This window comes from Dendrobates tinctorius, unplaced genomic scaffold, assembly GCF_039654945.1.
Source record: "Dendrobates tinctorius isolate UK_male_01 unplaced genomic scaffold, ASM3965494v1 ptg000161l, whole genome shotgun sequence".
NCBI lineage: Eukaryota > Metazoa > Chordata > Amphibia > Anura > Dendrobatidae > Dendrobates > Dendrobates tinctorius.
In genome coordinates this window covers 1,248,200-1,392,378 of record NW_027361828.1, presented here as the reverse complement: position 1 = coordinate 1,392,378, position 144,179 = coordinate 1,248,200, and the positions used below count along the sequence as shown (strand labels likewise).

Below are 144,179 nucleotides of genomic sequence, written 5' to 3'. Positions count from 1 at the left end.
TCAAGAGCGGCCCCCTATCCAAGAGAAAGGAATGATGCAGGGTCCCGCCATCCCGTCAGGCCTCTCCAGGGAATGAGACAATTTAGTGCAGAAGGGGACCCGACTTGCTACAGATGTGGAAACACAAGACACTACGCCCGAGGCTGTGCGAGCCGAAGTCGGCCTCTACCATGGCAGGGTTAAACTAGTGGGCTCCATGGCTGAGGGATGCAGCCCAGAGCCTGAAAGACAGAGGAAAGGAGGAGGAACTCCTGAAGGCATTGTTTCTGCGAGCCCCAGAGTCTGGGCTGAAGCAAATGGGCGAGCTGTTCACTGCTTGATTGACACTGGGTCACAGGTGATCACCATGCTGGAAGTGTACTCAGACAACATTTCCCAGAAGTATCGCGGCAAAAGTGGGGGCCGGTAATTAGATTAACAGCAGCCAACCAATTGCCCATTCCGGTCGCCGGGGTGGTCTGGATGGAGATCAAAGTGTGTGGGAAGGATGTCGGCCGTTAAAGGGTCATTTTGGTCACAGGAAATGTCGGCTGCGGGCCCATAATGACTCTCGGGATGAATGTACTGAATGAGATTGGACAGCTATTGATCAATGAGCCACAAGAGCCCTTTTTGAACTAATCGAGCCTAGGAACCACTCAGCGGAAGGTCCATCAGCAACTGATCCAAGCTGCCCAAGGTCAGGAGATGTTGGGGGAATGAAAAGTCTTGGAGAAGGTGAGCTTCTACACCCCTTGAGGGGGTGGAAGTGCAAATAGAGCCGACGTCGATGGATCAAGTACCCCCTGGACTGCTCGTAACCCGGACATTAGCCACAGTCCAAGATGGCAATGTTGTAGTATGGTGAGTCAACCTTGGGAAGACAGTCTCAACCTCCTACCTAATAGTGAAGTGGCCCAGATCCTGGGAATGCCAGAAAAGGTAATGTGACCTGAAGTAGTGCAACTGGCTGTCGTGCAAGGAGATCCCTGGACTTTAGCAGTTACAATGACACCGGAAACCCCGCCTGGCAGCATGAAGGAGGGTTGTAGGATCTTAGAGCAGATGCAGGCTGAATTGACGGGACTAGCACCTCAGCAGTTGCAGCAAATTGAAGATGTGCTGGAGTGTTATCAAGAGGTTTTTGCCCACCATGAAGATGACTTTGGTTGCACTCAGACCATCGCTCATGAAAGCCCTACCGGGTGTGCCACGCCGATTCGGGAAAGATACCAACAGATGCCTCTCCAGATGTACAAAGAAGTGAAGGAGATGTTAGCAGGGGAAGCCGGAAGAACTCAGCACCGGCCTTAGCCGGCAACTAACCAACCATCTGATTCAGGCAAAGGAACGGACAACCAAGTCATTCTAAGTGGAATTAATATATAGACTACCATTTTGAATTATTTTGTTCCTGTTTACCCCTCCACCTTCACCTGTTTATTTCCTGTTGCTCCCTGCGAGGAGGTTATTCCTGTACTTATAAAATGAATAATTGTTAACCCCTGCTCTGTGCTTCTGTGTCACTGCATCCGGATACCTGTGTTAGTGCTCATAGTCACTTGCGAGAGACTCGTGCGGGCCTCTCGCATGAAAATCTGGCACTGCCACCAGCACTCGGACCGGAGCATGTGGCTGCATACAAATGCATGTAGCCGCGCACTCCGGTCCAAATGCCGGCGGCAGTGCCAGGTTTTCATGCGAGAGGCTTGCACTAGAATCGTGCGAGTCTGAGCCCTTACAGCTCCATTCAGGGATCTACTGCCTGGCGCCGGAGAGTCACTGTGACCTCCGGTGTGTGAGCAGATAACATGCGCGCCCCACTTCCTTCCTGCACAGTTATCTCTAGGAAACATGTGTACATGGCCATGACTATGCAGGGAGGAAGTGGGGTGTGCACATTATCGGCATGCACGCCGGAGGTCACAGTGACTCTTTTACGCATGCACAAAAGATCCCTGAGTACAGTGCCCACAGGAGGGAGGATGAGGTTTGCATTTCTGAAGGAAGTGCAGGGCACAGGCACAGGATTCCAGGGCCGTAACTGATGTTGATGGGAGGGGGTAAGTATTACAATGAAGACAGGAGGCAGGGATTTCTTCCAGGCTCAGCACGCCCTGGAACCTGGAAGAAATCATTAACATAAAGAAAGAATATAACATTATTCAGCAGCAAGACTGTTAATATGAAGGTTGTGTGGCTCCATTCTGAGGATTAGAGTTGAGCGAAACGGGTCGAAAAATTTCAAAAGTCGCCGACTTTTGGCAAAGTCGGGTTTCATGAAACGAAACCCGACCCTAGGATGAGGTCGGCCACGAGGTCGGCGACTTACGCGCCAAAGTCGCGTTTCAAAAGTTTGTTTTGCGCTCTTTTTCAGCCAATCAGGATCCACGGACACTGTGGGCAACGTGATGACATAGGCAGGGGTCACCACCATCTTTCAGAAGGGCATGCAAGTGATTGGCTTGCTTTGGTGGGCGTCACAGGGGTTATAAAAGGGCGTGCACGCCGACCGCCATCTTACTTCTGCCGATCTTAGCATAGGGAGAGGTTGCTGATTCTGTAGGGAGAGCGTTAGGCAGGGAAGAAGAAAAAAAAACTGCTTCTGCTGCTAGCGATTTTGCCTGTACAACACACCAGTCACTGTGTGTGCAGTGCAAGGGGAGGCTATATTGTGGTGGATCAGCGGTGTTGGTTGTTAGGCTGCCTTCTAAGGTTTCCTGACAGCTGCATTGCTGTTTACCCACTGCTCTGCAAACTGCTTTTTTAAAAGCAATCCCAATTTTTTTTTTTGTCCTGCTGAGGTACTGAGCGTGCATTTTTTCACACCATACAGCGGTGTACGCTCCTCACACAGTACCGTGTAACGGCTGTTATCACAGCCACAGTGAAGCTATCTGTGTGTCACTGTGGAAGGATAAGTGGAGGACTTGTTCCGTTCTTACAGACCTACACTCTAGGGAGATTCCTATTCTGCCCAATTCTACATACACCTTGTAGTTTGTGATACACTAGCCAATTTCTGCCTGTGACATAGCGCTCTGATATTCAGTGGGCCTCACACAATCCAAAAGTGTCCAGTGTCCACTAGTGTGTGCAGAAATTCAAAATCTCTGTGATCCTGTAGTCAATTTTTTCACACCTGTGCCATCGAGCCTGTGACATAACGCTCTGATATTCAGTGGGCCTCACACAATCCAAAAGTGTCCAGTGTCCACTAGTTTGTGCAGAAATTCAAAATCTCCCTTATCCTGTAGTCACTTTTTTCACACCTGTGCCATCGAGCCTGTGATATAGCGCTCTGATATTCATTGGGCCTCACACAATCCAAAAGTGTCCAGTGTCCACTAGTGTGTGCAGAAATTCAAAATCTCCCTTATCCTGTAGTCACTTTTTTCACACCTGTGCCATCGAGCCTGTGACATAGCGCTCTGATATTCAGTGGGCCTCACACAATCCAAAAGTGTCTCTATCGCCTCCTCTTCTGAAGTTGTAAAAAATAAAAGCACTGAGTCGTCATTGGAGGCTCATGTTCATGAACCACACCTTTCCTTGTGTCCTTCACCCCAACCAAGATTGAAGGATGACGCAGGCCATACTACTGATTACTCCATGGAGCTCTTTTCACATACCATGCCTGGATTATCAAGTGAAATGGTGAATTACCCAGGCCAAGATGAATCTGACATGGAGTGCACTGATGCACAGCCGCTGATAGATGATTCTGCTGGTACATTCACTCAGAGCACTACATTGTCCTCGCAGTGTACAGAGCCAGATTCTGACCCTGATGAGACTCAGGTGCCCCTTCCCGCACACTATACCACCATACACGGTGACACAGAGGAAGGTGCACATGACATTGAAGAGGAGGTGATGGATGACCCAGTTGTTGACCCAGATTGGCATTCATTGGGGGAAGAGGGTGCTGCTTCCAATAGCTCAGATGAGGAGCATCCACAGCAGACATCGACATCGCAACAGCTGTTATCTGGCAGGCCCGGAGCACTCCAAAGACAGGTTCCAAAAATCAAAAGAGTTGCTGGACAGCTTGTCCAGAGGGTCAAAAGATCACAGCGTGCTAGGCCGCAAAATGTCTGCCAAAGTAGGAAGAGTGCAGTGTGGCACTTTTTTGAACAAAATCCTCATGATCAGGCCAAGGCTATCTGTAAGAAGTGCGCAAAGACCTTTAGCCGAGGGAAAAATCTGAAAAATTTGAATACCAGTTGCATGCTTAGATATTTAACCAGCATGCACTTGCAAGCGTGGACACAACACCAAACCTCAAGTGCCACATGTGCAACTGATCACAAAGAAGGTAGTCAGCAATGCTACATTGTTTCCCCCACTGTAAGCCCACCGGTTAGCACAGTAGCAAATGTTGAGGTGTCGTTGCAAGGCCACAGCAGTCAGGGAATCCCACTGTTATATCAATGAAATACTGAATCTAGGCCATCAGAAAGAACACCAACTCCATCACCATCATCAACCCTCTCTCAGTCCGCCCTGTCCACCGCTACTTCCACCATATGCAGCTCTCAAGTCCAGCTCACCCTCCCAGACACTATGAGTAGGTCAAGAAAGTACTCAGTCTCTCATCCACGTACACTGGGTGTGAACGCCCACATTGCCAAACTAATCTCGTTTGAGATGATGCCCTATCGGTTGGTGGAAAGCGCAGCTTTCCGCGAACTCATGGCCTATGCAGTACCACGCTATGACCTACCCAGTCGCCACTTCTTCTCTCGCAAAGCCATCCCAGCCCTCCACCATCGTGTAAAAGACCGCATTGTCCATGCACTCAAGCAGTCAGTGAGTGGAAAGGTGCACCTCACAACTGATGCATGGTCCAGTCGGCATGGCCAGGGCCGTTACGTGTCCATCACTGCGCACTGGGTTAATGTGGTGGATGCAGGGTCCACAGGGGACAGCGGTGGTGGGACAGTCCTGCCTAGCCCACGGTATAGGAAACAGTCGGCTGTAGGCGTTCGACCCTCCTCCTCCTCCAGAAGCGAAAGCTCGTCCACAGAGCGCAGTCGTACGAGCACTCCATCTGCAGCTGCCACTGTTGCACACGAGGTGTCCCCCTATCGAGCAGCTAGTAGAAAGCGTCAGCAGGCTGTGTTGCAGATGATGTGTTTGGGCGACAGACACACCGCCGAGGTGCTGGCCGAGTACTTGAGGCGACAAACTGAGTCATGGCTGGGCAGTGTACATCTTGAGGCAGGCAAGGTAGTTAGTGATAACGGCCGTAATTTTGTGGCAGCCATAGCCCTTTCAAAACTCAGCCACATACCTTGCTTGGCTCTCACCTTGAACCTGGTGGTGCAGTGCTTCCTCAAAAATTATCCGGAGTTAACAGCCCTGCTCCAGAAGGTGCGAAGACTGTGCGCGCACATCCGCCTGTCGCCTGTACACTCCGTTCGTATGAAGAAGCTGCAGCGATTGCTCCACCTTCCCAACCACCGCCTCATTATCGACATTGCATCAAGGTGGAACTCCACCCTGCACATGGTGGAGCGGCTGTGCGAGCAGAGGCAGGCCATAATGCATTTGTGGGAGGATACACGGCCAGGCACTTTGAGAGCAGACATGGAGTTGACAGGTGTGCAGTGGTCGAAGCTGAAAGACCTCTGTAAAGTCCTTCAGTGTTTTGAGGAATGCACACGGCTGGTAAGCGCAGACGACGCCATCCTAAGCATGAGCATCCAACTTATGCGTCTGCTCATGCAAACTTTGACGCACCTTAAGGAGCAGGCGTCTGCAGCCAATGTTGATGAGGAGGAAGAGGAGGAGGGAATCCTTGATGACATTCAGCCATTGTCTGCTCAGGGACCTCTCCTGAACGAGGTGGAGGAAGAAGAGGAGGATGATGATGGGGATGATTACTTAGGGGAGGAGGATGCATCTCGTGGGGCAAGTGAAAATGTTGGCGTGGCAAGGTCTGGTACAGGGTTTGCGCGTGACTGGAGGGATGTGGATTTGCCAGAAAGTGCTCCTCCAACCAGCACTCGCAGTGCATCATTGACACCGGGAACATTGGCCCACATGTCAGATTACGCCTTGCAGATCCTAAAAAGGTACCCCCGCATTGCCAAAATGATGAACGATGACGACTACTGGTTGGCCAGCATCCTGGATCCACGCTATAAAGGCAAATTACAAAACATCATGCCACAGGAGAACCTTGACCTAATATTGGCTAATAAACAAGCAACTCTGGTAAATCGGTTGCTTGAGGCATTCCCAGCACACAGCAGCGGTGATGGTTCTCACACGAGCCGTACGGGCCGGGGGCAGCTTGCAAGAGGTGTTCATGGTGCACACAGCAGAAGTGGCGTTGGAGACAGGGGTTTCATGACAATGTTGTGGACTGATTTTTCAAGTACCGCTCACACAACTGGTAATACTGCATCGATGGAAAGTGACAGGAGACAGCAGTTGTCAACTATGGTTACAAACTACTTTTCCTCCCATATCGATGTTCTCCCACGCAGGTCATTCCCCTTTGACTATTGGGCCGCTAAACTGGACACCTGGCCTGAATTGGCACAATATGCCTTACAGGAGCTCGCTTGCCCAGCTGCAAGTGTGCTATCGGAAAGAGTCTTCAGTGCAGCTGGATCAATCCTGACAGAAAAAAGGACCCGTCTGTCAACCCAAAATGTGGATGATCTAACCTTCATTAAAATGAACCATGCATGGGTTTCCAAGGATTTTGTCCCACCTTCCCCTGATGACACATAGGGTGACAGAAAAATGGCTTGCTTTGGTCCACCTCTTCCTGGGACTTGACCTATTTCGCCTTTTGCATCAGCTGAATGTCCAACATCAACATATGCCACTTTCTAAAACTCCCTAACTGTGCTGCCTCCCCCCCATGGCCGGGGTCACCACCTAGCGCACGACACCGTGCGAATGCCGTTGCCCTGGACAGGTGGGTAGGCCGACTCTTGGGCGCGGGCACTGGCACAGGGTCCCTCATAGTGCAATCAAGTGTCTCTGACGGTGGTGGTGCACACCCGCCGTCAGACACACCGCCATACTATGAGTGGCCCAGTGCCAGTACCGACGCCCACGAGTGGGCCCCCTTGCTTGGGCAGGGCCCCAGCATTTGCAATCTTTACCTCTCCCTGCTCCTCCGCTGTGTAGTCTGGGCCGTCAAATCCATACTGTGCCTGACACCGTCTGAGCCTGCCTCCTGATGTATAGACATATCTTTTGAATGTGTACGCTATCCATACATGTTATCCGGGGATACGGTACCCTTTCTCACCTTTGTGCAATCATGTGCAATCCATACTGGGCCTAACACTGTCTGAGCCTGCCTCCTGATGTATAGACATATATTTTGAATGTGTACGCTATCCATACATGTTATCCGGGGATACGGTACCCTTTCTCACCTTTGTGCAATCACGTGCAAGCCATACTGGGCCTAACACCGTCTGAGCCTGCCTCCTGATGTATAGACATATATTTTGAATGTGTACGCTATCCATACATGTTATCCGGGGATACGGTACCCTTTCTCACCTTTGTGCAATCACGTGCAAGCCATACTGGGCCTATCACCGTCTGAGCCTGCCTCCTGATGTATAGACATATATTTTGAATGTGTACGCTATCCATACATGTTATCCTGGGATACGGTACCCTTTCTCACCTTTGTGCAATCACGTGCAATCCATACTGGGCCTAACACCATCTGAGCCTGCCTCCTGATGTATAGACATATATTTTGAATGTGTATGCTATCCATACATGTTATCCGGGGATACGGTACCCTTTCTCACCTTTGTGCAATCACGTGTAATCCATACTGGGCATGAGAACGGCTGGCGAGCTGTTAAGCAAGCTACAGCACCTGTGGTTTGCACACGTAAGTTTTTCATTTTTTCAGGAATGACGGTTAGGCCTAATTCCGGAACTGCGGTTGACCTGCACTTACTGGGAAATCATCGTTCGCGGGTAATAATTGTAATCAGTGATCCCCATCACTAACCTTGTTCAGCGGGTTATCTGCACCTGTAAGCGACAAACGCTGGCCTTTTCAGTGTAGCGCACATGCAGCCACGGACATGTAAGGGCATGACACACCAGTTATTGGCCAATCTCATGTGCCAGAGCCTCACGTGTCCCTCTAGTAAGCCGGAATCGGACCGCGGGGCATGACGGAGTCTCGTTCGTTAACGGAATTAAGCTTGCAATGTGTGCATCTTTTCTGTAGCTGGCATGGTTGAGGTTTCCCAGGTGGAGTCGAATTTAACCGTAGGCTCCACTCCTGGTGGTGCCCTTCTGGACATTCCTTTAAGGTTCAGCTTTGCAACCAAACTGCCCACGTAAAACAAACACTTTGCCTTCATGAACGCTGTTTGGAGGGTCATGACTCGTGGGAATAACGCCGCCCAATCAGTTAACCTGCTAGAGAGATCCTTCGTTGCTCCCAAGCATGACATCACACTCCCTAGGAGGACGGTAATGCCACTGTGGTGACCGTACTCCTGGGGGCGACACAAGTGCACTGATGCCCAGCCACTGCTCGATGAATCTGCTGGTACATTGACCCAGACCACTACATTCCCCTCGCACGCTACACAGCCTGAATCTGACCCTGATGAAACTCAGGTTACCCTTCCCATATACAGCTCCATCTTACACGGTGACAAAGAGGAAGCTGCAGATGAAAGTGCAGGTTCGGCCCACCCGCCATCAGACACACCACCGTACTATCAGGGGCCCTGTGCCAGTGCCGTCGCCAACGAGTGGCCCCCCCTGCTTGCTCAGGATCACAGCACTTGCAAGGTTGAACTACTGTGCAGTGAGATGGAAGATGGGGACGACGAGGAGTCCAGACTAGTACAGGGATTCCCTAGCGAGGAGACTTATTTGATTGTTTTCACTGTTGGGACAGCAATTTTTGGGGAGCACTATACTCTGGAGAATGATAGATGGGGCCCACCATACACTGGAACATTCCAAAGGTGGACATCAGACACTGGAGCAGCATTTACAGGGCCCATTATACACTAGAGCATTAGAAATGGGGCCCATTATGTTTGGAGCATTATTTGGGCCCATAAGACAGTGGAGCTTCATCCATGGGGACCAACATATACTGTAGCATTATGTGGAGCTCATCATATACTGTTTCAAACATTATATGGGACCAATGATTCTGTATGGAGAAATAGATGGGCCTCGTCATGAGATGTAAAAAGTGAAGTATTTTTCATTGTACTATACCGCTATTTCTCTGCCGTATCAGAGCATGATGAGTTGTGGTATGTGTTAAAGGGGCGCTCTTTCGCCCAGGGCACATGAAAACCTGGAGCCAGCCCTACCCCCCCACAACTTTAGCCAAATAACCCCCATTTGTCAGTGCGTAACTTGTATTATGAAGTTAATTAAGGTTGACAAGCTTAAGTAAGAAGAATTGATGCTTTTGGCATTCAAATGAGCACTGTAGGTGTGTTTCCTGTCCTCCTCTCACTGCCGACTTTTATTCCCCATTGACTTACATTGGGTTTCGTGTTTCGGGACGACCCCGACTTTTCCCTATAATCGGCTGATCTTGCTCGACCCGACTTTTGGAAAAGTCGGGTTTCACAAAACGAAACTCGACCCTAGAAAAACAAAAGTCGCTCAACTCTACTGAGGATCCATGCAGCATCTGTGTGCTGCCTTTTAGGCTCCTTCATGGGCCCTAACTCTGTCACCAGAAAAGTGATGGTTCATTAAAGTAAAACAAATTGAGTCTAGTATACAATTGTGTGGTACAAATATAAGTATGGCCATATACTGTATGTATTTAGTAAGCATATATACCAGTTTTCCATAATCCTTCCTACTACCATCAAAATTGTTACTGTGGTAGAGATATCCTGCAATAGAAACAATAAAAGTAGTAATAAAACTATACAATGTATTTATATTTTATATGCGGCCTTGAACAAGATGGTACTGAACATTCATGCATGGAGATACAAGCAATCAATTCTTTTAATTCTTTGCATAAGCTTAGTGCTTTGGTAACACATCTGTCAATATTAATTCTTAAAGCCAGCCTATTCTTTGTAAAATCTATAATTTGCTATCACGTTTTATTGTAGCATTGATTGCAAATTATGTAACAATAAAAGCATACATTACTCAGAAAAGTTCTGTATAGTCATTGAACTTTTGTTTTAGACTTTACTTATTTTATTAATATTGATTTCACTGTAACTGAAATCCAATTGTCTTATTATGTTTCCCTTTAAAGTTTTTTTTAGTACTATTATAAATGCAAAAAACTAATGAGGGATCAAATGTAACAGGAGTCACAAATAATACAATAACTCTCACATGGTGTCCCTTTTTGATAAAACATCTATTTATTCCTGACATAACACATGTGATGACTATCAATATCACTTTGTATTTTTTTTTTGCCATCAAGATCACGTCCACTATAGAAAGATTGGAAAACTATATATTGTCTGCCTTATAGTCATTTACAAATGCAGATGGATAATCATTATCAAGCCAAATCTTTACTGAATCAATTTTCACTACCAAATCATGATCATCGCCTGTATGTAGCAGAGCCTATCAGACAAGTGCAGCTTCTAGTCTCCCATGGAGATTATTGAATCATGTCAAAAGTAAAAAAAAAAACGTTTTTTGAAATTAAAAAAAACTAAAAAAATATAAAAGTTCAAATCACCCCCATTTCGCCCCATTCAAAATAAAACAATAAAAAAAAAATCAAACATACACATATTTGGTATCACCGCATTCAGAATCGCCCGATCTATCAATATAAAAAAAGAATTAATCCGATCACTAAACGACGTAACGAGAAAAAAATTCAAAACACTAGAATTAAGATTTTTTGGTTGCCGCAACAATTCATTAAAATGCAATAACGAGCGATCAAAAGATTGTATCTGCACCAAAATAGTATTATTAATAACTTCACCTCGGCGCACAAAAAATAAGCTCTCACCCAACCCGAGGTCACAAAAAATGGAGAAGCTACAGGTATCGGAAAATGGCATTTGGAATTTTGGAGTAAAAAAAAACCTAGACATGTTTGGTGTCTATGACCTCATTATGACCTGGAGAATTATAATGGCAGGTTAGTTTTAGCATTTAGTTAACACTAGCTGAAGAGCCCGGCGTTGCTTGGACATAGTAACCAACTGTGGTTAGTTATAACAAATTATAATGATTATATTGCACATAAAAACATTTCACATCATATATTCAACACTACAGATTTGCAACACAAATTAACTAAATGATTACCCAAGTATCCTCTCCTGTGTGATACTTTCTGCTGAGCTGTGTATCTAATCCTATCGTGTGTTACTGACTGCTCAGCCGTGTATCTAATCCTATCCTGTGTTTGATACTGCTGAGCAGTGTATCTAATCCTATCCTGTGTGATACTGTCTGCTGAGCCGTGTATCTAATCCTATCCTGTGTGATACCGTGTGCTGAGCTGTGCATCTAACCCTATCCTGTGTGATACTGACTGCTGAGCAGTGTATCTAATCCTATCCTGTGTGATACTGTCTGCTGAGCCGTGTATTTAATCCTATCCTGTGTGATACTGTGTGCTGAGCTGTGTATCTAATCCTCTCCTGTGTGATACTGACTGCTGAGCCGTGTATCTAATCCTATCCTGTGTGATACTGACTGCTGAGCCGTGTATCTAACCCTATCCTGTGTGATACTGACTGCTGAGCCGTGTATCTAATCCTATCCTGTGTGATACTGCCTGCTGAGCCATGTGTCTAATCCTATCCTGTGTGATACTGTCTGCTGAGCCGTGTATCTAATCCTATTCTGTGTGATACTGTCTGCTGAGCCGTGTATCTAATAGACGATAACACCATAGAAATGATAAGAATAATAGGCCTCAGTTACCACAACTGTCTACAAAGAAAACTGTTGCTGATAGCAACCAATCACAGCTCATTTTTCATCTTTTAAACAGCTCTGGGACAGCGTGGCGAGTTTTGAATGGCGACTTTTGTGTTTCGACTTTTATGTGGTGAGGTTGGTGTATGTGAGGTGAAATGTGTGCTGATGGTGATATACGTATTGAAGCACGTGGTAGTGTGTGGCGCATTTTGTGTGTGTGTTCATGTCCCCGTGTGTGGTGAGTATCCCATGTCAGGGCCCCACCTTAGCAACAGTACGGTATATACTCTTTGGCGCCATCGCTCTCATTCTTTAAGTCCCCCTTGTTCACATCTGTTAGCTGTCAATTTGTCTCCAACACTTTTCCTTTCACTTTTTCTCCATTATGTAGATAGTGGCAAAATTGTTTTGTGAATTGGAACGTGCGGGGTTAAAATTTCGCCTCACAACATAGCCTATGACGCTCTTGGGGTCCAGACGTGTGACTTTGCAAAATTTTGTGGCTGTAGCTACGACGGTGCAGATGCCAATACATACACTTTTTCCCCATTATGTAGAAAGAGGCAAAATTGTTTGGTGAATTGGAACGCGCGGGGTTAAAATTTCACCTCACAACATATCCTATGACGCTCTCGGGATCCAGACGTGTGACTGTGCAAAATTTTGTGGTTGTAGCTGCGACGGTGCGGATGCCAATCCCGGACATACACACACCCACACATATATACACACCCACATTGAGCTTTATATTTTATATGGTGGAAAAAAAAAAGTAAAACGTTTGGGATTGCACATTTTTTGCAATTTCACTACACTTTAATTTTTTTTCAATTTTCAAGTACACAACATGGTAAAACCAATGGTGTTGTTCAAAAGTACAACTTGTCCCATAAAAGAAACAAGCCTCAAGTGGCCATTTAGACACAAAAATAAAAAAGTTATGGCTCTGGAAAGAAGAGGAGCAAAAAATGAAAATGCAAAACCAAAAATACCTCTGGTCATTAAGGGGTTAACATCTGAAATGTTGGCCTACTGAAATGTATGTTCAGTAAATGCACTTAATAATTGGTCGGGGCTGCTTTTGCATCAATTACTGCATCAATGCGACATGGCAGGGCATGGAGGCGATCAGTCTGTAGCACTGCTGAGGTTTTATGGAAGCCCAGGTTGCTTTGTTAGCAGCCTTCGGCTCCTCTGCATTATTGGGTAATCTTCCTCTTGACAATACCCCATAGATTCTCTATGGAGTTAAGTTCACGTGAGATTGCTGGCCAATCAAGCACAGTAATAGCGTTGTTTTTAAACCAGGTATTGGTACATTTGGCAGTGTGGACAGGTGCCAAGTCCTGCTGGAGAATGAAATTTCCATCTCCAAAAAGCTTGTCGGCAGAGGGAAGCATGAAGTGCTCTAAAATTTCCTGGTAGACGGCTGCACTGACTTTGATCTTGATAAAACACAGTGAACCTACACCAACAGATGACATGGCTCCCCAAACCATCACTGATGGTGGAAACTTCACACCAGACCTGAAGCAGCTTAGATTGTGTGCCTCTCCACTCTTCCTCCCGACTCTGGGACCTTGATTTCCAAATGAAATTCAAAATTTACTTTCATCTGAAATCAACACCTTGGACCACTGAGCAACAGTCCAGTTTTCCTTGGCCCAGGAATGACGCTTCTGGCATTGTCTATTGGTCATGAGTGGCTTGACACATGGAATGCGACACTTATAGCCCATGTCCTGTATTCGTCTGTGTGTGGTGGCTCCACTCCTTGTGAGTCTCCCCCAAATTTTTGAATGTCCTTTTCTTAACAATCCTTTCAAGGCTGAGATTATCCCGATTGCTTGTGCACCTTTTTCTACCACACTTTTTCCTTCCACTCAACTTTTCTTTAATATGCTTGGATACAACACCCTGTGAACAGCCAGATTCTTTAGCAATGATCTTTTGTGGCTTACTCTTCTAGTGTAGTGTGTCAATGACTTCCTTCTGGACACCTGTCATGTCAGCAGTCTTCCCCATGATTGTGGAGCTTACTGAAACAGACTAAGGGACCTTTTTAAATGCTTAGAAAGACTTTGCAGGTGTTTTTTGTTAACTATTCTAATTTACTGAGATAATGACTTTGGGGTTTTCATTGGTTGTAAGCTATAATCATGAACATTAACAGAAATAAACACTTGAAATAGATCACTCTGTTTGTAACGACTCTATATAATATGTGAGTTTCACTTTTTGTATTGAAGAACTGAAATAAATTAACTTTTTGATGATATTCTAATTTTGTGAGAAGCACCTCTATATACAGTGGGTACAGAAAGTATTCAGACCCCTTTAAATTTTTCAATCCTTGTTTAATTGCAGCCATTTGGTAATCTCAAAAAAGTTAATTTTCTTCATACACTCTGCACCCCATCTTTACGGAAAACAGAGTGGCCCAATGGAAGCCTCTCCTCAGTGCAAGACATATGAAAGCCTGCATAGAGTTTGCTAAAAAAAAAACACATGAAGGACTCCTAGACTATGAGAAATAAGATTCTCTGGTCTGAAGAGATGAAGATAGATCTTTTTGGTGATAATTCTAAGAGGTATGTGTGGAGAAAACCAAGCACTACTTATCACCTGCCCAATACACTCCCAAGAGTGAAACATGGTGGTGGAAGCATCATGCTATGAGGTTGTTTTTCAGCTGAGGGACAAGACGACTGGTTGCCATTGAAGGAAACATGAATGTTACCAAGTACAGAGATATCCTGGATGAAAACTCTTCCAAAGTGCTCTAGAATTCAGACTTGGTTCACCATCCAACAAGACAATGACCCTAAGCACACAGCTAAAATAACAAAGGAGTGGCTTCGGAACAACTCTGTGACCATTCTTGAGAGGCCCAACCAGAGCCCTGACTTAAACCCAACTGAGCATCTCTGGAGAGACCTGTAAATGGCTGTCCACCAATGTTCATCATCTAACCTGACGGAACTGGAGACGTTCTGCAAGGAAGAATGGCAGAGAATACACAAATCCAGGTGTGAAAAACTTGTTGCATCATTCCCAAGAAGACTCATTGTTGTACTAGCTCAAAAGGGTCTTCTACTCAATACTGAGCAAAGGGTCTGAATACTTATGACCATGTGATATTTCAGTTTTTCTTTTTTAATAAATTTGCAAAAATGTCTACATTTCTGTTTTTTTCCCCATCAAGACGGGATGCTGAGTGTACATTAATGAGAAAAAAATGAACTTTTTTGAATTTACCAAATGGCTGCAATGAAACAAAGAGTGAGACATTTAACCTCTTTACCCCAAGGGTATTTTGCATGTTAATGACCAGGCCAATTTTTGCAATTCTGACCACTGGCCCTTTATGAGGTAATAACTCTGGAACGCTTCCATGGATTCTGACACTGTTGTCTCATGACATATTGTACTTCATGATAGTAGTAAAATTTCTCTGATATGACTTGCGTTTATTTGTGAAAAAAATGAAAATATTTCGCAATTTTCCAACTTTGAATTTTCCTGCCCTTAAATCGCAGAGATATGTCACACAAAGTACTTAATAAGTCTATTTTACATCAGCACAATCTTGGAACTAATTTTTTTTTGTTAGGAAGTTATAAGGGTTAAAAGTTAACCAGCGATTTCTCATTTTTACAACACCATTTTTTTTTAGAGACCACATCACTTTTGAAGTCACTTTGAGGGGTCTATATGAAAGTACCCAAAAGTGACACCATTCTAAAAACTGCTCAAAACCACATTCGAGAAGTTTATTAACCCTTCAGGTGCTTCACAGGAATATTTGGAATGTTTAAAAAAAATTGAACATTTAACTTTTTTTCACAAAAAATTTACTTCAGATCCAGTTTGTTTTATTTTACCAAGTGTAACAGGAGAAATTGGACCCCAAAAATGGTTGTACAATTTATCCTGACTATGCTGATACCCCTGATAGGGTTTTTCATATGTTTCTTGTGAACCTCTCATTAATCCAGATGTTGAGCTTTTTGCAGTTGGTTCAAGGTGCATCGAAGGTGGATGGATCTACACTGGATATGCAGTGATCACACAAAATGAGGTAGTAAAAGCAGAACCACTCTCTCCTCATATGTCTGCAAAAGAGGTGGAGTTGACAGCACTCATTGAAGCGCTTAAAGGGGCTCAAGGTAAACGTTGCACAGTGTACACTAGGTCCAGATTTTGTTTTGGGGTAGCACATGACTATGGCCCCATTTGGAGGGAAAGGAATTTTCTTACAGCAACAGGCAGTCCTGTCAAGCATGGATACCTTGCCAGACAGCTCATGGAGGTTTTGCTGTCTCCAAAGGAGGTCTCCATAGTGAAGGTAAGGGCACACTTAGATTCCAGGACCTGTGAAGCCAGATCGATGGAAAGAGCAGACCATCTGGTCAAGGAAGCCGCACGAAAGCCGAGGCAACATATGGCCTCTGGGGTGCTTCCACTGATCATGGTAAGTACCGAGAATAATCAGCTGGATTTGGGGATCTTGCAGGCTCTGACTTGGCGCGCAACTGGGGAAGAGACAAAGATCTGGATGAAGGTTGGAGCTCAGTACCATGAAGGTCTGTGGATGGTAGGACACTGAGTATGCCTCCCGAGGTCCTTACACCTCATGATGGCTCAGGCGGCCCATGACCCAACGCACCTGTCTGAAAATGCCATGTGTTCTCTTGTGTATAAACATTGGTTTGCTCCTGGTTTTGCAACAACTGCTGCCAGTATGACACAGACATGTCTAACATGTGCACAACACAGGTAGAATAGGACATCACAGAAAACACACACCTAGGCTCCTCTACCCGTTTCAATGACTGCAGACTGACTTCATACAACTACCCACAGGTAGGAATGTATGTATGTGCTCGTGTGTGTTGATCTCTTTCTAGGGTGATCAGAAGCCTTCCTGATGCCAGAACCACTACAGTAGAATGACCCCCTTTTGATGGAGAGATAATGCAGAGTGTTATGCATATGTTGAGAGTCATGTAGGCCACATAGCAAGTTTAGGCCTGTAGTTCTTCACAAGACGTCGCACCTCCAGTGCAACAGCCTACAGCCTCGCTAGCTGTATCCAGAGCCTCCAAAGGAGACTCACATCTGTGCATAAACAAGTTTTTTATTCTGTTTCCAGGAGAATTGGAAAAACCTAATCTGAACCATGCAAACCAGTACAAGATTCTGGAGCGGTAGAATGATGATCCTGCTTCTGATGTTTTTGACAAGCTTACCACAGGACGGACAGATGGCTTCAAAGATCACTCGAAATGAAACGGACACCATCCTGTGGTTTGATACTTCTGAGTCATCAAACACTTTTAGACTTGATTTGTGTAAAGTAGTAAATTGCTCATGGAACCTTTAAATTTGGTAGTAATCCCAATTACAAGTTCCTAACAAGGAGTGAGTGAGCTGCAATATATATTTGTGTAACTAGACCTGGGAATGAAGATTGTAATTCATGATGCAGCTTGGAACACAGGAGACTCATGGGTATATAAGCCAGAGGAAGCTATGACTAGTGTTAGCAAATCTGGAAAGCTTCTCCTTGACAGGATAAAAACAGATTGCGATCCCGAAGCGTTAAACTGGGGATCGTCTTGTAACCCCCTTATTGTCATTCATCCAAGAACAGATTGCGATCCGGAAGCGTTAAACTGGGGATCGTCTTGTAACCCCCTTGGTGTCATCCTACATGAACCCTCTGTTGGGGATGAAGGTCTCTACGTTTTAGGGTTATACCGCCCAGGCAGTAAGGTTCAGCAGGGTAAATTCTGGTTAAATGCTCTTCCTCAAGAAGACAGTGAAAGTGAGGAAGAGAGACACCAACAGCCAGGAACAGGAGCACCAACATTTGAAGTATCTGAGGATGTGAGTTATGAAGAGAAGTTAGCCATAGAGACAGGTTATACAGAAAGAAATGAATGGCTTTTGTGGATGAAGTATACAGCAGAGCAAAATAATATATCTAATTGCACTGCATGTGCAACTGCCAGACCCCATTTAGGGACAATTCCCCTTAGAATTTCAGACCAAGATCAAATAGATCTGCAATGTAGGTAGCCCTATTTAATGCCTCATATGACCCTACTAATAACACCTTATGTAATGCTCTCTCAGCCCTGCATCCAATAGCAAAGGTGGATCAAGTACCTCCTAGGGTTTTTGCATACCCAGGTAACTACACCTGTTTCCTCAGGAAAGGGACAGGGACAGGGAAGTGGGTAGGAAATCTAACCTCAGAGTTTTGTGGAAACACCATTCCCATAGACACAGATACGAATGGTTACAAAGCTAAGTGGTTCGATAACCAGACAGCAGCAAGAAGTGACATATGGTGGCTATGTGGGGACATGAGGATGAGAGCCCGGTTATCAACAAACTGGGTTGGCAGCTGTGCACTAACCCAGGTACTCATGCCATTCCAAATAATTTCATCAGAAGAAATAAAGAAGGGTACGATAGATGTTAAGACTCTACGTAGAAACAAAAGGTCAACACCTGCTGGATCTTTTGATCCGAGAATCTACATAGACAGCATAGGAGTTCCTAGAGGGGTACCAGACGAGTACAAAGCTAGGAATCAGATTGCAGCAGGATTTGAATCAGTTTTCTTTTGTTGGGTGACACTAAATAAGAATGTGGACTGGATAAATTATATTTATTATAATCAGCAGAGATTCATAAACAACACTAGAGATGCAATAGAAGGGATAGCTGAACAATTATCTCCAACTTCTTTAATCACATGGCAGAATAGAATGGCATTGGATATGTTGTTAGCGGAAAAGTGAGGAGTCTGTAAAATGTTTGGAACTTATTGCTGCATGTTTATCCCAAATAACACAGCTCCTGATGGAAGCATCACAAAGACGTTGGAGGGTCTCACATCATTAACTGATAAACTGGCAGAAAATTCTGGTATCGACAACCCATTCACCGAGTGGTTGGAATCGTGGTTCGGAAGATGGAAGCACCTTGTATCCAGTCTTCTCATCTCCCTAGCAGTCGTGACAGCTATCCTTGTGACATGTGGATGCTGCTGTATTCCCTGCATCAGAGGACTACTTCAGAAACTGATAGATGCATCAATTACCAAGACTATGTATATTGGACTGAGACCACGCAGTAATGATTATGATTATGACAACATACTGCAGTTGAGAATAGGATATGATCTCCCTGCCATATGGGGAATTTGGCAGAAGAAAAGTTAGGAAGTCCGACACTGGCACTAGGCCTTTGAATGTACCTATAGGCTAAGGGTAGAATCATATCTGTTCTCAAAAGGGGGTACTGATAGGGTATTCAGGGACCCTTCTAATACACACCAAGACCCCTTTAAGAATATATGTTATACAATATGGCCCTCATAGCTAGAATTAGACTAAAGCAATTCTTATTGATCCAAGATGATGTTTGTCCACAGTGAACTTTGAACATATTAGCTAAGTTGTACATTCCTCTGGATCAACACAACCTGAAAACTGATAGACACGCAAGGAACAACTTATCACAGTATTGATTGGGGTAGCTAATGACAGTCAGCATGTAATTAATTAGATAAAGGTTCAGTAACTATGGTGGCTAATGATGCTTATTAAACTTTAGATTCTCATCCACATCAAGATGAGAGTCACCTGATGATAAGGAAATGGTTATCTGTATGTTTACCAACTTACTCATGTATTTTAGGACATTTCACACTAATTAATAATTACTAACTAATTCTGATATGATGTAATGATGTAATGTGTACACCCTTTCAGTAGAGGATATAAACCCAGCCGAGTTCAGTAAATGCTATGCAACATCTTGAATTCAGATACCTGTGTCTGTGTTCATTTGTTCATCACCTTGCTCCGATCGAAGTGCTATCCAATTAAAACATCATCTGATATAGGGGTCTTGAGACCCAGATCTGATAAGATCCCTAACACCCCATATATGTAGGTAAACCACTGTTTGGGTGCATGGCAGAGCTCAGAAGGGAAGGAGCACAGTTTGACTTTTCAATGCAAAATTAGCTGAAAATGAGATCGGACGTCATATCACGTTTGGAGAGTCCCTGATGTGCCTAACCAGTGGAAACCCCCCAATTCTAACTCCAACCCTACTCCCAACAAACCCTAACCCTAATCCAGGGCCGGCGTCAGCACCCGGCTCACCCGGGCAAGTGCCGGGGCCTTGGTGATACGGGGGGCCCACTCACGCTGTCTATGATACCATACTTAGCTCCCAACCCCATCCTCGCCCTCCCCGAGGGACCCACGCAGCCCCTTACAGCCAGCATTGAGTCATCGCTATGGCTGCTCTATTGTGTGCGGCACAGGACCTGTGATGAGGTCACAGGAGGGGAGGAGTCAGGGGTCACATGATCAGGGGCCTCTGTGTCTGCAGGACTCTGCTGTGCTGGTTGTCATGGTGCTGGATGAGGTAAAGTTTATGTGTAGGTTCAGGAGGGGTTTACAGGGTGGATGTAGCAGAGCTGTGTGTGTACAAGGTGTACGGAGCGGAGCCGTGTGTGTGCGAGGTATACAGAGCGGAGCCGTGTGTGTACGAGGTGTACCGGAGCAGAGCCATGTGTGTACGAGGTGTACAGAGCGGAGCCGCGTGTGTACGAGGTGTACAGAGCAGAGCCATGTGTACAAAGTGTATGGAGCAGAGCCGTGTGTGTACGAGGTGTACGGTGCGGAGCCATGTGTGTACAAGGTGTACATAGCGGAGCCATGTGTGTACGAGGTGTACATAGCGGAGCCATGTGTGTACGAGGTGTACAGAGCGGAGCCATGTGTGTACGAGGTGTGCGGAGCGGAGCCATGTGTGTACGAGGTGTGCAGAGTGGAGCCGTGTGTGTACGAGGTGTACGGTGTGGAGCCCGGAGCCAAGTGTGTACGAGGTGTACGGTGCGGAGCCGCGTGTGTATGAGGTGTGCGGAGCGAAGCCGTGTGTGTATGAGGTGTGCGGAGCGGAGCCGCATGTGTACGAGGTGTATGGAGCGGAGCCGGATGTGTATGAGGTGTACGGAGCAGAGCCATGTGCGTACGAGGTGTATGGAACAGAGCCCTGTGTGTACGGAGCTGAGCCGTGTGTTTATGGAGCGGAGCAGAGCCGGGTGTGTACGGGGTGTAAGGAGTGAAGCTGCATGTGTACAAGGTATACGGAGCTGAGCCGTGTGTGTACGAGGCATACAAAGCAGAGCCGTGCGTGTACAAGATGTATGGTGTGGAACATTCATACCTCCCAACCATCCCGGATCCAGCGAGACAATCCCGATTTTGAGAGAGAGACTGCCCCAGCCGGGAGCTTACTTTTCCTGCGGGCACAGGAGTACACGGCAGAGCCCCAATGAGCACTTTAAAACTCGCACATGACATTCTACCAGAAGTGATGTGCTGGAAGCTGACCAGAAATTAGGTAATTTCGGGAGGAGATTGTGACGTTATCATGGAGGCACTTCAGGGAATGCTTCAGATCCATCACCGTGTCCTCCTTTGACAGCGCAGACAGCGGGATCGTCTTGGAATCGGGGATGCCTGCCATGTGTGCGGATCATGATATGTCCTGCACCAGGAGGCGGTGGGCACTACAATGGGAGCCAGGCTGTTATGGTATCTTTATAGAATCTTTATTTCTCTCTCTGTTTCTTTCTCTCTCTCTGTTCTTTCTTTCTCTCTGTTCTTTCTTTCTAATTTTTTTTCTTTCTCTCTCTCTGTTCTTTCTTTCTCTCTCTCTGTTCTCTTTCTTTCCCCTCTTTCTTTCTCTGTTCTTTCTCTGTCTCTGTTCTTTCCTTTCTTTCTCTCTCTCTCTGTTCTTTCTTTCTTTCTTTCCCCTCTTTCTTTCTTTATTTCTTTCTTTCCCCTCTTTCTTTATTTCTCTCTCTGTTCTTTCCCCTCTTTCTTTTTCTCTCTACCTCTCTGTTCTTTCTTTCCCCTCCTTCTTTTTTTCTCTTCCTCCCTGTACTTTTTTCTGTCCACTCTTTCTTTCTCTCTCTGTTCTTTCTTTCTCCGTTCTTTCTTTCCCCTCTTTCTTTCTCTCTCCCTCTCTGTTCTTTTTTCCCCTCTTTCTTTCTTTCTGTCTGCATTTTTTTCTGTCCACTCTTTCTTTCTCTTTGTTCTTTTTCTTTCTTTCTATTTTCTTTCTTTCTCCTCTTTCTTTCTCTCACTGTTCTTTCTTTCCCCTCTTTCTTTCTTTCTTTCTTTCTTTATCTCTCTGTTCTTTCTTCCTCCTCCTTCTTTCTCTTTCTCTCTGTTCTTTTCTTTCTCTGTCTCTCTCTAATCTTTCTTTCTCTCTGCTCTTTCTTTCTCTCACTGTTCTTCCTTTCTTTATCTCTGTTCTTTCTTTCTCTGCTCTTTGTTTCCCCTCTTTCTATCTCTCTGTTCTTTCTTTCATATGTACACTACTAATCAATAGCCTCCAACACATGAACGTGTTTTGCCACAGAGTGAGTGTCCGTGTGGATCACATGCGTGTCTGTGTGATCCACACGGAGACAAGTCCGTTTTTTGTTTTTCTTTCTCTCTCTGTTCTTTCTTTCTCTTTCTCTGTTCTCTCTCTTTGCCCTCTTTCTTTCTCTGTTCTTTCTCTCTCTCTGTTCTTTCTTTCCTTTATTTCTCTCTCTCTGTTCTTTCTTTCCCCTCTTTCTTTCCTTCTCTGTTCTTTCTTTCCCCTCTTTCTTTATTTCTCTCTCTGTTCTTTCCCCTCTTTCTTTTTCTCTCTACCTCTCTGTTCTTTCTTTCTTTCCCCTCCTTTTTTATCTCTCTCCCTGTTCTTTTTTTCTGTCCACTCTTTCTTTCTCCCTCTGTTCTTTCTTTCTCCGTTCTTTCTTTCCCCTCTTTCTTTCTCTCTCCCTCTCTGTTCTTTTTTCCCCACTTTCTTTCTTTCTTTCTGTCTGTTCTTTTTTTCTGTCCACTCTTTCTTTCTCTTTGTTCTTTTTCTTTCTTTCTCCTTTCTTTCTCTCACTGTTCTTTCTTTCCCCTCTTTCTTTCTTTCTTTCTTTCTCTCTCTGTTCTTTATTTCTTCCCACTCCTTCTTTCTCTTTCTCTCTGTTCTTTTCTTTCTCTGTCTCTCTAATCTTTCTTTCTCTCTCTGTTCTTTCTCTCACTGTTCTTCCTTTCTTTCTCTCTGTTCTTTGTTTCCCCTCTTTCTTTCTCTCTGTTCTTTCTTTCATACGTACACTACTAATCAATAGCCTCCAACACATGAACATGTTTTGCCGCAGAGTGAGTGTCCGTGTGGATCACATGCATGTCCGTGTGATCCACACGGAGACAAGTCCGTTTTTGGCTGGCACCACGGATGTCACACGGCATAAATTGTGGCATGTGTTAAAGGGGGGGCCCACTGAGACTCTTTCGCCTGGGGCCCTCTAAAACCTGGAGCCAGCCCTGCCCTAATTCCAACCATAACCCTAGCCACAAACCTAACCCTAACAGACCCATAACCCTAATCCCAACCCTAATCCTAACCGTAACCGTAATCCTAACTTTAGCCCCAACCCTAACTTTAGCACCAACCCTAACCCTAACTTTGGCCCTAACTCTAACTTTAGCCCTAATTCTAACCCTAACCCTAATGGAAAAATGGAAATAAACACATTTTTTTATTTTATTATTTTTCCCTAACTTAGGCTGGTTTCACATTTGCGTTTTTTTGCGCTGTAAAAAAACGCATACGTGCGCATGCGTTTTTTCCCCTATATTTAACATGGGTGCGCATACCTGCGCGCTGGTAAGCGCTCGTATGCGATTTTCATGCGCTGCGTTTTTTTGGGGTGTGCGTTTGTATTTTCCAGACGCAGCATGTTGCATTTTTTGGCCCTGCAAAAAAGCGCATGCGCACGTATGCGCACGTTTTGCGCTAAAAATGGCCATTATAGCCTATGGATGCGCATACGTGCGCACTGGCATGCTCATGTATGCGTTTTTTTGCACATGCGTTTTTTTTTGTTAACCATGGAATTTAGGGGTTTGGGTTAGAGTTAGGGTTAGTTAAGGGGGTTTAGGGTTAGGGTTAGGGTCAGGGTCAGGGTTAGGGTTGGGGTTAGGGGTAGGGTTAGGGTTAAGTATGGTTTGGTTAAGGGTTAGGGTTTGGGTTAGGGTTAAGTATGGTTTGGTTAAGGGTTAGGGTCAGGGTTAGGGTTAGGGTCAGGGTTAGGGTTAGGGTTAGGGTCAGGGTTAGGGCTAGGGTTAGGGTCAGGGTTAAGGTCAGGGTTAGGGTTAGGGTTAGGGTTAGGGTCAGGGTTAGGGTTAGGGTTAGGGTTAGGGTTAGTTAGGGTTTAGGGTTTGGGTTAGGGTTAAGTATGGTTTGGTTAAGGGTTAGGGTCAGGGTTAGGGTTAGGGTTAGGGTCAGGGTTAGGGTTAGGGTTAGGGTCAGGGTTAGGGTTATTAAAGTCATGGTTTGGGTTAGTGTGAGGGGCCACCTAATGTTGGAAAAAAACGCAAACGCGGTAAAAACGCACTAAAAACGCATACAAACGCATAAAAACGCTGCGTTTTTTTCATGCATGCTCATAAAAATGCTTGAAAAAAACGCAGCAGTTGTATGCTTTTGTATGCGTTTTTTCAATGCATTTTTTTGCGGGAAAAACGCGCTGCAAAAAAAAGCAAGTGTGAAACTAGCCTAAGGGGGTGATAAAGAGGGGTTTGATTTACTATTTATAGTGCGTTTTTATAGCAGGCTTTTATGTTTGGCAGCTGTCACACACTAAAAGACACTATTTATTGCAAAAAATAGTATTTGCATCATGACATTTTGAGAGCTCTAATTTTTCCATATTTTGGTCCACAGAGTCATATGAGGTCTTGTTTTCTTGTGGGATGAGTTGACGTTTTTATTGGCACCATTTTCGGGCACATGACATTGTTTGATTGCTTTTTATTCTGATTTTGGGGAGGCAGAATGAACAAAAAACAGCAATTCATGAATTTTTGTGGGAGGGGTTTTTATACTGTTCTGCATGTGGTGAAATTGATAAATCAGTTTTATTCTTTGGGTCAGTACGATGACAGCGATACCTCATTTTTTTTTTTTTTATGTTTTGGTGCTTTTATACAATAAAAACTATGTTATATAAAAAATAATTATTTTTGCATCGCTTTATTCTGAGAGCTATAACTTTTTTATTTTTCTGGTGATGGAGCTATATGGCGGCTTTTTTTGCAAGACAAGATGACATTTTCAGCGATAACATGTTTATTTATATCTGTCTTTTTGATCGCGCGTTATTCCACTTTTTGTTCGGCAGTATAATGATAAAGCATTGTTTTTTGCCTTTTTTTAATGTGTTCACTAAAGGGGTTAACTACTGGGACAGTTTTATAGGTCGGTTCATTATGAGCGCGGCGATACTAAATATGTGTACTTTTATTGTTTAGATTTTTTTAATTCAAATATTTATTTATTGATGGAATAAATACTGATTTTTTTATTATTATTTTTGAAAAATATTTTTACAATTATTTTTAAAAAATGTTAATTTATTTCTTACTTTTACACTTTGTGCCACTATGAGACACTCATTTTGTGCAGGTTGATCGCTTCTATAGCATGCAGATCTGCATGCTATAGAAGCTGTCAGCACTGCATGCGTTTTACACTGACCTGAGAGACTTCCTGGTAATCACTGCACATGACAGGAAGTCTCTCAGGCCTGGAAATTCGTATGTCTTCATAACGACATCAGGTCTCCATGGCAGCAATCGGGACCCCGCATCATGCCGTGGAGTCTCCGATCCAAAGGCAGAGGGGCTGTCAGCCCCTCTGCTGGCTCCAGAACTGTGCGATCATGTTTGATCGCAGTGTTCCAGGGGTTAAAGTGCCCTGAGAGGTCCGTGGCCGCTCCAGGCACTTAGTGCCCGGTGTCAGCTGTGAGAATCAGCTGACACCTGACCGTGATCCCCCGTGAGCGCGGCTGATCGGCGATGACGTACTATCCCATCCATGGGAATTAAGTCCCAGGGCACATGGATGGGATAGTACGTCCCATGACAGAAAGAGGTTAAAGAGGTCTGAATACTTTCCATACCCACTGTATATATAGACAGATTAGAGTGACAGTCAAAAGTTTTTTGTGAAAATTTTTAGGTCTCGCCCCTGGGAATAATTCCCTTTAGTGTGATTGTAACATGTACAAACTTTCACACATTGCAACATTGTTTACTGAGGGTTCAATCATCACAAAACTAACAATTATTTGTAATAAATGTCTTGCAGCAAAGTAAATGTACAATTTTACAATAGTTTCATGGTTTAACTTTTTTAACGAAACACTGTTTATTTAATTCAGGATAGTCAAGGAGATGTTTCCCCACACACTGGAGAATAAACTGCTTCTCCTCTTCTTGAGCACTCAGTGATGAATTGAATGTACTCATGAGAGCAATGGAGTGTTCAGAGGCATCATTCATGATTTTCAATATGGCAACTTTTGAGGATGCATCAAAGTAACTTACATTAGTGTGCCACAGACAAGGATCTTGATGAAGAAAATATTGGTTTATGTCCAGTTCAACAAACAGTTTTTTTGTGTTGGACGACATGAAGTGATGAAGCTTCTGGTGTGACACAAGGCCTTCAGCAAGCTGTGAGTAAGTTGAGCAGACATCGTTGCCATCCATCTGTACAGCCAGTATCATATCAATGTTTTATGCAGTTGTTAGCCTGACAAAAAATAAACAAGACCCACCATAATCTCACTGAGGTACCAGTTTTCCGTTGAAAGTTTTTATTGCTGCCTCAGCAACTGGTGCATTGATTCCTTTGTATGCTACGAGGTCTTGCAGTAATGTTAAGGCCTCTTTCACACTTCAGTTTTTTTGCATCAGTTCAAATCCGCCAAAAAGTCAGACTAGCGGATCCGTTCTCAACTGACGTGAACGGATGGCACAGGATCCGTTTTCAGACGGATCCTGAAAATGAGGAAATGTAAAGGAAACGCTGGCAGAGAGAGAGAGAGAGAGAGATTTTTTTTTTGTCCGGCACCCAGAAGGAATTTCGGGTTAAATGAGTGTCTGGAGGATCCGCCAGAGAAAAAAACGTTGCAAGCTCCGTTTTGAAATCTTTGAGGATGGTGACGGACAGCAACTTTTGGCGGATCCTCAAAAAAAACGGATGCAACGGACGGCAATCCGTCACAATCCGCCATTAATGAAAGTCAATGGAGAAAAAAAACGGATCCTCACAAGAAAATTGAGGATCCGTTTTTTTCAAAACCTGGCGGATTGTGACTGATTGTAAAAAACTGAAGTGTGAAAGAGGCCTAAGTGATTTCATGGTGATGTGGCTGGGATCTGACAGAGCTGCCAAGCTTTCAAATATAAACGGACAGTAAAAGTGCAAAATTGATGGAGATTTTTTAACTCTGTCAAAGTTAAACGAAATTGGTGACGAAACATGAAGATATTCAGAGCGTATACCACTTTGGCCATCCATCGGGCCCAATGGTTGGTACCTGGAGTATTCATGAGTACTGCTGAATTGGATGGCGAACCAAACAACAGGGGTGTCAGCGTTAACAATTCCTTGTAATCATCTGTTGGATGGCATTGTGCAAACTGGACGATTAAAAATTCAACTCGACACTCCTTAAGTGGACCTAGCTCAGTTGAAACTATGTCATTTTCAATTCCAGCTGAATACTTGGTTTTATCCAGATGACTCCAGGCAGCCGAAAATCTCTCAAACAAGTTTGTACTTTGATCTATTGATGCCAACCACAATTTATCAAGTATGATTGCAATAGTTAGCTCATAAATGTGGTGCCTACATGGAAAACTCAGTGGTTCATTCTGTAGTTTCTGTTGTGAGAGGACACATGCACCAGTCTTTGTACCATTGTTACTACTGGTCGTGTCGAATGGCATAAACTTCAATTTAGCCAAGAGCTGCAAATCCTCCAGAATCTAAACTACAGTCTTAGCTTGTGCTGCTCCTGTGCTATTAAGTATCTCTGGGACTGACAACAACTTCTCAGTTTCTCCTCCTAACACTAGTACTACCAGTCGCTTAGCAGTTTCATTGCAGGTCTGGCTTGCAAACCTTTTCCTGTCTCTGTGTACAGTCAGTAGACCACTGCTATCAAAGGAAGTTTAACAGCATTTGCTACAATCTTTCGATTGTAGATTCCGATCTTAGATTCCCTATTAAACCTGAGACTGTTTGGATCACTAGTATTAGTTCTGTCTACAGCTGCAGCAACTTCCAGAGTTACAATGTTGACAGATCTTACCGACTTGCGTTTCTTGGGACAAAAATGGTTTTCGCCTTATCATTTTCATTGTCGAAAGCATCGCTGCAACTGCTACTACTACTGTACTGCAAAGTTCAGCCGGTACTGTCGACAGCTGAATTTCTCAGTTTCCTTTTTCTTTTTTCTCTGCCTGCAATTCTCTCACAAATCTTCTTTTCTTGACCTTGGCCAGCTTCCTGTCTAATGGTCTCACTGCCACGACAACCTTGTTTTCTTTGAGCAAGCAAGAAGTCACGACGTTCCTGAAGTTTCATAAGTTTCATGACATAAGCATGAGTGACATCAAACAAATCATCAAGTTTATTAACTAATTCCTTCTCCTTTGATTCTTGTGTTTTGGTTTGTCATTTAGCATTCTTCTTCAGAGTCTTCCATTGACCAAACAAACTCTTTACTGATCACGTGATATTGTTGACTTGTTGGGATCTTCGCTTTTTCCCAGAACCGAAGTACTTGGTTGGCTGCGATGGTAGCACTGGTACATGTTGGTTGCGATTCTGTACAGTGCTGGAAATAATACCTGGCCAACCCCAGTCGATTTGACAGCAGCTTAGAACCTGTAATACTGCCTGCTGTCCATACAATCAACCACAGTCCTCTAACACTGCAATTTCAAGGTGCCAATCTTTCTGACAACAGTGACTAAACCTGTGGGAGGCGTAAATAGCAAATATAAAACCACATTTCATTGAAGTTTGATACTTTGCTGCTAGGGATGAGCGAATCCCTTTGTATTCGGCTCTGCATCTTCTCCTTCGCCATTAGAAACCTATCCTAATGACTGAGGGAGGGGTTACAGCTGCAAAGTTTGTTGATTGACAGCCCTGCACTCAGCCTTTCAACAAATTTTATTGTCAGGGATGGAAACCAGGACAGTGAGTGGAGTGCGAGTGTCATGCTTTTGGGCATACTCGCCCTGCGCTCCAATCACTTCTAGTGTGGGCTCGACAGCTGCCCTAATATCGCTAATCAACACATGAAAATTACTATTATAAATTAAAGTAAGTGAATTTCAGGCAAAAATTTAATTAGACAGTAAAAGACACATGGAAGTGGTGCAGACTGCTGTGTAAATATTTAGTTAGAGATTAGACTTGCCTAAAACATAAACTAATAATAATATTAAATATTCTTTACAAATTATGAATAGGTAAATTGGAGAGAATTTCAAGGAGCGATGGGACCCTTATTACTGCTTTATATTAAAACTACCCAAATCCTTTTTTAACACCTTAACGACCGTTTCAGTACGCCTTTTAATGGCAGCAGTTAAGGGTACTTATTGTACTTATTTCTCAGCGCTGAGAAATAAGGTTATTGTGCTCCCCAATGTCGGAAAAACATGATTCGGGTTGGTTTTAACAACCCCAGTGTTGCGATCACCGTTATTCACCGAATAACGGCGACCGCAAATAAAAAAGTCTGATTTCACATTTATTTCTGTCTCATCTGATATGATCTAGCACATCAGAGGAGAGAGAAATGGGGTCCCCCGAGAACCCCCCGGCACCTATGGTATCCCCCGATCCCTCCGGCTCTGTCTCCTGGCCCTTGACGTCTTCTTCTGGGAAGAAAATGACGGGGGAAGCGCAGTGCACCCGCCTAGATCTGCCGGCCGACACCCGACAACAATAGGAGATTTATCCTATTGGTTCATTTTGATCACTATGATAGACCCTATCACAGTGATCAAAATAAAAAAAATAGTAAATCAAACCTGCCTTTATCACCCCCTTAGTTAGATAAAAGTAATAAAATAAAAAAAGTATTTTTTCCATTTTTCCTTTAGGGTTATAGTTAGGGTTGAGGTTAGAGCTAGGGTTAGGCTTGGGGCTAGGATTAGTGCTAGGGTAAGGGTTTGTCTAGGGTTAGGGCTGGGGCTAGGGTTAGGGTTGGGGCAAGGGTTAAAGCTAGGGTTAGGGTTGGGGTAGGGTTAGGGTTGGGGCTAGGGTTAGGGATGAAGCTAGGTTTAGGGTTGGGGTTAGAGCTAGGGTTGGGGTTGGGGTTAGGGTTGTGTTGGGGTTAGGGTGGTGTTTATGTTAGGGTTGTGGTTAGGGTTAGGGTTGGGATTAGGGTTAGGGGTGTGTTGGGGTTAGGGTTGGGGTTATGGCTGTGTTAAGGTTGGAGTTATAATTGGACTGTTTCCACAGTTTAGGTACATCAGGAGGTCTCCAAACGCGACATGGCACTCGCCATTGATTCCAGCCAATTTTGGGTTCAAAAAGTCAAATGGTGCTCCCTCCCTTCTGAGCCCTGCCATGCACCCAAACAGTGGCTTTCCCCCCACATACGGGGTATCAGTGTACTCAGGAGAAACTGCACCACAAATGTGTTGGTCCATTTTCTCCTGGTAAACTTGTGAAAATAAAAAGTTTGGTTCCAAAGTAAATTTTTTGTGAAAAAAAGTTAAATGTTCATTTTTTCCTTCTCATTACATTAGTTTTCGTGAAGCACCTGAAGGATTAATAAACTTCTTGAATGTGGTTTTGCGCACCTTGAGCGGTGCAGTTTTAGAATGGTGTCACTTTTGGATGTTTTCTGTTATATTGACCCCCTAAACTCACTTTAAATGTGAGGTGGTCTCTAAAGAAATGGTTTTGTAAATTTTGTTGCAATAATGAGAAATCGCTGGTTAACTTTTAACCCTTATTATGCCCTAACAAAAATATTATGTTTCCAAAACTGTGCTAATGTAAAATGTAAAGTAGACATGTGGGAAACGTTATTTATTTACTATTTTGTGTGATATGACTCTCTGATTTAAGGGCACAAAAATTAAAATCTTAAAAATTTTCTAAAATTTGGCCAAATTTCTGTCATATCATATCAAAGAAATTTTGAATCACTGAATCACTCTTTAATCTACATCAGGGTTCTCTCACGGTCGGTCAGTACGCTATTCGCTTTCGCACTATCTCCTCCGAGCTCGGCTGGAATAACACGGCTTTGGTAGGGGCGTTCTGGCGCGGTCTTTCAGGCAGAATAAAAGATGAACTCGCAGGTCGAGAGACCCCGAACTCCTTAGAGGACCTTATTTCGCTGGCTACCCACATTGACCTACGCTTCCAGGAGCGCGCTCGGGAGTAGGGGAGAGAGAGGAGATTCACCAGGCCAGCCCCCTTTTGCATCCGTTCTGCCAGTCCTCGGTCAGTCAAGCCCATGCAGATTGACCGTCTCAACTTGACCGAGTTACGTCAGCAAGAGAGGCGGGCACAAGGTCTGTGCCTCTATTGCGGAGCTTCATCGCACTATATCCGCACCTGTCCTAAGAGACAGGGAAACTCCTCCGCCTAGGTCAGGTAAGAGAGGCCTCCCTAGGCGACGATGGTCCCTCTCAACCTCTTACTATTTCTGTGCTTCTGGTTTCAGGGGAGAGACGTGGGTCCGAGGTGGCCTACGTGGATTCGGGTTCGACAGGTAACTTCATTCGGCCAGAAGAGGTGGACAAATACCAAATTCCCGTGGTTGCCCTATCTAACCCTCTCCAGATTGCCGCGGTGGATGGCAAACCGCTACAGGTGACCGTCATCTTGGTCACTGAGGAAGTGGAGTTGCAAGTTGGTGCCTTACATCGAGAGAAGATAGCCTTTTACGTTTTGCCTAAGCTCTCCCATGCCATTCTACTCGGTCTCCCATGGTTAAGGACTCATCAGCCTGTTCTCGATTGGTCTTCTGGGGAGATACTCCGCTGGGGGCACCAGTGCCAAGCTCGCTGTCTGATTCCTGTCCACCTGGTGGTCGCTCCTCGGCCGCTCCCAGACCTTCTGGGTCTTCCTCCAGCCTACAGTTCCTACGCCGATGTCTTTGATAAGAAGGAAGCGGAGGTCCTTCCTCCACACCGGCCTTTTGACTGCCCAATTGAACTTGTTCCTGGTTCAACTCCCCCAAGGGGCAGAATCTACCCCCTGTCTTCCGCTGAGACCACAGCTATGTCCGAATACGTTCGAGAGAACCTCGCCAAGGGTTTTATACGGAAATCCTCGTCACCCGCGGGAGCCGGGTTTTTCTTCGTCAAAAAGAAGGACGGAGCTCTACGGCCGTGCATTGACTATAGGGGTCTGAATGAAATTACCATTAAGAACAGGTACCCTCTTCCACTCATTCCAGAGCTGTTTGATCGTCTTAGAGGAGCCCGGATCTTCTCCAAGCTGGACCTCAGAGGAGCCTATAATCTGGTCCGCATCCGGGCTGGAGACAAGTGGAAGACGGCTTTCAACACTCGAGATGGCCATTACGAGTACCTGGTCATGCCCTTTGGCCTCTGCAATGCTCCTGCGGTGTTTCCAGAGTTCGTCAATGAGATCTTCCGGGACCTCTTGTACTCCTGTGTGGTCGTATACTTGGACGACATCCTCGTCTTCTCGCCGGATATCTTGTCCCACAGAAAGAGTGTCCGTTTGGTGTTACAGCGTCTTCGGGAGAACCGCCTGTATGCGAAGATTGAGAAATGTCTCTTTGAACAGACATCCCTGCCGTTTCTGGGATACATTATTTCCGACGCTGGACTAAGGATGGATCCCGAGAAGCTGTCTGCCATTCTCAAGTGGCCTCGCCCCGTTGGAGTAAGGGCAATTCAACGATTTCTCGGATTCGCCAATTATTACCTGCAATTCATCTCTCCCTTTTCCGCCATCACAAGACCTATTTCTGCTCTCACCCGTAAAGGGGCTACTCCAAAGGATTGGCCTCCGGAGGCTGAAGAGGCCTTTCTGACTCTAAAACGGGCCTTCTCCACAGCTTCGGTTCTGCATCGCCCCGAGAGCAACCAACCTTTTGTACTCCAGGTGGACGCTTCCTCGACAGGTGCCGGGGCAGTATTGTCCCAGAGATCCGCCTCCGGTCGTCTGCACCCTTGTGGCTTTTTCTCGAAGGCCTTTTCTCCATCCGAGTGTAACTACTCAATCGGCGACCGGGAACTCCTGGCCATCAAATTGGCTCTGGAGGAGTGGCGTCACCTCCTGGAAGGAGCTGTCCATCCCTTTGTCATCTTCTCGGATCACAAGAATCTGGCCTATCTCCAGTCTGCCCAGAGACTTAACCCTCGTCAGGCCAGATGGTCCTTGTTTTTCGCCCGATTTGACTTTGAGCTCCGTTTCCGTCCTGGCAACAAAAATACCAAAGCCGACGCCCTGTCCAGGGTCTTTCAGCCACAAGAAACCACGGAGGAACCCTCGCATATCATTGACCCCACTAGGATCATCACAGTGGCTCCAATGAACTGGCTTGCTCCTCCTCCTGGCAAGACGCTTGTACCTGAGAACCTCAAGCGAAAAGTCCTCCTATGGGGGCACTCCTCCAAACTGGCTGGCCATGCCGGGATCAAGAAGACCCTGAATCTTATCTCGCGTCACTATTGGTGGCCCACAATTCGCCAAGATGTACTCGATTTTGTGGCCTCTTGTCCATCCTGTGCAAAAAACAAAGTGCCACGAAGACCTCCGTCCGGCTTGTTGCTGCCGTTGCCCGTTCCTGCGGTCCCTTGGGAAAACATTGCCATGGATTTCATCACCGACCTGCCCTGTTCTTCTGGCTGCACAGTCATCTTGGTGGTGGTTTTCCAAGATGGCCCACTTCGTCCCTCTGCCCGGTCTCCCCTCGGCTCCAGAGCTGGCTAAAGTCTTTGTCCACCAAATCTTCAGACTCCATGGACTACCTCAACGCATAGTGTCGGACCGAGGGGTTCAGTTTACCTCCAAGTTCTGGCGATCGCTTTGTAAGCTCATGAACATTTCCCTTGACTTCTCCTCAGCCTACCATCCACAGTCCAATGGGCAGGTGGAGCGCACCAACCAGACGTTGACTGGGTACCTACGTCATTTCTCCAACACCCACCAGAGCGATTGGGTTGACTTACTTCCCTGGGCAGAGTTCGCTTACAACAACCATGCCGGTGAATCCTCGGCCAAGTCTCCGTTTTTCATTGTGTTCGGCAGACATCCTGATGTTCCTCTTCCGATAACTCCTGCCTCCGTGGTACCCGCGGCCAACGCTTTGTCCTCCGAGTTTTCCAAGATCTGGGCCGAGACCAACACGTCACTCAAGAAATCCGCTGATCGGATGAAGAATTTTGCCGACAAGAAGAGATTGGATCCTCCACCCTATCGTGTTGGGGACAAGGTCTGGCTCTCATCCAAATTCATCCGGTTGAAACTGCCTTCTTACAAGTTGGGGCCACGCTACATCGGTCCGTTTGAAATTCTTGGACGTATCAATGAAGTCGCCTACAAATTGAGGTTGCCTGCTTCGCTCCGGGTCCCGAACACCTTCCATGTCTCTCTCCTGAAACCTGTGGTGCTGAATCGCTTCCATTCCTTGCCTGATTCCGGTCCTCAGCCGGTGGGTGCCGATGATGTCTTTGAAGTGGAGGACATTATCGCTATGAAGGTTAGAGGTAGGACATTTTTCCTTGTTGACTGGAAGGGCTTTGGTCCTGAGGAGAGATCCTGGGAGCCTCGGGAGAATATCAATGCTCCCCGTATCCTCAAGAGATTTCTTGCTAATGTCCGGGGAGGGCGGCTTAGGGGAGGGGGTACTGTTACACCGTCCCTGAGTACTCACCCGGCCATCGCTCCCACGCCGCAACCCCCCCGTCCGACATCCACGGAAGTCGCCTCTGGCAGGTGCGCGGTCGGCGGCGTCCCTGCATGCAATGCGCATGCGCCATAGGCCGCGCCTCCCTCCTGCTTCTTGTGCTCTGGCTATGCCCTGACCTGGAAGCACCTCCCTGACCAATGGCAGACCAGACAGGAGCATATCAGGCCGCTTCCCCCTGTGGGAGGTGCCTGATTGTTGTGTTTCCAAGCACACTGGCCTCGCTGCATCGTGTGCTCTCAGCTCCTGCAGTTCCGTTCTTGCCTGCTCTCCGCAGCAGCCTCTCAGTCCTGTCTCCGGTGTTCCTGCCATCCTACTCCAGTCCTGTCTCCAGTGTTCCTGTTCCATCCTGCTCCAGTCCTGCCGTCCTACTCCAGTCCTGCCTCCAGTGTTCCTGTTCCATCCTACTCCAGTCCTGCCATCCTACTCCAGTCCTGCCTCCAGTGTTCCTGTTCCATCCTACTCCAGTCCTGCCGTCCTACTCCAGTCCTGCCTCCAGTGTTCCTGTTCCATCATCTATACTTCTGTCCCACAGTCCTACTCCGGTCCATCCTGAGCCGCCCCTCTCGGTACCGGCTACCGTGGTACTCAAACCCCTGGGCCTGCTCCTAACGGTCCCTTTATAGGGGTCGGTTCCACCTGGCAGCTCGCCCGGGGCCCCTCGGTGCCACGGTCCAGAGGGTCCACTCCTGGAGTTTCTGGCTCCAGACTACCCACGCTAACAGTGACTCAACCCCATTCACCAAGGATGGGATCCGCTCTGTTACTAAAGAATTCTTCCTTATGGTGGGGTCTGTTCATCTGAAGCATGTAGCCTGTTTCGTTCTGGACAACCTCCCTGCTGGTTTGGTTTTGGGGTTTCCTTGGCTGCAATGTTATTATCCAGTCATTGACTGGGAAGCCTGGGAGATTGTTACATGGGGATCCAACTGTGAAAACAAATGTTTGAATTCTGTGTCTTTCTCGTCTGTCAGTCTGGAGCGTATTCCGGAGTACCTGAAGGACTTCGAGGATGTGTTCTCCGTAGGTCAGGCCGAGGACTAACCACAGCACCGCCCTTTTGATTGTGCCATTGACCTGATTCCAGTGGCTAAATTTCCTAAGGCCTGATTGTTTAATCTTTCTGGTCCCGAGTGGGTCGCCATGAAGGAGTATATATCTGAGCATCTCCGCAAGGGGCATATCCACCCTTCCGTGTCTCCAGTTGCTGCAGGGTTTTTTTTGTAAAAAAAAGTTGGTGGTCTCCTCCCAAGCCTTGACTTTCGGAAACTGAATAAGATTACTGTAAGAAACACAAATCCCCTCCCACTAAATCACGATTTGTATAATCAATTATACAGGGCCAAATGGTTTTCAAAACTAGACTTGCAGGGGGCATATAACCTCATCCGGGTGCAGGAGGGGGATGAATGGAAATCTGCGTTTCTCACCTCAGAAGGGCTGCTTGAAAATTTAGTTATGCCGTTTGGTCTGACCAATGCCTCTGCGGTTTTCCAAAACTTCATCAATCATGTGTTCTCTGATTTTATTGGGCAGTTTGTGGTCATATACTTGGAGGACATTCTATTGTATTCACTTTATAAGCAGACACATATTGGTCACCTTTGGGCAGTTCTTCAAAGACTCAGGGAGAGCCACCTTTTTGCTAAGCTAGAGAAATGCTTGTTTTTCGTCCAGGAACTGCCTTTCTTGGGGTTCATTGTCTCTAGTGAGGAGTTTTGTATGGATCTCAAAAAGGTGCAGGCTATTGTAAATTGGATCCAACCCCGGGACCTGAAAGGCCTTCAGCGCATCTTGCGATTCGAGAAATTACTACCAGAGGTTTATTAAAGGGTTCTCTCAGGTGGTCAAGCCCCTCACTGACTTGACACAGATGGGGGCTGATGTTAAAAACTGGTCTGCCTCAGCGGTAGCACTGTTTCTCATTCTGAAAAAATGCTTTATGACTGTCTCAGTTCTGGTTCAACCTGATCCATCTGAACCTTTTGTTGTGGACGTTGATACCACGGAGGTGGGGGTTGAGGTGGTGTTGTCTCAGGGGCACGCCAAGTTGACCAATTTGAGACCATGCGCCTTCTTCTCCAAGAAATTCTCCCCGGCGGAAATAAATTATGACATAGGTAATCGGGAACTTCTTGCGATTAAGTGGACCTTTGAAGAATGGAGGTATTTTTTAGAGGGGGCAGTTCATCCCATTACTGTAGTTACTGATCACAACCCAAGAACCTGGCGTATATTGAGTCTGCTAAAAGATTGATTGCCCCCCCCCCAGGCAAGCCAGATGGTCACTTTTTTTCCCGGTTCCAGTTCTCGATCACTTTTCGTCCGGGATCCAAGAATGTGAAGACTGATGCCTTGTCTCGTAGTCTGGACCCAGTTTCTCCCCCTGAGTCTCCATCATCCATTCTTCAACCCGGGGTGGTGGTGGCTAATGTGTCTGCAGTAGAGATGAGCGACTTTGCCTTTTTTCGGGTCGAGTCGGGTGTCATAAAACCCGACTTTCGCAAAAGTCGGGTCGAACAACATCGGCCGATTATCGTGAAAAGTTGAAGGCCGACTGAAACACGAAACCCAATGCAAGTCAATGGGGAAGAAAAGTCGGCAGTGAGTGGAGGACAGGAAACACACCTATAGTGCCCATTTTACATTAATGCCAAAAACATCAATTCTTATTACTTAAGCTTGTAAACCTTAATTTACTTTATAATAATAGTTAGGCATTGAAAACCGGGGGTTATTTGGCTAAAGTTGTGGGGGGTAGGGCTGGCTCCAGATTTTCGTGGGCCCAGGGCCAAAGAGTGTCAATGGGCTCCTTTAACACATGCCATAATTCATGATCCTCTGATACGGCAGAGAAATAGCGGTATAGTACAATGATAAATACTTCACTTCTTACATCACATGACTGATATCCATTTTAAATTCTCCAATAGCTCCAAAAACGGACAGTATATTACTCCATACAGTATTATGGCCACAGCATAGTGCGCTATACAGAGTAATGAGGCCCATATATTTCTCCATACAGAATCATTGGTCCCATATAATGTTCCATACAGTATTGTTGTGAGCTCATTTTCGGATTTGCCTCTGACTTCTGGTGAGGGTTATGGAGCTGGCTGTGCTGACAGAGGAGTAGTGAGTTCTCTATCTGGACTCCCTCTGTTGGTGAAGGGAGGTAATGAAGCTGATCTAAATGGCAGAGACCGGCCACCTGAGGAAGAGGACTGCGATTGGACATCAGGAGTTTCTGATTGGATTTAAGGCAGCCGACTCCCTAGTTTCTTGCTGGTGATTTTTCCTGACTGTGGCTTCTGGTTTCCAGTTTGGTTCCTGCCTTCCTAAAGCTAAGTTTTCTCTTCTATTGTTCATATGAGTTTTGTCTGGTTTACTTAGTTTTTGTGTTCAGCCAGCCCTGGCTGGGACTGGGCTGAATCCCCATTTTGTCTCTGATCAGCTGATCTCTTTTGCTCTGTCTTCAGAATATACCTGAGTGCTGATATAGTGATTTGAAGTCTAGCGACTTCAGGGCCTTTTTCTATCAGACATGTTGGACTTTTTTTTGGGCAGGGTTTTCTGCGTGATTGCAGACAGCAGCTTTTCTTTCCTGTCCTTTCTAGTTATTGAGGGCCCCATCGTTTGCTCAGCCTATCTTTCTATCTGTGTCTGTGTTTTCATCTTGTTTCACCGACAATACATGTTTGGGGCTGTCTATTGCTTTGGGGTCTGCTCTGGGGCAGTTTATATTTTCCCTTTCTTTCTTTAGGCTTATTTAGTTCTCTGGCCCTGACGAGGCGTCTAGGACCACCGTAGGCACGCTCCACGGCTACTGCTAGTTGTTGTGGATAGGATCAGGGGTCTGCAATCTGCTACTTACCAACCTCTCCGGTTTTCTGGGCTTAGCTTGCTTTTTGTGTTTTCTTCCTCGGTGACTCATTCATAACACAGTATATGATGAGCTCCACATAATGCTACAGTATATGTTGGTCCCCATGGATAAAGCTCCACTGTCTTATGGGCCCAAATAATGCTCCATATATAATGGGCCCCATTTCTAATGCTCCAGTGTATAATAGGCCCTGTAAATGCTGCTCCAGTGTCTGATGTCCACCTTTGGAATGCTCCAGTGTATGGTGGGCCCCATATATCATTCTCCAGGGTATAGTGCTCCTCAAAAATTGCTCCCAACCTTTAAAACAATTAAATAAGTCTCCTCGCTAGGGAATCCCTGTACTAGTCTGGACTCTTCGTCGTCCCCATCTTCCATCTCTCTGCACTTGGACTGTTTAGGCAGAGGGTGTACAGATGTGATGTCATCACGCTCTCTGACCAGAATGTCACTGTCAGGAAACGCGGAAGACGTCACGGCGGTGGAACAGGGAGAGGTAAGTATTTCAACATTGCAAGTGCTGTGATCCTGAGCAAGCAGGGGGGGCCCACTCGTTGGCAACGGCACTGGCACAGGGCCCCTCATAGTATGGCAGTGTGTCTGACAGCGGGTGAGCCCTCCCACCGGCAGAGACACTTTTGCGTACTATGAGGGGCCCTGTGCCAGTGCCGTCACCCATGAGTATGCCCACACCTGCTCAAGGAACCTGCACTTTCATCTGCATCTTCCTCTTTGTCACCGTGTAGGGTGGTATAGTAGGCGGGAAGGGGAACCTGAGTTTCATCAGGGTCAGATTCTGGCTCAGTACACTGCGAGGACAATGTAGTGCTCTGAGTGAATGTACCAGCAGAAAAATCTAGCAGTGGCTGTGCATCAGTGCACTCCATGTCCGATTCATCTTGGACTGGGGAATTCACGATTTGACTTGATAACCCAGGCATGGTATGTGAAAAGAGCTCCATGGAGTAATCTGTAGTGTGGCCTGCCGCATCCTTCACTTTTGGTAGGGGTGAAGGACACAAGGAAAGGTGTTGTTTCTGATCAGGAGCCTCCACTGACGACTCAGTGCTTTTATTTTTTGAAACTTCAGAAGAGGAGGCGATACAGCTGGAGGCTGTGTCAGCAATGTAAGCCAAAACTTGATCCTGAAGCTACGGCTTTAAAAGCGGTTTACCTACTCCCAGAAAAGGGAGCCTTCGAGGCCTTGTGGAGCCAGACCATGACGCAGGCTCAACACCTCCTGCCTTAGGTGCTATTGTGCTTTTGCCACTACCAGCAGATGCACCACCACCCCCACCACCATCAGTACCAGCTGGCAACCCCCGTCCACTTCCACTATACTTCCTCATTTTTGGAAAAATGTACCCAAAATACCACCAGCTATATGGTACTGTAAAACAAGGTACAAGGTGTATATAGTATTGGGGAGAATTTGAATCTCCCTAGAGATTTTAGGAGGCTGAACTATTATCTCAGGCCCACTATAGATTACACCTCAATTTAACAGGCTGAAATTGGCTGGTGTATGACAAAGTACAAGGTGTGTATATAGTATTGGGGAGAATTGGAAGCTCCCTAGAGATTTTAGGAGGATGACAATGATGCTCTCAGTCCAAGTATGGCAGCAGGCAGCCTAATAAGCAGGACTGCTGCACACAAAAGTGTGGAAAAATGAACGTTTGGTAACTGTGCAGAAAAGAGGAAGAAAAGTATTTCTGCTTTAAAAAAAGCAGTTTGCACAGCAGTGTCCAAACAGCAATGCAGCTATCAGGGAGCCTTATAAGGCAGCCTAATAACCAACAGAGCTGATGCACAAAAAATATAGCCTCCCCTGTCACTGCACACAAACTGTTGTGTTGTACAGTGGAAATCGCTAACAGCAGAAGCAGTTCTTTTGTTCTTCCCTGCCTAACGCTCTCCCTTATTCAGAATCAGCAGCTGTAACCTCTCCCTAATGCTAATATCGGCAGAAGTAAGATGGTCGGCGTGCACGCCCTTTTATAGCCCCTGTGACGCCACACAAAGCAAGCCAATCACTTGCATGCCCTTCTCAAAGATGGTGGTGACCGATGCCCATGTCATCGCGTTGCCCACAGTGTGCGTCCTCCATCATTGGCTGAAAAAGGGCGCTGGAAGCATCATTTGAAACGCGACTTTGGTGCTCTGGTCGCTATGGTCGGGTTTCGTTTCATGAAACCCGACTTCAGCGAAAGTCGGCGACTTATGAATTTGACCGACCCGTTTCGCTCAACTCTAGTCTGCAGGTTTGGAATGGAAGATTCGGTAAGCCCAGTCTCAGGCTCCCCCGCCAAGCCGGTGTGAAAATTGTTTGTCCCGGTTCAGCTTTGACTCTTAGTCGTTCAAAAAGACCGAATTAACCAATCAGTCATTAGAAATTTTGCGCTGCCTTGCCACTTCCAGTCAAGAGGACTGGTCCGATGCTTTGCCTTTAGCAGAGTTTGCAATCAATAACCGTGTTAATCACTCTACAGGTACCTCCCCTTTCTACTTTAATCCACACTTTGGGGAGTTTTCTCATCTGGACTCTGGTTGCCCGGGGGCAGATATTGCTGTACAGCAGTTGGGGAATACATGTCAGGAGGTCCAATAGAATATTAGGGAGGCTCAAAGGAAGTTTAAGTTTTTTGCTGACAGGAGATGGACTGTGGTACCCACCCTTCGGGTTAGGAATAAAGTGTGACTGTCTACCAGGAACGTTAAGCTTAAGGTTCCTTCGGCAAAATTCAGACCTAAATTTATTGGCCCTTATGAGATCACGGAGGTGGTTAACCCAGTGGCGTTTCATTTACGTCTTTCAGCATCTTTTAAGATTCCCAATGTATTCCATAGGGCCCTGCTGACACCATTGGGGGCTGTAGAAGAAGCATCATTGGGTCCCTCGCCGCCTGCATAGGTGGACAGTCATGAGGAGTACGAGGTGGAGCGCATCGTGGATTCCGTTGGTCCGCCGTTCCCTCCAGTATCTTGTGCACTGGAAGGGGTATGGTCCTGAGGACCGATCCTGGGTTCCTGCCCAATCGGCTCATGCCAATAGTCTGGTGCGCTCCTTTCATGCCCGGTTTCCTGGGAAACCTGGGGGTCCGGTGGCCCCCATTGAGAGGGGGGGTACTGTCATGACTCTGAACAGGATGGTCCCACCTCCATCATGGTCAGGTCAGGATTAATTTTAGTTTGCCTCTCTTTGGTTCTGGGGCAGCTATTTATTGTGGGCAGTTCCTGGATTTGGTGTCGGCGATACTTCCGTATACGTGGTTTGTGGTTGCTAACCCAGGTTTACTCGTCCGTAAATGTGTGCCTCTGTGCTTGTGTGCTTTGCTGTGTATGACACGGTTTTGTCCCGACTTTTTCCTCTGCATCCTGCTTTGTACTGCCTTGTTCCTCCTGGTTATCTGCCCCCTTGGCTTGTCTCCGTTTACTCTTTGTATTAACCATAGGTACTACGCTTTTGTCTGGCTTTGACCTTCGGCTCTCCTTGACAATGTTTACTGTCTGTGCCCTGCACTCTGTGTGCTTAGTTTCATTCCCTGTGCTCACGTGCGGTGACTCTGCCCCCTGGTCATTTGACTGCCTAGTGCCAGGTCCTGTGCTCACTGCATTAGTCTCAGGTCCTTGCGCACTGCATGACTTGTTCCTGCACTCCCTGCACTCATTCACGTGCCACCTGATAGCACACCCTGGGCAGTGCCAGTGGCACAATTGGTTTCATCGCAATTGCATCCTTGATGCATTTTTTATGCCTTTTCCCCTTTATTTGATGCATTTTTGGTGCAGATGTGTAGCCACGTTTTTACGTGTTTTAATAATACAGAAAAAGTTTGATTCTGTTCTTTTTAGATTTTTTTTAGGCTCCACAAAAAAAACCTCTAGAGGAAAAAAGAAAGCACCAAAACTGCACAGCTCAGCAGAATCTCTAGACACACAGGTGGCGCAGTTTTCACAAAATCGCATCCACTTTGCTTGTACAGATATGCATCAGAATTTCAGCGCAAAAATGTAGCTGAAGAAATACAGCATTTACACTACTGTGAACACGGTCTAAATGTCCAAGCAAAGTGGATGTGATTTAATGAAATCTCCATCCTCGATGCTGTTTGTATCAGATACATTCTGCATTTAGCCTAGGGACAGTTGCAGGAGCAGGGAGAGTAGCAGAATACAGGCTGTAGGCAGGACTTAGGGCTTTGCAGTCCGTCGCTAAATATATACAGTGGGACAAAAAAGTATTTAGTCAGTCAGCAATAGTGCAAGTTCCACCACTTAAAAAGATGAGAGGCGTCTGTAATTTACATCATAGGTAGACCTCAACTATGGGAGACAAACTGAGAAAAAAAAATCTAGAAAATCACATTGTCTGTTTTTTTTTCATTTTATTTGCATATTATGGTGGAAAATAAGTATTTGGTCAGAAACAAGCAATCAAGATTTCTGGCTCTCACAGACCTGTAACTTCTTCTTTAAGAGTCTCCTCTTTCCTCCACTCATTATCTGTAGTAATGGCACCAGTTTAAACTTGTTATCAGTATAAAAAGACACCTGTGCACACCCTCAAACAGTCTGACTCCAAACTCCACTATGGTGAAGACCAAAGAGCTGTCAAAGGACACCAGAAACAAAATTGTAGCCCTGCACCAGGCTGGGAAGACTGAATCTGCAATAGCCAACCAGCTTGGAGTGAAGAAATCAACTGTGGGAGCAATAATTAGAAAATGGAAGACATACAAGACCACTGATAATCTCCCTCGATCTGGTGCTCCACGCAAAATCCCACCCCGTGGGGTCAGAATGATCACAAGATTGGTGAGTAAAAAACCCAGAACCACGCGGGGGGACCTAGTGAATGAACTGCAGAGAGCTGGGACCAATGTAACAAGGCCTACCATAAGTAACACACTACGCCACCATGGACTCAGATCCTGCAGTGCCAGACGTGTCCCACTGCTTAAGCCTGTACATGTCCGGGCCCGTCTGAAGTTTGCTAGAGAGCATTTGGATGATCCAGAGGAGTTTTGGGAGAATGTCCTATGGTCTGATGAAACCAAACTGGAACTGTTTGGTAGAAACACAACTTGTCGTGTTTGGAGGAAAAAGAATACTGAGTTGCATCCATCAAACACCATACCTACTGTAAAGCATGGTGGTGGAAACATCATGCTTTGGGGCTGTTTCTCTGCAAAGGGGCCAGGACGACTGATCCGGGTACATGAAAGAATGAATGGGGCCATGTATCGTGAGATTTTGAGTGCAAACCTCCTTCCATCAGCAAGGGCATTGAATATGAAACGTGGCTGGGTCTTTCAACATGACAATGATCCAAAGCACACCGCCAGGGCAACGAAGGAGTGGCTTCGTAAGAAGCATTTCAAGGTCCTGGAGTGGCCTAGCCAGTCTCCAGATCTCAACCCTATAGAAAACCTTTGGAGGGAGTTGAAAGTCCGTGTTGCCAAGCGAAAAGCCAAAAACATCACTGCTCTAGAGGAGATCTGCATGGAGGAATGGGCCAACATACCAACAACAGTGTGTGGCAACCTTGTGAAGACTTACAGAAAACGTTTGACCTCTGTCATTGCGAACAAAGGATATATCACAAAGTATTGAGATGAAATTTTGTTTCTGACCAAATACTTATTTTCCACCATAATATGCAAATAAAATGAAAAAAAAACAGACAATGTGATTTTCTGGATTTTTTTTTTCTCAGTTTGTCTCCCATAGTTGAGGTCTACCTATGATGTAAATTACAGACGCCTCTCATCTTTTTAAGTGGTGGAACTTGCACTATTGCTGACTGACTAAATACTTTTTTGCCCCACTGTAGCTGCTGCACGTGACCACATACTATTATTTAGGGTTGGAAAAAAATTGACTATTGTTTGTCATCCATAGAGTATTACATGCTTTGTGTTACATTTCGGTGGTATAAAATACTCCAAAAAAGTGGTCAAAAATTTTTCTAGATTGAATTTGTCATCCATATAGTATTACATGTTACACTCATGGTTGTGGGACCTCTGTGCCATGGTCTGGGGAGAACCTGGAGGGACGTAACTAAGCAACCACCTGACTCTTCGTTGGAGCCCCTGATGGTGGGGTTATACTTGGCTCCATTGGCTCCAGGTGAACAACAAGTACTACTCCAGGATGGACCCATGGAGCCATGGCAGCTGACCCCAAGGGGAACAGGGAAGCAGGACTGGAGAGGAACTGGGTAGTGGGATGGAACAGCTGGAAGACCGATGTTGGATCGGGCACAAGCATTACTGGTTTGGGAACACGGAATGGCCACTGGTATGGGATCACAAATGCAAGTTCAGACTTGGCAGGTTAGTGGCACAGGTGTGGGTCAGATAGATCAGGATGAAGACTAGACATGGGCAGGGTATAGTTTAAGCACTGGAACAGGTGTAGACAGGGTGGACAGGATCAGAGAGCATAGGTATGGGAACCTAACAACTAGCCAGCAGAATACACACTGAATAACTAAAGTTACTAAGACACCACTCAATAGGGGAGGATGCCTTATATACCAAACGTTGCCCAGTTATTGGATGGTGATGTTTTTAGCAATGTGCTCTAACCTTTTAGGAAGCTGGGAGAGCGTGCATGCCCTAAGCACATTTCCAGGACGCCTGCACGCCATGCACATGCTGAGGGAGCGTGGACAGGTGAGTGCACACGTCAGCATCACTGCAAAGGGGAGGAAGAGGACACATACAGGAGTGCTGTCGCTGCTGCAACATTTTATGGTTTGTGTTACATTTCGTTGGTATATAACACTCCTAAAAAGCATTAAAAAAAATTCAGGATTGAATTTGTCATCCATGGGGTATTACGTGGTTTGTGTTACATTTTTGTGGTATATAAACCTAAAAAAAGTTACCTTTTTTTCTGGATTAAATTAGTAATCCATACAGTGTAACATGCTTAGTGGGTGACAATGAGACAAAGACGGTAGAATCCTGCGAGGTTCCCAAGGGAGCGATCAGAGGAATATCGGATCCAGACCAAGCTGGCTTGACAGCAGAGGTAGAAGGAGCCTATGGTAGGGAACCGGCCTCTTTCCGAGGACCAACAAGACCTAAAGACCAGCAGCCTTCACCACTGGGGTTCCTGTGGACTGCAGATAGGAGAGCCAGGATGCAGTAACTGTTGAGTGGACTGCAGGGCCTAGGCTGCTCAGAAGAGAAAAGGAGGTGTGTCAGGACCAGGGTTGGAGACATACTAGCGGGCCGGGTAGTTGCAAGAGAACGAGATTTGGCATCCCCGGGGTAGGTCACTACGTACAACCAGCAGCGGAGATGGGTGTCCATAGAAGAGTTTGTAACCCATCATCTTGTTTAACCAGCAGGCAGAAAAGTCGAAACATTTGCTTCGAAGGCTGCAGGAGCTGACAGATGGAACCAAGGTCATGTTCCTCAAAATGAAGGAGCAACATCACTGATATGCAGTGGGTGTGTTCTGGGAAGGAAAGGAGCAGGAAGAACACTTCTTGCAAAATGAATGAGACGAAGCTCACACCCCCGAGAGATTGGACTGTCCTTTGGGATCCCCACCTCCTATCCGGATGCAGTCAATGTTTCAGGTGTCAGAGGGGGCTGTCCCCCATTTCTACATGTTGAGGGCTCTGGCACTATCCGTAGCCTGGTACCAGGCATACAGGCGTACAGCCCAGGTACCGGGGAATCATGCTCCAGGAAACAGGTGGAGACAGTCCTCCAGCCTCCCGAGGTAGGAGCAGAAGCGAACACCTGAAGAGGATTACTATATTACCGCTAGTTGTTGCCTTCAAGGGTCTATGGATGACTGGATGACCATCCTTCCATGTTTTTTCCTGGCTTTGCACTTTGTGCAAAGCCTTTGAGTGTAGGAGAACATCAACTACACTTTCAAAATATTTTAATGAGGCCAACAAGTTGTTACCTTCAAGGCTATATGGATAACTGGATGACCCTCTGTGAAGACACAGCATTTTATCTTAATTATGCCAGACGTAAATTGTGTAGACCCAGAATCATAAACTGTTGTCTGAAGTATTGACTCTTCATGTAGTATGAATATTTACAGTACCTCTAATATTATCTCCTACAGTTTATTTTATGTTATCATTGCAAAATAGTAATGCATGGCCACTGAACAATGATGTTTGCTGATATGCTAATTATGCATTGTGTTATGGAGCCAGTTTGTTGACTTTAAGCAGAGAGGGAAAAACTATGCAAATAGATTAAATAATCAAGTAATGCTACTTCATCTCATCACCATTATTCCCCTTATCTGTGATGCTGGACTGAAGGACACTTGTTAGATCTTAAAATAGGTTACATACCTCTGTATAAAGAGACTCACAGACAGAGAGAGAGAGAGACAGCAAGAGGTTCTGCCAAGACATCCATACATCCAAAGAACTAGAAACTGGATAGCAGCCAATTAATCATGGCTTCATCATGAGGGACACAGATATATCATTCTACATGAAACAACCTAGGGGACTGTGGCTCCAGTTGGAAGAATACAGATCTGCTCCCTTGATCATTGCTAAATCATGGATATATTTGGCAAAAGCCAGAATTGGGACCTGCTGGTTGCCTGGCTCCATGGAGATGTTCGGAGAAGCCAGGTTATGATTCTCGGGTCAACTGGCTTTGCACCTGAATGGACTGTCATCTCCCTAAGCCTGTCGTAACCTCCTCTCTGTGTACGTGCCACAGGTGGGGTAGCTGACCCTGGGATCTCGGAAGTAACAGCTGCCATTATCCTGGCGAGTCAGTGGAAGGGTGAGACTCTATAATGTGCAACATCTTGGGGTATTTGCTGGGACTGTTCTACGTGTTATCTGACTGTTTTGTGGCTCAATAAGGCATTGCCGCATTGTTTTACCCTCACCCTGTGTTGAGTAGCGTTATGTCCAGGTTAAAAGGAGAGCAGACGTTCGGCGGGACGATCCTTGGTCCATGCAACACTCCCCCACAAAGCTTTTATGAGTGTAGAAGTGCCACAACTACACTTTCTTAATATTTTTAGTAGGCACTCCATTTGGTGTGTTCAAGGGTGTATGGATGACTCTACTTATAATTTTTCTCTGGTTTTGCACTGTGTGCAAAGCTTATATGAGTGTAGGATAGCCACAACTACACTGATCACAATATTTGAAGGAGGCACTACATTTGGTACATTCAAGGGTGTATGGATGACCCTGCTTGTGTTTTTTGGCAGGCAGTGCATTGCCTTTATGAGTCTAGGAGTACCACTACATGAGAATTTGAACATAATGTGTATGAGGCCCTCCTGTATGCCTAATACATGCTGTATCCGAGTCCCTCTTCCATCTAATTTTTGGCACTTTTTGCTTCCTTCATAAATTACACTGAAATTTCCAATTTTTTATTTAAAAAAATTAACAAAAAATAATTTAATTTAAAAAATCAATTTTGGTTTACTTAAATTATTATTTTTTAAATAATTTTTAACATTTGCCTTATATACAAGTCATTATACAGAAAATAATGTTTAACTTTTTTTACTGTAAATTCCTTGTCAATTTTGAATGTTTTATGGTCAGTCCTTAAAGTGGAGTAAAAGTACGACACCATTGTTCTCAGCAGCAATCTGGGAGTTAGAGATGCTTCCAGGGATCTTCTCCATGTTGTTCTCTTTCCATTCAGCACTTTTTCCATCGATTTCAATATTTTCATTGCCCCCCCAGACCTCCTTGTAGGGTCTGCACGAAAAATGTTCAGATTTCCCATTGTCTTCTTTTATACTCAGTTCTTGAAACAAGCATACGAGAATTGGGAATTGCTTGATTTGATTAACAAGCAACTGAGCATTTTAGCACTCTCTCATCCCATTTGCAGCATTCTTATCCAGCGCTCTACTTGCTTGGTGACCACCTGAACAACTTCAGATGGGGGACTCCCATCGACAGATGACACCAACAACGGATTCTGGAGTTGTCAAACGGCAATCTTGTAACAATCTGCCACTGCTTGCTGTATGAAGTTCCCTGCCATACTGGAATCCAGATGCACTGTCTCAATGAACCGGGAACCTCCACAAGTCACAGATATGGTCAGGATCAACGGCTGACAGGAATTGCTCTCTCCCAGAGTAGCCTCTCCTATCAGCCCTAGGTTTGGGAGTTTCCCGGCTTCTTGGGACAAGAGCGAATGAGGTGTCCAGTGTCTCTACAATAGAAGCACAAGCCTTCGACTCAACGGATCTCCTGCCAATGCTCAGCCAGCTCCATGTTGTCGACTTGCAAGAAATGCTGCTGCCATAGATGTCTGAGGACTGAGCGGCCTTTTGAAGGACAGAGCTACAGTAGGTGAAGCGGTTTTCTCTCGCACACCGTCTCATGGAACCAGAGGTCGATTTGGATGGCCAGGGAAACAAGACCGTCCAGTGTAGTCGGAATGTCTCAACCTGCTAGCTCATCCTTGATCTTTCCAGACAATCTCTCCCAGAAGGCAACTAGCAGTGCCTCATGGTTCCAACAGAGTTCAGAAGCTAGGCCTATAGACAGAATGGCCTGACATAGTATGATGAGGGATGAGGCAGCAGAGGTAACTCGGCCCGGCTCGTCAAATACCTTGCAGAACACCTTCAGGAAAGCCTGAGATTATAGCATCTCCCCTTTTCCACAAGGGTTTGAGCCACTTCAGGGCCTTTCCTCCAAGATGGAACATTAGGAAGGATACTTTTGCTTGATCGTAGGAAAACTGATGGGCCAGCAATTCAAAGTGCAGCACTGGTTGATAAAACCTCAGCATTGCTTTGGATGCAATTCAAAGTGCAGCACTGGTTGATAAAACCTCAGCATTGCTTTGGATCCCTGTCAAAACATGATTGAACAGTTAGACAGGGTCCAGGACATGGGGCATGACTTGTGGACTGAATAGCCACTGCCGAGATTGCCACAGCTTGAACGGGAGCGGATGCAGCGGCTGATGTCAGAGCATCCAGGCGGGTGTTAACAGTCTGTAGATAGGATAGGATCTTGTCTTGCTGATCTCTCTGATGGGTCAAGTCTTGGTTCAGGTCAGAGACTGGAGCGGTATGAGAGTCAGCGGGTTCTATGGCTTTAGCAAACTGTTACGCATGTTGTTGTGGAACCATTGTGTCACAGTCTAGGGAGAGACTGGAGGGGCGTAACTAAGTGACCACCTGGCTCTTCACAAGAACCCCTGATGGTGTGGTTAGACTTGAACCCAGGTGGAAGCCAGGTGCTACTCCAGGACAGACCGCAAAGCCGCAGCAGTTACCCCCAAAAGAGAAAGGGACGCAGGAGAGTCCAGGATCTGTTTAACCCCTTAACGACCAGAGGTATTTTTGGCTTTGCATTTTCATTTTTTGCTCCCCTTCTTCCCACAGCCATAACTTTTTTATTTTTTGGTAAAAATTGCCATGTGAGGGCTTGTTTTTTGTGGAACGAGTTGTACTTTTTAACGACATCATTGGTTTTACCATGTTGTGTACTCAAAAACAAGAAAAAAAATTCCAAGAGCGGTGAAATTGCAAAAAAAAAAGTGCAATGCTAAAACTGACCTGCCATTATGATTCTCCAGGTCATTATGAGTTCATAGACACCAAACATGTCTAGGTTCTTTTTTAAGTGATGAAAAAAAAAATTCCAAACTTTGTTAAATATATATATATATATATATATATAGCTCCATTTTCTGATACCCATAGCATCTCCGTTTTTCGTGATCTCGGGTTTATTTTTTGCGTGCTGAGCTGACGCTTTTAATGATACCATTTTGGTGCAGATATGATCTTGTACACTGTCCTTTAATGCAATTGCACTGCGACCAAAAAAACGTAATTCTGGCGTTTTGACTTTTTTCTTGCTGCGTGAAAAGCTGCCATAAGCCAATCGACTCTGCTACATACAGGTGATGATCAGATCACCTGTATGTAGCAGATTTGCTCTCTTGCTATGAGCGCCGACTACAGGAAGTGCTTGTTAAATGCTGCTGTCAGCATTTGACAGCGGCATTTAACGGCTTAAAAGCGATCCACCCGTGGCTATTCCGGGCACATGTCAGCTGTTCAAAACAGCTGACATGTAGCAGGAAAGATGTGGGCTCACTGCCAGAGCCCACATTAAAGGGAGGGAGTCCGACATTGGCGTAAATTTATGCCCAATGTCGGAAAGGGGTTAACAGGAGGAATTGCAGCTGGATACTGGATTAGGAATGGCCAGGATAAGTTCAGGAACACAAGACGGACTCTGATACAGGATCAAGGGTGCAGGTTCAGACTGGACTGGTGAGGGTAGCAGTATAGGTCCGGAGAAGACGGATCAGGTTTTGGACTTGGTAGAGGCAGGACATGCTTTGGAACAGGTAACAGCAGGGCTGAGAGGATCATGTTCAGACAGGGCAGGCAGGAAGAACAGGTTCAGAATTAGGGCACATAGGGACAGGGACCTTACAACTAGGATGCATGAATACACTGGTTACTAAAGATTTTAAGGCGCCTCCCAATAGGGGAGTAGGGGATGGCACCTTAAATATCAGATAACTTTCAGCTATTGGTGTTTTCAGAAGTGTGTGCGTGCTAAGCACACTCCCAGGAGGCCTGCATACTGTGGGAGCACGGGCGGGTTAGTGAACATGCACATATACTATCTATACACATGCACACAAATACTATATATACACACAGGCACATACACATATATACTATAGATACACAGACCAATATACTATATATACACATATACAGTATACTATATATACACGGTTGTGTAAAAAAAAGTGTTTGTCACCTTCCTGATTTCCTATTCTTTTGCATGTTTATCACACTTAAATGTTTCAGCTCACCAAACAAATTTAAGTATTAGACAATGATAACACACATAATCACATAATGCAGTTTTTAAATGAAGGTCTTTATTATCAAGGCAAAAAGAAATCCAAACCTACAGAGCCCTGTGTGAAAAAGTGATTGCCCCCTAAACCTAATAACTGGTTGGGCCATCCTTAGCAGCAACAACTGCAATCAAGTGTTTGCGATTACTGGCAATGAGTATTTTACAATGCTTTGAAGGAATTTTGGCCCACTCATCTTTGCAGAATTGTTGTAATTCAGCCACATTGGAGGGTTTCCAAGCATAAACCACCTTTTTAAGGTCACGCCACAGCATCTAAGTTCTTCATTAAAAAAATTAAGTCATATATTATATAGAGTCATTACAAACAGAGTGATCTATTTCAAGTGTTAATTTCTGTTAATGTTGATGATTATGGCTTACAGTCAATGAAAACACGAAAGTCATGATCTCAGTAAATTAGAATACTTTATAACACCAGCTTGAAAAATGTTGGTCTACTGAAATGTATGTTCAGTAAATACACTCAATACTTGGTTGGGGCTCCTTTTGCATCAATCACTGCATCAATACGGCGTGGCATGGAGGCGATCAGCCTGTGGCACTGCTGAGGTGTTATGGAAGCGCAGGTTGCTTTGATAGCAGCCTTCAGCTCGTCTGCATTGTTGGGTCTGGTGCCTCTCATCTTCCTCTTGACAATACCCCATAGATTCTCTATGGGGTTAAGGTCAGACAAGTTTGCGGGCCAATCAAGCACATTGATACTGTTGTTTTTAAACCAGGTATTGGTACTTTTGGCATTGTGGACAAGTGCCAAGTCCTGCTGGAGAATGATAGTTCCATCTACAAAAAGCTTGTCAGCAGAGGGAAGCATGAAGTGCTCTAAAATTTCCTGGTAGACGTCTGCACTGATTTTGGTCTTTATAAAACACACATGGACCTACACCAGCAGATGACATGGCTCCCCAAACCATCACTGATTGTGAAAACTTCACACTAGACCTCAAGCAACTCTGGGACCTTGATTTACAAATGAAATTCAAAATTTACTTTCATCTGAAAACAACACCTTTGACCACTGAGTAACAGTCCAGGTCTTTTTCTCCTTGGCCCAGATAAGACGCTTCTGGCATTGTTTATTGGTCATGATTGACATGACACAAGGAATACGACATATGTAGCCCTTGTCCTGAATATGTCGGTGTGTGGCGGCTCTTGAAGCAATGACTCCAGCAGCAGTCCACTCCTTGTGAATCTCCCCCAAATTTTTGAATGGCCTTTTCTTAACAATCCTTTCAAAAGAACACCTTGGACGACTGAGCAACAGTCCAGTTCTTTTTCTACTTGGCAAAGGTAAGACGCTTCTGGCGTTGTCTATTGGTCATGAGTGGCGTGACAAAAGGAATGCGACACTTGTAGCCGATGTCCTGGATACGTCTTTGTGTGGTGGCTGTTGAAGCAATGACTCCAGCAGCAGTCCACTCCTTGTGAATCTCCCCCAAATTTTTGAATGCCCTTTTCTTAACAATCCTTTCAAGGCTGTGGTTATCCCGATTTCTTGTGTACCTTTTTCTACCACACTTTTTCCTTTAACTCAAGTTTCCATTAATATTCTTGTATACAGCACTCTGTGAACATCCAGCTTCTTTAGCAATGACCTTTTGTGGCTCACACTCCTTGTGAAGTGTGTCAATTACTTCCTTCTGGACATCTGTCAAGTCAGCAGTCTTAGCCATGATTGTGGAGCCTACTGAAACAGACTGAAGAACCTATTTTAAACGATTAGGAAGCCTTTGCAGGTGCTTTTTGTTAATTATTCTAATTTACTGAGATAATGACTTTTGGGTTTTCATTGGCTGTAAGCCATAATCATCAATATTAACAGAAATAAACACTTTAGATAGATCACTCTGTTTGTAATGACCCTATATAATCTGAGTTTCACTTTTTATATTGAAGAACTGAAATAAAATAACTTTTTTTTTTTTCCGTTTCTAATAATTTTTATTGAACATTTAAATACAAATAAGAAAGGAGGGGAGTGGGAGGGGGGAAGGGGGAAGGGTAATAACAAGGAGAGGACCACAAGGTCCGAACAGGCTCTATATAGTGTCTACATTAAACATATAATCATATAGTCATACATAAATGAACTTTTTGATGATATTCTAATCTTGTGAGAAGTACCTGTATATACACAGGCATATACACCATATATACATGTCCTTACACACATATGCAGTATATACACAGGCTCACAACCTGGAATTTCACTGCTTTTTCTGAAGGTTTGCATCAGTTCATGTAAAGAACATGCCTACAACTGTGAACATTTGATTTTATTTTTGTGACGCAAAAAAAGAAATAGGACAAAATAACTTAATACTTCATTGTGTATTACTATTCACCACCGTTAGGGTATGTGCACAAGTTGGGGATTTTGATGCTTTTCCGCAGCGTTTTTGGACGCGCAGAATTGCCTCAAATTTACAGTGCTCTCTCTCAGCACAAGGGAGAAAGTTTACAACAAAAACGCACTGCAATCCACAGGAAAACTGCAAGGAATCCGCATCAATTCCGCTGGAAAACAGCATGTGTTTTACCCTGCGGTTTCTGCCAAGATATGTGGATTCTCTGCAGAAAAATCCGCAGGCTAATCCGCAACGTGTGCACATACCCTTAGTAGCCATTCAAAACCCATTTGTGTCAACTTCTGTGCATTTTATCAGGCCAAAATCACCAGGGTATGTAAACTTTTGATCAGGGTCATTTGGATGTTTTGGGTTGTCATTATGATTTAAAAAGAGGAAACACTGTAGTTTGACGATAAATGGTTTCAGCCAACCACTAACCATGAGTGTAGAAAAAGTTTTGGTGTTATCATTCATATCCTCCGAAAAAAAGACCAAGAAAGCAAAAATTCTGCCGGGGTAAGTAAACTTTTGAGCACTACTGTATGTTTTTCAGCAAAAAAAAAAAAAGTGCCTCATGCATATTGTACTACTTAACAGGCTGTTCTTTTGTTTTTGGATCTGGTAAGTTTTCTACTTGTTACCCAGGATCCAATGTTTGCACAGCAGTACTGTGTCATAATCCCCAGAGAATCTTGAAGTGTTGTGCACGTGTTCAGTACTTTTCCTTTCAGGATTTGCTGTGCGTTTAAATCTGCAGCGTGTCAATTCTTTGTGCATTTTTGCCTGCGTTTTTGACCCATTGAATGCACATTGAAAAAATACATACAAAAATGCACCAAAAATGTTTTTGCTGCCAAGAGATGCAGAAACCTTGCCGAAATTTCTGCAAGCAAATACTCAACGTGTGCATGTACCCTAAGATTTTAGAACCAGAAAGTCAGGAAAAGCAAATCAATGGCCATGCAGCAATATCATTGGCAAGGATAATACGAATTTGTTGATTAGAATAAAATGTTCATGGATAGAGCACATATACATTAAAGTCTATGGTGCTATTCACACCCCACTGTCCACAAAAAAAAATAATCACGGAGACACGTCTGTACTTGATCTAAGTTTTGTATCAAAATTACCCAAACAAACCTATGTGTGTGTGAAAAATCACTGATCGCAGATTCTTACCCATGTGCGATCTATGTACTGACAGTTTATAACATTGCAGTGGATAGCAGAAACTTATGGAAAACTAAATTGTGATTTACATGAGCTACTGTGATAATTCCCATTGAGAATATTCCAAAATGATAAATCATGAGACATCACTGACATTTTGAAAGCTGTAAAAGAAAAGCAGTGAATTTGACCTTCAGGGACTAGAACCTCTACAAAAATAATGTTCTAGCGCATACGTTCATCACTATGCGGGTGCGCAGAATTAGAAGTATCACTAAACAGTTCTTGCGGAAAGCCGTGCTTACACTGTCCTATTCCTTTCCTTTATGCTTTATTGTTCTTCCCTCGGGGCCTTAAATAGATGAAAACAAAATATAAATTTTATTAATCCTCAACCTCAACATTAGTTCTGGAAAAGCTCGGCATGGACCATGGCACCCCAGTAAAGTAACCTTTAAAACAGATGTTTAAGACGTTAACCTAGCAGTCATATAAGACAGCCTGAGCTTTAATTACTAAAAACTATTTGCTGAAGGCTATATATTTGAGTTCTAAAAACTGTGTGGTTGCTCCCATAAGATGTAACCTGGCAGTATAAATAATGCTCATTTTATATCCAGCAGGTGCCGTGTGCACCTGGTGTAAAAGTATTTATTTCCATTTGTCTGTTAATAACAGATGGCCTTAATCTAAAGGGAATTTGCAGGATGTAACTTTATTTCAGATGCAGCTGAGACTTTCATTTACCAGCTGGGTGCCGATTCCTTGCTGAGAAAATTCATCCTAAGAAAGAAGAGGGGAAAAAAAGAAAGAGAACACTCGAAACTTAATTAAAATGGGTTAAGTTGTGCCAATAGAAGGAAATATAAGTGTAAACACATTTTAAACAACGGTGGGGGGTAGAAACGATGCTCTTAAAGGGAAAATGAAAGTTGCAGAGAGGACAAATTATTATATCATATTATAGTATTGAATTAGAGAATTACCTTTAAAAAATTCCAGACAAACATTAAAGGGATGTTCACACGATCAGGAATTGTCAGCGCTTTGGACGCAGCGCATGTCCACTGCGTCCAAAGTGCTATCTTCTATTGAATGCAGGTAAATCTGCATGTGTTCATTGAACCATGCGGATTCACTGCATCCAATACATTGTACGGGTGAAAACGCTGCGGTTTGGAGAGACGTGCCACATGTCCGTCTCCGTGGGTAAGCCGCGGGCATCTCAGGACGCATAGTGGGCATGGAATTTCTTGAAATCCCATCCACTATGCTGTAACATCTGGATGCTGCGGGTTGGACGCTGCTCAAGTACACAGCGTCCAACCTGCAGAGTTTACTGATCGTGTGCACATACCCTAACAAGTGTATGTGATTATACAGTCACTCCTTAGAAGCTATTCATTTGGCCTTCTTAATCCAAGTAGACATAATTACTAGAGTTGAGCGAAACGGGTCGAACAATTTCAAAAGTTGCCGACTTTTAGCAAAGTCGGGTTTCATGAAACGAAACCCGACCTTAGGATGAGGTCGGCCACGAGGTCGGCGACTTACGCGCCAAAGTCGCGTTTCAAAAGTTTGTTTTGCGCTCTTTTTCAGCCAATCAGGATCCACGGACACTGTGGGCAACGTGATGACATAGGCAGGGGTCGCCACCATCTTTCAGAAGGGCATGCAAGTGATTGGCTTGCTTTGGTGGGCGTCACAGGGGTTATAAAAGGGCGTGCACGCCGACCGCCATCTTACTTCTGACGATCTTAGCATAGGGAGAGGTTGCTGATTCTGTAGGGAGAGCGTTAGGCAGGGAAGAAGACAAAAAAACTGCTTCTGCTGCTAGCGATTTTGCCTGTGCAACACACCAGTCACTGTGTGTGCAGTGCAAGGGGAGGCTATATTGTGGTGGATCAGCGGTGTTGGTTGTTAGGCTGCCTTCTAAGGCTTCCTGACAGCTGCATTGCTGTTTCCCCACTGCTCTGCAAACTGCTTTTTTAAAAGCAATCCCAATTTTTTTTTGTCCTGCTAAGGTACTGAGCGTGCATTTATTCACACCATACAGCGGTGTACGCTCCTCACACAGTACCGTGTAACGGCTGTTATCACAGCCACAGTGAAGCTATCTGTGTGTCACTGTGGAGGACTTGTTCCGTTCTTACAGACCTACACTCTAGGGAGATTCCTATTCTGCCCAATTCTACAATTCACTTTTTTCACACCTGTGCCATCGAGCCTGTGACATAGCGCTCTGATATTCAGTGGGCCTCACACAATCCAAAAGTGTCCAGTGTCCACAAGTGTCTGCAGAAATTCAAAATCTCCCTTATCCTGTAGTCACTTTTTTCACACCTGCTGCATCGAGCCTGTGACATAGCGCTCTGATATTCATTAGGCCTCACACAATCCAAAAGTGTCCAGTGTCTGCAGAAATTCAAAATCTCCCTTATCCTGTAGTCACTTTTTTCACACCTGCTGCATCGAGCCTGTGACATAGCGCTCTGATATTCATTGGGCCTCACACAATCCAAAAGTGTCCAGTGTCCACAAGTGTCTGCAGAAATTCAAAATCTCCCTTATCCTGTAGTCACTTTTTTCACACCTGTGCCATCGAGCCTGTGACATAGCGCTGTGATATTCAGTGGGCCTCACACAATCCAAGTGTCCAGTGTCCAAAAGTGTCTGCAGAAATTCAAAATCTCCCTTATCCTGTAGTCACTTTTTTCACACCTGTGCCATCGAGCCTGTGACATAGCACTGTGATATTCAGTGGGCCTCACACAATCCAAGTGTCCAGTGTCCACAAGTGTCTGCAGAAATTCAAATTCTCACAGAAATTCAAAATCTCCCTTATCCTGTAGTCAATTTTTTCACACCTGTGACATCGAGCCTGTGACATAGCACTGTGATATTCAGTGGGCCTCACACAATCCAAGTGTCCAGTGTCCACAAGTGTCTGCAGAAATTCAAAATCTCCCTTATCCTGTAGTCACTTTTTTCACACCTGCTGCATCGAGCCTGTGACATAGCGCTGTGATATTCAGTGGGCCTCACACAATCCAAGTGTCCAGTGTCCACAAGTGTCTGCAGAAATTCAAAATCTCCCTTATCCTGTAGTCACTTTTTTCACACCTGCTGCATCGAGCCTGTGACATAGCGCTGTGAAATTCAGTGGGCCTCACACAAACCAAGTGTTCAGTGTCCACAAGTGTCTGCAGAAATTCAAAATCTCCCAGAAATTCAAAATCTCCCTTATCCTGTAGTCACTTTTTTCACACCTGTGCTATCGAGCCTGTGACATAGCGCTCTGATATTCAGTGGGCCTCACACAATCCAAAAGTGTCCAGTGTCCACTAATGTGTGCAGAAAATCTAAATCTCCCCTGTCCTATAGACACCTTGTACCTTGTTTTACATTACTATATAGTTTGTTGGATTTTGTCTACATTTCTACCAAAAATGAGGAAGGCTGGTGGACGAGGCCGTGGAATTGGGCGGGGGTTGGCAGCTGGTAATGATGGTGTTGGTGGTGGATCTGATGGTAGTGGCAAAAGCAAAATAGGACCGAATGCAGGAGGTGTTGAGCCTGCGTCATCGTCTGGCTCCATAAGGCTTCGAAGGCTTAGTTTTCTAGGAGTTGGCAAACCGCTTTTAACGCCACAGCATCAGGAAAAAGTTTTGTCTTACATTGCTGACTCAGCCTCCAGCTCTTTCGCCTCCTCTTCTGAAGTTGTAAAAAGTAAAAGCACTGAGTCGTCATTGGAGGCTCATGTTCATGAACCACACCTTTCCTTGTGTCCTTCACCACAACCAAGATTGAAGGATGACGCAGGCCATACTACTGATTACTCCATGGAGCTGTTTTCACATACCATGCCTGGATTATCAAGTGAAATGGTGAATTACCCAGGCCAAGATGAATCTGACATGGAGTGCACTGATGCACAGCCGCTGATAGATGATTCTGCTGGTACATTCACTCAGAGCACTACATTGTCCTCACAGTGTACAGAGCCTGATTCTGACCCTGATGAGACTCAGGTGCCCCTTCCCGCACACTATACCACCATACACGGTGACACAGAGGAAGGTGCACATGACATTGAAGAGGAGGTGATGGATGACCCAGTTGTTGACCCAGATTGGCATCCATTGGGGGAAGAGGGTGCTGCTTCCAATAGCTCAGATGAGGAGCATCCACAGCAGACATCAACATCGCAACAGCTGTTATCTGGCAGGCCCGGAGCACTCCAAAGACAGGTTCCAAAAATCAAAAGAGTTGCTGGACAGCTTGTCCAGAGGGTCAAAACATCACAGCGTGCTAGGCCGCAAAATGTCTGCCAAAGTAGGAAGAGTGCAGTGTGGCACTTTTTTGAACAAAATCCTCATGATCAGGCCAAGGTTATCTGTAAGAAGTGCGCAAAGACCTTTAGCCGAGGGAAAAATCTGAAAAATTTGAATACCAGTTGCATGCTTAGACATTTAACCAGCATGCACTTGCAAGCGTGGACACAACACCAAACCTCAAGTGCCACATGTGCAACTGATCACAAAGAAGGTAGTCAGCAACGCTACATTGCTTCCCCCACTGTAAGCCCACCGGTTAGCACAGCAGCAAATGTTGAGGTGTCGTTGCAAGGCCACAGCAGTCAGGGAATCCCACTGTTATATCAACGAAATACTGAATCTAGGCCATCAGAAAAAACACCAACTCCATCACCATCATCAACCCTCTCTCAGTCCGCCCTGTCCACCGCTACTTCTACCATATGCAGCTCTCAAGTCCAGCTCACCCTCCCAGACACTATGAGTAGGTCAAGAAAGTACTCAGTCTCTCATCCGCGTACACTGGGCTTGAACGCCCACATTGCCAAACTAATCTCGTTTGAGATGATGCCCTATCGGTTGGTGGAAAGCGCAGCTTTCTGCGAACTCATGGCCTATGCAGTACCACGCTATGACCTACCCAGTCGCCACTTCTTCTCTCGCAAAGCCATCCCAGCCCTCCACCATCATGTGAAAGACCGCATTGTCCATGCACTCAAGCAGTCAGTGAGTGGAAAGGTGCACCTCACAACTGATGCATGGTCCAGTCGGCATGGCCAGGGCCGTTACGTGTCCATCACTGCGCACTGGGTTAATGTGGTGGGTGCAGGGTCCACAGGGGACAGCGGTGGTGGGACAGTGCTGCCTAGCCCACGGTATAGGAAACAGTTGGCTGTAGGCGTTCCACCCTCCTCCTCCTCCTCCAGAAGCGAAAGCTCGTCCACAGAGCGCAGTCGTACGTGCACTCCATCTGCAGCTGCCACTGTTGCACACGAGGTGTCCCCCTATCGAGCAGCTAGTGGAAAGCGTCAGCAGGCTGTGTTGCAGATGATGTGTTTGGGCGACAGACACACCGCCGAGGTGCTGGCCGAGTACTTGAAGCGACAAACTGAGTCATGGCTGGGCAGTGTACATCTTGAGGCAGGCAAGGTAGTTAGTGATAACGGCCGTAATTTTGTGGCAGCCATAGCCCTTTCAAAACTCAGCCACATACCTTGCTTGGCTCACACCTTGAACCTGGTGGTGCAGTGCTTCCTCAAAAATTATCCGGAGTTAACAGCCCTGCTCCATAAGGTGCGAAGACTGTGCGCGCACATCCGCCGGTCGCCTGTACACTCCGTTCGTATGCAGAAGCTGCAGCGATTGCTCCACCTTCCCAACCACCGCCTCATTATCGACATTGCAACAAGGTGGAACTCCACCCTGCACATGGTGGAGCGGCTGTGCGAGCAGAGGCAGGCCATAATGCATTTGTGGGAGGATACACGGCCAGGCACTTTGAGAGCAGACATGGAGTTGACAGGTGTGCAGTGGTCGAAGCTGAAAGACCTCTGTAAAGTCCTTCAGTGTTTTGAGGAATGCACACGGCTGGTAAGCGCAGACGACGCCATCCTAAGCATGAGCATCCCACTTATGCGTCTGCTCATGCAAACTTTGACGCACCTTAAGGAGCAGGCGTCTGCAGCCAATGTTGACGAGGAGGAAGAGGTGGAGGGAATCCTTGATGACATTCAGCCATTGTCTGCTCAGGGACCTCTCCTGGACGAGTTGGAGGAAGAAGAGGAGGAGGAGGATGATGATGGGGATGATTACTTAGGGGAGGAGGATGCATCTCGTGGGGCAAGTGAAAATGTTGGCGTGGCAAGGTCTGGTACAGGGTTTGTGCATGACTGGAGGGATGTGGATTTGCCAGAAAGTGCTCCTCCAACCAGCACTCGCAGTGCATCATTGACACCGGGAACATTGGCCCACATGTCAGATTTTGCCTTGCGGATCCTAAAAAGGGACCCCCGCATTGCCCAAATGATGAACGATAACGACTACTGGTTGACCAGCATCCTGGATCCACGCTATAAAGGCAAATTACAAAACATCATGCCACAGGAGAACCTTGACCTAATATTGGCTAATAAACAAGCAACTCTGGTAAATCGGTTGCTTGAGGCATTCCCAACACACAGCAGCGGTGATGGTTCTCACACGAGCCGTACGGGCCGGAGGCAGCTTGGCAGAGGTGTTCATGGTGCACACAGCAGAAGTGGCGTTGGAGACAGGGCTTTCATGACAATGTTGTGGACTGATTTTTCAAGTACCGCTCACACAACTGGTAATACAGCATCGATGGAAAGTGACAGGAGACAGCAGTTGTCAACTATGGTTACAAACTACTTTTCCTCCCATATCGATGTTCTCCCACACAGGTCATTCCCCTTTGACTATTGGGCTGCTAAACTGGACACCTGGCCTGAATTGGCACAATATGCCTTACAGGAGCTCGCTTGCCCAGCTGCAAGTGTGCTATCGGAAAGAGTCTTCAGTGCAGCTGGATCAATCCTGACAGAAAAAAGGACCCGTCAGTCAACCCAAAATGTGGATGATCTAACCTTCATTAAAATGAACCATGCATGGGTTTCCAAGGATTTTGTCCCACCTTCCCCTGATGACACATAGGGTGACAGAAAAATGGCTTGCTTTGGTCCACCTCTTCCTGGGACTTGACCTATTTCGCCTTTTGCATCAGCTGAATATCCAACATCAGCATATGCCACTTTCTAAAACTCCCTAACTGTGCTGCCTCCCCCCCCCGTGGCCGGGGTCACCACCTAGCGCACGACACCGTGCGAGTGCCGTTGCCCTGGACAGGTGGGTAGGCCGACTCTTGGGCGCGGGCACTGGCACAGGGTCCCTCATAGTGCAATCAAGTGTCTCTGACGGTGGTGGTGCACACCCGCCGTCAGACACACCGCCGTACTATGAGGGGCCCAGTGCCAGTACTGACGCCCACGAGTGGGCCCCCCTCGCTTGTGCAGGGCCCCAGCATTTGCAATCTTTACCTCTCCCTGCTCCTCCGCTGTGTAGTCTGGGCCGTCAAATCCATACTGTGCCTGACACCGTCTGAGCCTGCCTCCTGGTGTATTGACATATATTTTGAATGTGTACGCTATCCATACATGTTATCCAGGGATACGGTACCCTTTCTCACCTTTGTGCAATCACTTGCAAGCCAAACTGGGCCTTACACCGTCTGAGCCTGCCTCCTGATGTATAGACATATATTTTGAATGTGTACGCTATCCATACATGTTATCCGGGGATACGGTACCCTTTCTCACCTTTGTGCAATCACTTGCAAGCCATACTGTGCCTTACACCGTCTGAGCCTGCCTCCTGATGTATAGACAAATCTTTTGAATGTGTACGCTATCCATACATGTTATCCGGGGATACGGTACCCTTTCTCACCTTTGTGTAATCACGTGCAATCCATACTGGGCCTAACACCATCTGAGCCTGCCTCCTGATGTAGACATATATTTTGAATGTGTACGCTATCCATACATGTTATCCGGGGATACGGTACCCTTTCTCACCTTTGTGCAATCACGTGCAAGCCATACTGGGCCTAACACCGTCTGAGCCTGCCTCCTGATGTATAGACATATCTTTTGAATGTGTACGCTATCCATACATGTTATCCGGGGATACGGTACCCTTTCTCACCTTTGTGCAATCACGTGCAATCCATACTGGGCGTGAGAACGGCTGGCGAGCTGTTAAGCAAGCTACAGCACCTGTGGTTTGCACACGTAAGTTTTTCATTTTTTTCAGGAGTGATGGTTAGGCCTAATTCCGGAACTGCGGTTGACCTGCACTTACTGGGAAATCATCGTTCGCGAGTAATAATTGTAATCAATGATCCCCATCACTAACGTTGTTCAGCGGGTTATCTGCACCTGTAAGCGACAAACGCTGGCCTTTTCAGTGTAGCGCACATGCAGCCACTGACATGTAAGGGCATGACACACCAGTTAGTGGCCAATCTCATGTGCCAGAGCCTCACGTGTCCCTCTAGTAAGCCAGACTCGGACCGCGGGGCATGACGGAGTCTCTCTCGTTAACGGAATTAAGCTTGCAATGTGTGCATCTTTTCTGTAGCTGGCATGGTTGAGGTTTCCCAGGTGGAGTCGAATTTAACCGTAGGCTCCACTCCTGGTGGTGCCCTTCTGGACATTCCTTTAAGGTTCAGCTTTGCAACCATACTGCCCACGTAAAACAAACACTTTGCCTTCATGAACGCTGTTTGGAGGGTCATGACTCGTGGGAATAACGCCGCCCAATCAGTTATCCTGCTAGAGAGATCCTTCGTTGCTCCCAAGCATGACATCACACTCCCTAGGAGGAAGGTAATGCCACTGTGGCGACCGTACTCCTGGGGGCGACACAAGTGCACTGATGCCCAGCCACTGCTCGATGAATCTGCTGGTACATTGACCCAAACCACTACATTCCCCTCGCACGCTACCCGGCCTGAATCTGACCCTGATGAAACTCAGGTTACCCTTCCCATATACAGTTCCATCTTACACGGTGACAAAGAGGAAGCTGCAGATGAAAGTGCAGGTTCAGCCCACCCGCCATCAGACACACCACCGTACTATCAGGGGCCCTGTGCCAGTGCCGTCGCCAACGAGTGGGCCCCCCCTGCTTGCTCAGGATCACAGCACTTGCAAGGTTGAAATACTGTGCAGTGAGATGGAAGATGGGGACGACGAGGAGTCCAGACTAGTACAGGGATTCCCTAGCGAGGAGACTTATTTGATTGTTTTCAATGTTGGGACAGCAATTTTTGGGGAGCACTATACTCTGGAGAATGATAGATGGGGCCCACCATACACTGGAACATTCCAAAGGTGGACATCAGACACTGGAGCAGCATTTACAGGGCCCATTATACACTAGAGCATTAGAAATGGGGCCCATTATGTTTGGAGCATTATTTGGGCCCATAAGACAGTGGAGCTTCATCCATGGGGACCAACATATACTGTAGCATTATGTGGAGCTCATCATATACTGTTTCAAACATTATATGGGACCAATGATTCTGTATGGAGAAATAGATGGGCCTCGTCATGAGATGTAAAAAGTGAAGTATTTTTCATTGTACTATACCGCTATTTCTCTGCCGTATCGGAGCATGATGAGTTGTGGTATTATGTGTTAAAGGGGTGCTCTTTCGCCCAGGGCACATGAAAACCTGGAGCCAGCCCTACCCCCCCACAACTTTAGCCAAATAACCCCCATTTTTCAGTGCGTAACTTGTATTATGAAGTTAATTAAGGTTGACCAGCTTAAGTAAGAAGAATTGATGCTTTTGGCATTCAAATGGGCACTGTAGGTGTGTTTCCTGTCCTCCTCTCACTGCCGACTTTTATTCCCCATTGACTTACATTGGGTTTCGTGTTTCAGGACGACCCCGACTTTTCCCTATAATCGGCCGATCTTGCTCGACCCGACTTTTGGAAAAGTCGGGTTTCACGAAACGAAACTCGACCATAAAAAACCAAAAGTCGCTCAACTCTAATAATTACAAATCTTGTCGCAAAAATTTAGTTTAAAGTACGGTATTCCAAGAGTACAAATTTACAGTCCTCCTTTGCCAAAGAGTAGCAATTCTAAAGTAGCTTGCTTACTATCCTGCATAGAGGACAGAGCTGTGCACCATTAGGAGCAAAATAGTTTTTACCACTTAACCCAGGGGTCTCAAACACGCGGCCCTTGAGGCTGCTTCATGCAACCCACAGGCACAGTAGAACCCGGTCCGCTGACGTCAGCTCTCTATTTCAGTTGAATGTGAAACTTCAAATACACATTCAATTAAAATGTATTGTCGCGCAAAGACAAACTCTCTGCACAGTAATTTAAATTTTGCACGAACAACACAAGGCAGAGTATACAGTACAGACCAAAAGTTTGGACACACCTTCTCATTCAAAGAGTTTTCTTTATTTTCATGACTATGAAAATTGTAGATTCACTCTGAAGGCATCAAAACTATGAATTTACACATGTGGAATTATATAATTAACAAAAAAGTGTGAAACAACTGAAAATATGTCTTATATTCTAGGTTCTTCAAAGTAGCCACCTTTTGCTTTGATTACTGCTTTGCACACTCTTGATGAGCTTCAAGAGGTAATCACCGGAAATGGTTTTCACTTCACAGGTGTGCCCTGTCAGGTTTAATAAGTGGGATTTCTTGCCTTATAAATTGGGTTGGGACCATCAGTTGTGTTGTGCAGAAGTCTGGTGGATACACAGCCGATAGTCCTACTGAATAGACTGTTAGAATTTGTGCCCGAAAAATTGTATTTTTATTATATATTTCATTTTAAAAGCGAGATAAAACATGAATAAACAATGTCAGAGGCTGCAATGCCAAATGTTAGTAACAGGAGACCCTACTTAATATTAGACCCTAGTAACACCAATAGCAAGTCTGTACAGAGACATACAGGTGTTTCTCACAAAATTAGAATATCATCAAAAAGTTAATTTATTTCAGCTCTTCATATAAAAAGCGAAACTCGTATATTATATAGGGACATTACAAACAGAGTGATCTATTTCAAGTGTTTATTTCCCAAAAGCCATTATCTCAGTAAATTAGAATAACTAACAAAAAAACACCTGCAAAGGCTTCCTAAGCGTTTAAAAAGGTCCCTTAATCTGTTTCAATAGGCTCCACAATAATGGGGAAGACTGCTGACTTGACAGATGTCCAGAAGGGAGTCATTGACACACTCTACAAGGAGGGTAAGCCACAAAATGTCATTGTTAAAGAAGCTGGCTGTTCACAGAGTGCTGTATCCAAGCATATTAATGGAAAGTTGAGTGGAAGGAAAAAGTGTGGTAGAAAAAGGTGCACAAGTAACCAGGATAACCGCAGTTTTGAAATGATTGTTAAGAAAAGGCCATATGGGGGAGATTCACAAGGAGTGGACTGCTGCTGGAGTCATTGCTTCAAGAGCCACCACACACAGACGTATCCAGGACATGGGATACAAGTGTCGTATTCCTTGTGTCAAGCCACTCATGACCAATAGACGCCAGAAGCATCTTACCTGGGTCAAAGAGAAAAAGAACTGGACTGTTGCTCAGTGGTCCAAGATGTTGTTTTCAGATGGAAGTAAATTTTTCATTTATTTGGAAATCAAGGTGGAGAGGCACACAATCCAAGCTGCTTGAGGTCTAGTGTTAAACTTCCACAATCAGTGATGGTTTGGGGAGCCATGTCATCTGGTGTAGGTCCACTGTGTTTTATCAATACCAAAGTCAGCGCAGTCATCTACCAGGAAATTTTAGAGCACTTCATGCTTCCCTCTGCCGACAAACTTTTAAGAGATAGAAATTTAATTCTCCGGCACCTGTCCACACTGCCAAAAGTACCAATACCATGTTTAAAAAAACAGTATCTCTGTGCTTGATTGGCCAGCAAACTCGCCTGACTTTAGCCCCATACAGAATCTATGGGGTATTGTCAAGAGAAATGAGAGACACCAGACCCACCAATGCAGACGAGCTGAAGGTTGTTATCAGAGCAACCGGGGCTTCCATAACTCTTCAGCAGTGCCACAAGCTGATCACCTCCATGCCACACCACATTGATTCAGTAATTGTAATGCAAAAAGAGCCCCGACCAAGTATTGAGTGCATTTACTGAACATACATTTCAGTAGGCCAACATTTCAAATTTTAAAATCATTTTTCAAGCTGGTGTTATAAAGTATTCTAACTTTTTGATGATATGCTAATTTTGGGAGGAGCACCTGTAAATATAAGATGGACTTAGACCCTTTGTTGCTAAAGTGCCTAAAGTGTAAGGCGCTGCTATAAAGCGTGCACACACGGTACGAAAAGGATTTAAAGAAGAGGACTGGCATAAGTAAACAGGGTGTAATCGAGGTACTCCCGCCGCCCCAACGCCACGTTTCGTGTAGTCATTTCCTCAGAAGTGACGTGTGTAAGTCCTTTTCTTTATTTCCTTCTTGTACTGTGTGCGCACACTTTATAGCAGCACTTTACACTTTATGCACTTTAGCAACAAAGCGTTTAAGTCCATCTTATATTTATATCTCTGTACTGACTTTCTATATTACTACGTTCTGATATTAAATAGGGTATAATGTTACTAACATTTAGCATTGCAGCCTCTGACATTGATTATGCATGTTTTATCTCGCTTTTAAAATGAAATGTCTAATAAAAATATGATTTTTAAGGACATATACTTTCTGCCTTGTGTTATTAGTGCAAAATATAGTCCATTAGACAAGTGCATTCTTGCTATTTTTCATTATATTTGGGTGATGATTGTTGTTATTGTTATTTTACAGTAATATCAATGCCAGTCCACTGCCCAACAGAGGCCAGCTGCTGACATCGGCGTGCCGCTGCAGCAGCATATGACGTCACTGACATGCATCGGCACGCTGATGTCAACTGCTGGCCTCTGATTGGCTGGTAGCTGGCATTGCAGTGCAGAGAGCTGGTATCTGCGTGGCCAAACATTTCAATTGAAAGTTCTGCCATCAGCGTATCCCTGGCTGGGCCATGATGAAAGGGTCTAGAGTGCCTGCTGGCGGCACATCCTGAAAAGAGGACGCCGAGGGAACGGAGGACTGGTGAGAAGATTCTTCTTTTTTTTTCTTAATGTATAAGTGAAGAACGACACAATAGGAGACATTACTACAATAGGGAGACCTGGATGGGAACATTACTACAATATGGGAATCAGAATAGAGCATTATTACAAGATGAAGATGAGGATGGTCATATTACTTTAAGCAGGGAACCAGAATGGGCACATTACTACAAGAAGAGGACCAGGATGAGGAAATTACTCCAAGATGAAGGATGGGATGGGGCATTACTACAAAACGTGGACTTTACTACAATATGTGGATATGGATGGGGACATTACTACAATATGGGGACCAAGATTGGTCATTACTACAAGAAGGGCACCAGGATGGGGCGTTACTACAAGTTATAGACCAGGATGGGGGACATTACTCCAAGATGAGGATCAGGATGGGGCATTACTACAAAATGGGTCATGGATGGGGACATTATTGCAATATGGGGACCAGAATGGTGCGTTACTACAAGATGGGGAACAGGATGGGGTAAATTACTACAAGATGGGAACCAGCTTGGGATGCATTACTACAGGATGCTTGCCAGAATTACTATATGATGCTAATTGTAAGACTGTATGTTGCCAACTGGAGCGGAAAAAAAATAAAACTGTAAAAAAAAAAATCAAAATAAAGCATGAAAAAGTATTTTGCCACTAAAAATACTGTTCTTTAAAAAAAAAAGGCATCACTAAAAATTTCATTTTCTCCTGCAAATAATGTGCCCCCCCAATTCAAATTTTGCTTATGTACTCAGGTGAGTTTGTGACCTCTACCTTAACCCCTTTCACTCCCACAGCCTTTTTTCACCTTCATGACCAAGCCAAATGTTACAATTCTGACCAGTGTCAATTTATGTGGTAATAACTCTGAAAGGCTTCAACAGATCCCATTGATTCTGTGATTGTTCTTTTGTAAGATATTGTACGTCATGATAGTGGTAAACTTTGTTCGATATGATTTGCTTTTATTTGTGAAAACATCAGAAATTTGGTGAAAATTTCTCAATTTTCCAACTTTTAATCCTTTACCCTTAAATCAGAGAGTTATATCACACAAAATAGTTAATAAACAACATTTCCCACATGTCTACTTTACATCTGCATCATTTTTTAAATACAATTTATTCGTCAAGAAGTTAGAAGGGTTAAGAGTTGACCAGCAATTTTTCATTTTTCCAACAAAATTTACAAAGCCTTTTTTTTTTATAGGGACCACATCACATTTTAAGTGATTTTCTAGGGCCTATATGACAGAAAATACCCAAAATTTACACCACTCTAAGAACTGCAACCCTCAAAGTCATATTTAAAAGTTTATTAACCCTTCAAGCGCTTAATAGGAATTAAGAATATGTGAAAGGGAAAAATGCACATTTTTTTCACACAAATGTTATTTTAGTCCCAAATGTTTTATTTTAACAAGGGTTACAGGAGAAAGTGAATCCAAAAATTTGCTGCGCAATTTCTCCCGAGTATACTGATACCCTATATAGGGGAAAAACTATTGTTTGGGCACACTGCAGTTCTTGGAAGGGAAGGAGCACCGTTTGGCTTTTTGAAAACAAAATTGGCTGGAATCGAGAGCGGACACCATGTCATGTTTGGACAGCCCCTGATGTGCCTAAACAGTGGAAACCCTCAACAAGTGACCCCATTTTGGCAACTAAATGAATTTATCTAGACAAGTGGTGAGCTCCTTGAACACACAAGTGCTTCACAGAATTTTACAACGTTGAACTATGAAGATGAAAAAATATATATTTTTTCCACAGAAGTTGTTTTAGTCCCAATTTTTTTTTCATTTTCACAAGAATAGCAGGAGAAAATGTGCCCCAAAATTTGTTGTGCAATTTCTCTTGCGAACACCAATACCCCATATGTGGTCAAAAACTACTTTTGAGGCATAGTGCAAAGCTCAGAAGTGCCATATTGGAGTTCAGATTTTTGCTGGAATGGTTTAAGGGTGCAGTATCACATTGACAGAACCCCTGAGGTGCCAAAACAGCAGAAACACTCCATACGTGACCTCATTTTACAAACTACACCCCCAATGAACTCATCTAAAGATGCAGTAATCATATTGACACCACATGTGCCTCACAGACTTTTATACCATTGTGTGGTGAATAAAGAATAATTAATTTTTTTTATCACTAAAAGCTTTAGCCCCAAATTTTAAATTTTTTTATAAGGGCTAATAGGAAGAAATGGACCTCTCAGTTTATTGTAGCAATTCTCCCGAGTGCGCCAATACCCTACAGGTAATCGGGAACTACTTTGCACAGTGAAAGCTCAGAAGGGAAGGAACACCATATTATACTGCAGACTTTAATGTTCTGGTTGGCAGGTCCTATGACAATCTGTAAGACATCGAGAGGTGCCAAAACAGCATAACCATTTTACAAAGTACACTTCTCAATGAATTTATCTAGGGGTGCAGTGATCTTATTGACACCTCAGGTGTGTCACAGAATTTTATACCATTGGGCAATAAAGAAAAAATAATTCCATTTCACCACAAAAACTTTGTTTTAGCTGCAGATTTTAAGTTTTCACATTGGAAAATGCCAACAAAATTTTTCACACAATTTCTGCTGAACATAGAAATACCCCATATGTAGCTGTACAGTACTGCTAAGCCACACAAGACTTGAGAGGGACGGAGCACTATTTCCTTCCTGGAGCACAGATTTTCCTAGAAGTTTGTAGACTACATATACAGAGCCCCTAAGTGCTAGAAGAGCATAATCTCCCCTCCAGTGCCCCATTTTCAAAATTACACCCCTGTGGGAATTTATCTACAGGTGTAGTGATGATTTGACTCCATGGGTGTTTACCAGAAACAAGCAGCAGTGGATGCTGCGGAGTGAAAATTGCAAATCTGCTATTACAGTACCTGTACAATGTAGTGCCCAGTACATTATGCCCAGCTCATGCTTCTGGAGACATGCACCTTTAAATTAGGCGGGCTCTCATCACTACAGATATTCCAAACATTTGGATGCTAAGCGCGGTTTATGCACACTGTGGGTCTCAAAAGGCAGAGGGGCATTTGGATTTAGGATTGCAGAATTTGCTGAATTTCTTTTGGGAGTTGAGGAGCCATTTAGCTTTTCCTGAGCCTTTGTACTACCAGTAACATGGAAGCCCCCCTATATTTCCATTAACAGGTAACAGACCTGAGTGGGGACTTGCTTTTTATGTGGATTGATTTGAAGCATTTGTTGGGAACAATTTATATAACATTTAGGATCACATTTATCCTGTGCTCTACGCAGAGCACTTACATCAGGGTTTCCATCTAAATTGCCGAGTGACATGGTTCAGATGAAACCGCCCGAGGGATCCATTCACTATAATGAGGCAGCAGAGTTAATCTGAACTCCGTCGGGTCTCTGTTCAGCATTGACCTTCTTTTCAGAAGTGTACAAAACTGTGGTCTTTCACACTTTCATGCATGTTTCAAAAATCAAGCACCACTCAATCATAGGCCAGACGATGTCCACAGTGTCTTCAACTGCCTCATTATAGGGAATCTTTTATTGGGGTTTCCATCTGAATCATATTTCAGAGATTTATACAGAAAATCCGGTGTAAGTGCTCAGGGTAGTGCGCAGGATAAATGCGATCCGAGCCTTACTGCGGTCTTTGAGAGGCAAAATTAGCAAATCAACAGCAGGTGAATAATTCGTTTTATATATATTTCATTCAGTTTTTCATGCAGTATAAGTGGTTAGACGACTTTATTCTTTGGGTCTGCTCGATTATAGTGATATCAAATTTATATTTTTTTTAGGTTTGCCTGCTGTCACACTTTAAAAGACCCTTTTTTAAAAAAAAAAAAAAAAAGTTTTTGCATCAGCATATTTTAGAGCTGTAATAAGGATGAGTTGACGTTTTCAGGAATTGTTTTTTGTGGACTTTTCATGCTGTTCCGCGAGTGGTAAAATGGATATGGCAGCTTTATTCTTTGGGTCAGTACGATTACAACGATACCATATTTATTTCCTTTTTTAATGTTTTATCACTTTTACACAATAAAAACTATTTTATAGAAAAAAATATTTTTGCATTTATTCTGAGAGCTATAACTTTTTTATTTTCCTGCTGAAAGATTTATGGTGGCTTGTTTTTTGTGGGACAAGATGATATTTTGAGCAGTACCATTTTTATTTACATTCGTCTTTTTAGTCACGTTTTATTCCACTTTTTGTTCGGCAGTAGGATAAAAAAGAATCTTTTTTCATGGTGCTCACTGAAGGGGTTAACAAGTGTGGCTGTGTTATTGGTCAGATTGTTCGGGATGCAGTGATACCATACATGTATTTTTGCTTATTTTTTCCATAAAAATATGTATTTACGGGTATAAATAATTTTTTTTTATTTGTGATTTTTTTTTTTTTTTACACTTTTTTACTTGGTCACTGTATGGGGTTTTCACTTTTAGCAGTCTGATCGCTGATTTTCACTGACAGACAATGTTCAGAGCATGGTCTAATAGGTTTCTAACAGGCTTTCCGTAACTTGGTGACCTGAATGTTGTCGTTATAATTATTATTATTTATTTATATAGCACCATTGATTCCATGGTGCTGTACATGAGAAGGGGTTACATACAAATTACAGATAACACAGCAAACAAACTAACAATGACAGACTGATATAGAGGGGAGAGAGGACCCTGCCCTTGTGTGCTCACATTCTACAGGATGGTGAGGAAGGAGACAGTAGGTTGGGGGTTGTAGCAGCTCCAGTGATGGTGAGGCAGTAGCTCTGGTAGTGGTGAGGAGGCAGCGGGGTCATTGCAGGCTGTAAGCTTTCCTGAAGAGGTGGGTTTTCAGGTTCCATCTGAAGGAACCAAATGTAGTTGATAGTTGGATGTGTTGGGGCAAAGAATTCCAGAGGATGGGGGATATTCGGGAGAAGTCTTGGAGGCGGTTGGGTGAGGAGGGAATAAGTGTGGAGAGGAGGTCTTGGGAGGACCGGAGATCACGTGAGGGAAGATATCGAGAGGGGTCACCATTACAATGATTGGGCCCTCAGGATGTCGTCAATGGGATGATAATCGGAGAGGAGCCCCATCCCTCTCTTCTAAATACTGTGATCAATATAAATTGCAGCATTTAGAGCGTTAAATAGCCACGAGCAGTGCGGGCACTGCTCCTGACAGTGAGAGCTGGGTGTCAGCTATTATGTCAACTGAAAATCTGACTTCAATCGCAATTAAATATCCATAAATCCTAGGTTGGGAACCACTTCCCAGCCAAGACATATGGATATGTCATAGGTCATGAAGGGCTTAAAGCACAACTCCAGTGTTTTGTTTTATTGCATCGCTGGAGTGGTGCTACTAATCTAAGTTTCCTGCACTTAGGCCGAGGTCAGACTTGGGAGAAACTTGGACGAGTCTCACACGTCAATACCCGGCACTTCCGCCTGCACTCAGGAGCGGAGCGTGCGGCTGCATATATTTCTATGCAGCCGCACGCTCTGCTCCCGAGTGCCAGCGGCAGTGCCGGGTATTAGGCTGTGTACCCACGTAAGCGTTTTTTTCGCGTTTTTAAAGTGTTTTTACTGGCAAAAACGCTTTAAAAAAAGGCTTGCAAGAAGCATCCCATTCATTTTAATGAATTCCGCACTTTTTGTGCATATTGATGCGTTTTTTTCACGGAAAAAAACGCATCGCGGTAAAAAAACACAGCATGCTCATTAATTTCACTGAAAAATCCGATTTCTAACTATATTCTATGAGACTGGGGATGCTCTGGAAAAAAACGCATTATAAAGGCGCGAAAACTCGAGGAAAAAAACGCGCGTTTCCTGGGAAGGAGTCCGGTTTTTAGTCAGGAATTTTCTGCATACGTGGGTACATAGGCTTAAGGTGCGAGACTCGTCAGAGTTTCCTGCATGTGTGGTCCCGGCCTTAGTCTCATACTTACCAGACGCTGTCTCCTTTTGCGCCGTTACAGTCGTTCTCCAGCAGTTTGTGACCTGCCACATTACTACAGTGTTTGCTGGGTGATCCTGAAGTCAAAACTCAATGTGTCTACGAGAGCCAGAACAAGGCTTTCACAGACTTATACAGAGAGCTTGTGACCATTGCCTCTAACTTACGGTTAATCAGAAGTTACAGTCACAAGCTGAAGATACAACTGGCAAATATGTTATGGTCTGTCAAATATGTTATTATTTAACAGAGTTTCTCAAAGGGCTATCAAATTCCTTAGATAGAATACCCTAATGGGATTCTGATCCAGGTTTAGACAAGGTCATTCTCAAACTTATTTATTTTTTTCAGCCTTTCCTTGGTGGATGTTCTGGTATGTTTAACAGAATCAACTTTGACTAAGTTTTAATCTTCTGTGTGTGTCACATTATTCTCAAGCATCCTCTGGCACAATGTAAAATTCATGGTGGATTTCACGGCAATGAGCTGTCTCTATAGGCATTAAACAGTTATTCGCATGTTAAAGAAAGCCCGTCAGCACTAAACTAAAGACAGGGTTGTAATGGCCATGTTATACAGATTAAATTGATACCTTTGGTGAATAACTTTGCTTTGTTACTCTTCTGTAATCACCTTTTGAAGTTTTCTGATAATTAGACCAGTGCACAGGGGCCAGACTATGCACCGGATCTTCTCCTCCTTGTCCGATTCCCTGCGCTCCTGTCTGCTTCCTCTGTTTGAAATCTCTGCTGTGATATGTCAATCAAAGAGCAGAGGCTGGCGAAGGAGCCAGGGGAATCACAGGCAGAGAGGAGACCCCGTATACAGTCTGGCCTCTGTACACCGAAATCTAATTAGCAGAAAACCGCAATGAGTGATTTAAAAACAACAAAGCGGATTTCTTCACCAAAGGTATCAATGTAATCAGTATTACAGCCCCATTACAGCCAGGTCTTTACATTACAATATTGTGCTGACAGGTTTTATTAAAAGATAGTAGGAGAATGGTAGACAGTGAGACATTAAGAAACTTTGCACTATACATGTTGCTTCTAGCTACTACTCTTCTACTGTCCCTGCTTCTTTGTTTTGTGGTTGGTTTTTTTGCTTCTTGTTGGTTGTACAATTTGACTAACCATCATATGGTTTAGCAGTTGTGACCAAACATGCACTGTGCTTACAAATTCATTTCTATTACGCTTGTAAGCACTATCTTGAAGCTGGCCAGGATTGCTGGGCCACAATAAAAATCCATTTCTTCATCTCGTGAATTCATCCATCCACGCAAGTTTGCCAGCAGCGCAAAGAAAACCGCTTTGAATCCGCACAGCAGTCAATTAATTTGGAGCACATGCCGCCAGAAATCAGGAAATTAAGATGTTGGGAAGCAGCCCACTAATGAATCAATATTTTGAGATAACCACTTTAAAGCCTCTCCAAACACCTAGGTCCTGATTCATCAAATCTTTCATGTCACAATTCTGGTGTAAAAGCCGCAAAATTTTTCGCGCAACTCAGAACTGCGCCTAAATTTTGCAACTTTTGGCATTTTCATGACTCATTGTCCAAACTCTAACAGAATTGGCAGAGCTGTGGTATTACAGAGGCGTAGAGTCACAACTCGCCTAATACAACAAATCCTGTGGCATTCCCTATGCCAGAAATCTCACTCCAGTTCCTCACTGGAATAAGGTTTGTAGCGCAAAAGGACAGAGATGCAAACCACTCATCAGACAGACCAGATTCATGAAGAGACATACACCACTTCATTAATTCGGAATGTCAGACTCCAGCACAACACCAGTCTTGATTAATCGGGTCCTAAGACCACCATGATTATAGTTGGAATAGTTTCTTCTTCTGATGAAATGCTATCAGTGATTGATGATAAGCATTCCTTGTAATACGATGGTCAAATACTATGACTATTTTTGTGTTGTTTAAGTTTCCCTTTATTTTTTTGAGCAAGACATATATAATTTATTTTTATTTATTTTTTTACACAATTCATTCACAGACCTTTCATGATTCCTGAGTAGATGAAGGAGTATTGCGTAATCGGGACGCAGATTCAAATAACTTACCTATGTGTCAATATTTGTTTTTGGTTTAGTTCCAGCACCTTTATCTTCATAAGTTTGAATGAAGATCAAATCTTGAAAGACTTAAGGTACTGTCACACTAAGCGATATCGCTAGCAATATCGCTATAACTTGTGACGTTATAGCGGTATTGCTAGCGACATCGCTGTGTCTGATACTTACCTACGACCCGCTCCCCCGCTGGTTATCGCTGATCGTGCGAGAACGTTCAGGACCGCTTCTCCTCGTCAGCTTCCTGCGGCGCTTCCTGTGGAGACGAGCGACGAGCGTGGAGCCGGGCAGGAGGACGCAGGATCGCCTAGTGTGACAGGTAAGTAGCGACCCCCGTCCCCAGCGATGTCGCTGGTGAGATCTGCCTGTGTGGCAGCTCACTAGCGACCACTTAGCGATGTACCAGCGATCCTAACCGCGTCATATCGCTGGTCGGTATCGCTGGTACATCGCTAAGTGTTACAGTACCTTTATCCACTACTGGGCACTGGACTCAGGAATCAAAAAACTTGAAATATTTGGATTTTATGGCATTTTGTTCCCAAAGAGCTGGAGATTGGTAGAAACTTTCTGCAGGCACCAGTGAAGCGTGATTTAGGTTACTTGTACATTTGAGGCTGCATTTCAGCAAATGGAGCTGGGGATTTGTGAATCATAGAATCATAGAATCGTAGAGTTGGAAGGGACCTCCTGGGCCATCTGGTCCAACCCCCTGCTCAAAGCAGGATTCGCTAAATCATCCCAGTCAGATGTCTGTCCAGCCTCTGTTTGAAGACTTCCATTGAAGGAGAACTCACCACTTCTCGTGGCAGCCTGTTCCACTCATTGATCACTCTAACTGTCAAAAAGTTTTTTCTAATATCTAATCTGTGTCTCCTCCCATTCAGTTTCATCCCATTGCTTCTAGTCTTTCCTTGTGCAAATGAGAATAAAGTTGATCCTTCTACAATGTGACAGCCCTTTAGATATTTGTAGACAGCTATTAAGTCTCCTCTCAGTCTTCTCTTTTGCAAACTAAACATTCCCAAATCCTGCAACCTTTCCTCATAAGACAGGGTTTGCAGACCGGTCACCATTCTGGTCGCTCTTTTCTGAACTTGCTCCAGTTTGTTGATGTCTTTTTTAAAATGTGGTGCCCAAAACTGGACACAATATTCCAGATGAGGTCTGACCAAAGAGGAGTAGAGGGAAATAATGACTTCACGTGATCTAGACTGTATGCTTCTGTTAATACATCCTAGAATTGCATTTGCCTTTTTTGCTGCTGCATCACACTGTTGACTCATATTCAGTCTGTGATCTATTAGTATACCCAAGTCTTTTTCACATGTGCTGTCACTTAGCCCTATTCCTCCCATTCTATATATGCTTTTTCCATTTTTATTGCCCAGATGTAGTACTTTGCATTTCTCCCTGTTAAAAACCATTCTGTTAGTTGCTGCCCACTTCTCCAGTTTATTTAAATCTTTTTGAATCCTCTCTCTCTCTTCTCTAGTATTAGCTATCCCTCCTAGCTTTGTGTCATCAGCAAATTTAATCAGTTTACCCTCAATTCCTTCATCTAAATCGTTGATAAAGATGTTGAACAATACAGGGCCCAGGACAGAGCCCTGTGGTACCCCACTTGAGACATTCTTCCAACTGGATGTGCAGCCATTTACGACCACTCTTTGGGTCCGATCACTAAGCCAGTTATGAATCCACCTAACAGTTGCCTTGTCCATTCCATACTTAATCATTTTTTCAATAAGGATTGTATGAGAGACTTTGTCAAATGCTTTGCTGAAGTCAAGATATACTATATCTACAGCATTTCCTTGATCCACCCAATCAGTGATACCGTCATAGAAGGAAATTAAGTTAGTCTGACATGACTTATTAGTTACAAACCCATGCTGACTATGTTTAATCACTTCATTCTTATCCAGGTATTGACATACATGTTGTTTAATAATTTGTTCAAAGATCTTTCCTGGTATAGAAGTCAGACTCACCGGCCTATAGTTACCTGGGTCCACCTTCTTCCCCTTTTTGAAGATAGGAACAACATTTGCTCTTCTCCAGTCTTCTGGCACTTCTCCTGTTCTCCAAGAATTTTCAAAGATTATAGAGAGGGGTTCAAAAATTTCTTCTGCTATCTCCTTCAGTACTCTGGGGTGTAATTAATCTGGACCTGGAGACTTGAATTCATTTAGGCTAGCTAAGTGTTTCCTCACTATCTTTCTGTTTATAGATATCCTGGATTCTTCTATTCCCTTAATAGGACAGTGAATAACAGTTGATGTTACATTTCCTTTCTGAGAGAAAACAGATGCAAAATAGGAATTTAAAAGTTCAGCCTTCTCAACATCCTGTCTTACCATTTCATTATTTTCATCCTGTAAAAATCCTATAGCATCTTTGACTTTTCTTTTACTTTTGACATATCCCCCAAATCCTTTATTATTGCTTTTAACATCTCTTGCAAGCCTCAATTCATTTTCAGCTTTAGCTAATCTGATTTGTGCCCTGCAGGTTCTGCAGACAGCATTATATTCTTCTTTAGATATGCCTCCCTCTTTCCATTTTATAAACATTTTTTTCTACCTTTTTAGCATGTGCTTAAGTTCTGTGTTCATCCATCCTGGTTTCCTTAAATGCTTCCTATTCTTCCCTCTTTTCGGAATTGTTAACAACTGTGCTTTGAGAATTTCATTTTTCAAGATTTCCCATCCTTCCTGGACATTTTTGTCTTTAAGGATATCCAGCCATTGGATCCCTCCAATTCTCTTTCTGAATCCCTTAAAATCTGCCTTTCTGAAATCTAACCTTGACGTCTGAGTCTTCACAGGTCTTCCGCCTCTAGTTATCCAAAATTCTAAAATAGCATGGTCGCTACCTCCTAGGGTCCCAGCCACTTTTACCTCCTCAACCATTTCCTCCCTGTTTATAAGGATTAGATCCAAGGTAGCAGTTCCCCTTGTTTTCTCCCTTACCTTTTGGAAGATAAATGGTGAATTAATGGTGTCCTTAATAATGCTGAGAAATACAGACACTTATCCATCACACAAATACCATCAAGAAGGTGTTGGACTGGCTCCAAATTTATATTGCGGCAGAACAATGCCCTCAAACAGAGCCAACATAATTAGGAAATATCTTCACCGTAAAGGACAAGGAGTCCTGGAAGTGATAATATGGCCCCTCAGAGCCCCGATCTCAACATCATAGTCTGTCTTAGATTGCACAAAGAAACAAAAGGATTTGCACATGTGATATCCACAAAAGATCTATAGTTGGTTCTCCAAGATATTTAGAACAATCTCCCTGGTAAACTTCAAAAACTGTTCAAGTGTAGCTAAAAGATATGATGTTTTCATGCTATTTTGAAGGCAAAGGGTGCTGACACCAAATATGGATTTGGGGAAAATAAGTATTTGATACACTGCCGATTTTGCAAGTTTTCTTACCTACAAAGAATTGAGAGGTCTATAATTTTTATCATAGAAAAACAGTATCTAAAATAAAATCCAGAAAATCGCATTGTATGATTTTTTTAAATAATTAAATTGAATTCTATTTCATGAAAGTATTTGATCACCTACCAACCCGCAAGAATTCTGGTTCTCACAGACCCATTAGTTTTCATTTAAGAAGCCCTCTTACTCTGCAATCAATAGTATAAATTGCACCTGTTTGAACTCGTTACCTGTTTAAACAAAACCTCTCCACCATGGCCAAGACTAAAAAGCGATCTAAGGACACCAAGGACAAAATTGTAGACCTGCTCAAGGCTGGGATGGGATACAGGACAATAGGCAAGCAGCTTGGTGAGACGGCAACAATGGTAAAAAACACAAGGTGACTGTCAAACTTCCTCGGTCTGGGGCTCCATGCAAGATCTCGCCTCGTGGGGTGAGGATGATTCCGAGAAAGGCCAGGAATCAGCCCAAAACTACGCAGGAGAAACTGGTCAATGACCTGAAGAGAGCTGATACCACAGTCTCAAACATTACCATTAGTAACACACTACACCATCATGGATTAAAATTCTGCAAGGCACGCAAGGTCTCCCCGATCACGCCAACACATGCCCAGGCCCATTCGATATTCACCAATGGCCATCTAGATGATCCAGAGGAGACATGTGAGGTTATATGGTCAGATGAAACCAAAATAGAACTTTTAAGTATCAACTACACTCACCGTATTTGGAGGAGGATGAAGGATGAGTATCACCCAAAGAAACAGTCCTAACCATGAATCATAGTGGGGGAAACATCATATTTTGGGGGTGCTTATCTGCAAAAGAGGACAGGGCGACTACACTATATTAAAAGGAGGATGGATGGGGTCATGTATTGCGAGACTTTGGCCAACAAGCTTCTTCCCTCAGTAAGAGCACTGAAGATGGGTCATGGCTGGGTGTTCTAGCATGACAATGACCTACACACAACTAGGGCAACTAAGGAGTGGCTCCGGAAGAAGCATTTCAAGATCCTAGAGTGGCCTAGCCAGTCTCCAGACCTGAACACCTTAGAAAATCTTTGAAGGGACCTGAAACTCAAAGTCAGAAACCTGAAAGATCTGGAGATCTGTATGGAGAAGTGAGACAAAATCCCTGCTGCACTGTCTGCAAACTAGGCCAAGAACTACAGGAAACGTCTGAAGTCTGTAATTCAAACAAAGGTTTCTGTACCAAATATTACAGTTTTTCTATTGTATCAAATACTTATTTCATGCAGTACAATGCAAATTAATTATGTAAAAATCACACAATGTGATTTTCTTGATTTTTTTTTTTTTTAATTCTGTCTCTCACCGGTGAAGTGTACGACTAACTGTGTGGAAAACATGCTTTCACAGCGCACTTTTTAACTTCATGAACCAGATTCAATAAGGTCAATTTAATCAACAGATAACGACCATGCTTATAAGACACACAGTCAAAAACGGCATTGTCAAAGTTTGTTTTTCTATGCAAAAAAGCATGTAGTCAACCATACGCTTTTTTATTATTACAAGTAAAAATTGAAGAATCTATCCCTACCCGAACAGCGAGGTCACTAAGTTTTGTTTTCAGAGACAATTTTGAATTCAAAACAAGGTGTGGATCATAAAAATATAGGAGAAAAAAAAGGTAGTTCAGATCACTCTTAGATGAATTTCTGTGGCTTTGGGTGTGGACTCCAGGATGGTGCTCGGAAAAAGCGGCTGTGGTAATCAAACAAAAAGGTTCCAGCAACAGACATCCAAACCAGGTTATTGAGTAGACGTTAAATCTTCATTTTATTACAATGCCTTTAAAAACATGCTGTTAAAATAGTAAGTCCAAGGGATTACGTGTTTCGAACACAAGTGTTCTTAATCATAACCATGGTTATGGAGTGACTGCAGACTTATTGATATGGACCGTACAACCCCTTTAACTTGAAGAAGTTGTCAAGTTGAAGATTAGTTTTACATAATTTCAATATATATTTTATCACACTTTCAGAAAGTACCCCGATCTTCATATATCCATTTCTAGCGTAGGTTTGATACAGGACAGATGTTCTTGTGAGGACATGAGTGTTATGTAAAGGGGTCTGGCTTAAGTATTTAAAGGAGTCATTATTATTTTAAGCCAAATTCATAGCCATTTTTATTTTAAGCCATTGGCTCCAACTTCCAGCAATCAGCGTGTGAGCAAGCAGTCGCATTGACATCATTTTATTGTGTCAGCTATACACTGCAGAGTCTGCATCGGAACAGAAGCATTTATATGTGATATTTGAATGAATATAGGGGGCTACGTGGGGCACATACTGTACACAGGCTACGTGGTGCACATGCTGTACACGGGAGGCTGTGTGGGGCACAATCTGTACATGGGAGGCTATGTGGGACAAATGCTGTACACTGGAGGCTAAGTGGGGCTCTTACTGTATATTGGAGGCTCATATTGTATATAGGAGGCCATATGGGGGTTCATACTGTATATAGGCGGCTATATGGGCACTCCTACAGTATATAGGGGGCTGTGTGTGGGATCATACGGTGTATAGGGGGATGTCAACATACTTCATTCTGCTCAGTATTGACTCATACAATATTAATATCAAATTATTATAATTAAAATATTAATATTGAGCAGAATTAATTTTAGCCTATTGGTTCAGCCCTCCACAACAGTCACAGCCTCTCATGTGGCCCTTTTGGAAAATTAATTGCCCACCCCTGCTTTAAGGTACGGTATTCAAAGAAGTTTAAACTCACTTGTAGTGCATAAGGTGCTGCGTCAATGTGAAATAGGCTCTCATTCTCCAATGAAACATCCAGCAAAAATAAATCACTTACTGCAATATGTATGATGCAATGTTTTTCTTAAATTTATTATAAATGCACAGCAATCATATATATATATTCACATTTGTCACATAGACCCAATAAAAGCTGCATTTTTAGCATGATTTCAAAGTCCATAGGTGAAAAGTCATTTTAAAGTGCTACAGAAACAGTCCATAATTCTTTAGAACTGCTGCTGGGAGCATGTGTGTGTTCATGTCTCCACAATGAGAACTGTGGACTGTCTTTCTGTAGAATTTTAAATGGACTTTTCACCTATGGACTAGCATATCAAACGGAAAACAAAGATGTGGCTACGATCGTGTGTATGTGCCGAATGTTACTATACACATGACGGCTGTGAATTTTTAATAAATTAAAAATTTCATCATATACATAGCAGTAAATGTTTTATATACAACAATTCCTGGTAACAAAAAGTTGCTACTATACTGTGGGTGCATGTGAATGAACATGAACGGTTTGAATTTTTGATAAATTAAGAAAAATGTTGTTACAAATAGAATACATGGTAATCTATGGTAGTTGGTTAAAAGGGAACTGTACTTTCAACAGACTTTGCATAAATCAATAATGCAGGTGAATTAATAGAAGAAACTTTATAATATACAGTGGGGAAAAAAAGTGTGCAAGTTCTCCCACTTAAAAATATGAGCGAGGTCTGTAATTGATATCATAGGTAGACCACAACTATGAGAGTCAAAATGAGAAAACAAATCCCCAAATCACCTTGTCTGATTTGGCAAGATTTCTTTTGCACATTATGGTGGACAATAAGTATTTGATCACCTAAAAACATGCAAGATTTCTGGCTCTCACAGACCTGTAACTTCATCTTAAAGAGGCTCCTCTGTCCTCCACTCATTACCTGTAGTAATGGCACCTGTTTGAAGTTGTTATCAGTATAAAAGGCACCTGTTCACAACCTCAAACAGTCACACTCCACACTCCACTATGGTAAAGACCAAAGAGCTGCCAAAGGACACCAAAAACAAAATTGTAGCCCTGCACCAGGCTGGGAAGACTGAATCTGCAATAGGCAAGCAGCTTGGTGTGATGAAATCAACTGTGGGAGCAATAATAATAATATGGAAGACATACAAGACCACTGATAATCTTCCTCAGCCTGGGGCTCTACACAAGATCTCACCCCGTCGGGTCAAAATGATCACAAGAACGGTGAGCAAAAATCCCAGAACCACACAGGGGGAACTAGCGAATGACCTGCATAGAGCTGGGACCACCGTAACAAAGGCTACCATCAGTAACACACTACGCCGCCAGGGAATCAGATCGTGTAGTGCCAGACATGTCCATCTGCATAAGCCAGTACATGTCCGGGCCTGTCTGATGTTTGCTAGAGAGCATTTGGATTATCCAGAAGAGTATTGGGAGAATGCCATATGGTCTGATGAAACCAAAGTAGAACTGCTTGGTAAAAACAAAACTCGTCGTGTTTGGTGGAGACAGAATGCTGAGTTGCATCCAAAGAACACCATACCTACTGTGAATCATGGGGGTGGCAACATCATGCTTTGGGGCTGTTTCTCTGCAAAGGGACCAGGACGACTGATCCGTGTACATGAAAGAGTGAATGGGGCCATGTATCGTGAGATTTTGAGTGCAAACCTCCTTCCATCAGCAAGGGCATTGAAGATGAAATGTGGATCTTTCAGCATGATAATAATCCCAAGCACACCACCAGGGCAACGAAGGAGTGCCTTCGTAAGAAGCATATGAAGGTACTGGAGTGGCCTAGCCAGTCTCCAGATCTCATCCCCAAGAAAACCTTTGGAGGGATTTGAAAGTCCATGTTGCTCAGCGACAGGCCCAGAACATCACTGCATGGAGAAATGGGTCAACATACCACCAACAGTGCGTACCAACCTTGTGAAAACTTACAGAAAACATCTGACCTCTGTCATTGCCAACAAAGGATATATAACAAAGTATTGAGATGAACTTTTGTTAATGACCAAATACTTATTTTCCACCATAATTTGCAAAATAAATCAAGCCAAATCATACAAGGTGATTAACTGGATTTGTTTTCTCATTTTGACTCTCATAGACGTGGTCTACCTATGATGTCAATTACAGGCATCTCTCATCTTTTTAAGTGGGAGAACTTGCCCAATTGGTGGCTGACTAAATACTTTGTTTCCCCACTGTATCAAATCAGAGAATTCTGCTTCTTTCTCCACTCATGCGCCACTTCTTCCTTCTCCCTTGCCTTCTGAACTTGTGAGCCAGTCAGACATGAGCTGTTTCTTTCAGAAAAGAGGGACAGTCAACAAAGTGATGTGTCAGGTTACACAGCCTGTTATATTCTATGGAGAGGGATGGGGCTAGGATGAGTGAGGAGCAGGGAAAGGAAACAGGCAGACGGAAACACCAATCGTCCTATTAAGTTTTATACCTCACACCAGAAAAGGATTCACATCTACACTGCTTAGAATGGGTATAATTTTCTGCATGCTGTTGCTTTGCTTTGTGTAATAAGTAAGGAATGACGTGTATAGGAGACATCTTAACACCTTATCTCCTCCCGCCAGTTTAGAGTCACTCGCAAATTAAGAGATAAAAGCCTCTTCTGAAAAATGAATGCAAGGTATTTTGATCTCGACTGTATTTTAATGAACAAACATAGGAATTACTCATATCAGATCAATACTACAGCTAAAGGTACTGTGGTACAAGCATTTAGTCTGCTTGCACTAACTCAACAGCTAGGCTGCAATGATATGATGCTGCCAATTCCAAATATTAAAGCATCAAAGGCCATAACTTATTTCCATCAACTTATTTTGTGGGAGGAGTTGTATATTAAATTGTAGCTTTAAAAATTACGATAGAGTATATTAAGAGAGACCAAAGGAAAAAAAAACTAACATTATTCTGCGCATTAGTACAATTACACAGGTACTTTTTTTTCACTTTAATAATAAACTACTTAAAACTAAAAACTTTTAGAGAGAAAGTTTTGCTTTTAGGCTGGCATATTGTGAAACTCAAAAATGTTTTCATTTTTTTTTCAATGGAGCTTTTTAAAGGGAACCTGTTAGCAGGCTTGTGCGGAGTAACCTACAGGTTGCTGTTATGCAAAAAATTTTTTAATCAACCCAGGTATCATTTTAATCAGTATATCGGCACGAACCTGACACTGTCTGTAGGTTACTGAGCACAATCCTGCTGACAGATTCCCTTTAACACCTTCACGACATGCACCTTTAAGGGCTTTTTTGTGCGAGATGAGATGTATTTCTTATTGGTACCATTTTTTCCAGGAGAAAATTGAGGTGACTAAACAGTAATTTTGGGAAAAAAATTTTTTATGGCATTTGCTGTATGAGGCAGTGTAATACTATAGAATTTTACGGCAATACCAAATATGTCTTTTTTTCTTTAACATATGGGTAAAATGGGGCAATTTACTTTCTTTAATCACACTAGGGTACTTTAAGTATTGCAGTGTATTGTTCTGTCAATGTTTTCCCTTTATGACCTCGGTGGAATACTAAGGTGTTTTAGTATGGCAGACACCGGTAATCAGTTGTATATCACAGCTGGCACCAGTCGCTTAGGAGAAGAGTACAGCTCACACAGCTGGCACCAGCTGCTTATGGAAAGAGCACAGCTCACACCAGCCCCTTATGGGAAGGGTACAACTCACACAGCTGGCACCAGCCGCTCACGGGAAGGCCACAGCTCACACAGCTGGCACCAGCCCCTTATGGGAAGGACACAGCTCACATACACATATCAGGCACCAGCCGCTTATGGGAAGGGCACAACCCACACAACTGGCACGAGCCGCTTATGGGAAGGCCACAGCTCACACAGCTGGCAACAGCCACTCATGGGAAGGACACAGATCTTGAGCCTACTCCATGAAATTTCTGAACAAGAACATAAAATTAAAATGGCACCTCACACTGTTGTTGACACTATTTTCTTTGCATAAAAGAACATGACCATGCTGCTACGGAATTTTAAATAGAACTTGTATTATTTTTACTGATATTACACAAGGTTGCTTCAATCACTGTCATGTGATTATTCAAATATACTTATGAAACCTGTACATTTACTCCTGAGATTCTTCATAGTGGGCATAGCCACTGGCATATGTCCGGCCTATATTCAAGTGACTAAATGGTTCAGAAGCCCCATTGTCAGAGTCCCCATCCCCTTCCTCATCACATTCCTCCTCCTCATCATCATCATCATCCTCCTCTTCGTCATCATAGTTTATGTCTGAACTACCAGAAGCGAGATTCTTCCAGTAGTTCTCATAGCCGGAAGCACCGTCGTCATCTTCATCAGCTCCGCTCTGCCGGCCAAACTTCAGTGTGCGTGCTAAAGAATAGAAATGCAATATTTTAATAAGATTCAACCTCAATTCCAAGTACAAGTACATACTGATATTTTATGGTAGAATGAAAAATATGGAAAGGTTCAACCTCAGGTAACAGAAGGGGAACAAAGTTTTATTACTATTATTTACAGCTACAGGGCTGCTCTTCAGCTGTGTCTGGTATGGCTGTGCCACAATACCAGATGAAAGTCCTTCATTAGGGAGTCACTGTAAGGGTACATTCACATTTAGTTTATTATGTGAATTTTGCTAAATCTATTACTGAAACATTTCATAATTAGGGGAAGAAAAAAAAAAAAGGTTAGGCAGTGAACAGTGCTTCAGTGAAAAAAGGGATAAGAAAAAAAAAAATAATGGTACAAGGATGACACCTGAGGAAAAAAACTGGTCTGTTTTTCTTGTATGGTGACATCTACATGGAATTGGAGTATAGCCTTAGGGAAAGGTTGCCCCCCCGTCCATGTTAGCACAAACTAACGGTATATCAGTTGTAGCCATATTTACAGTTAGGTCCAGAAATATTTGGACAGTGACTGAATCATCATGGTTTGGAATCTGCATGCCACTATTTTTTATTTAAAATGAAAAAAAGAGATGCAGTGGGTAGACATACAGGTTTAATGAAAGGGGTTGAAGAAAAATATCCTGTGTTCTTGTAGGTAACAGCAGGATCACAGGATGCAGTGACGAGACACGAGACTGAGTGTTGTTTTGGAAAGTAACGTTTATGACCTGGAGTCGCTAGGTCTATACTGAGCAACCATAAAGGGGTAACACTAATTGTCCTCGCAGGGACTAAACAACAACAACACTTTTCTTTAAACAAGAATGCAACTGACCCGGCAAGGCCGGATATTATGGTGCCACGAAACGGCAAACTGCGGGTCCTTATTTCCTAAAGTCAACTTATCCTTCCTGACGTCCCTCGGTGTCGCTGGTGTGGCTGATTTGGTATCACTGGTGTGGCTGCTTTGATGTCGCTGAAGTGGCTGCTTTGGTGTCGCTGATGTGACTGCTTTGGTGTCGCAGCCGCTGGGCCCAGCTGTTGAGAAACTGTACTAGTCTTCAGGCGTCTCAGCACCCAGGAGAAGTTGTGGCACAACTGGCCCTAAGGAAGTCTTTTGTTGCAGTAACCCCCGTAGCCACAGCAGGGTCCCGTTCGTTAGCGAGTCCACGGGGACTCCAGTCCCCCCAAGCAGGGTAGTGACGTAGTCTGGAAGAGTGGCGGTTGGTAGGCCACGCGCACGGACTGGGCCTGTGCAAAGAGTCTCTCCGTAGGTGAGAAGCAGGCCCCAACTGCCAACTGCAGTGGGGTAATAGCAGCTGTGGGCGGTGATGAACAGGCCGCAACCAAGGACGGAGGTGGGGCGGCAGCGGGCAGGCCGCAACTACAGGATGAAGTGGCACGTCAGCGGCCGCGGGAGGTACCGGGCAGGCCGCAAAGGGCTGGAGTGCAGCGGCAGCGGTTGAGGACGACCGTGAGCAGGTCGCGGGCCCAATTTGGAGAAGGGCGACAGTCTCTTGCCGGTAAGCTCGGTACCTCTTCTCTGAAGGACGCCGTGGATCTCCTCTCTGCTGCTGATCTCCCCTCTGGTCGCAGTCAGTCACTCTGGCTCTGTCACACCCCCACCGTCTCTCTCTCTGTGTCTGGCGTACTACCAACTGACTTCCCGCCGTGCTCCCCGCCCCCTTTATACTCGCCCGCCCCTTGCTGGCCTGTCACTTTAAGTAACCCGCTCTCCTCCGTTGTCCCCCGGGTACTATTTCTCTTGGAACCCAAATGGCGGTCCCCTTGGTTCCGGCCCAGACACTCTATGGGGGTCCTCCTCCCTACACTCCCCCACCCTGTAAGCTCGCCAGTCCTCGGGCAAGGGTCTCAATATATTGGGATTTGTCTGTAGGGGTATCAGTTTTTGTTGCCATATGAACTGATCTTGTTCGCATCGTTTGGGGGGTTTGCCGACTGTTGACCGCTCGGAGTCTCTTAGTTCAACTGGGGTGAGGTCTTCTGGGGTGGTGGACGGTGGTGGGTTAATTGTGTCAGTTGGCTCGTCATTGAGTGGAGGGCCTCTGGATGTTGGAGGAAAGTCTTCGTCGTCGTCCGGGTCCCAAAACATGGGCAGCGGTTCAGAGGCCGGAGGGGCAGATTCCGGTTGCTTCGGGTCGGTGGAAATACACGGGCGTAACATATTACGATGCACAATGCGGGTAGGCAGCGTTTCATCTTTCTCAGGTCGTACTTCGTATACAGGTCCTTCAGGATTGATACGGCGTAGGACCCGATAGGGACTCTCTTCCCAGCGCGGTTCCAGTTTGTTCTGGGGGCGTTGATCTAGTACAAGTACACGGTCCCCGCTTTGGAGGTGGGGAAGTGGAGTTGTATTCTTTCCCGGGTGTTTCAAGCCTCGGAGTTTGGTATGTACGATTCGATGAGGAGTCTGCAGCCGGTGACGTCGATTTCGGACCCAGGATGATATTCTGGTCCAGGGCTGAGGCTCCTCGGGGTCCAACTCTACCTCCGTGATCCCTTTGCCTTCTCGTCCGAACAACAGAGAGTAGGGGGTGTAGCTGGTAACTCAATGTACTCGGTTGTTATAGACCCATACTAATTCAGGAACATATTCAGGCCAATGGGCCTTCTTGTCACTCTCCAGAGTACGCAACATTTGGATTAATGTCCGATTAAATCGTTCACAGGCCCCGTTTCCTTGCGGGTGGTATGGTGTGGTCCGGGATTTGTCAATCCCATAGAGATGGTGTAGTTCCTCCATATCTTTTCCCAAAAAATATGCTCCCTGATCGGAATGTATTCATTGGAGGCAGCCGTATACTTGTATGAAGTTTCTGCAAATTGCGGAGGCGGCCGACTCCGCGGTTTGGTCTCGAGTGGGGGTGACCACAGCGAACTTAGTGAAATGATCCACCATGACGAGGCAGTGTTCGTACCCCTGGAATGCGGGACCAATGGTCAGGTAATCTACCGTCAGGAGCTAAAGGGGTGCAGAGGTCACGATTGTCTATACTGAGGCTCGCTTAGCGGGCGGTTTGGCTAATTCACATAGGCGACAGGTCCGGCAAATTTCGTCCACAACAGCCGGCAAGCGTGGGTGGTAAACTCTCTGTTGCAACCATTGCAAGGTCTTTTTAGCTCCGAAATGAGCCCCTTTTTCGTGGGCCTCTTGAGCCAGTTCGTAGAGTTGGGCTCCGGGCGTAACCACCTGCCAAAACGTCATGAAGGTTGTTTGTGATGTTATTTTACGGTACAATATTACCTTTCGAATAACCAGCCTCTCCCATTGTCGCAACATCAGTGACATGTCTTGAGTCAAAATTTGTCGTTGGGAATCAGTGGGTAGTTGGCCAGCGGCGACCCACGTCCGGAGAAGTCCATTTCTTCGTCTTCTTGTTGCTGTTGTATCCACTTATCCCGAGATTGTTCCAGTATGCCCCTTGGGGTCTCTGGGGAAGATACTTTTTGGGTGGCAGCTGTGAGCACGGCAGCGGTGAGGGCGAACGGTATCTCTTCCCCTTCTAATTCGTCTCGATTCTTTCCTGGGGTTGTATGTCGAATCCTAGAGAGGGTGTTAGCATGGACATTCTCGGACCCTCTTTTGTAGATGATTTTATAGTTGAACTTCGCCATCCGGGCCACCCATCATTGTTCCAGAGCCCCCAGTTTGGCATTTTCTAAATGGGCCAGCAGGTTGTCATCGGTCCGCACCACTACCTCGGAGCCCTCTAGGTACTCTGCAAATCGCTCCGTCATGGCCCACACCACTGCGAGGAGTTCGAGCTTAAAGGAGCTGTAATTGTCCGGGTTGCGCTCGGAGTCATGGAGTGAGCGGCTTCCATAGGCGATCACTCTCTCCCGGCCGTCTTGAATTTGTGACAACACACCCCCCAACCCGAGAAGACTCCCGTCAGTGTGTAGGATGAACGGTTGCGAGAAATCCGCATAGGCTAACACCGGAGCATCCGAGAGCGCCGCCTTGAGGTCTCGGAAGGCCTCTTCCTGAGGTTGTTGCTACTGAATTTTACGTCCATTTGCCCCAGCGGGAGCCCCCTTCAGCAGGTCGTGCAGGGCTCGAGCTCGACATGCTAAATTCTTTATGAAACGACGGTAGTATACGGCCAACCCCAGGAGTGCCCGCACGTCTTTTATCGTCTCGGGGGTAGGTCATCCCTGAATAACAGCAACGTTTTTCCCGAGATGGCCTCATACCCTCTGCCGAGACGACATGGCCCAGATACTCAATCTGGGAGCGAAATAGGTGGCATTTCTGGGGTTTTACCTTCAACCCGTACTTTTGCAACCGGCCGAGCACCTGTCCCAACCGTTTTAGGTGGTCCTCAAATGTGGCAGCATAGTCGATGATATCGTCCTATCAACGTGGCCTCAAAATTGAGATCTACCAGACACCGCTCCATCAACCGCTGAAAGGTTCCCGGGGCGTTGTCCAGTCCAAACGGCATTCAATTGAACTCAAATAGTCCCATAGGCAGTATGAACGCCGTTTTGGCCCTATCTTCTTCTGACATGGGCACCTGCCAGTACCCACTGGCCAGGTCCAGAGTCGAAAAATACGTCGCCTTCACCAAGGCGGCCAAGGATTCTTCTATGCAGGGCAGTGGGTATGAGTCTTTAATACTGCAAGCATTCAGCTTTTGATAATCCACACAGAATCGTAATGTACCATCTTTTTTACGAACCAGCACAATGGGGGCCACCCAGGGGCTTTGGCTTTCCTGTATCACCCCCTTTCGCAACATTTGTGCCAACAAAGTTTTCACCTCTTGGTAGCGTTGTGGAGGAATCTGTCGATATCATTCTCGGATGGGGGCCGCCCCTGCCGTGGGGATTTCATGAGTGATGGCGGTGGTACACTCAAAATCTTCCTCATGACTAGCAAATACCTCATGGTACTGTCCGAGCAATGTTTTTATCTGTGAGAGCTGGGCTGGAGTTAACCTGGAGAGCTCGGCCCGCATCTGTTCCAGGATGTTTTGACCCTTCTCCTGAGCCGAGACTTCGGTGGCCTGTAGAGTTCGAATCGTTACTTCCCAAGGCTCCTCGGATTATACTCTCAATTGAACCGCAGGAGCTGGCAACACTTCCTCTAAAGGCCTTACTAGCTTGGCCAGTTCGGTCCGCGCCCAGGAGGCAGCACAAGCAGGGGAGCCGCTGGCGCGATGACTTTGCCCAGAGCCTTGTCTTCCTGGCAGTCCTGATATATCCGCACTTCCCGCACCAACTGCTGGAATACCTGTCCCTGGGCCGTGCGAGAACCCCACTGCTTCAGGATCTTATGGGTAGGATCATTGAGGAGCAGGTTGCCGAACTCCCGTAGTATGTTCATGCCTAGGATGACTGAATGCTGCTTATCAGTTTCTCCTTGAGTCAGTACCACCCTTCTGTGACCAAGGGATTTACCGCACAACGTCACCTGCACCCACACCACCCCGGCAACCGGGACCGGTAGTTGATTGGCGGCTACTAGTCTGATCATGGGCCCCCACTGGGGTCTTGCCGTCTCAGGGAAATTTTGTCGAAAATAAGATGCGGGCATAGTGGTTACTTGTGACCCAGTGTCCACCAGTCACCTGACGGCTCGGCCCTCCACTTCTGCCCAAACCACCGGACATTTTGCGACCAAATCTTCGGGACTTCCACCACCCCTAGTTGTGGTTTTTGGCTCCGAGCGGCGTCCCCCCAGCCCGGAGCCCTCTAGTTTAATGGCCGTCGGGGTGGGTATCTCCCACGCCACGGACACTCTCGGGCGAAGTGGCCTGGTCCTCCGCACTCATAACACCGGGCCTGCGCAGACCGACCGCCCCAAGGGGAGCGGGACCCCCAAGGGCCGGGATTAAAACTAGGCCGTCCAGTCCCGGACTCGGTCCTTCTCTTCACTTCGGCCAACTCGCACTTGAAGTTTTTCAACTCTTGTTTCATCTCGTCCACTCACTGAGGCGCCTCGACTGCGTTCACGGAAGCCTCCACACTCCGCACCTTCCCCACGGGAACCGCCAACCCCTGCTCTTGCTCTCGAGCCCATGCTCGACTTCCCACCTCTGAAAAGTCTATACGGGGATTCATTCTGATCTGGTCCCTTAATGCCTGTTTAATTAACGGGTCTCGCAGTCCAGTCACCAGTAGGTCACGTAGGGTAACATCAATTGGTCCTACCCCTACTCTGTCCCTTCTTTCAATAGCCGTATGCAATTCTTGGAGGACATTCATATACTGGGTGATAGTCTCCCCCTCTCCCTGCATTCGACTGAACAACCAGGTCCTTAATTCTCCCACATTAGTTGGGTACCCTTGGGTCTGTTCTACTATCTGCAAAACTTTATCAAAGGTGTTGCGGTGTCCCGGGGGCCTTAACATCACTGACCTCCGAACCTCCCCGTCTAATGCCATGAGAGCTACTTCGGCTTCCAGGTCAAGAGTCATTGTGTGCATCCGAAAGAGTCCCCGCATCCGCTCTGTCCAGCTCCATAACATAGTATTGGAGCCGGAAAATCTAGGCAGGTTGTTCAGCATAGCCCCCAACGAAATGCTGGAACGGGGGCCCTCATTATCTGTAGAGTTCACAGCCCTGCCTTGGTCTGGGGCATCATTGTCCACGCTCGGAGACTGCATCCTGCCGACTACGCCACATGTAGGTAACAGCAGGTTCACAGGATGCAGTGACGTGACACGAGACTGAGTGTAGTTTTGGAAAGTAACGTTTATGAACTAGAGCCGCTAGGGCTATACTGAGCAACCATAAAGGGGTAACACTACTTGTCCTCGCAGGGACTAAACAACAATAACACTTTTCTTTAAACGAGAATGCGACTGACCCGGCAAGGCCGGATATTATGGGGCCACAAAACGGCCAACTACGGGTCCTTATTTCCTAAAGTCAACTTATCCTTCCTGACGTCCCTCGGTGTCGCTGGTGTGGCTGATTTGGTATCACTGATGTGGCTGCTTTGATGTCGCTGAAGTGGCTGCTTTGGTGTCGCTGATGTGACTGCTTTGGTGTCGCAGCCGCTAGGCCCAGCTGTTGAAGAACTGTAGTAGTCTTCAGGCGTCTCAACACCCAGGAGAAGTTGGGGCAGAACAGGCCCTAAGGAAGTCTTTTGTTACGGTAACCCCCGTAGCCACAGCAGGGTCCCGTTCGTTAGCGAGTTCACGGTGACTCCAGTCCCCCCAAGCAGGATAGTGACGTAGTCTGGAAGAGTGGCGGTTGGTAGGCCACGCGCACGGACTGGGCCTGTGCATAGAGTCTCTCCGTAGGCGAGAAGCAGGCCCCAACTGCCAACTGCAGCGGGGTAAAGGCAGCTGTGGGCGGTGATGAACAGGCCGCAACCAAGGATGGAGGCGGGGCGGCAGCGGGCAGGCCGCAACCACAGGATGAAGTGGCGCGTCAGTGGCCGCGGGAGGTACCGGGCAGGCCGCAACGGGCTGGAGTGCAGCGGCAGCGGTTGAGGACGACCGTGAGCAGGTTGCGGGCCCAATTTGGAGAGGAGCGACAGTCTCTTGCCGGTAAGCTTGGTACCTCCTCTCTGAAGGCTGCCGTAGATCTCCTCTCTGCTGCTGATCTCCCCTCTGGTCGCAGTCAGTCACTATGACTCTGTCACACCCCCACCGTCTCTCTCTGTGTCTGGCGTACTACCAACTGACTTCCCGGTGCGCTCCCTGCCCCCTTTATACTTGCCCCGCCCCTTGCTGACTTGTCACTTTCAGTAACCCGCTCTCCCCCGTTGTCCCCCGGGTACCGTTTCTCTAGGAACCCAGATGGCGGTCCCCTTGGTTCCGGCCCAGACACTCTACGGGGGTCCTCCTCCCTACATTCTTAAAATCGGGTAGATGTTGTGAAAAGATTTTTCTTCACCATAGGAAGGATTCAGCAATCATCCCACCACTGTTGTCTTCCATGGACGTCAAGACATTTTTGAGTTCTTAAGCTCAGTGTGCTGATTTTTTTTTTCTTTTTGCAGAATGTACCAAACTGTTGATTTGGCAATTCTTATAACATGTCTGACATCTCTCTGGTGGATTTCTTCTGTTTTTCAGCCTAATGATGGGATGTTTCTCTTCCATTGAGAGTTTTTTGACCGTATGTTGTGGGTTCACAGCAGCAGCTTCTAAATGCAAATGCCACACCTGGAATCAGATCCAGACCTTTTATCTGCTAAATTGATAATATATTAACGAGGAAAATAGCCCATGTAGCCCACCAAAGAGCTTTTGAGAAAATTGTCCAATTACTTTTGTTCCCTTTGAAAAGAGGCAGCTACAAAAAGCTGGGGTGTGCTGGATCTTTCACCAGCTCATCCCATGTGTGCACAGCACAGAAGCATGTCCCGTTGCACTAAGCATGGGGTGATGGCATGCGCAGACCTGGGACCTTGTGTCGGTAAGAGACTTTTAACAAGAGGACTCTGCCTGCATGGCGCTGCAACGACCTCCTGGCCAGTGGTACCTCACCCCTCCGGAAGGCATCCCATCTTGGACAACCTCCAGACCTGGGTAAGTCCAACGTACCGCTCTTAGGTTCCCTCCAGGACAGGAAACCAAATTGTTGTGGAGAAGAGGTATCGCCCTTTTATTCAGTAGGTTTCCTGTCCTTGATGGGTGGTAACCCTCTCTCAGGTGGTGCTGTCATGGGAGAAGGGGAAAAGCTGCAATTCCTAAACCCTTACTCCAATTAGGATGTGAATACCCTCAAAAGCTGAGAGTCTGCACTTTAAGTCCATGTTGATTATATAACTGTATCTTGAATATGTTCTGGTAGACAGCTATAATGCTAAAACTTGCATCATTATTCAAATATTTCTGGACCTAACTAATGCTAGGCTGGTCAATGGGAAAGTACAAAACCTTAAAAAAAAAAAGTTTCCTCATTCTTAATTTATTACAGACTCCATAAAAGTTTCCTATCTCAATTATGTTTAATCAGAAAACTGCTATATTCAATATCATATTCTTAAGCTCACTGTATGCTTTAAAGAACTGCTATAATGATACTCAGAAAGGGACAGCACAACAGCGATCTCAAAATAAAAACTGCATGGGGAACATCAACATTGTTTTGGACCTTGGAGACTTCTTGGTGGAAGAAGGGGAGCAAGCTTGCTGGAAAGCAGAAAGAAGAAGGGGAAAATCTGACCTTGTGATGAACTCACTGTAAAGTAAGTTTTCTAACTGAGGTAGATAGTGCGGCTGAACAGTGGCAGGGTTGTGTACAGCGGAGGTCAGGAATGTTGGATTAGGTTAGACAGAGCACACCTGGTGACCCACTCCTGCACTCCATATACTGACATAGGGCCGGGTGCCAGACCTATTAACTGTTAATCTATTAAAGAAACGCTGTAGTCATCATTTTTTTATGGTTCCTGGATCAGTGTGGCACATCATCTGATTTTTCAGATACCGGAAACAATCCCAAAGAAAACAGGGTCAATTCTGGCATCAGAACAATTTCTGTACTACGCTGGAGGGAAAAAAACATTAGCAAGCTACATATACATGAATGCACCTACAAACATTTAAATGCACATGAGTTTCTTACTGATGTATATGGATTAAATGGGTTGTCCAGGACTTACATACTAATGGCTTGTCCTTAAAACAGGTCATCAATATCAAGTCTTTGGAAGTCAAATACCCGGCACCCTCACCTATCAGCTGTTTGCACGACTTTACTTGTGTATTGTGGCTCAACTCCGGTTCACTTCAATGGGAGCTGAGTTACAGAACCCGAGAACAGCCATAATGCATAATCCAGAGTGCTGTTCGGGTTTTGCACACTGGCCACCACAGCAGGTGATAACAGCTGGTCGATGCGGGTTCAAGGTTTTGGATCCTCAACAATCTGATATTGAAGATCTATCCAAAGAATGAGTTATCAATAACAGAAAGTCATAGACAACACCAATAATTTTCATGTAGAAAATCTTCAAATCTGAATTCCAGGTCCTAAACAGTTCTTTTTAATCAATCCTCAGCCAATAATGTACAAACTACAAAACTATACTAAATCATATACAGCCACTGTTACACAGAAATGCATCAGTGTGAAGGTTGCAGATAGGCTATTTAAAGGGGTTGTCCAGGTTTGGGATGAAAGTCGGCACTCACTCTTTGTCTGCAGACTTTTGAATTCTCAGAGCGTGAGTACTGCCAGTGGTGAGAGCTGGTGGTTACAAAACCGCAAGTATGGGATGGGCATACTGCAGGCCACATTTCGACTAGACGTGCGTGGCCTCAATTACTTGAGTGAACTGAGCAAGGAGAACGCGTCTAGTCAGCATGTGACTGCATGTATGCAAAATCACATACTTGCAGTCACATGAGCTCTCACCACCAGCACCAAACAATCCGGTGAGGACTCAAAACTCTGCAGTCACATAGAGAGACTGCAGACTTTCATCCTAGTCCTGGACAACAACATTAACTGTTATACTTCATTAAGAAAAACTTACTGGACATGCTCAGATTCTTTGTTTCCTGTGTTTCATGGCCACATTTAGGGCAGGGAGGCGCCTTCCCCTTCTCAGTCTTGAACACTTTGCTCCGAGCATGATCATCACAGAAACAAGCCTGTCCACATTACAATGAGACAGATTAATCATCAGGAGACAGTTTTAGGCTGGAAGTAATTAACATTTCATCCGCATTTAAATATTGTTCTGATGAGAAGATGTTAACTCACAACACCAGCCAACATGCCCAATTATTGGCATATGACCTCCAAAGAGGTGGGGAGAATTCTCTCTCCTATGAGTCAGTGTGGAGAATTGGCAAAAAAAAAAAAAAAAAAAAAGAATAATGACAGAAGAAGCCAATCACTCCTGAAAAGTAACTGTATACAAAACAATAGATTAACTGATGAATTGTGCCTTTTTTTGCTTTACAAGTAAACTGGATCTGTTATAAAATTCAGCACAGGCAAAACATTTCTTCACTTTCCAAAATTACCGTAACCACAATGTTAATTTTAATCTAATGTTAGAAGCGCTATTTCCTGGTTACTATAGTGAAAACAAAAACAGATGAGAAACAAATGGATACCAAATGAGGCTCAAAAATTTCTGAACCAGCTTTCTTATAATAAAACACGATGGGAAACATCTGAGTGACAAGCAGGAAGCCGATGCTTTCCCACTGATTACAACCACACAGAAGGCGGCTGTTCCGGTTTCCCACCCTTGGTTTAGTAACTATTTTTACGCTTTTGACATACACACATAAAACCTGAATTCTAAAATACTTAAAATTCATATTCTACAGCTAGACTCAGAAACATTTTTGGAAAAGCAGAAACCTAGCACGTTATGAAAATGCCACTTTCCAATCATGCACTTTGGTGTAAAGCTATAAGGTTTGATAAAAATGCACAAAAATTAATGTTTGTAGCTAAAAGTGTGTCGTCTCATGCAGACCTTCAAAGGCTCCGATTTCTGTTGATTAAGGAAACATGACCAATACTGTAAATCTGGAAAACACTGGGTTGGTGCCACATGAGCAGTAAACATACATGGAATTAGAGCCGTGTCTACATGGTCACTTGTAAGTGCAATGAGTTTTTTGCACTGTCAACATTAGTCCATTGAAACATCAGAACTATTTGGCAATAACATATAAACAGCAACAGTAACCACAACATTTACATAAATTATTCCAGGACAGGCACCACGATCTGCTTAATGTACAAGAGGTCCTACTGTGTCCTAAGGGGAAGGTGTTAAGCAGAATGATTAAGACATGTTTCACACAACCTTTTTGTAATTTTTTTTCAGACGAAGCAATTCTCTGTCATATTAAATGTACTTATTTCTTCTGGCAGAGCAGGAGTTATTCGGCCATGTTGGAAATCCCTGTTCTCAGCTGAGCTTGGTTAGCCACTCCTTTTCCCTATATAATCTGGGCTCTGCTACTAATCCTCATCAGAGCTAGCTTTATTGCTGCATGGCTAACGGAGGGAAAGGAGTTGGTATGAGAAGGCAAGCTGGAGGAGTTATTAGCGACTGTTGTTTGGTTTGTAGGCATGGTGGTTCCTTATTGTTCTCTAATTTGTTTTTTCCCCCCTTCCTGCACACCCCAGTGGATTCCTCTGTGAGTGAATATTTTGTGTGTCTAGAGTTTTCTGTTAACCCTTGTCTCTGTGTTGCCCTGTTTGTCGAGTTTGTGTACTGCGGTGCACAGTAGCGCCCTCTCTTCAATGGGTGGGAGAAGGGAACAGACGGAGGGCTAACTTAGGAGGTAAGGCAAGGGCGGAAGCATCTGAAGTATCCCTATCCCGGGGAGCAGGGCAAGCTAGGGCACCCCCTTGTGTTAGGGCCAGGAAAGGAGCCCCTGGTCACCCAACAGCTGTGTCGTGACAGGTATTTGCTTTTGTTTTTATACTAGGTTTATTCAAACATATGTTGTACAATGTATTATTAATGGAATCAAACATAAACATTGTAAAAGGGAGAAACCACCATGGTTACTTACCGGTAGCCGGTTTTTCCGGAACCCATGACAGCACCACATGAGAGAGAGGGATCCGCCCCGCCAGGACAGGAACCTACTGAAACATAAGGGGCGGCACCTCTCCCCTGCTTCAGTTGGATTACAGAGCATTTGAGAGGACTTCCCGGTTAGTTACATATTTATCCAACACCACATCACACAAATACACCCGACTATTGTGCACACCCAAACGGTGAAAAAGGGGGGGAAATATACGGGTGCTGTCATGGGTTCCGGAAAAACCGGCTACCGGTAAGTAACCATGGTGGTTTTCCCTTCACCCATGACAGCACCACATGAGAGATTCTGGAGACTTCGAACACCTTGGGGAGGGACCACCGCTTGCAGCACCCTTCTACCAAAGGTCAAGTCAGCAGAGGAGGACAGATTTAGTCTATAGTGTCTAAAGAAAGTTGAGGGTGAGGCCCAAGTAGCGGCCTTACAAATTTGCTCTATTGATACCTCTGCTTTCTCAGCCCAGGAGGTCGCCACGGCTCTGGTGGAATGAGCCTTGATGCCGTCAGGAACCGGGACGCCACTAGCTGAATAGGCTACACTAATGGCCTCCCTAATCCATCGGGCAATAGTCCCCTTTGACACTCCATAACCTTTCCTAGCACCCTGGAAGGCTACAAATAGGGACTGGGACCTCCTCCACTGGCTGGTTATAGACATATACTCTACTAGGGTTCTTTTAACATCTAGGCTATGAAACTTCTCCTCCCCTGGGTTTTTCGGATTCTCGCAAAAGGAAGGGAGGACAATCTCTTGGTTTCGGTGAAAGTTAGTCACTACTTTCGGCAAGTAAGCCGGGTCTGTTCTCATAACCACCCTATCCTGGTATATCTGGGTATATGGTGGGTTGACTGAAAGGGCCTGTAAGTCACTAACTCTACGTGCCGACGTTAGAGCTACCAAAATGATGGTTTTTAGAGTGAGATTTTTAGTTGAAATCTGCTGTATGGGTTCAAACGGCTCTTTCGTGAGGGCTTCCAGCACCAGATATAGATCTCATGGAGCTATTTTCGGTAAGGAGACTGGCCTAGATCTGTGGCAAGATTTTATAAACCTGGCTACCCATCTGTTTGCCGCTATATTGCAATTGTATAATGCACCCAGCGCTGAAACCTGTACTTTGAGGGTATTAACCGCCAGGCCTAGCTGTAGGCCTGCCTGCAAGAACTCCAAGATGGACCCGATTGGGGGTTCTTGACCTAACGGTTTTCCCAGGAATTGTAGGAATTTTTTCCACGTTCTGCCATATATGTTGGTTGTTATTGGTTTTCTACTTTTCATTAGAGTAGTCACCAACCCTGGGGAAAACCCTTTATCTCTCAAAAGTGACCTCTCAAATTCCACGCCGTCAGATGGAGCCCCTTGACTTGTTTGTGGAATATCGGCCCCTGAGCTAACAAATCTGGAATCTCTGGTAGTACCCACGGGTCCGAGAGAGACATCATTTGTAGTAGAGAAAACCACGGTCTTTGTGGCCAGAATGGGGCTATGAGGATTACTCTGGCTTGCTCGTCTCTTATCTTTTTACTACTGCCGGGATTAACGCTACTGGGGGAAAGGCATAGCTCAGTTTGAACAGCCACGGGATTTGTAGAGCGTCCACTGCCCACGGGTTTTCCCCTGGGTTTAATGAGCAGAACCTTCTCACTTGTCGGTTGCTTTTGGTGGCAAAGAGGTCGATTACTGGCTGTCCCCATAACTGTACTATCTTCTGGAATATTACACGATTTAAGGCCCACTCTCCCTGTTTTAACTTGTTGCGGCTTAGAAAGTCGGCTTGAACATTTTCTGTCCCTTTGATATGCAGGGCTGTTAGGGAGGTTAGGTGTTGCTCTGCTTTGAGGAAGATTCTTTTGGCTTCGTCCATTAGGGAGTTTGACCTTGTCCCTCCCTGGTGGTTGACATACGCCACTGCTACCCTGTTGTCTGACATAATTCGGACGTTTTGACCCCGTAACATGGGAATGAATGCCTCTAGGGCCCTGTTTATCGCTTTCAACTCTCTTAAGTTGGAGGAAGCCTTCTGCTCTATGTGAGCCCAGGACCCTTGGGCCATATGTTCTCTCAGGTGTGCCCCCCATCCCGAGGAGCTTGCGTCCGTCAATATTACATCGGACACGGGCCTGTGCCACAAAGTTCCCCCTGTTAAATTTGTGTCGTCTAGCCACCAAGTGAGAGAGTTTTTCCCCCTTTCGGAAAGTTCCAGCTTCCCTTCTAAACGCCCTTTCAATCGTCTCTGGGCTGACAAGATTTCCGCCTGCAGTTGTCGGGTATGATACTGTGCCCAGTTGACCGCAGGGATACAGGCTGTTAGCGTGCCCAACAGGGACATTGCCCTTCTTAGGGTCATGTGAGGATGCTGTATTGCCGTAAGGGTCATTTCTCTCACCTTCTCTAGTTTTTTCTCTGGCAAGAGGCAAACTTGACGGTCGGAGTCCAAGACGAAACCTAGAAACGTTTGTTTCCTTAGGGGTTGAAGTTTTGATTTTTTTAAGTTTACCATCCAACCCAGTCTTTGCAGGGTCTCTGTTATCTTCTCTACCTGATGTGCGCAGTGATGTTCTGAATTGCCAATGACCAGAAAATCGTCCAAGTAAGGCACCATAATCACATTGTGGATTCGAAGGAAAGCTGTCATTTTCGCTATTACTTTTGTAAAAATCCTTGGCGCTATGGAGATGCCAAACGGAAGAGCTGTAAATTGAAAATGCCTGAGGTCGCCCTGGATGTATAGGGCTACCCTCAGGTATTTTTGGTACTCTTGGTGCATCGGGATATGGTAATAGGCATCCTTCAAATCGATTACGGCCATGAAGCAGTAGTGGTGTAACAGCTTTATGGCCGAAGTCACTGATTCCATTTTGAATGTTTGGTTCTTGATCCATTGATTGAGGCGCCTGAGATTTATTATCGTTCTGAAGGAAAGGTCGGGTTTTTTTATTAGGAAGAGGGGAGAATAGAACCCCCTTCTTTCTTGATCTTTCGGGACCTCTACCAGAACTTGTTTCTCCAATAGTCCTAAGATTTCTGTTTCTATGGCTGATTGCTCTCCTGGTTCCTTCCTGACGGGGGTCACCACAAATGAAGCTCTTGGATACTGGAAGAAGGGGATTTTTGGGCCATTCTTTATAATTTCCAGGATCCAATTGTTGGCCGATATTTTCTCCCATTCTTGGGAAAAGAGCCTCAATCTTCCCCCCACAGGAGGGCTGGTGTCATTGCGGGGATTTTTTGGCGATTGAGGTATTTCCCCCAAACATAAACCCTGGTTCTTTTTTCCTCTTGTCGTCCCACCTTTTCCGTTCTCCCGGGGGATGGCCTCGATTGAACCTTCCCCTCCGAAAGGGCGGTCTCCTTTGATCACCCATGATTCTGGGGAAGCCCTTCTTTTTATCACCGGCTTTTTCCAGGATGTCATCCAGGTCTTTTCCAAACAAGAACTGCCCATCACATGGTAACGAGCATAATTTTGCCTTAGATTGAATGTCCCCAGGGCAGCCTTTGAGCCATAACGCCCGTCTTGCAGCGTTCGACAGCCCCGCTGCTCTTGCCGTTAACCTCATCGAGTCGGCGGAGGTGTCTGCCAAGAAGTCGGCAGCTCCGTGTAGTAGGTACATTTCACCTAAAATTTTCTCCCTTGGTATTTTGGAGACCAATTTTTCTTCCAGTTGTTGCAACCAGACCATTAATGACCGGGCTGTGCAGGTGCCGGCTATTGCTGGTTTTAGACCACCTGCCGCTGCCTCCCAAGTGTGCCTTAGGTATGAGTCCGCTTTTTTATCCAAGGGATCTCTCAAAACCCCTGAATCCTCCAGGGGCAGGGCCGACTTCTTGGAAGACCTAGACACTGCGGCGTCAATCTTTGGGACCTTGTCCCAGATGTCCGTGTCCTTAGCCTCAAAGGGGTATCTTCGCTTTGAAGAGGAGGGAAGGCTACCTGACTTCTCCGGTTTCTTCCACTCTCTCTCGATTAGGGCCTGAACCTTGTCATTGACCGGAAAGGTACGCTTTTTCCTTTCTTGTAGGCCGCCAAACATCAAATCCTCCAGTGATCTCTCTACTTTCTCCTCCTGAAGGCCCATAGTGGACCTGATGGCTTTAAGGAGGGCGTCCGTATCTTCTACGGGAAAGCAAGGTCTGTCCCCCGTATCACTGTCTGAGGATGAAGATGACCCGTGCTCAACTTGATACTCCGAAGAGGAGGAGCCTGACGAGGAACTCGGGGAGGCTTTCCTACTCTTACTTTTCTTTTTTAATAATTTTTTAAGTGAGCCCTGTACCTCCGACTTAATTATTGATCTGAGGTTTGTTGCCAGGCTCGGTGCCTCTTCAGCCATAGTCAGTTGGATACAGCTGACACATAAGTCCTTTTGGTAGTCTTTTGCTAAAGGGCTGTGGCATATGGCACATACTTTATTTTTCTTTTTGCATGTAGCTTTTTTGCCTCCCTAAAAAAAAGAAAAGACATAGGGAGCCCTATTACACCATTGTCTACATTCACGGAGATCACTCACCACCCAGGAAAGACCGATACCGGGCTCTGGGGCTGCGAAGGAGCGTGCGTTCTACGTTCTTTTGACCTCGAGGAATCCCTCGATCGGTGACTTGGACGGCTGCTGCTTTTGCCGCTCGAGAGGCTCTTGCGACCAGAAGCTTGTGATGGGGGCAGAGACAATGGGGACGGTGAGCGATCCTCCTGAGACGCCATTGTCACCCCTGCAGCCGCTTCTGCTCCTTCTTTAAAGTGAGTGCCCCTCATTACCCCTCCCCCCCGCGACCGCCAGCCGCTTCTCCTGGCCGGCGTCGCGCCCGGCGCCATGATCGTCGCGTCCTGATGACGTCAGCGGTCGCGCTCCCAGAATCCTCTGCGCCGCTGACGTCGGACGCCGGTCTCCGCCCCCGGCTTCCCCTGCAAGCAGACGAAGGACGGGCGCGCGCGCAGGGGGAGGGCGGCACGTGGAGGAACCTCCGAAGGGAGGACATCGGGACGTGCCCGCACGAACCCGGGGCCCGGATCAGGCAACACCCCGGGGACTGCGCTACCAGCTGCCGACGGCCGGCGTCGGAGGTAAGTCAGCCCTGCAATTTAAACGCCGGGACGGCCCTGGGTCTTTCATCCTGACAGGCGCCGCCGCTGTCAGAGGGATTCCTTTCCAGGACAGGAACCCAACTGAAGCGGGGGAGAGGTGCCGCCCCTTATGTTTCAGTAGGTTCCTGTCCTGGCGGGGCGGATCCCTCTCTCTCATGTGGTGCTGTCATGGGTGAAGGGAAAAAAGGGTTTTAAGGGTTATAAAAAAAAATAAAAAAAATAAAACCAGTTTTATTATTAATAAAAAAAATGTTTTTTTTCTGCTGTTAAAAAAAAAAAAAAAAAAACAATCCTCAGCAAAAACATCACATATTTGACATTGCTGCATTCGTAACAAACTGTACTACTAAACTGTATACTTTTCATTTTGTAAGATGAATGTGATTAAAAATAATAAATAATTAAATATGATGCAATAATTGTTATTTGTGTTAATTATGGCTAAAAAAAGATAATAAGAGATCAAAAATTAAAAAAGGTTGTGGAAAAGCAACAGAAGCTACAGCTTGTTTAGCAAAGAACAAATTCTCACACAGCAGCATCAACTGAAAAATAAAGTTATGGTGCAAAAGTAACAAAAACATAAAACCTAAGAAAAAAATAAATTTTATACTATAGTGATCTTATTAACCCACAAAATAAAGCTAACATGGTAATTACACCAAAAAGTAATAAAACAAAATGATACAAATTTGGTATTACCATATTCATACTGACATAAATAATAAAGTTAACACTACAGTTGTGCAGCACAATGCCTCAACATATCCCATCCATTTGGAGAGTGTTTTTTCGTTACACATTATACTTTATGCTAATGGTAAACTTAGGTTGATATGTTCTGTGTTTATTTATAAAAATATTATCCCTTTAAGGCTGGAATCACACATGCGAGAAACACGGACGAGTCTCGCATGTTAATACCCAACACTGCCGCTGGCACTCGGATCGGAGCGTGCGGCCGCATAGCAATACATGGAGCCGCACGCACCGCTCCTGAGTGCCAACGGCAGTGTCGGGTATTAACATGCGAGACTCGGCCGTGTTTCTCGCATGTCTGATCCCGGCCTAATCCAGATAGTCATACCACACAAAAACAATAGTAAATAACATTTCCCTCATGTCTGCTTTACATCAGCACCCTTTGGAAAATGTTTTATTTTAAGATTTTAAAAAGGTTTAAAAATGTAGCAATAGCTTTCTTTTTTTTTTTTTTTTTTTTTAAATTTACAAAACTTTTTTTTAGGGACCTGATCGTGGCTAATGCAGCAAGTTGTCAACTATAGTGTACAGCTGACAGATAAAAAGACTGCATGTGTGATCCCGGTCTAATCCAGATAGTCATACCACACAAAAACAATAGTAAGGACTATACTTCCATAAAAAATAATCATCTTGTCAGCCTTTTATGCATTCGTCACGTGATTGCTGGCCTGTTTAGACAGGCCAAATCAAGAATAAACTTCCTTAATTATGCTCGATCACAACTATCGGCCTGTTGAAATGGCAATACATGTCATTTACTGATAAGAGGGACTTTAATATTGTGGGTTCAACTCCCAACACCTTCACTAATCAGCAAAAGAAAGGGACTGAGCAACAGCAAGTTGCAATATCAGGAACCTCCACCGTATGGCGCTGTGCCAGTTAATCAGTGAATGTGCTGTGTGTTCACACCTTCAATCTCCTGACTAGTGGGGAGACAGAATTCAGACCCCTACTAATCTGATACCAATGTCTCAGAAATTCCCATTAAGGAATTGGGGGAAGGAGTTGAGAACTTCTATTGAATCCAGTGTTCTAAACATGATAAAAGTGCATGTATGAAGATGAGGAATACCTTGCAGCGGAGGCATGAGTGTTGCCCTAAACGATTACAAGAAGCACCTGTCAATAAAAGAAAAAAATGTCAAACACACACATCTACATATAGGCATCCAAGAAACAGCCGTATGATAAATTCAGGAGGATCCCATACAAAACAAAACTTACACTTAAAGGTTTCAGCCTCCAATACTTGGCAACTAGCCTGATGTTCAAACTGGTCATCTTCACATAGGAAGTTGTAACAGAAGGAGCAGCTGAATATCCGGCCACCTGCACAGCACAAAGTGATGACACGTTACAGTCCTAACATACAAAAAACTTGTCTATATCTGTCACAATCCATTTTTGGATCTGTGGTAAATTTGACATTTTATATTAAAACTTTTTTCCTTTCAGGCCATCGGGGGTTAATGTCAGTTTTCTCCCCCTGGTGGCCGCTGGTGTAATTACATTGCTGCTGAGTTTGCTGATGCAAGTAGTGACTACTCCCACCATCCTTTAAAAGGTCACCTGATGCATCAGCTGACTGTTGGTGATACAGGTCCTTTTGGATACCAACCGTGCTGAAGGCAGGAGGTTGCTGGTGCAGTGGTGCTTCAGCTGAATGCTGTTATCTGGTGCCTTACTCTGCTTTGCGGTGCATTGCAGCAGAGAAAGCTAAGTGTTGTTTTGTGTTTCCTATTCCCTGTGGTGTTCGTGTTATCTTTCCTTGTGTTGTCTCAGTGCAGCGGTAGAACCAGTGTTTTCACTTGCCAATTCCCTACTTAGGGATAGGAGCTGAGCAAGTGAGGGTTTAGGTATCCTGCTCGGCGACGGGCTGAAAGAACCTGTATAGGGACGTTAGTAAGATCAGGGCACTTCCTCAGGTGAGTGCAGGAGGTGTCCATTTTCCCCGTTCCCTATCGCAGGGCCCATCGTTGTTAAAGTTTCCCTGGTGTTTCCTGGTGTGTTTTTTGCTGTTTGGTGACCGACCAATCGTTGGGTCGGGTCGCACTGGTCAGTCACTCCGTGACAATATCTCATGCAATTAAGGAGACAGATAACTCCCAAGTCACTGCACTTTCATCATTTCCCAGAGTCCTGTATGAAGAAAACCCTCTACACCCTATAAACCATTGCACACCATGTTTAATCATTTTTACTATCAATCATAATCACATAATTCATCTTTGCTTCGATCTTCTGCAAACTCAGCTTATGGCTGATCACTGAAACTACATTTCCCAGCACGTCGAGCACAATGTGCCTTAAACCTCCCCATTCCTGCTTCTCCCTCCCGATGTGGATTTTTCAGCAAGAAAAAAAACTATATGATTTTATTTTAGTATATGGCCATTTTCTGCTTCAATTGATTTAGTAGTCATATTTGGAGCATTTCTTCACGTGGAAACACCTCTAGAATGGACATGTTGCTTCTTTCTCCACGTGGGTACAAACAGCTCCATGTGCACTTTAGGTCACAAGAGAAGATGCAAAATCTCTACAGGGGGCACTTTTTCAGTAATTTCAAAACTGTCAAGCAAACACATTTTATGATCCATTGCATACAGTTAAAAAGTCTTTAATGCTAGAATACAAACAAAATTCAACGTAAACTTAAAGGGAATCTGTCACCTATTTTTTGGTATATAAGATGCGGCCACCGCCATCAGGGATTTATCTACAGCATTCTGTAATGCTGTACATAAGTCCACGAAGTAACCTGAAAGAGAAGAAAAACGAGTTATATTATACTCACCCAGGGGCGGTTCGGGTCAGGAGGGAGTCGTGATCCGGTCCGGCGCCTCCCATCTTCTAGCGATGACGTCCTCTTCTTTGCTTCCCATCGCGGCTCCGGCGCACTGCTCTGCCCTGTTGTGCCTGCACCGGGAACCACGACGGGAAGTAAAGAAGAGGACCTCATCGCTAGAAGATGGGAGGCACCGAACCGCAACACCCTCCGGACCCGAACCGGACCTCCCCTGGGTGAGTATAATATAACTCGTTTTTCTTCTCTTTCAGGTTACATCGGGGGCTTATCTACAGCATTACAGAATGCTGTAGATAAGCCCCTGATGGCGGTGGCCGCATCTTATATACCTAAAAATAGGTAACAGATTCCCTTTAATCCATCAAGCCACATTCACACCAATAGAATTTGGCCTAAAAGGGAATGGTCTATTTTGTGCTAAAGTACTGGATAGGATCCTAATTAAACCATTGACATATAAAATTATTAATAATCCAACCTACCGTATTTTTCGGACTATAAGATGCACTTTTTTCTCAAAAAATTTTGGGGGAAAATGGGGGTGTGTCTTTTAGTCGGAATATACTTACAAATACTGTAGCGGCAGCAGGAGTCGGGCGATTCTGCTGCGGTCCCGGTCCAACGCTGCCCGGCAATGATCACACTCCCTTCCCAGGCTGGTGCAGTAGGTTAGGCGGTGGTGCACTATAATGCGGGGAGGACGCTCCGCAGGCATTTTGTGAAAGCCTGGGGGCCCCGCACATCCATCGCTGCGATGCAGTGGCCTCCGGGAAGATAGCCGTCGGGGGAAGGGATTTCCCGCAGACCACCGCATCGCAGTAATGGATATGCGGGGCTTTCACAAGATGCCGGTGGAGCCCTGAGCACCACCGCAGAACCTGCCTGGGATGGGATCTCCCTGAGGAAACTGCACCTGCCGCACCAGCCTGGGACAGGAGTCATATAACCGGACCAACGAACATCTCCTGTGACCCCGCTCCACCAGCGCTGCTGTTCCCCCCCCAGGTAAGCTGAATTTGACACATTAACATTTTTCCCTATTTTCCTTCTGAAAATTTTGGGGAGCGTCTTATGGTCTGGTGTGTCTTATAGTCCAAAAAATATGGTATTCACTTAAAATTTAAGAGCTCCTGAACAACCGGACTGAAAAGAACAGCCCACACATATTTTCTTTGGCTTTTGATGCTCAGTTATTGAAATGAAATGACATGTTTCTAAGTATCCACAGCAAGAACCACAGAAGCATTCTATAATATTCCTAATAATCAGGCTAATATGCACATTTATGGACTGGACGTGACTTCTAGAAAAGGAAGCTGACTATTGTTTTCCTGGATCCGGATGTGTCCCTACCCTCTTACACAAGCACACAAGTATCCAGCGTGACAGATCAGCACACAACGTTCATCTGACCCTTCTAAGGAAACACGATCTCATTATGAAGTAGGGAGCAGACACTTGTGTGGTCTCAGTGACAGGGTATGGAGAGGTAACCCACCATGGTCCCAGACTGCTCGTTCACATTCAATGCACTCGGCAGAAGCCAGTGGACAGCTGCACGCATGGGTGCTGAGACATTTCCTGCCATGGCATACCCACGCCTCACAGAAATCACAGATTGCACCCTGCAAGAAAACATATGGACAATAGAATTACCTACAGATTGCTGTTTCTGCTAGCTCAGTTTTACGAAGGATTGCTTTATGCATAACACAAATAAGAAATGCATCTAAAAGAATCGGATGAGAAGCCAGCTATACACCTGCACTGGATAGGAAAGCACACATTTATAGGACCACCGACAATCTGGCTGCTGGAATTTAGTTCATGTCCAGTTCGCCTCTGGGATACACAGGACATCTAATTGGTGTGGAAATCCAACTCCCCGCCACACCAGCAATAGCTCTACATACTTTGAGGCTGCACCTCTAAAATGGAGCGGTCACAAGTTCATAAGTGGACAGTTATTACTTTTATTTACTTTCCGCTGCTACTGTTAGTAAATACTAACTAATGTTAGTTTTTTTCTTAAATACGCAATATGGTCCAGGAGTTCTATGTCTTTATGTTTAGTGCTAATTTTTATGGTCTTTTCCAAGGTAGCGAGGTATGTGATTCTCTGAGGGTATCTGTCATGATCTTCATATTACCAACACGACCAGAAGCATATAGAGAGAGACCTGTCAATCAAGCAGAGAGCCTCCTCTGACTCTTCTCCCTGTTTCTGGCTAATTTTTCTATATTTTCTTTCAGCTGCAGCTTAAAAATGCCCATACCACTAGAATCATATGGCGGATTTAAAGATAAAAAACATAATCCTCATGGGAGTAGCGGGAATAAAATAAGAGCACTGGCCACTTTTGACCTAGTGACAGGTCCTCATTAATACAGCTTTGACACCCTCAATTGAACAGGATGTGGTGACTGCAGAATATACGATTGTGCCTGTAATGCAGACCCCTTTTATTAGCTGATCAGTGGGGGTTTTATTCCAGCAATCCCAATAACCACATATTAATGGGGTTCAGCTATCTCTCCTGACATCCATGTGGTTTCAAAGTTTAGAGTAGAGAAAGTTGCTGCCAAACGGCGCCTGTCGTGGCTTATCTCCTGAAGAACGAAAGGGTCAGGAATTGAAATTCAAACAATTATTCTCTCCTACGACATCATTTATTGGGGGGAGACTCAGGAAGCCTCTACACACATTAGACTATTGGCTGCCCCTCCCTCCTCGTTTCATCTCACTTTAGTCTAATGTGTATGGGAGCATTAAAGGGGACGTAGAAAACCAGAGGCCGTGTAATGCTAATGCGGTGCACTGAGCTCTGGGCCATGCCAAGGGTGCACATTTGATTGAACAGCGCTTTCTGGACACTAACAGCAAGGGTTAATATAATAAAGGAATGATTTTGATAGGGCCTAAGAGGTGTACATGGACGTGCAACTTGTGTTTAGGAAGCTACAGTCTACCTTTAAGGACGATCATTAAGATCAGTGTCCTGGAAAGCTTCTTTAGGAAGAAGATTTTATCATCATCAAACTAAGCACTAAAGTGGTCTAATGACTCTACAGCAGAGTCTACAATAATGTGTCCACCCTCAGCTATGAACTAAATGAACACCAAGTTCATAATATGGATGTGTCACGAGTCACTGTGATCACTCAGTAGATTGCTGACATATTTACCCAGATATACTTAAATATAGTTCACATGATGTTTTCTGCATTAAAAGAAAATATCACTTCATTTCTGTATGTCTAGCTCCATCTTGTGGTGAAATGATAATTATAACCATGGACGTATAACAGGGATGATGCTTCCTGCAACTAAAGGTTATTCACAATTCAATTAAAATGTGTACAGTCCCCAATACACCTTCGGTATCAAATACTCAAAGCTTTCAAGATCCTTTGCTAGCACTTAATAAGAACCTTTATTGTAAATAAAAGTCTGATAAAATTGCTGATTGAATAGACAGCAGCTAAATAACATGGAGGAAGATTCACATGGTGCAGTATACGCAGTTTCCAACCTTCAGGTATATTGTCGATATTGATCACATATAAACTGCGTCATTAGCCAATGCTTTCCCCGATGGACTTTCATGTGTAAATACATCAGAATTGCTCCTGCATCATCATCCTAGTACATACACTTCAGGAAAGTACTGTGAGAAAAGCTGAAGAGGAAGGGGGCTTGAACGCCATCTTAAGGGTTAAATGATAACATATTACCATTTTGTTTCCTGCAATAACCAATCAGCAACTGAGACCACCTTAATCAGCCATTTCCCAACTCTTCTTCCTCAAAAAAAAAAATTCTTTCATAAATCCAAAACTTTTTGTTGTGTTCTACAGCCTTGTAGTTTAAAAATCTATTTTTTTTTTTCTACCATGTTCTTCAAGCACTCCTTGGATGAAGTGAAAGGATTTCCACAGTGCAGTAAACTTGTATTGCATAGCTTAGCCTGGAAAATCCTTTTCCAAAAATCAAGAACATGTCAATTACTTTCAGATTTCACTTAAGCAGGCAAACCGATCTGTGTACATAGTGACTTATCGAATTTTCAGTGAGACAGTACTGCCCCTGGGACATGACAAATATTCTAAAACCACTTCTCCTGTCAATTAACTCTAGCGGACTTCAAAATTAAGGTTAATATGGAAACAAGCAGCTAGTTCAACAGCAAGAAAGACTAAAACTAGTAAGAGAGGACTCTCATTTTCTGATGAATTTTGGTACATACCACCATTGCCATACCAGTACTATAAACACCAGGGTGCCTGATCACACAATCTGAGGATTTCATCATACATTTAGTTTTTCCTGTAATAGAAAAAAAAAAAAGATAAAGATGTGGCTAAGCTTATACATTTGCATATCTGTGGATGTAATAACAATACGATGTAACAAGCTACAACATATAATGTGAAGTAACAAAGGTACACATCAGGTTTCTAAGGGGCGTGCGTCACTTAGAAACCCGATGTGTACCTTAGTTACCAGCTCCCTGCATCAGCGCGCTGGTAACTAAGGTACACATCAGGCTTCTAAGCACCGCCCGGTGCTTAGAAACCCGGCGTTTACCTTAGTTACCAGCGCGCTGATCGCTGGTCTCCCGCCTGTCACACGCAGCGATTTGTGCTGGCCAGCGGGAGACCAGCGATCAAAAAAATGTCCTGGCTATTCCAGGACGATCAGTGATACCCGGCAGGGGGGGCGGTCGCTGGTCAGTGTCACACACAGCGATCTCGCTGGTGAGATCGCTGTTGCGTCACAAAACTTGTGACTCAGCAGCAATCTCGCTAGCGAGATCGCTATGTGTGACGGGAGCTTAAGTCTGATACAATATTTTGGAGTTTCCGCAACGCATTGACCAGATTGGAGCTACTCCCAGCTCTGCAGGACAATCAGCAAATGACTCTCCACATTAAGGAAAGAGAATACAGTGTGTCTGTAAAGTCATGGTGCACTTATGACCAGTCACTGGAAAGCAACAAAAAACGACAGAAATGTGAAATCTGCTCCAAATAAAAGAAACATGGATTTTTGTGAGTACTCACTGTAAAATCCTTTTCTCCGAGACACTCATTGCGGGACACAGGTACTGTGGGTGTATGCTACCGCCATCTGGAGGCTGACACTAGGCAAACAACACAAGGTTAGCTCCTCCGCCGTATACACCCTCGCCCTGATTGCGGGCGGAAACCAGTTTAGTGCAAAAGCAGTAGGAGAACAATAACAATCAGCCTTAATGCAGAAAACAATATGTCTGGCAAAGAAAAAACCACCCTGACATTCACAACAGAAATACTCATTAATTAAATAAACTAGAGCCAACTTCGCTAACATGGTGGGTGCTGTGTCCCCTTAATGAGTGTCTCGGAAAAAAGGATCTTACAGTGAGTACTCACAAAAATCCATGTTTCTCCTTCGTCTCATTGGGGGACACAGATACTGTGGGACGTCCTAAAGCAGTCCCTGGGTGGGAGATTGACTCATCGATCCAAGCTGCATGCACCTCTTTGTTCAAAGCTGCGCCACTGCTGCTTGGAGAATCCTTCTACCCAGGCTCGCATCCGCCGAAGCCTGAGTATGGATACTGTAATGTTTAGTAAATGTGTGCAGGCTGGACCAGGTCGCTGCCTTGCATACCTGTTCCACCGAAGCCTGATGCCGAAGCACCCAAGAGGCGCCCACTGCCCGAGTAGAGTGCGCTTTGATCCCTGATGGAACTGGCGCCCCTCTGATGCGATAGGCCTCCTGAATAGCTAAACAGATCCATCTGGCTATGGTCGCTTTTGAGGCCGCGAGTCCCCTCCTGCGCCCCTTAGGGAGCACGAACAGGGTATCCGTCTGGCGAAAAGGTGCCGTCCGCGACAGGGACCTCCTGAGTGCTCTCACCAGGTCTAAGGTGTGAAGAGCTTTCTCCACGCGATGCACCGGTGCCGGACAGAATGAGGGCAAGACAATATCCTCATTGATGTGAAAAGAGGACACCACCTTCGGTAGAAAGGGAGGAGCTGGTCTCAGCACCACCTTATCCTTGTGGAAAGCGAGAAAAGGTGCTCGGCAAGACAGAGCCGCCAACTCCGACACTTGCCTCATGGAGGTAATGGCTACCAAAAATACCACCTTCCAAGAGAGGAATGATAAATATCCTGTAGCGGCTCAAAAGGAGCTTCTTGCAGGACACTCAGGACCAGGTTAAGGTCCCAGGTGCCAATTGGCGCCTTAAAGGGAGGTACTAAATGAGAGACTCCCTGGATGAAAGTCTTCACCTGCATATTAATAGCAATCTTACGCTGGAAAAGGACGGACAACGCCGATATCTGTCTCTTAAGAGAGCTCGGGGCCAGCCCCGAGTCTAGGCCTGATTGAAGAAAGGCCAAGATGTTGGGAATAGAGAATGTCAGGGGCGAACAACCCCGCTCTCGACACCAAGTGAAGAAAGCTTTCCAGGTGTCGTGGTAGATTTTCGCCGAGGTCGGTTTCCTGGCGCTAACCATTGTAGCGACCACCTCACGCTCAAACCCTGCTTGCGTTAGAATCCAAGATTCAACGGCCATGCCGTCAAACACAGGGCCCCTGAGTTCGGGTGGAAGATCGGTCCCTGGTGCAGTAGATCTGGGCGCTCTGGCAGTCTCCATGGGACGTCGGTGAGCAGCCGCACAAAATCTGCGTACCACGCCCGTCGGGGCCAGTCTGGTGCCAGCAGAATTGCTGGGACCCCCTCTGTTTTGATCTTCCTGACGACCCTCGGAAGCAACGGCAACGGGGGAAACAGGTATGGAAGGTGAAACTGGTTCCATGGTAGGACCAACGCATCCACCCCGAACGCTCGTGGGTCCTGTGACGGAGCGACGAACACAGGCACCTTGGCGTTCACTCTGGACGTCATCAGATCCACATCCGGTGTTCCCCACCGTTGGCAAATTTGTTGGAAGGCCTTGGGGTGCAGGGCCCATTCCCCAGCCACGACCTATTGTCGGCTGAGGAAGTCCGCTGCCCAACTTTCTATACCTGGGATGTAGACTGCCGATATTACCGACTGGTTCTTCTAGGCCCAATGAAGCACATGTGCTATCTCGCGCATGGTTACCCTGCTGCGCGTGCCTCCTTGATGATTTACTTAAGCCACCGCCGTGGGGTTGTCTGACTGTATCCGAATGGGCCGTCCTGCTAGGAGGTGCTGAAAACGCTGCAGCGCCTGCCAGATCGCTCGTATCTCCAACAAGTTGATCGGGAGACGAGCTTCCTGTTGCGACCACTGGCCCTGGGCCGTGTGGTGGCGAAAAAGTGCTCCCCAGCCGAGGAGACTGGCGTCGGTCGTGACCACTAGCCAGTGGTCTGGGGGAAACAGTTTTCCCTGAAGATGGGAGGATCTGGTCGTCCACCACTCTAGTGATTGCCTGACCTGAGAGGATAGCCGGCACCGCTGATCGAGGGTGAACGGGTTCTTGTCCCATGCTGACAAGAGAGCGTGTTGTAGGGGTCGAAGATGAAATTGGGCAAACGGAATTGCTTCCATTGCTGCCACCATCTTCCCTAGTATCCTCATCCCAAACCGAATGGTGTGAGGGACCAGCTGCTGAAGCTTCTGGACTCCTTGCCGGAGCGCTAGGGCTTTGTTTTGAGGGAGAATTACCAACCCTTGGGAGGTATAGAAGATCATTCCTAGAAAAGCAATCCTCCGAGCTGGGACCAGAGATGATTTCTTCCTGTTGACCAACCAACCTAAGCGGGAGAGTGTATCCAGCGTAATGCTGACATTCTCCTCGCATGCCCGAAATGAGGGACCCTTCACCAAGAGGTCATCTAAGTATGGCAAGACGACTATGCCCCGCGAGTGTAAGACGGCCATCACGACTGCCATTAACTTTGTGAACACTCTGGGTGCGGTGGCTATCCCGAATGGGAGTGCGGCGAATTGAAAGTGTCGACCATTGATGGCGAACCGAAGAAACTTTTGATGCAGAGGAAAAATGGGAACGTGCAGGTAGGCATCCTGGATGTCGATCGAGGCTAAGTATTCTCCCTGCTCCATGGCTGATATAACAGAACGGAGAGATTCTATCCTGAAATGTTTGACTCTGATGAACCTGTTTAGGAGCTTCAGGTCCAAAACCAGTCAGACTGTCCCGTCCTTTTTGGGGACCGCGAACAGATTGGAATAAAAACCCTGAACTTTTTCGTGCTCTGGCACGGGAACAATGACTCCATTGTTTTGGAGTGAATTGATGGCCCCTAGCAGCGCCTTTGCCCGGGACTTCACCTTGGGAAGTCGGGAGAGAAAAAACCGTGTTGGAGGGTACCTGATAAACTCTATTTTGTACCCTGAAGTCACCAGTTCCGCCACCAATAAGTCGTGTGCTCCCTCGGCCCAGATATGGCGAAAAAAGAGCAGGCGGCCGCCCACCCTGCTGATGTCGCCTACCAAGGGCTCTGAGTCATTTGGCTGAGGGTCTCTGGGCCTTGGCTCCTCTCGACCTGGGCTGGCGAGCGCGCATCCTTCCCACCGGAATGGGTCTATATGAGACCTGTCGCTCCCTATCCTGATGGAGCGAGGTGGGCCGGCCAAACTGGCTGCTGCCATCCATCCGGTGTTGTGAAAGGCCCGAAAACGTGTCGGGACTTGGCAAAAAGGCTGTTTCGCCTTTTGCTGCGGGAGGAAGCTGCTTTTCCCTCCTGTCGCGTCGGAGATGAGCTGATCCAACTTCTCCCCGAACAGGCGGCCTCCCTGATAGGGCAAGGAAGTCAAGGACTTCTTGGAAATTGAATCGGCTCGCCAAGTTCTCAACCAGAGGGCTCTCCTAATGGCTACCGCGTTAGTGGCTGCAAATGCCACACAATTAGCCGCATCCAAAGAAGCATTAATTAAGTAGTCTCCAGCCATAGCAATCTGACTTGCGACCTCAGACACCTCCGCAGGTAGGCCTCTATCCTGCAAGGCGTTATTCAAAGACTCTGACCATGACATCATGGCCTTGGCTACCCACGTCGCCGCGAACGAGGGGGCGAGCGCCAAACCGGATGCCTCAAAAACTGATCGCGCCAAGCTCTCAATGAGCCGATCCGTGGGGTCCTTAATGGACGAGCCGCTAGGCACCGACAACAAAGACTTTGAGGCCAGGCGCGACACTGGCGGGTCCACCACCGGGGATTCCGCCCATTTCTTACAGAGTTCCGGGGCAAATGGGTATCTTGCCTCTATAGACTTCTGGCCCGAGAAGCGCCTGTCTGGGCGTTCTCTGTGGTGCTGCACTATATCCTCAAATTCTGGGTGAGCGCCAAACACTCTATGCGGTTACCTGGCCCGCTTAAAGGCTACCTTATGGCTCGCGGCCAAGGTAGCATCATCTTCAATCCCCAGGGTCTGATTGACGGTTTCAATGAGGCTGTCCACTGTCTCCCGGCATCCCGGGGTATCTAGATCAAGTGGCTTGTCTGAGTCACGATCCAAACTCTGCCTGCTCCCGCTCGCTGGTGAAGGGGAGCGTGATGCTGAACTCCCCGACGCCGAGGCACCGGATAAGCCGGGAGACCTTGTATGGGTTCGTTTCCTTCGCCCCTGCAGGCCAAAGGTTCCTGTGAGGTGGAGGACCCGTCCCAGATAAGCGAGCCACTATCCTTGCCCTCCTTTGGGGCATGAAGGGACTCGATCGCCTTTGTAAGCGAGGTCATAGACTGGGACAATGATAGCGCCCATTCCGGAGGATTCGGCTCGTGCGTCTTTCCTTTCCCGGCGATATTGTGCCTGCCAGGCGTTTTATATAATAAAAAAAATTTTTTTTTTTCCTACTTCAATGAGAGGGAGGAGTGGGGGAGGAGGGGCCCACTTGATGTTTAGCGGCCTCCGCAGCGAAGCTGCACTCACCCGACCAGCGTCCCCCAACTGCGCGCCGCAGCCATGACCTCCTGCACCTCCGTGGGGAAAGCCGACCTCTTCCCTGGTCGCGGCCTACCTCACACTGAAGCCGGGGCCTGGATTTATCCGGCGCCCGCCCAGGCTCCAAGGGGCGGGCCGCTGGAAGTGACGCCGTGCGCCGAGGGGCTAAAAGCCGGGGGCTAAATTTTTTCCCCACCACCCACGGACGCGGCGCCGCGGCGGTGATGACGGCGAAAACGCCACTACTCCTGGCCCCACTATGGAAAAGGGGAGGGCCTCAGGGGGACGCACACCGCTGCTTGCTGCTGCTGCCCAGGAACCCCCCGCACGCCTATACCTTCAATGAGGCTGTCCACTTCACTCCAGGTAGGCCCTTCAGGGCGCCGAACAACAAACCAGGGAGCGGGGGGGGGGGGTATCCTGGACAGTGCAGGCACCCTAACTCCGTCCAGCTTCAGCCGAGGAGAGTCCGCCACCTTGCAGCACCTTCGTCTTGCGTTGGTGGAGCAGTGAGGGCAGCTCGGACCGTCTTGTGCCTCTGAATAGCCCATGGTTTCTCTACCTAGGGGTGGTCAGGGCTAGGTCCGGCATCATGTCCCACGCCGCGGGAAAGGATACGTGGAGGGACACTCGCACGTGCTCGCCCGTTGTTGGTTTGGGGAAATCGGACCCTTTCAATAGGATCCGTTGCCCCTGTCTCATCTTCTTAGAAAAAATAAAGAAAAAAACAAACTAAAATAAAAAATTCTGGGTAAATTGCCCAGATTTGTCCCACGGTGCGGGAAAAGATACGTGGAGACGATACTCGACACATGCTCGCCAGTTGATGGTTTGGGGAAATCGGACCCTTTCAATAGGACCCGTTGCCCCTGTCTAATCTTCATGGGAAAAAAGTCTGGAGAAAAAAGACCAGACGTGTGCCTCCATAGACACTAAGCAAAAAACTGGTTTCCGCCCGCAATCAGGGCGAGGGTGTATACGGCGGGGGAGGAGCTAACCTTGTGTTGTTTGCCTAGTGTCAGCCTCCAGATGGCGGTAGCATACACCCACAGTACCTGTGTCCCCCAATGAGACGAAGGAGAAAAACCCTCCCAGTTTCATACCTATTGTATTCAGTGCAGTTTGATGTGGGCTCCATTAGTTGCCCTACACATCCAAACAATAGTGAAGTTCTTGTCACACACGGTTAAGGACGTCTGTCTGATGTTACAGTGAATAACGTCTGTGATTCTCTATTTTAAATGATTAATGTCCCTGATACATTCAATGTACACATGTTGCTTCATATAACCCCAAAAGTAAAAGTCTAAGGGCGTCAGCTCCGGGGATCGTGTATACTTTCCTGTGACTGGTCAAACGTGCACCATGACTTTACGGGCACACTGTATATAATATTTCTTTACCTTGGGAGCGTTCACATGGAAAGCTTTTGGCATATTTGTTGGACATATCCATATTGTAACGATATAAACTAAAAGAGTGTCCTTATGTGTTGAGTCTGGCTAGTGTAAAGCAAAACCAGCACTACAGCACCGTAATATATGAAAGGGAACCTGACAGCTGATACGGTCTAGGTAAGTTTGACTCTGAAACGCTGAAGTGGCGTTTCAGAGAAACTCATGGTTTAAAAGCCACTGGGAACCAAGCCACATTGAAGAATAGTTGGGCAGCCAGGTGTTCAGCGGCTTCCCCCTGCCCACTTCCATAGAGTACATGATCTCTCCCTGCATGCATGTATAGGGAGAGACCATGTCACTCAAGGGGAGTGGGTGGGGAGAAGCTTCAGGGGCTTGCCTGTCAGACTAGTCTCCCCTGTGGCTCGGTCCTCGACAGTTTTTAAACTATATTTATCTAAGAAACATCGCAACATTTCACAGTCACACACACCTACCTAGCCGAAATCATGCAGCCAGTGTCTGACACATGGATTAGCAGCATGTATCAGCTGTCAGGTTTCTGGTGCTGTAGCTATTTTTTATAACTACTTGGAATCAGCATTAATAATATTACAATATACTTCTCCGAGCCCCTGATACTGATACTCGGAGTACAACTTACCGCACTGGGCACACATAGGTAGCTTCTGCACAGAGCTGCAAAAATAGCAAAATGCTCTGTTTTTCTGCCGTCTTCACATATAAGAGAGAAAAAGAATAAAATCAGGGCTTTAAAATATTACTGACTACCTTTCTATAAAGAACAATGGGAAAAGTAGTAAATGATTTACAGTACCTTTGGCATTTGTCACATTCCTATAAACATAAAGAGAGAAGGACGTCAGAGAAGAATGAGCATTTACATGACAAACTCCCAAAGCTCTTTACTTAAACGATAGTTTATGTCCCAGAAAAATAATGGTTCCCACAGTGGAGATTAGTCCTCGATATGGTATATGCTTACTAGGCATCTATATGCTCCTGTCAGAGGGAGGAGATGGAAATGAGGCGCTCCCTTTGCTGAAAGATTCTGTGCGACAAGGTTTTATCTTCCTACACCTGCCTATAACAAGTACTCAAAGGACACATGAGCCTTTAGAGCAGGCAGGGGAGCAATAAATATGACGACTGCAAAGTATCAATTATGCTTCCAGGATGCTTCATAAAAGCACAAAGTGATAAAACCGAACTACGATTAAATATGTCTAGAAAAGAAAAGTTGTACCCCCCTCAGGACGGTATTACTACTGCTAGCAAATTTTTAAAGATTTAGAATAGTTTTGGTGTTGGGCCATGTTAGCCATCAAATAAGGAGAAATGCACCAGATACAGTAATGCAAAGACAATATGTACAACCCCCGCTCTCCTGCTACTGCTGACACAAGGGAGCGGGGAGCAGAGAGTCATCAGGAGCAGATCTGACAGGTTCAGCATTTTTGCCCACGTTCATTGGTCCATTCAGGGCTTACGCCTGCACCCCCCTGCACAATGGGATTCAGGCGCATGTGCCGACGGGACCATAGACTATAAAGGTGCCGACAGTCGACGTGTGCTCTGCCGTGCATCAGTTTTGGGCATATACTCCTACTGGGGGAAGACACTCAGAAGCAGTTCACAGAGAGTGATAGAGATAAAAAGTGATAATGATAGAGAGAGGGCACAAGCAGAGCAGGTCACTACAAGATGAGCTCCTGATCAAATGCAAGTTTATACCTTATTACAATGAGCAGATTGGAGGACATATCCCAGAAATCTACAGACATGACGAAATACTAAGACAAAGATTTTAGAAATTTTAAGCCACGACAAGAAAAGTCACAAAAAAAAAAAAAAAAAAAAGCAAGATACAAAAGCAAGACAAGACCGCCCAGTAGAAACCCAAGAGCACAGCGCACCCCCAAGCTAAGGGCTCCATGGTAATACACTCGTAAGATAAGAACTGACCATATATTACGCATTCGAAAATATAAAGGAAAACATTTAGCACTGCAGGCAAGACGGGCGACCCATAGACAGCAGGGAGCGCAACACATTAGTGATCCAGATCCATGGAAGCGAGAAAAGCCATAAAAATGAACACCCTATTGATAGACCTTAACGGAAGAGGGGAAACAAACAACTGTGTTATTCTACTCAAGGCACCGCAAAAGCTGGGATCAGACTCTCAGCAAACATTACAAGAAAGTCAAAACATGGACCATTAGCGGGGGTAAACAAATAAGAGTACAGGATGAGGAGGACCTGGAGATTTTCAATCTCTCCATTAACATTAAAGGGAATCTGTCATCCTATTTTTCGCCTATCAGCTGCCGGCACTGACATCAGGGGCTTATCTACAGCATTCTGTAATGCTGTAGATAAGCCCCTGATGTAACCTGAAAGATAAGAAAAAGGAGTTAGATTATACTCACCGGGGGGCGGTCCGGCCTTGGTCCGATGGGTGTTGCGGTCCGGCGCCTCCCTTCTTCTAACGGTGACGTCTTCTTCTTTGCTGCCTGTCGTGGCTCCTGCGCAGGCGCACTGCTCCGCCCTGTTGAGGGCAGAGCAGAATACTGCAGTGCGCAGGCGCTGGATGGGACGGCGACACCCATCGGACCGGACCGAACGCCAGGGTGAGTATAATCTAAGGCTAGTTTCACACTAGCGTTTATTCGACGCAGAGCACGGCGCCGCTAAGCCCCGCCCACTGCCCGCCCCATCCGGTCATCGCCGCCTACTATCGCATATGGACGCTTGCGATCTGCGCACCCTATATTTAGCATAGGGTGCGCAGATTGTGCGCTGGCCGTGCGCTAGTAGGATTTTGGCGAAGGTGCGCCGTGCGCGCCGAAATGCAACATGCTGCGTTCGGCGCGCACGGGCGCACCTTCAAAAGTGCGCAGCGCACGCCAAAATCCTACTAGCGCACGGCCAGCGCACAATCTGCGCACCCTATGATAAAGATAGGGTGCGCAGATCGCAAGCGTCCATGTGCGATAGTAGGCGGCGATGACCGGATGGGGCGGGCAGGGAGGGGGGCTTAGCGGCGCCGTGCACTGCGTCGAATAAACGATAGTGTGAAACTAGCCTAACTCTTTTTTCTTCTCTTTCAGGTTACATCGGGGGCTTACCTACAGCACTACAGAATGCTGTAGATAATCCCCTGATGTCGGTGCCGGCAAGGGGTCAACCTGGCAGTGAACAACTTTAATACCATGGCAGAACTAGCAGGCATCAGAAGGACTAACCCCAAGAGACATACAACAAACATTGCCAAAAATGGTACGAAAAAGAATGCAAGGAAATACGCAACTCCCTAAGTGTAGACTCAAATGAAAGACACAGAGATCCCAACAACTAAGAGTGGCATATGACATACTACAAAAGCAATACAAGCGTATCCTGAAGGAGAAAAAACAGAGGCACATGTCCCACAAACTAGAGCAGCTTGAAAACTCCCTCCAGGACAACTCATTCTGGGAGACCTGGAGTCATATCAGCACAAAGCCCAAGCAGAGCACCCTCCACATTAAGAACGGCAACATCTGGCACAGCTACTTTAAGGGCCTCTAAAGGAACATACCAGAAGAAGACCTAACTCCAGAATAATTATCTAACAATAAAACTGAGTGACATGGAGGAGACAATCAAGGACTTCCAAAATCCTCTGGAAACACCAATCAGTGTGATGGAAATAAAAGACAGAATCAAAGTGATGAAATGTAAAAAGGTAGGGAGCATCTTGCCAGTGATGATCAAATACAGTTCTCCAGACACACATGCAGCACTGGCAAAACTATTCACCTACGTGCTGAGTGACGGCTAGTTCCCCCAAAGCTGGAATCAAGGTCTCATAACGTCCACCGACAAGAAAGGGGACCAACACGATCCAGCAAACTACTGAGGGATCTGTGTCAACAGCATTCTGGGAAAACTTCTCAACAGCATCATTAATAAAAGGATCAACACATTTCTCACCCTACATGACATCATCATCAGAAGCCCAAGCTGGGTTCATGCCGAACCACAGCACCACCAATCAAATCTACACCCTGCACAGCCTTATCAAGGCCCACATCCACAGCAAAAAGACAAGGTAAAATATTTGCACGTTTTGTGGACTTCAAGAAGGCCTTTGATTCAGTGTGGAACCCCAGTCTGTTCCTGAAACTCCTGGACAGCAGAATAGGTGACATAACCTATGATGTCATCAAGAGCTCATACACTGGGAAGCATTACAACGTGAAGGTGAATGGGAAAAGGACGGCTTTCTTCAGGCAGTGAAGTGAGGTCAGATAGGGATGCATCCTGAGCCAAACCCTATTCAACGTCTACATTAATGGACTGGCTGCAGCTCTGGAAGCCTCCTCCCCCAGGCCTCAGTCTGCACGAAGAAGATTTGATGTTCTTGCTTTACCCCCTGCTACTCTCCTCAACGAAGAGAGGCCTCCAGGATAGCCTGGCAGTGGAAACATTCAGCACAACATGGGTGTTGCCCATCAACGAAAACAAGACCAAAGTCATGTTGTTTCAGTATAGGAACCAGAACAAAACCCCCAATCTCTCACTCGCATTAAATGGCTCCACGCTGGAGAATACCAGCAGCTGTACCTACCTCAGTCTGAAGATAAGCCAAACCGAGAGCCTCAAGCAAACAGCAGAGTATTGAAAAGAAAAGCATGCAGAACCTTCTACCCCATCAGAAGACAACTGTACCGCCTCAATCCACCAGTGAGAGTCTGACTTAAGATATTTGACAGCATCATCACCCATATACTGCTGTACGGCAAAGTGGGATCTCAGTCCAACCGAAGTCTTCCACATGGAGTTCTGCAAATATCTTCTCCAGATCCATGGCATCACCTCAAATATAGCCTGTCTGGCAGAGCTTGGCCGATTCCCTATAAGGCTCACTATACACAATAGGGCGCTATCACCCCAGGGGCACATACAGAGCAGCAACCATGCAGCTCCCACCTCAGGGGCACATACAGAACAACAACCACAGCTCCTACCACAATAAAGCCCTGCTAAGCAGGAGCCTAGAGCAAGCCAGGAATCCCGGCAGCCAGTCCAGCCAGAACTTCAGGAGGAACCTCAAAGAGCTGCAAGAAACATAAAAGGGATGGAAAAGTGATTTATAGAACGCCCTGAAACTCACCATCTACCGGTCACTGAGGAAGGACTACAGTTTAGCTCCATATTTGGAGAGGTTACGCCGCCTGAAAGACAGACAGACCCAGAGTCTGTACAGACAAAGTGCCCACAGCCTAGAGGTGGAAACATGGTGACACCAACAGACACAGGCGCTAAGGGAGAATAGACAATGCCAGCACTGCCAGCAGGGCGCCCTGGAGGATGAGGCGCACTTCTTTCTACACTGTAACAGATACACAGCAGAGACCCTCCATTCACATCCCGGACTTCATATCCATTGATGAGGAAAGAAAACTCTGCATCCTACTGGGGGAAGAGGAATCAATAGTAAAGATTGATGTCCAATATGTCACCACATGTCATAAGCTCAGAGAAACGCAAGACCCTCAAATGGACTGTTACTGCCCAAATTGTGCCCCACAACATCCAATCCCCATAACCCCAATTCCCTCCCCTGTCACACTTATTGTTTCTTGCTATGACAACACATTGTATTTTGGTCCTGCCAATAAAGCCTATTTGAATTTGAGAGAGAAAGTAAGGGTATGTGCCCACAATCGAGAACTGCTGCGGGTTTGACGCAGAGTACTTATGCAGCTTCAAACCCATAGCGACCAGATGTTACAGCATAGTGGATGGGATTTCAAGAAATCCCATGTTCACTATGCATCCACAGACGCCCGCGGATCACCCAGGGAGACTTTCCAGACCACACCATGTCAATTTCTCTTGCGGAGACTAGTCTCCGCAAGAGAAATATCAATAGAAAGTATTGATTGCGGCGACTCTGCACGGTTCAATGACCACATGCGGATTTACCTGAGTTGAATAGAAGGCAGCACTTTGGATCGTGGGCACCGGCCTAAGAGTAAGAGTGAATAAATGCTGTGTTTTACACTAATCCACAGCATGTCAAGAGTGTTTCTGCAGCATTTTTCACCAATTCAAATGAATAGAGACAAATACAAGTATAAATGCAGCAAAAACAAATGTAAAAAATGTGTCAAAGACTCATGTTTTATATGCAGCATTTTTCCTGACACCACTCCGGTTTTTGATGCAGAAAAAGATTCTGTAAAAATGCAACGTAGCCTTAGTATAAAGCTAATACAGGTGCTTCTCACAAAATTAGAATATCATCAAAAAGTTAAATTTATTTCAGTTCTTCAATACAAAAAATGAAACTCATATATTATAGATCACTCTGTTTGTAATGACTATATATTTCAAGTGTTTATTTCTGAAATATATGCAGCCGCAGCTCTGGACCAGAATGCTGGCGGCAGTGCCGGGTGTTGAAGCGAGAGACTCATGCGAGTTTCTCGCATCACACACGATAGTGTGATCCTGGCCTACCTCAGATTTCTGCTGGAAGCCAACTACCTGATAAATGTGTAAAATAACACTTGCTTCCAGGTCTGCTATGCTTTTTTCCAGCTCAGCTTCACCTCCACCACAGATATGCCACATATCATTAGGCTAATCGATGATTAGAATACACTTTATGCTTTTTTGCAGTGTAAAGTCCTGTACAAAATTCTGCCAGACTGATTTTATCTTCTGTCATACACAACAACATAGCTACATGTTCATCATTGATCCGTTAGCTGGTTTCCAGCAGAGATCAGTAATTCTGCACTATGCTCTGACTCCACAACAGAGCTTGTAATGACCATAGTGGAAGCATTGCAGAACGGAGACCAGCATATTTGCACTGTATGTGATGCCTCCTGCTGACAGATAAGTGATGGGAAACTGCAAATACCACTCTGTTGATGCATATCACACTGTATCGTCTTCTGTCATAGGTATCAACAGAATGGAGCAGTTTTTTGGTGCTTTGTTTTACCTGTCTACTTCAGGCATCAAAACACATTTCAGCTGCATTGTGTTTCCATTGTGATCATTTCAAACTCCATTGTGGAAACAGAGTGCAGACATGGAAAGCAAAGTAACAGATCCATGATGTAAAAACACACATGGATTGTTGTGTGTGACAAAAGATGAAATCGGTCTGAGAGACTAGTGTACAGGATCATACAGTGTATAGGGTGTATTCTAATGATAGAAGATTCTATATGTCAGTGGTGGAGGCACTGCAGAGCTATGCTGGAGCCATCTGATAGAGGCCGAACTGAGCACAATAGACCAGGAGCATTGGAACTACAGAAGGAGGGTTCCAGTGGCAGCTCAAGGACAAATAGGGCCTGGAGGAGCATTGCTAAGAGAAATGATATGTGAAAAATGGGGCAATCTAAAAAATGAGTAATATTGGCACAAGTTAATTAATAAATATATGTGTACATTATTTTAAGACCACATTGTGGTGTAAATTGGATGGATTAGTATGAGTGAGAAAAATGACTTGCAAACTCACGCCATGAAGGCCCCTCCAGTACAGTGAGGGTTATGGAGTCGGGACTAGTCATGGTCCATTCAGCATTGATTGACATCCCACATAACAAAGACATAGCTTAGTGAGCATGTAAGTGTGGAAACTATGACTAGCCCCAGCTGCAGCAGTGCCCAGATGATTGGAAGGATTGGTGAGTAGCAGCACATACAGGGATATAATTAGCACTGTATTGCCATACTGTATAGTAGCATGCCCCTGGTACAGTTATTTAAATAGCACTGAGAGGTTTCCATTGATAAAATATCTATACTGTTATAAGCAGATGGAAACATAATTAGAGACAAGTCACATTACCATTGAAGAATTACAAGGATGTTTGGCCAAGTCCACAGTTCCTCTAGCAGCTTTTTGCTGTTTTTCCCTTTCCCTGCGATTCTCCGCCTTCTTACGGGCACCAGTCTTTTTTTTAGGCATTTTTCTGTTGCTGTTAGCAAGGACAGACAAACAGTGGTTGTAAAAAACAAAGCATAATTAGGTTCAGAATATATTACCACAACATATCAGCTGCTGGAATGAGTGCTGCATTAGGGACAAACTAATGATGGAATGGAGAAGCATTCAAATATGTGACAGCCGCTCCAGCCATTCTCTATGAGACTGCTGGAGACAGCCGTGTACAGCACTCTACCTACAGCAATCCCCCAAAAAATGGCCCACTGATCAATTCAAAATTGGGAACAATTTCCCCATGCTAGCGTTCTGTGCAGGTCTCAGCAGTCACACCCCAAATGATCTAGTCGCTGTCACCTATTCTATGGACAATTGGTAACCTCTTCCTAAAACCCCTTAAATAAAAATTAATGTAAAGATGAGAAAATAGTTTCCTAGGAGAGTCGTTCTTCAGAGAAATGTCTATAAAAGGAGAGTCTTGTAGATGCTGTAACCAAAGTAACCTGGTGGGTGGGATTAAGAAGAATATGACCCCTAAAATCCTAAAAAATAATCCCATTATCTAAATCCTGACGCAGTAAATGGAGAGTGGTGCACTGTGTAATATACAGCATGTGCTCCCTCATTGCCACAGAGTGGGAGTTATAGCATCCATTAGATCTTGTCAAAAGGGCATTTAATAGAAGTTATTTAGTTTTTTTTAATCCTTAATCAACAATATACAGTGCCTACAAGTAGTATTCAACCCCCTGCAGATTTAGCAGGTTTACACATTCGGAATTAACTTGGCATTGTGACATTTGGACTGTAGATCAGCCTGGAAGTGTGAAATGCACTGCAGCAAAAAAGAATGTTATTTCTTTGTTTAATTTTTTTTTAAATTGTGAAAAGTTTATTCAGAGGGTCATTTATTATTCAACCCCTCAAACCACCAGAATTCTGTTTGGTTCCCCTAAGTATTAAGAAGTATTTCTGGCACAAAGAACAATGAGCTTCACATGTTTGGATTAATTATCTCTTTTTCCAGCCTTTTCTGACTATTTAAGACCCTCCCCAAACTTGTGAACAGCACTCATACATGGTCAACATGGGAAAGACAAAGGAGCATTCCAAGGCCATCAGAGACAAGATCGTGGAGGGTCACAAGGCTGGCAAGGGGTACAAAACCCTTTCCAAGGAGTTGGGCCTACCTGTCTCCACTGTTGGGAGCATCATCCGGAAGTGGAAGGCTTATGGAACTACTGTTAGCCTTCCACGGCCTGGACAGCCTTTGAAAGTTTCCTCCCGTGCCGAGGCCAGGCTTGTCCGAAGAGTCAAGGCTAACCCAAGGACAACAAGGAAGGAGCTCCGGGAAGATCTCATGGCAGTGGGGACATTGGTTTCAGTCAATACCATAAGTAACGTACTCCACCGCAATGGTCTCCGTTCCAGACGAGCCCGTAAGGTACCTTTACTTTCAAAGCGTCATGTCAAGGCTCGTCTACAGTTTGCTCATGATCACTTGGAGGACTCTGAGACAGACTGGTTCAAGGTTCTCTGGTCTGATGAGACCAAGATCGAGATCTTTGGTGCCAACCACACACGTGACGTTTGGAGACTGGATGGCACTGTATACGACCCCAAGAATACCATCCCTACAGTCAAGCATGGTGGTGGCAGCATCATGCTGTGGGGCTGTTTCTCAGCCAAGGGGCCTGGCCATCTGGTCCGCATCCATGGGAAGATGGATAGCATGGCCTACCTGGAGATTTTGGCCAAGAACCTCCGCTCCTCCATCAAGGATCTTAAGATGGGTCGTCATTTCATCTTCCAACAAGACAACGACCCAAAGCACACAGCCAAGAAAACCAAGGCCTGGTTCAAGAGGGAAAAAATCAAGGTGTTGGAGTGGCCTAGTCAGTCTCCTGACCTTAACCCAATTGAAACCTTGTGGAAGGAGCTCAAGATTAAAGTCCACATGAGACACCCAAAGAACCTAGATAACTTGGAGAAGATCTGCATGGAGGAGTGGGCCAAGATAACTCCAGAGACCTGTGCCGGCCTGATCAGGTCTTATAAAAGACGATTATTAGCTGTAATTGCAAACAAGGGTTATTCCACAAAATATTAAACCTAGGGGTTGAATAATAATTGACCCACACTTTTATGTTTCAAATTTATTAAAATTTAACTGAGCAACATAACTTTTTGGTTTGTAAGATTTATGCATCTGTTAATAAATCCTGCTCTTGTGTGAAGTTTGAAGGCTCTAACTTATTTGCATCTTATCAAACCTGCTAAATCTGCAGGGGGTTGAATACTACTTGTAGGCACTGTAGGTTAGATACAACCAGTTAAACTTGAGACACCTACAGCTTCTGCTGAGAGCATGATGGCTATTCCCAATTTTGGAGCTAACTCTGTTTCCTCTAAATTAGTGCTATGACAGAATAATGATCATTAGGATATTTATGCTCTCTTTAAAGGGATCCTGACATCAGGTTTTGCTACCCCATCTGAGAGAAGCATGATGTAGGGGCAGAGACCCGGATTCCAGTGATGTATCACTTACTGGGCTGCTTGTTGTCATTTTGATAAAATCACGGTTTTATCTGCTGCAGATCTACAAATTCTCTGAATGCTGAGCTGCGTAACTCCATCCACACCACTAATGGGCAGCTTTTCGTGCATGGACCGCAATGCAGGGGCTATCTGCAGATCTCGCAACCTGAACTCGACAGTCTCATATATGCCTACGAAACTGTCAAGTGTGGGACAAGAGACCCGCAGAAGGTCCGTGAAATGTTCGGACTTAGTTTCATGGACATCTGAATAAGCCTTTATGATCTTCCATGCCCTAAACAGACAGGCTGACAGCACAGTAGTGTTTGTACTGGCTGTGACAGCATTCCACTTCACTAAAACCATCACAACCCTGTGGTGACAACTATAAACCACGGGAAGGATCCAGCACCACAATATTACTTAAAGACGACCTTTCATCAGTTTAAGCATGTTAAACTGGCCACATCATGAAATAGGGGCTGAAGAGCCAAATAAAACATTGTATTTTTTCAATTCTCATCGCCATTATGAAGATATTAGTTTTTAAAGTTTAGGTTATAATTTATGATAAGCCCAACTATGTTATCAGAGTCTTGTATCGAGGGGCATGTACGTTTTCCTCTGCATGACACCTTCTGCTTATGATAGGCCAACATCATGCTCATGAAAAAGAATACACTCCCAGTTCAGAAGAACATGGTTTCTCCTCTGAGATGTAGTGATAGACAACCCTGCTCTCAACGCTGATCGCTGCATCTGAGGGTCACAGATAGCCCTGCTCTCATCGCTGCATCTGAGGGTCACAGACAGCCCTGCTCTCAACGCTGATCGCTGAATCTGAGGGTCACAGACAGCCCTGCTCTCATCGCTGCATCTGAGGGTCACAGACAGCCCTGCTCTCAACGCTGATCGCTGAATCTGAGGGTCACAGACAGCCCTGCTCTCAACGCTGATCGCTGAATCTGAGGGTCACAGATAGCCCTGCTCTCATCGCTGCATCTGAGCGTCACAGACAGCCCTGCTCTCATCGCTGTTCGCTGCATCTGAGGGTCACAGACAGCCCTGCTCTCATCGCTGATCGCTGAATCTGAGGGTCACAGATAGCCCTGCTCTCATCGCTGCATCTGAGGGTCACAGACAGCCCTGCTCTCAACGCTGATTGCTGCATCTGAGGGTCACAGACAGCCCTGCTCTCATCGCTGATCGCTGAATCTGAGGGTCACAGATAGCCCTGCTCTCATCGCTGATCGCTGAATCTGAGGGTCACAGATAGCCCTGCTCTCATCGCTGCATCTGAGGGTCACAGACAGCCCTGCTCTCATCGCTGCATCTGAGGGTCACAGACAGCCCTGCTCTCAACGCTGATCACTATATCTGAAGGTCACAGACAGCCCTGCTCTTAACACTGATCACTGCATCTGAGGGTCACAGACAGCCCAGCTCTCATCGCTGCATCTGAGGGTCATAGCCAGCCCTGCTCTCATCGCTGATCGCTGCATCTGAGGGTCACAGACAGCCCTGCTCTCAACACTGATCACTGCAACTGAGGGTCACAGACAGCCCTGCTCTCATCGCCGATCTCTGCATCTGTGGGTCACAGACAGCCCTGCTCTCATCGCTGATCGCTGCATCTGAGGGTCACAGACAGCCCTGCTCTCATCGCTGATCGCTGCATCTGAGGGTCACAGACAGCCCTGCTCTCATCGCTGATCGCTGCATCTGAGGGTTACAGACAGACCTGCTCTCATCGCTGATCGCTGCATCTGAGGGTTACAGAGAGCCCTGCTCTCATCGCTGATCATTGCATCTGAGGGTCACAGACAGCCCTGCTCTCATCGCTGATCGCTGCATCTGAGGGTTACAGAGAGCCCTGCTCTCATCGCTGATCGCTGCATCTGAGGGTTACAGACAGCCCTGCTCTCATCGCTGATCGCTGCATCTGAGGGTTACAGAGAGCCCTGCTCTCATCGCTGATCGCTGCATCTGAGGGTTACAGACAGCCCTGCTCTCATCGCTGATCGCTGCATCTGAGGGTTACAGAGAGCCCTGCTCTCATCGCTGATCGCTGCATCTGAGGGTCACTCGTCCAGGTTTCATCTCAAGGCAGTGTGTGAGGAAGGGAATACAGTGTGATTACAACTTCAGCTTTCGACTACAGGGTGACGGTTTTGTGACCAAACATTTTTGCAACTTGCTGTCAAGTTGCAAATAAGTCACGTCAGGTGCGACTTGAAATGAAGTCTATAGCAAATGTCACTTGTAACCAGCAACAGAAAATCCAATATTCAGAAACATTTGCAACTCGGTGTCACAGGCAGAAACGTGACACTAAGAAATCATTGCATCCAATGTTCACTGCAGTCAGTCTTGGGGAGGAGGATATAGCTCAGCTGTCAACGCTCTGAGGGTAGAGCTGCAGGGGTGTTTGTAATCCCACTCTACTCCCCTCCTCCCACACCGAGTGCTGCGAGATGAAAGCTGAAGGTATAATCACACGCTCAGCTCTATATTACAAGTAGCTGCAGAGAGTAGAGCTGTGTATTATTATTTATGCTACAGGAGAAAGCATGTTTTTCTGACCTTAAGAGGTGGGGGGGGCGGATGCTTGCAGGGGGAAGTAGTACACGACCCAGAGACTAATATATGGCAATGTCCAGTTTGGCTTATCATAAATTATAATCTAATATTTACAAGTTAATATCTCCACAATGAAGTGGAAGTAAAAAAAAAACAACAACTCTGCAGCAACTTTTCCCTTATGTTGCCAGTATAACATGGTCAAACTTGTAAAAGGTCCTTATTAAAGAGCTTTCACTGGGGACAGCAGTACACAGACATTGTATGGCAGTATTACTTGGATAAGGGGTGTCTGATGAAGGAGCAGCCGCCATCTTGGAAATGGGGCCTAATGCTCGCCTCATGCCTGAGTTTGGCCTGTCCGTTTTGGTCTGAGTTGACAAGAATTACAGGCAGCTAACTGCTCCTACCCCCCCCCTCCCAGGGCCTGTAAGCATATTGAAGAAAACAGGATTTAGTGCTCCAATGTTGAATACCAAGGTCTTTTAGTATGATAATGAGATAAGGCCAAAGCAGAACTTCAAAACCTGAGTAGGAGCCACACCAGCATGGGGCAGGAAGGTGCCTGGGGGCTTCAATTAGAATATACCTTTCAGCTGAACACAGAAATAAAATACACATCCATTGTCTCTCCCAGCCTCTTCGACTCCATCCTAGGATCGCGGATTATGAGCACACCTTTCAAGTGATAGACTCATAAAAAATATCCTGAGACCTGGATTCCTTTCTGCAGGCCTTTGAGAGAACCTGCCTCCAACACCATCTGGCCCTGGATCAGTGGGCAAGGTACCTGACCCCCCGTTTGAGGGGTAAGTCCCTGGAAGTTTTGGGGGACTTACCTGCCGGGGAGGAGCAGGACTACAACAGCATCAAGCGGGCCCTGATCCAGCACTACAACCTCACCCCGGAGTCGTACCGCAGGAAGTTCCGGAGCCTGCAGCGGGCCTCAAAGGACACCTGGACCGACCACATGCGGGCACTGCTGAGAGCTGCGGAGCACTGGACCTGGGGTCTAGAGCTCACCACCCGCCAGGAGGTCCAGGAACTGTTCGTCACGGAGCAGTTCTTGTGGAACTGCCCAGAGGACCTCCAGCAGTTCCTCCGTGACCGTAAACCAAAGGGGGCTTCTGTTTCAGCCGCCCTGGCAGACGAGTATGCCAACAACAGGGCGTCTGAGCCAAAGAAGCCTGCCAGCAGCACCTGGAGAGGGGGTAAGCCCAATCCTGTCCCTGTCCCCCCCCAGCCCCCAGAGTGCAAGGGGAGTACCGCTCTGCTGCCTTCTCCAGGCCAGGAGCAGAACCCAGACGTTGTCATCATTGCAACCAGCCGGGACACTTTAAGGCTGCGTGTCCCCAACGCCATAAGGCCCCATCCCTGTCACAGAAACCGTCCACTGTTTTGTGTGTGGGAGGGGGTGGTGGGAGGTCCCTGACAATTACCAACCCGTCACCATCTGCCGCTCAGCGGTCATGGGACTGCGGAACACAGGCGTTGAACGAACCCTGGTACGTCCTGAGGTGGTGTCCCCTCAAGACTTAGTGCCTGGGAAAACCCTTTCCGTCTCCGGAATTAGAGGCGTTTAACCGGCGCTGCCCGTCGCCAAGGTGTTTTTGGACTGGGGCGCCGGGAGGGGAATGCAGGAGGTGGGAGTAACGCCAAATATTCCTGCCAATGTGTTGCTTGGGACCGATTTGGGGCGGCTAGTGTCTCAGTATGTGGCCACTGAACCCTCAAGTCCAACTCCCCAAGAATGTCATAACTCTACTGTGAATGTTAATGTGTTGAATGTGCCTCCAACAGTGGAGGAGGGAGTGAAACCTGATGATAAGCCATGCACTGACACTACACACACAAGGCTCAGTGAGGACAGGTGAGAAGACTTCAGGGGAGAGCTCAGAGGTGGAGGGAGGGGCTGCTATGGGCATGTAGGGCCCCTAAGTGAATCAAGCCTGCTGAGTCTAGGGCCTCTGCAGAAAGAGGAACAGGCCATGGGGGGAGGGGGCGTCCCAGAAGGGGAGCCACCAGGTAAGACCCCAGGGCAGGAGTTCCCTGCATCCGGGATGTCAGGAGGCCAGGGAAGTCTGCCTGACCCGGCGACTTGGTCAGGGGCCGAGGGGAAGCAGGAGCTACCTGTGGTCTCAGCGGTCGTGGCCGCTGTTACCAGGAGTAGGAGCGCCGGAGCCCAAGGGGCCTCGCGGAGGTCCGACGCTTCCCCCCCCTCCGACCAGGTGGCTGCTGAGTCAGACAGCGGCCAGGAGACAGATCCCGGGGAGCTGACAGAGGATGTGGCAGTTTCGTCAATTTTTGCCATATCGAGTCAGGGATTTCAGGCAGCGTTAGAAGCTGACGCTAGCCTGAAAGCTCTCAAGGAGCAGGCGGCACAGCCTCCCCTGGTGTCCGACCGCGAGCGAGTGGTCTGGGACCAGGGATGGCTGTACCGGGTAACGGTCCAGCAGGGTTCACCGGAGGCGTGGCCCAGGGACCGACAGTTAGTGGTACTCTATCCGTTCAGGGCAGAATTGTTGCGGATCACACACGATAATAGCCGGACACCTAGGGATCACTAAAACCAGGGCCAGGCTAGCTCAGCATTTCTACTGGCCGGGTATGAGGACCGAGGTGACTGCCTACTGCCGTTCGAGTGACACCTGTCAGAGGGTGGGGAAGGCGGGGCTGCGCCCCAATGCCCCACTGGTAACTCTTCCCATCATCGAAGAGCCTTTCTCGAAGGTGGCTGTGGATCTCATTGGACCTCTGTCCACTCCCAGTCGCTCTGAGAAATGCTTCATACTAACGGTAGTGGACTATGCCACCCGGTACCCGGAGGCGGTAGCTTTGTCATCCATTCGGGCCGGCAAAGTGGCCACTGCCTTACTGGAGATTTTCTCCAGAGTGGGGTTCCCCCAGGAAATGCTCACCGACTGAGGGACCCAGTTCAGGTCGCAGCTGATGGAGTCTCTCTGTAAGCAGATACAGGTGCAACATCTGGTAGCCAGCCCGTACCACCCACAGACCAATGGCCTGTGTGAGCGGTTTAATGGCGGCAACTTAAAGCAGATGCTGAAGATGTTGGCCGACTCCCACGGGAGAGACTGGGAGCAGTATCTCCCACACCTGCTGTTTGCCTACCGGGAGGTCCCACAGGCCTCAACGGGGTTCTCCCCCTTTGAACTCTTGTACGTGCGACGTGTACGGGGGCCCCTTGCTCTGGTGAAGGAAGCATGGAAAGGGGATTTGGCCACCCCTGGAGTGTCGGTCATTGAGTATGTCGTGCGCTTCCGGGACAGAATGATGGCCTTGACACGGCTGGTGCATGACAATATGGCTCAAGCCCAGGCTGACCAGAAGCGGTGGTACGACCAGAATGCTTGTGATCGGACCTACCAGGTGGGTCAAAAGGTGTGGGTACTGGTCCCCGTACCTTAAAACAAGCTTCAGGAGGCCTGGGAGGGTCCATAACTCGTGCACCAGCGGCTCAACGCTGTCACCTATCTGGTCACCCTGGACCACGCCCATGGAAGGAGGAAGGCCTTCCACGTGAACATGATGAAGGCCCATCATGAACGGGAGGCTTGTGCCCACCCAGTGTGCAACCTTCCCGAGGAAGCAGAGGTAGAAACCCTCCTGGATCTGCTCACCCAAGCTAAGGTGGGTGGATCCATCGAGGATGTGAGGGTTGGCCACCAGCTCTCGGAGGACCAATGTTCCCAGCTGGGGGTCACCCTACACCCCTTTCGGGAGCTGTTCAGCAGCCTGCCCTGAAGGACTGAGACAGCCGTCCATGACGTGGACACCGGCAATCACCCCCCGATCCGGCGTTCAGCGTATCGGGTCTCTCTTGAGGTGCACTAGCACATGCGCCAAGAGATAAACGAGAGGCTGAAGTTGGGGGTGATCCAAGTGTCCAACAGCGCGTGGGCTTCGCCTGTAGTCCTCGTCCCTAAAAAGGACCAAACTACGCGGTTCTGCGTAGACTACCGAGGGCTCAACGCTGTGACGGTCACCGATGCGTACCCAATGACGCGCATCGATGACCTGCTCGATCAGCCGGCCGGGGCCAAGTACCTGACTATCATGGATCTGAGCAGGGGGTATTGGCAGATTCCCTGGGGCACGGGAACGCTCTGCCTTTATCACCCCATTCGGACTGTACGAGTCCACGGTGATGCCATTCGGCATGAAGAATGCCCCTGCCACTTTTCAGAGGATGGTCAACACGCTGCTCGAGGGACTGGAAGGGTATGCAACCACGTACCTAGATGACATTGCCATCTTCAGTCCCACCTGGGAGGATCACCTAGGGCACCTGGCGCAGGTGCTCGGGCGGATCCATCGAACAGGCTTGACCATTAAGCCGGAAAAATGCTAGCTGAGTATGAGTGAGGTCCACTACCTGGGACACCGGGTAGGTGGGGGAGCTCTGAAGCCAGAGCCCGGGAAGGTGGATGCCATCGCATCCTGGCCCAGCCCCAGGACCAAGAAGCAGGTGATGTCCTTCTTTTGGACTGCCGGGTACTATAGGAGGTTTGTTCCACACTTTAGTGCCCTGGCCAAGCCCCTGACGGACCTCACCAAGAAGAAGCTGCCCATCGCAGTCGACTGGACAGTCGCCTGCGAGACAGCTTTCCAGGCACTCAAGACCGCCCTTTCTAGCTCTCCTGTACTACAGGTGGCTGACATCACGCGGCCGTTCGTAGTGCAGACAGACGTCAGCAACTTCGGCCTCGGTGCTGTGCTCAGCCAGGTCGACACTACGGGCCATGAACACCCCGTTCTGTACCTGAGCCGGAAGCTCCTGCCGAGGGAAGTGGCCTATTCCACGATGGAGAAGGAATGTCTGGCAATTGTGTGGGCCCTGCAGCGTCTGCAGCCATACTTGTACGGACGCCAATTCACCGTGGAAACAGACCACAACCCCCTCAGCTGGTTACACACGGTCTCTGGGACGAATGGGAGGTTGCAACGCTGGAGCCTCGCTCTCCAGCAGTATCACTTCATCATTCGCCACAAAAGAGGCAGGAACCATGGTAACGCTGATGGGTTGTCCCGGCAAGGAGAGGGTGCGGAAGGGCGCATGGGGGAAAACAGGAATGTGATACCCCCTAGCGCACTCTAAAGCAGGGAGGTGTGATGAAAGAGCAGCCACCATCTTGGATATGGGGCCTAATGCTCGCCTCATGTCTGAGCTCGGCCTGTACATTTTGGTCTGAGTTCACAAGAATTACAGGCAGCTAACTGCTCCTACCCCCCCCCCAGGGCCTGTAAGCATATTGAAGTAAACAGGATTTAGTGCTCCAATGTTGAATAGCAAGGTCTTTTAGTACGATAATGAGATAAAGCCAAAGCAGAACTTCAAAGCTTGAGTAGGAGCCACGCCAGCATAGGGAAGGAAGGTGCCTGGGGGCTTCAATTAGAATATACCTGTCAGCTGGACACAGAAATACACATCCATTGTCTCTCCCAGCCTCTTAGACTCCATCCTAGGATCATGGATTATGAGAACACCTTTCGAGTTACAGACTCATAAAAAATATCCGTGTGACCCTGAGGAAATCGCGCATCTGGCAGTACGACTCCTGAGTCGGTGAGGGCTCTGGGACCTGAGATATAGAGATTGGCCCTCCACAGCGACCCAATGGGGCCATGTTTGCTCTCCACACGACAGGCAAAACAAACCGCATTCACTGGTATCTCTCGTGTCCTGATCCGATCATGCTGTAGAAAGTTACCCCCTTTCTTAGATATTGGGAATAAGTTCTGCAGGGAGCTAAAGGGTGGAGATTATTAGCCCACCCTCTGACACAGGGGGAGGAACCCAGCATGCTTAAGAACTAGCAGCACATGGCAGAGACACTCCCTCTCTCACAGAAGAACCAGACGATGATGATCTAAGAAGGAACTGGGGACAGATCTGCCAAAGGGAGCAGCGGCCGCGCTTTGGGGACTGTCCGGCAAATAAGATTCTTGTCCCTGTGGACTGCAGAGCTCCCGGCACCCACATGCAACCTACAATCTGGTAAATTGACCTCCAGCTTAATATCTCTAAGTCTTGTACCCTTATTGTTATATTTTACTCTGACTGCAAATCCTCTGTAATTCCATTGTATAGCTTACTGTATATTTCTGTAATTATCTAGTGCGCCCTTAAGGCAATTAAACTATAAAATTATTCTTGGGCTGATGCTTTTACTCTGATTACGAATCTTAGAATACCCAGCGGGTAACAGGACATCCTCCCCGGCGGCCATTTGCTCTAGGTGCAGTTCCCTTACTGACCTGAGAGACAAAGGGGGCGCCGGAGAGCTGTGCCTGTGTAGTTACGTCACATTGGTGACGTGGGAGGAACTGGTCCTGTCCTTCACAGGGTGCAACACTACATAGACATTGTATGGCACTATTACATAAGCACTGTATGGCGGTACTGGCTGCAGCGGTACATAGACATTGTATGGCAATATTACTCAGGTACTAGCGGCAGCAATACATAGACATTGTATGGCAGTATTACTCGGGTACTGGCGGCAGCGGTACATATTGTATGGCAGTATTATGGGGTATGGCAGTATTACTCGGGTACTGGCGGCAGGGGTACATATTGTATGGCAGTATTATGGGGTATGGCAGTATTACTCGGGTACTGGCGGCAGCGGTACATATTGTATGGCAGTATTACTCGGGTACTGGCGGCAGCGGTACATATTGTATGGCAGTATTATGGGGTATGGCAGTATTACTCGGGTACTGGCGGCAGCGGTACATAGACATTGTAGTATGAGGGTATAGTGTTGCAGTATTTGGGAGAATAGGATAATAAAATGCCACGTATGATGTGTCCACACACTGGCAGGGTTCTCATACAGACATAATACTGAAGCCCTTGAGCCTCTACTCCTCACTGTGCGGCCAGCACATTTCTGTGAAGTTTAGGAAAACTTGCAGCAGCCCCAGTATGAGCCCGCACATGCGCACTGTGCAGGGAGGCCGCCACACTGCGAGTCACCGCGCCAGCATTAACAAATGTACAATAGTGAAATAAGCGGCCATAAAGGAAAGTGAGAAGACGACGTGAGACCTCCATCACGTACCTTGCGGCCCTAACTCACACCGGAAGCTACGGGAGAGAAGAGACTGTGCGGTGCTCAGTGCCAGCTGTGCGGCGAGTAGGTCACCTCCCACCATAACCTGTAGGTCTACACTGAACCAATAGTTGAGTGTCTTTCTTATCATTCTGTTACTACACACATAAAACAAGGCTTGTGATAGGCTAGAATACTGGCGTGTCCACCCAAGCCTCATCGACGTGTAAGCACCAGAGCAGTAACTATTGCTACTGGAGTGTCTCAAGCGGCTGCCATGTTTCTGGAGACTCGGTGTCATTTTACCTGGTAGTGATAAGTAAAGCCTTGGTGGTAGTGATAGTGACGGCAATCTGATCACGTGTGTCAAGCACTGGATCACTATCGCTACTTCTTGTCAGGAGGGGATTCATAATGGTTATGATTTTTATGAGGACACTGCAGATTGACCTCATTTTACCAAGTTTCCTAGGATTTTTTTGGCCTTTTTTAAATGAGAAAAAAATGATTTTCCCATTTGTTTTCTAATGAATTAGTTTTGCATTGTGGTGGCACGGCTGCTGGCTGAACATTTAATCTCATAGGGCAGCATGGTGGCTTAGTGGACAGCCTTGCAGCGCTGGAGTCCTGGGTTCAAATCCCACCAAGGACAATATCTGCAAGGAGTTTGTATGTTCTCCCTGTGTTTGTGTGGGTTTCCTCCAGGTTCTCCAGTTTCCTCCCACACTCCAAAGACATACGGATAGGGAATTTAGTTTGTGAGCCCCATTGGGGACAGTGATGATAATGTGTGCAAACTGAAGCACTGTGGACTATGTTAGCACTATATAAAAATAAAGATTATTATAGTGACTGATTTATTATTTTTACATTTTTTTTTCTTAATTTTGCAAATTATTTATTTTCTATTTTGTGTATTTCTTGCTTCATGAATTCACAAGACATTAATGGGGTAAGTATCGGCCTCACGGGGGACTAAGGCCTGTTTCACATTTCCGTTTGTTGCCATCAGTCAAAATCTGCCGTTTTGCAAAAAAAACGGATCCGCCATTTTTTTTCTTGGCGGATCCGTTTTTTTCCCATTGACTTACATTAGCGACGGATTTTGATGGTCATTCGTTGGATCCGTTTTTTGGCGTCTGCTGACTTCAGAGGACGAACAATGAAACGTTTTTTGTCAGCGTCAAAATAGTGGATAGCCATTCGTTATAATGATCGTCTATGGGCAGCGGATCCGTTGCCAACCGTTTTGTGCCGGAATGTAGCAACGGATCTGCTTTTTGACACTGAGCATGCCCGGAAGAATTTCCTTGCCAGAAATTTAGCCCCAAATTCTCTCTCTCTCTCTGTCTGTGTCGCTCTCTCTGTCTCTCTCCCCCTCTCCCTCTTTCCTCTCCTTTTTCCAGGCTCGTGTTCCTTTAAATTTCCACCACTAGCTGATAATGCGGATCCGTTAATAAACGGATCCGGTGGCCTCCGTTTGTGCCACAACAGAAGCGGATCCGTTTTTTTCACATTCTGGCGGATTTACACTGACCTCAAAAAACGGAAATGTGAAAAAGACCTTACCTGTGTGGCTCTGATAAACTCCTGCAGCATTAGCCCCATCATGCACCCGATGGTTGGGACCAGAGGCGTATCTAGGCTTTCTGGCACCCGGGGCAAGAATTCGGTTCGATCACACTCGTTTAGTGGCCTGAACTCAGCGCATGTAACTACAACCGAAATGCTTCTGTGTGATGTGCAATATGTTAGCATTTGGGGCCCCATTTTAAACTTTGCCTAGGGACCCACTTTGCCTAAAACCGGCCCTGTATATAACCAGGCACGGATTGGCAATATAACCAACCGGGCATTTTCCCGCTGGGCCGCTGTCACGTGGGCCGCGGGCGGCAGTGCCCGATCATCTGGCCGCTTGCCAGCTGCTGCGGCCACTGTGGCTCCTGCCGCCGGCCCTCTGCGGGCACGGCGTGATAGTTTCCAAGTTCCTCCCGCACTGCAGGGAGATAAGCCACCACGCCCCCCCCCATTTTCCCTTCCTCAAAAGTTGGGAGGTATGATAGGGGCAGCTATGACCAGGGGGTCTGGTTGCCCAATGGATAGCAGTTCTGCCAGGAATTCTGTCACTATGCGTACAAAAGGGGGCAGAGCTTTGAGAGGAGTACTGTACCTAAAAGCAATAAATAGGACTGAGCTGAAATCCTGGACACAGCTGTGACTACATGTTATATAGTCTTGTTAATCTCCTCTCACTTCTTGTAACCTACAACTGTACAAAAATATTATATAGTCACCATGTGACTAGTGGGCCCGTGTAACTTCAAATGCCAGGGCTGAATTTTAGTCCCAGTCTGGCCCTGTATATAACCTATCATTTTTTATTGAAGATTTTTTCCATCTTACTTGAGTTTGAGTACTCTATGTGCATTAGATTGTTGGTACTTACTTCGTGATTCCATGCTCCCGTATGCTTTTTCTTGTTCCTGAAGCTTGATTAAATAACATTTTTACAACCTTTTATTTGTTAAATAACAATAAAGATTCATTTTTTAATCTTTCTTGCTTTGCAATTTATCGTCTTACCTCTATACGTTAAATTGAGGATGTGCATATAAATTTTATGAGCAGACATTTTTGCCCTACTCTTTATAAGACTGTATTAATAAACTTAGAGGAAGCAACCTAAATGCATTGAGAACCCCCGCTGTCCCTCCAAACCTGCCGTTCTTCCTGTAAATAATTATTCCATTCCAGAAAAAATAAACTTTACATTTTTATGCACCTCAAGCGCACAAACTTACAACTTAATCCCCAACTTATGCATTGATCCTCCACAGTAATCTCCACCTAGCGCCTCCCCATGGGCTTGATTGACATTGGTTGACCGCTGCTATTACCACTGCCATAATTGTACTGAACAGATATTAGGCTCACGGGGTGGTGCTAGAAGGAAGTAATGTAGGGGGATCAATACACTTGCAGCTTTTTTGAAACTGGGTAAAATAAAAAGTCTCTTCTGTAGAATCCACTCTTGGTTTAAGATAGATACAGAAGCTGAACCAAAACTGCACAGAGTGAACATGGCTTTTAGGTCTTTTTGAGATGCGTATATTATTGTAGTTAATGTGCCATTGCACATAGCCAGTTTTCCGCATGGACCAAAGGTCTGCGTGGAAAATAAATTGCAGCATGCACTACTTTGGTCCAATTTATGGACCACACTAGTGCATATCAATGGCAGGCATCTTCTGCACTTGTCAAGTAGAAAGGCACACAGAGCCAGTGACGTCCAGAATTTGAGAACATGACATGCCCAAGTTTTCATACAGGCATCTGAATCCAGCCCAAAGGTATGTGCATATCGCGTCTTTTTCAGGTGGATTCTGACTGGGGGTATTCCCTCCAATCTGCATGGGCTCCTTAAAGTGCAGTCAGTACAGGGGTCTTAGGTAGAGATGTAGAGTCAGTGGTGCCTAACTGTCTATATTAACGCAACCAAATGTTAAGGCAGATTGTCAGGGACTTGGCTGAGTCAAGAGTGTCAGGAGAAGGGAACTGTACTAACATGTCTTTGACTTGGTTAGAAAGTCTAGTACGAAACCAATGGCGAAGGATATTGTCATTCCACTGTTAGTCAGTGGCCAAGCGCTGAAATTCAGTACAGTATTCCTCAGCAGTACATCACCCCTGGTGTAGGTCTGCTAATTTGTTTTCTGTGAATGCTACACAGTTAGGATCATCACCCATGAGCGCAAGGTCTTTTGAGAGTGAATCAATTGAGGAGAGTTGTGGAGGGGCAGGGCCGGTTTTAGACAAAGTGGGGCTCTAGGCAAAAGTTTAAAGTGGGGCCCCAAATGCTAACATTGTAAAATCATACATTTAGGTTACATTACATGAACAGTTGACAGAGGGGCCTCGAGCCAGTGCTGGCACTGTGGCCCCCATACTCAGGGGCCTTATATCGGCCGACGGGTCTGCCACTATTAGCATTACACAGGAGCGTTGCTAAGGTCAGAAAAGATTGGGGGCCCAAGCCCCAAAGACAAAGTTGTCCCCCAACCCCCTCTTAATTTTTTTTTTTTAACACTGCAGATAACACAGCAGGGCTCCCAACTGTCCTGGATCCAGCAGGACAGTCCCGATTTTGACATTCCCACCTGCGGGATTGTAGTTTTCCCGCACTGCAAATCAGCCGCCACACCCACCTGTCATTTCAGAAGGGACTGTCTACCGATCGACATACAATTCCCTCTATGCACAGCACACTCCAGAACAGAAGCCCTCCCCCGCTCACATGACCAATCACATGACTGTGACCTCATCCTACGTAACACCAGAGAGAGCAGTGATAACTCTCTGAGAACAGATGATGTAGTAGATGTCACCTGCAGTCCTATGTAACACCACAGATAGCCATAGCGTTTTAGAGTAAGACTGTTCACATGCATTTTTTTCAGTAGCCAAAATCTGTTCTATTGGCAGTAAAAATGTTGCGTTCAAAACGCCTGTTTTTCAGCTTGTTTTCTAGTGTTCTCTACACTTTTTTCAGCTTTTTTTAAAGTGAGGATGTTTGCTTTGTCTATAGTATGTTTAGGGCCACTTTCACACGTTGAGTATTTGGTCAGTATTTCACATCAGTATGTGTAAGTCAAAACCAGGAGGATGAGAAATCCAGAAGTTGTGC

The 144,179-nt window shown here is 45.8% G+C and overlaps 1 protein-coding gene across 1 annotated transcript; it reads right to left on the bottom strand.

The window, feature by feature from the left end:
* Positions 1–86,453: 86,453 nt before the first annotated feature.
* On the bottom strand, positions 86,454–139,655 carry ZNF330 (zinc finger protein 330). The gene is made up of 10 exons (XM_073549772.1): positions 139,505–139,655; positions 127,203–127,332; positions 120,153–120,172; positions 119,979–120,049; positions 112,278–112,357; positions 109,529–109,655; positions 106,446–106,550; positions 106,294–106,340; positions 97,318–97,435; positions 86,454–86,825 (listed from the first exon to the last, which is right to left on the bottom strand). The coding sequence occupies exons 2-10, from the start codon at positions 127,320–127,322 to the stop codon at positions 86,554–86,556; spliced, it is 960 nt and encodes a 319-aa protein (XP_073405873.1). The 5' UTR covers positions 127,323–127,332; positions 139,505–139,655; the 3' UTR covers positions 86,454–86,553.
* Positions 139,656–144,179: the final 4,524 nt, after the last annotated feature.

Coding starts and splice junctions, on each gene's coding strand:
- ZNF330 (XM_073549772.1), bottom strand. CDS start 127,322: ATGCCTAAAAAAAAGACTGGTGCCCGTAAGAAGGCGGAGAATCGCAGG. Junction 109,656..112,277: donor GTACTGGTATGGCAATGGTG/GTATGTACCAAA, acceptor GTTTTCTTGCAG/GGTGCAATCTGTGATTTCTG. Junction 106,551..109,528: donor ACGAGCAGTCTGGGACCATG/GTGGGTTACCTC, acceptor TGTGCTGTGCAG/GTGGCCGGATATTCAGCTGC.